The sequence below is a fragment of the Metopolophium dirhodum genome, chromosome 1, assembly GCF_019925205.1.
Source record: "Metopolophium dirhodum isolate CAU chromosome 1, ASM1992520v1, whole genome shotgun sequence".
NCBI classification, from domain to species: Eukaryota; Metazoa; Arthropoda; class Insecta; order Hemiptera; family Aphididae; genus Metopolophium; species Metopolophium dirhodum.
Window position 1 is genome coordinate 89,886,664 of NC_083560.1, and position 144,179 is coordinate 90,030,842.

Below are 144,179 nucleotides of genomic sequence, written 5' to 3' on the forward strand. Positions count from 1 at the left end.
TGGCCGTAACACGCCGAGCATTAGGCCATGAACAGTTCAAATATCCTTCTTTGGAATTTTTCAACCAACTGATAGGTATTACAGAATATTTTTTTTCTTCTTCAAACAACCCTATTATATACTAATAAATTCATCCAATAAATAATGATAACAATTTTAGGTAAATAATAGTAGGTAGGTACCGAATATAAATTATTACATATAAGTAAATAGGTAGTAAGTATGCATACTGATAGAAATATACCTAATTAATTCTTGATATCAAACACTATTTATTAATATAATAATAATATATTATAAAGTATAAGTACTACCTTTGTTTGATTGTTAATTTGATCCATTATTGTGGTCGTCAAATATATGGTCGAACAACGGGGCTGTGTACTCTTCACTCGTTCTTCAGTCTTCACCACAGTCCGAAACAATAATAAAATATTATGTAGGTAATGCACAGAACTGCAGTAGAACACGTGGGTGTATGTACTATGTATAGGTACAGCAGTGTAATAAAAAATTTTGTAACGGCAAAAAGACAAAAAAATATAAAATATATAGGTAATGCACAGAATTGCAGTAGAACACGTGGGTGTATGTACTATTGTACAATGTATAGGTTAGGTTAATACAAGAGTGTAATACAAAATTTTGCAACGGCAAAAAGACAAACTATAGGTACTGCCGGATAATTGTGTATATAGCCTGTACAACTGTGTACGTGTACTTAAACGGCAATTCGGAAAAAAAATATAAAATATTATATAGTTTGTAGCACGGCGTGATTAAAACAACTATTCGAACGACGCATTATAGTTTTCTATGGTACGACGAACTGTAAATGAGTCAATGACAATGACGTCAATTATTCCGATTTCGACTCTCGAGTCGACCATATATGTATAATTTCGTAGCCGTGGTTTTTCCCGTTAATATATATTAATATACATATACATATGTATATAAATAAATATTATATCATTAAATAATCACAATGCAATAGTAACTGCGCGATAATATATATATATAATATATTATAATATATCTATATGAACATCGCATTACACATCTATGCAATGTTAAATTTGTTTGTTATTGAAACCACTATAGGACATCTTAAAAATATGTTTGACAGATGTTATTAAATTAAATTATAACCGACAGTAAAAATATTAACTTCGATATGATATCTACGTACAACATCCCAAGTACAGTCATTAATAAACATCTAATAGCTGTTAATTTTAAGATCACTTTAAAATGTTTTTAGAGAACGTTAATTGTATATTATTCAGATGTTATTTTTTAAAAGTTAAATTCAATATTTCTTTAACAACCTTATCATATCAAATAGTTGTTTTATAAAGATGTCCTATTTAAGGACATCAATATGATGTTTTGGTTAATCTATGGTACAGTGGGTATGTATACCCGGCTACACTACACAGGACATATATGCTGTAGTATATAAAAATGTATAGTCAGCGTCTGATGAACTACAGTGTGAATATATTACTTATACACTACATTATATAGGGTGTTTTGTTTATAATTCCAACAGACACAATGGACACTCAAGATAATAGACATTCATGGGATTATTTAGTGACTTTAGTAGTCATCTGTTATATATTGTGAATCTTGACGCGGACCCGATGATTGAATCAAGGTTGATCGGGGTCCGGTCGAAGTGTCTGGTTCAGATTGAGGTGATGAAAAGGAACAAACACTATATGGATGTCACAAATTATGTAGGTATTATATTACGACCAAGTATGAATACATGTGCCGCTCGGGCGATGAGTTTAACGGCTCGGTGGAAGAGTTGACCCGGTCGCATAGTTGTTGTTGAAGATAAGATAGACAGGCCGCTATAGTGCTTGTACATTTTACTTGCTACTAATGCGGGCCATGTCAATCTTTTGGCTGCACAGTTGGCAGTGTTGTAACAGATAATGCTGCCAATATGAACAAAATGAGAACGAATCTAGCCACATGGTCTACAAAATAAAAATATTCTTACTTTAGGATGTTCACAACATATACTGAACTTGTTTGCTCATGATATAAGTCCCTGGTGTTAAAACCCATATTAATACCATATTTTAATATTTTAAACATAGTCATTTTTTTTGGAGCAAGGTATATATAAAGTAGAAGGAGGAAAAGCATACATTTTTCCTCAAGATGTCCGGTGGAATACACTTGCTGATACTATAGAATGCTATTTGGATAATTGGCATATATTATACAAAGTTTGTAATGACAACCGTTCAGCCATTGAAGTTTCTATTTTTACTAAAATTAAAGATCTATTTACAAAAACAATGGACCAAGAGTATTTGGTAATACTTAAAAAAGTGGGTAGCCATATCATTAGATTTAATTCAGGTAGATAGTTGCACCATTAGTGAGGAAACTTAGTTAGAAGTGGTTACACGACTATTTACAGCTGTAGCTTCATCAGCAGGCATAGAACGTATTTTTTTCAACATACGGCTTAGTGCTTCCAAAATAAGGAATAGATTAGGAGTTGAAAAATCTTCAAAATTAGTAGCAATTTTCAAATCTTTAAATAAACATTGTGTTACTATAATTGATACTTAATTTGTTTTTTATTATTACAAGGACTATAGTTGTAAGTTTTCATTTAGTACCTACTAATATTGTTTTAAAAAGTAAAAAGTTTAATTTTGTGATTTTTGGTGTAACTTTAAAACAAATGACTGTAGGTGAAATTTTGGCTGAATGTTTATATTGGTATTTTCTATACGCCATAACATTTTCCAAATATTTTGACTTATTTTGAGCTGTTTACAGACATTTTCAGTTTCAATGTTTTTTAGTTATTTTTTCTACAAATATCAATAAAATTTTATTTCTTGGGTAAAAAAGCTTGAAAATTTAACACAAGGCTCCTACTATATTGGTACAATGACATTTGAAAATATTAGAGATCCTTACTCAAAGTTTTTATTTATAAGCATTTAAAGTTCAAATATTGACAAAATACGAAATAATCACGAAAATTAGCAAATTATTTTGAGTTGAGAATTTATAAACGTGTTTCTTTTTAAATCTAAGATGAAAATGTAATACAAGATTATCCATAAGTTTGTCTACCTTTATCAAAAAAAAAAAATGTCTACAAGAAAGTCAAATTAAATTTTTAGGAGCGTTTGAAATTCATATTTTTACAACATTTGATATTCACTCGATATCTCATGTAACGATTTTCTCATTTTTTTTGTAATTAAAAAACGTATGACTTTAGATACTTGAAAATTTCACTGAATGTTTGTATTAGCATTTTCTATACACGATAAAATTTTGAAAATAATTTGACTCGTTTTGAGCTGTTTACGGACATTGTCAGTTCTCAATTTTTTTAGTTTTTTTTCTATAAATATCAATAAAATTTTATTTGTAGGGTAGAAAAGCGTGAAAATTGTATGCAAGGCTCCTGATATATTGTTACAATAGCAGTTAAAATATTGAAAATACATAGGCACAATTTTTTTTTATAAGCATTTAAAGTTCAAATTTTGACAAAATTTATCAAATTTAAAACGTAATTATTATTTTGTAGTAAAAAAGGTATAAAATGTTCAACTTTTGTAGCTAAGGATTGAAAATTTAAAACAAGGTTCCACGTAAAAAAGAAGACCTTACTATTGGAGATTTCTATGAAATTTGGCTTAAGTGTTGCAGAGATACTAAGAAAGTAGGTTCAGGCTTTTCTAAGATTTTATCTACTTCAATGGAAAAAAGAGAAAAATTACTGTTGGATAATCCTATTTTTTTAACTGGTAAGTTTCAAAATACTATTTTAAATTTTTTCAAATACAAACTGAAAATAAATTAATAAAACCATTATTGTGATTTTGAATATTTAAACTGTTTTAGGTATCTATTTAGACCCAAGATTTCAATGTCTCCTAGATTATGACTCCAAGTATAAAGCAATTAATATTTTAGTTGATGTGTGGAAGATGATTTTATGGTTAGATAAAAATTCAATGCCGATTTCAAAGGATGAAATTATTAAATCTGCAACTCATTGTGAGGTTGACAATCATAATTTTTCAAATGTTGAAGATGATGATTTGGAAGATTTTATTAAAACTAAAACATGTATTTCTATACAAGAACAAAATGAAAGTGTTGAAGCAATACCAATTCGTTTGTTGTTACAAAGCTATGATAATATTCAACGTTTACATCATTCCACGAGTATTAGACAGTATTGGCAGGATTTGAAGTTGGTTAAACCAGAGATATTTAGATTAGCACAAGTAATCCTAAGTGTTCCTGTTACTAAAGTAAGTACTGAACATTTTTGGATTATTAATAATTGTATTCTTTAGACTTTAGTTTTAACTTCTGTTATTAATGTAATTCAATTTTAATTTAGTTATATTAAATATAAATTATAATTTATGATTTAGAACAATAATATAAATTATAATTTTATTTACATGTTAAATTACTATTGAATTATAATATTATATTATATACTGAAGTTTATCAGTGAAAAAAAAATAGAAACAATTTAAAGTTTATATAGGAAATTCAAATTTCAAATAATGTTTACTTTTTAGTTTTTAGTGTTTTTTTAAAAAAAACAATAGATAAATAAATATTAATTTGTCAACATTATTTAATTTCAAATTAAAAAGGTAAAAATGTAAAATAATTAATAACTATGTACCTATGTAGCTTTTTAGTGTTTGAACGCCTAGAGGCTAGAACTATAGAAGGAAAATATATTATAATTAGGGCTCGGATTTTGTAGCAAAATAAATCCTTAAAAAAGCATTTTAAGTAGATAAAAAAAGCCAAAAAAAGCATTTATTTAATTTTTTTTTTTTTTGGGTAACCCGCGGCAACATAGGCCATTGGGTGTGGGGGAGGGCACTGTAGGTTTTTATATTGGGTAGGTTGGTACACGTGTGTGTTGTGTTTTGGCAGAATTTCTAATGGGGCACTCGTAGGTTTCTGCCGTGCCCCGGGTGGGGGGATGGCGGCACTTGTTCTCCGAACACCGTGACTTGCACGGAGAAAAATGCCGCCCAGTGGTAGAGGATCGAACTCGGACCGGCTGTGCCGAATCCGTCGCGTTAGACCGCTCGGCCACCTTTTAGCAAGCGGCAACACAGCGGCCAGCTTTTTTCATATACGGCGCGGCATCCGAAACAAATAATAAAATGTCCTCATTATTAACATTATTTACGTATTATAATACGTAGGTATAATTCAGATAATTTTTCCTTTACTTGAGTCGTAAATACAACTATAGATAATTGTAGATAAAACTATTTCGGCACAATAACGACAGTTATTTTATCAGTCATATATTTATTACTGGTTTTTTCACTGGTTTTATAATTTCTGGTAATACTAATATAGTCCAAGATGTATAATATACATAGAAATAAGCTAAGTTTTCAAGAAAAATATATAAAAATCAAGAAAAAATAACCAAATAGGGGAAAAGCAATAAAAAGCAGATTTTATGGAAAAAAGCAAAAAAAAGTTTACATTATTAAAATCAGAACGATTCAAAACGTATTTATATAAAAGAATTATCTTTCTTTCACACTTCCCTCAAAAGAAGCATTTGCTACAAATTCCGAGCCCTAATTATAATATAATTTTTCATTGGATGTAATTTTTAATTTTGTACCTACTGGTTGACAATTTATAATGTCAAGGAAATATTTAATATATTATATTCAATATTGAAAATACATATAGTGGACATCAAAGTAACAACTTTCAGTTTTTACATTTGCATTTGTGACTATCCACCCCATTTTATGATACTTAATTATTATTTATTAACTATTAGAATATACTAAAATAAAAATAACTATGTACTATATAGGTGTCTGTTGAACGCTGTTTCTCTGGGTTAAAGTTTATTTCATCAGATTTACGAATGTCACTTACAAATTATATGCTAGAAAAAATAATGATTTTACGGTGTAATAAGATATTTGATACAATTAAATAATAATCATATTTAAATTATTAATGTTTTGTTGTTTTTAAATTTCATAATTTAATTTATCATCAATTTATTATTATTTGCATTATTTTTATTATTGTTAAAACTTCTAACTTAAAAGTTCTAAGTATTTATTAATTTACCTATGTATTCTTAAATTGTAAAACTTAAAAGTGGCAAGTATTTAATATTTATTAAATATTTAAATAAAAATTTAAAAAGACCTAGATGCTTTATCATTATTTTATTTTATTTTACAATATTCAATAATAGTCAATATTAGTTAATTCAAAATTGTGTTGTCTTACCTTCTTAATCAAAAATAAATATAATAAAAATATGTAATAAGCGAGAACTTTATGCTGTAGAATAATAACTGAGTAAATAATAAGTACTAATTTAATATTTTAATATTTAATATGATTTTTTAAATTTTCTTCATTATGTTTACTTTAAAAGTAAAATCAGATTACTATACCAAATTTGCATTGAAAATCTCATGTTAATTGATATACAACATGGTTTTTTTTAACACCAGAATTAACCATAATTAACCCGAAAAAATTTACATTTAACCGTAACCAGAAGTGGATTAACCCGTAACACCCGAATTTAATAACCCGAAATTTCTTTCAACACCCGAAACCCGAAACCCAAAAAAATGTTTCCGGTGCAAATCCCTGGTTATAACTATTGTAAAATATAAAATATATATAATAAAACCATAATTTATTATTTTATAGGATTTATGACTATTATTACTAAACCATAATTTATTGTTAATCTCATTGTTTTGGAAGTAGTATTATAAAAAATATTGTCTACTCAGCTACAAAAAAAAAAAAGATGCTACATTATTACTATTACTTTAATTGGAGGAGTCATTAAAACCTTTGAGCCCTTACGCACAGAAGTTGAATTTCATAATATATGTGAAAAGATAATCAATTTTACCAAAATCAATAATATAATACCAGATTTCCCAGGTAATAAAATTATTTAAGTTTGTCCTAAACTTATTTGATAAATATAAATATCAACATGTATAGGACATAGGTGCATTTAATTAATGATTTTTAAAACAGTTGTTACAAATATTAGGTGTCTTGTTTTATCATTAAGCATTTGCTATTTTGTTTTTTGAGCAGTTTAGCCTTTATAAGTTAATTATTGTAACTGTATTATGTTATAAACTAGCTGATCCCGCTGGCACTTCGTTGCCCGTACATTACCAATTCTATAAGACTCAAACTTTGTTCAATTCGTTATTTAATATTCGGTGTATGGTGTATGGTGTTCACAATTTATCCTAACTTTTCTGTTGCCCGGAATAAAAATTCTGATTCGCAGCAGTATTTTATCAGGTAGGCAATCTACCTGCGGTAGATCGCGAACCCCGTGCTGTTTGTACGTAAGTGTATGATTTAACTCTAAAGTTTGTCATTTTTACTTAACTCCACCCACGGAGGATTAATATAATCAATCAATACAAAAGCCTAACGCAACCGTACCAAAATCCGACGAATAAAAAAAAAAACATCTGATGAAGATGATGTTGTTATACCGCTTTTGTGGCAATTTTTGTTAAATAGTGAAATAAATGAAAAAAAACGTAAACGTAAAATTTGGGTGCACGAAATAAATAAAAAACGTACAGAGAATAATACAATTTTTAATTTTTTGGCTGAATTGCGTAAAGATGAGTTAAAATTTAAAAATTTCACTCGCATGAGTTCAACTACTTTTGACTTTATATTAAATGAAATTGGAGAGGCAATAAGATCACAAGACACACATTTTCGTCAAAGTATAGCTCCAGCTGAAAAATTGTTAGTAACCTTGAGGTGAGTTCAAATAATAATACTATAATTATATACTAGAAATATTTATTAATCAAACTTAAGTAAGTAAGTGAAGTAGGTGAAAAACAAATTTATACAATACAATTTATTATTTTTTTTATTTATTTACTTAAAATGTATTATTTATTTTTAAATTTATACGATGAATATTAATAATTTAATAAGTATTTAAAATCAGTATGTTGAGCTATTTGATGATGAATATCCGGGTGGACTGAAAGTATAGTTGTAGTTTTGAAATTCCTGTACTGGTACATTTGATGTAGTATTATCATATGATACTTTATCATTACCTAATGATTCTTGAGCTTCTTGGCTGTCTATGTATGTATTTAAAGTTGTTAACACAAACTGTTTAAACTGGCGCTGGTTTTTTCCATTTAATTTTTTGAAATCGGGCAAAAGACTTTTAAAAAATAATAAATCAACATCTTCTACAGCTGACTTATTTGTTTTTGAACGTAAAAATTCGATCATAGGCCCTGCAACTTGTTCTACAGTCGAATTTTTAACTTGGGTTTTTTTTGGTTTTTTAAAAACAGGTTCAGAAGATACTCTTCTCAGCTCTTGTCTGTCAATTAAACATGTAGCATTTGTACCTTCACTTTCAATTTCACTTACGCTCTCATTGAGATTTGGATTTTCTGTACCTTTCTCATCAGTTGCCTCACTTTCATCATCTGATGCTTCCAGATTACTTGATGTTTGCTTGTGCTGCAACATGAAACTTGACAAAAACGACATTTCATTGAATAAATACCACTTTTTTTTTCTCGAAGCAGCAGAACCAGATATTTTTGATTTTTCTTCACGTAAAGCTCTTGCAAAACTATTACGAAGACACGCCCACTTAGTTTTACACTCTGCTACTAGAAAATGTATATTTAATTAATTATTGTTTTATGCATTTAAAGTTTTGATATACTGCATCAAAATCTCAAAAAACTTGTAATCTATAGATATTTTAGACTGAGCGGAGCGATGAATGTATTGGTTTAAAAAAAAATATATAAATTTAAATATCCAATTTTTATAAAAAATCTAACTTTTTTATTCTATTATGATTTTTTTTTCATTTAATATTTTTATTAAAATATAAATTGTTGTCCTCAACCTAACCAAATAAGATTTTTTATTCATCGTTTGATAAAATAATATAATTTAGTTATACTATGTATAGATGATGCGAATAAATATTTGGTGAACATTTTAGGTAAGAAAGTATTTAAAATTTAAAATCGAAGCATTATTTTCATTAGTAATCGTGGACATACATATAAAAAACAAACATCTCTGTAAAATCAAAACATTCATCACTCTGTTCAGAATTTAAAAATGACATAAAAAATAAAATAAGCATTTATGGCTAAAATTCCCAAAAATGTGAAATAAAATTAGTATAATAAATAGGTATAATAGAATAAATAATTATTTTTCAGCTATTTAGCTTCTGGAGGACACTTTAAACGCTTACATTATCATTTTCGTCTTGGCGCTTCAACTATTGGAAAAATAATAAGTGACGTATGTTGTGCCATATGTGATATTTTATGTCCTACTTATATGCCACCACCTACAACTGAACATTGGATAAAAGTAGCAAAAGCTTTTGAAGAACTGTGGAACTTTCCGAATTGTCTTGGCGCGATTGACGGAAAACATATATCAATACAATGCCCTCCTAATGCTGGTTCAGAATATTATAATTATAAGGGATTTCATTCTATTGTACTTCAAGCTGTCGTTGATGCTAATGCTAAATTCATAGCTGTAGATATCGGTGATTATGGACGAAATAGTGATAGTGGTATTTTTAAAGAATCCAATTTTGGAAAATTATTAAAAAACAATAAATTAAATATTCTGCAGCCAAAAAAAATTGATCCTCAAATTAACGACGAGTTTCCGTTTGTATTTGTTGGGGACGAAGCATATCCTTTGCAAACAAACTTAATGAGACCTTTTCCAAGAAGAAATTTAACTAATGAAAAAAGAATTTTTAATTATCGTTTATCGAGAGCCAGAAGAATAGTAGAATGTGCATTTGGGATTCTTGTGAAACGATTTAATGTTCTAGAAAATAAAATGTTAGTTTTTCCTGAAAAAGCTACTATTATCACAAAGGCGTGTTGTATTTTACATAACATAATAATGGATAAAGAAGGGGCTCCATCTGAAATCCAAGATGAACTTCAACTTCAAACAACCCAAACGGTTGCTCAAAGTCAAATTACATCAAGACCAATTAATAGGGCATCTACTGCAGCAATGGATATCCGAGAGAAGTTCATGAATTATTTCAATTCAGACATTGGTGCAGTTCCATGGCAAAATATGTACAATTTATAAGTTTTAATATAACATTTCTTTAAATTTTAAAATTAATCAACTAGAATATTATAATATTATAATACTATAATTTTAAATAGCTCAAAAATGTAAATGTATAAATAGTTTGACTATTGATTTAATTTTGATTTATATTACAGATACATAAATATAGAAATACACTACGTACTCATCATGTAAAAAGTAAAATTATTTTATTTTTATATTTATATTAACTAACCTGATGTTTCCATTTCTGTGCTGATTTCATTCCATAATCTGTCTTGGATGATTCTATTGCTATGCTCTTTATCGGTAAAATCGTAAATAGATCTTCTTAAAAAAACAAAATTTATCAATTTTTCTGGATCGCATCCCATTTTAAAATAATTATGAAGTATAATTATGAAATATTTATGAAGTATAGTATGAGAAGTATCAAGTAAAATCATAAAAATCTATGTGACACCAAAATAACGATAGTGTTCAGTTGTAAGCTATTCGTATAATAAACTATTTTATACGATTACTTAACATTTTCGTATTTTGCTTGGAGAAAAAATAGAACCAGACCGAACAAGACCGATCATGCTTCGTTTTGTCTTGTCGTGTGTTGATGTTGACTGATTAGTGTGCGCGCGTCACTTACTTTACATATGTTATAATTGCCTACAAACAGCTCCGAGCTACTCCAAGCAGCTCGAAACAGTTTTGCTCTATCAGTGTGCGCCCGGCCTAACTCTGTATCTGATGAGTTTGATAACATACCCAGCTCTCAGAAGCATACTAAAAAACGACGGAAGAGATTGTTACGTCCCAACCGACGTCGATATATACATCAACGCAGAGATAGAATACGTGATGTACTAGGTATGATGAATGTTTATTATCGTAATACAAAAATACAATGTTATAATATAAAGATAGAATATAAACTGTGAGTGGTGTTACGACCTGACTCTGAATGTCCCTAACCGTCTGAAGAGCTCTTGTCCTGTGCTTCTATATATATGATTATGTCCTTTGGAGTGGGTGGTTGTAGTAGTGGCTAAGCTCGGTCATGAGACAGAGTTCGGGTCTCGTATTTGGTATGCTGGTCGACTCGTATCCTGCGTATGGGCGTTGGCTTTCCAGGAAAGATGCGTATGTGACGGCACCTTCTATAGGTTAATTGTTTTCTCTACGATTTTGCAACGACCTCCGCATGTTATACTATACTAATTGCCTTATTAGTTATAGTGTCGAATATTATTAGAAACGTGCGGCGCGCTGTACATAGTTAATATATAACTACTTAATACGTGGGTACGTAACACCTCCCTTCAAAAAAAAAGACTTTATGTTTAAAAGCTTAAACATAAATCTTTAACATTTCCATAGTATGTAGTTATTACAATAGTTTTACAATAGTGATACATTGGTTACAATACATTGATACATAAAATAGTGATAAATTGGTTATAAAATAGTGATACATTTTGTTAGTTATATAATAGTTGTTAGATATTAGTACATTTTTTTTTTTTTTATATAAGTATATAGTTTCTTTTGTTTTACATTTTCTTCTTAGTCTAGTGTTAGTACATGGTGGTCATATATGTGTGGTTAGTTAATATACGTATTCTGTTACATATTTTTATTTTATATAATTTAATTATTATAACTATTACATGTTTATATATGTAAATACTTATGCTATTACCTAAAATTATAAAATTTGACATTACATTTATTACATATTTATATATCCGTCCTATATTCTATTGGTCTTATATGGTTTTTGTTTTAATGATTAATTCGTTAGTTAAAAGGTTATCTATTTCTTAATTAGAGTATGTCCATTCATGTATGTGGAATCTTATTTAGGTACTCCCTGATCCCTAGTTATAGGTATAGTCTACATTTTTGAACTGACACTCCTGATTAATACGATTGTTTTATTGCTAAACCTGTTTTGTATAAGTTATATAACTGTATTGGTCCCATATCTTTTATAATATAATTAAATAAACATTTGGTGATAGTTACATCCGTTACTGGGTCGTGACTATGAGTTATATTGTGGTCTACTTTGCATACCAAATGGTGGGTTTCCATTAGGTTTAACATTCTCCCATTTTTCGGGTGGTGTCCTATTTTAGTTGAGTATATTAGTTTATTTGTAGGTCCTGTTATGTCTAACAGCTTTAAGTTGAAATAATTATCGTTGTTATCACTATAAGAGGTGATATTTAACATTTTTTTTATATTTAATTTTAATCGGTTTATTATATCTTTGTCAGTGGTACCGTTCCAAAAAACTATGATTGGTGTTCTCCCGTCAGTATGCAAGTATTGGTTAAGGTATATGGTGGACAGAGTTGTCGCCCCCTCGAGCGTTAGACTCGATTCTAACTGCCCCAGTAATGGTATTAATAACTCTGGCTTGTTCCTAAATATCCTACCAACACTACGCATTACTTGTCTGACTTCTCGCTGCTGTATCATCTTCAGTTTATTGGTGGTAGTTAATACGATCGGTTTGCCTTCGATTTTAACTGGCCTATATTTATCGAGACTGTTTGATATCGACCCTGATACAAGTAATAAATCCTTCTTATTTATCATAGTGAACTCAAAGTCTACTATAACGAATTTGATATTGTCACTGAAAATTATAATGATTGTATGTGAGTCATTTTTTTTTTTTTTTTTATTTTAATAATGGGTTTATATTACGAAATATTAGTATTATTTTATATATTAAATATATATTTTCCTTATGTTATTTGTTATTGGTACGTGTTTTAGTGAAGAATGTACGTGATCCTACTTATAAACGTGTGACTTCGTCCATTTCTCTAGCAGTTCGTAGTGATACTAAGTGTCGCCTAACTCTATTTACTGATCGGTTATTATTCATTTTCTTTTTGCACTTTATTATAATTATACCCGCTATTATTATTATTATTAGATAAAACAAATAAGTATGGAAATTCGTAGTGTCTTTCGTGGTCTTTTTATCCTTTTCCTCTTGTATGAGTTGTTCTATTTCGTCAATGGACTTAGAATATTGACTTAGGTCAGTTAACTTTACCACGGAATTCGTATGTGTTATGACGTTGCTTATTCTCTTTTTTATGGAAGTGGGGATTGTCAAATTTGATGTTATTCCTATGGTTGATATAAAATCCTTATAATGTGTCGAGTTTAAATGCCTATTCGGTGTTAACACTAATTGTGGTGTGTACCCCCTACAGTCCTCGTTTAATCTCAGTATACCTATTCCGCTTAATTGTATATTCATCGCCTGGTCTCGATTCTCGCACGAGATAGCTACATTGTCAGTTGTTTTTATCGTATATATCCAAGCGTTCTGATATTTTAACTTATGATAAATACTGCGAGTGATGTCTAGATAATGTATTGGGCACGTGCTAGGTATGCCTGATGGTTTAATGAATAATTCTACCTCGCATGGAAGCTCACTGGCTCCTAGTCTTAATGGTTGTGTTTCCGGGCATAACGTTCCTACATTAATTTGTTTACACATTAACAACTGGCTAAACGATAATGTTAAATAATATTCGTGTGTTTTTGATATGGCTATGTACCCGTATTCAGGTATTATGTGCATATAATGATCATTTTTTACTACCGGTAATGGTATTACGTGAAATAATGTTAAATCGACTGAGTTTATTAGCGGTATTATTATTTCGAATATTAATGTTTCGTTTATGTAAATTATATTTAATTTCGACATTTTACTTAGTTCGTATAATGTTATTTGATTTAGATCGAACGGTAAGCTTTGTCCTTTTGGAACGTTTATTGAAATATCTTTTAACTGTGTACGTAATTCCATAGCGGATATTACGCTCGAATGTATTATACCACTTTGCGCGGCTATTATTACTTCGCAAATGGTATCGGTTTCGAAACTTAGTTGTTGAAATACTAAATTTAATATGTTTATTTGTTCATTGATATTACTTTTTGCTTCTACGATATCTAAATTGATTATGGTTTGGTTTACAGTTGTTGCCATTCGATTGTATAATACACTAAGTTTATTTATCTGACCTTCCATTTGGGTTGCCTCTTTAAATGTGTTTGCAGTTGCCTTTACTATACTAGTTTGTTTCTCTACTATTTTTAATAATCTATTTTGACTAGTTTGTAATTCCTCGATTTGTTTATCATATGATTCCGCGTCGGTATCATCTAATGTACCAAATAATGTTTTTTGTATTTGACCCACTAAATTTACTAATCCCCTTCTTGCCCGGGTAATTGTTTCTGTTTCATCTATAGATTGTAACATATATACTCGTTTTCTCGTAACTTCCTGTTCAAGGCTAATAGACGCGACCTTGAAATATTCGCAAAGTGTTTTAAACATACCTTCATATACTATTGTTAAATCGTCACATAATTTTATGGTTTTATCGTAATAATACATGGTATCCTTAGTACGTCGATTAAAGTTATCTAATTTAATATATATTATTAACTTCCAATCGGAATTTGTTAATCGAAGTGGTCCCTGATTTTCAAAGTACATCCTATTCTCTTGGGACAGTTTTGAAATTTGATACGGCTTTGTTTGTGCCAATGCGACTTGGAGCATGACGATCGTCATCATGATCCTAAAAAGTTTCCTTATATATTAAATTTATCTTATCACATTTTCATATATTTATTTTTCATTGCCTTATCCTATCAATTATGTTGTTAATGATTATATTTACATATATTTGTTTTCATTATATATTATATATATATATATATAAATATACTTTTCTTGTCTAAACCGGATTCTCGTGGAACCTTTTTACGTGGTTCTTATGCACCGTAACATGTCTTTTCCCGCGCATTATTACAATATTTTCCCTGTCTAATACGTCGGTTACTTCATAGGGGCCTGTCCATAATGGATTTAATTTATTATTTTGCACGCGTTCCTTTAATAAAATTTGATCTTTCACGTGTATCTCTATAGGATTTTTGTTGCTATCGTAATTTTCTTTAGATTTTATTTTGCATTTTATTAATCTTTCCCTTGCTATTTTATGAGCCTCCTGCATTTTCTGTTTTAGATCGAAATAGTAATTGTCGTAGTTATATCTAGGTTCAGGTTCATGAGATAATTTAATTGGTATCTCCAAATGTTTACCGTATAATAGAGAATATGGTTGATAACCCGTTGATGTGTGCTCCGTAGTATTGTATACGAAAAATGCATAGGGTAAGTACTCATCCCAATTGTTCAATTTCTTATCAACATAATGCCTAAGGTAATCTGATAATGTCCTATGGGCTCTCTCTAAAGCGCCATTAGCTTCCGGGCGGTAAGAGCTTGTGTTTATCTTATTTATTTGTAATAATCTACATACCTCGGTAAATATTTTACTTAAAAAGTCGGTACCCTGATCGGTTAATATTGTTTGTGGTATACCGTGTGTGCATACAAAATGTGTTACGAACGCCTCGGCAATAGTGTTAGCTTGGTGATTTGGGAGGGGAACTCCCATAGTATATTTAGTTAAATCGCATTGAAGTGTTAATATATATGTATTCCCTGCTAATGTAGTGACCAGTGGGCCAACGATGTCTAAACTTATTTTTTCGAATGGTTCTGAACTTGTTGTCGTGATTACCATGGGTTGTTTTACTCTTTTATTCGTGACCTTTTTCTTTTGGCACGATGCGCAATTTTTTATATATTCGATTACATCTTCTTTTAACCCTCACCAATTAAATTGTGTTTTTATTTTTTTTATTGTTCTATGTATTCCGACATGTCCGCCGGTTACGGAGTCGTGACATTGTTTGAATATGATTAATTTTTCTTCGTCACTGAATTCTAATTTGGAACAAATAATTATGTCTATTCCTGTGTTTCGGAAAATATATCGAATCATAGCACGTACTTGTGCCCATTCTAGTCGGTCTATAAAACCCAATTTATTCATGGCTAATTTATTCAATGATCGTTCTTCACATAATAATTTTAGATTTAATAGTGATAGATAAATATTTTCATACGTTGCTTTTTGTTTGTTTCTACTTTTGGTAGTTAAGAAAATGATGTACCTATTTTTATCTTGTAAATAATTTACCTCCCCAATTGCTTTGCTTGGTGTTAATTTTTGACCGTTGCCAAATTTTTGTTTTAATTCGTAATTTATTCCTGACATAAAATTATAACGTTTTTCAATTTCTGATACTATGTGGTACTCCTCGGGTGACTCTATTAGACTACCGTTTACTTCTTTTACGCGGTTATTAGTTATTAGTTGTGTTTCGAATTTGTTCAGAAATGCGGGATAGCTTTCCTTTTTTATCTCGTTTATGCTATACATCCTAGTGAGTGCATCGACATTTGAATTTAATATTCCCGGTTTGTATTGAATCTCGTAATCGTATTCCTCTAAAAGTATTCGCCAACGTGCGAGTTTTGATAGTGGGTCCTTTAAATTGAATAACCATGAAAGTGCGCGGTGATCGCTTAGTATAATGAATTTTCTTCCATACAAATAAGGTCTAAATGTTTTTACTGCAAATATGATGGCTAAACACTCTAGTTCGGTAGTACTATAATTGTTTTCACGTTTATTTAAAGTTCTAGATATATATGCAATAGGTAGATCTCGTGACACTTCCCCTTGGGATAATATGGCGCCTAGAGCTTTTCCGCTTGCGTCTGTGGTAACAATAAATGGTTTTGTGAAATCTGGATATTGTAATATAGGTTCCGTACAAAGGATATTTTTTAACTTATCAAATGCTTCTTGGCAAGGGGTATCCCAGTTAAAGGTAACGCCCTTCCTTAATAGGTTTGTCATTGGTTTTGCTATTAAGCTATATGATTTTATAAACTTCCTATAATACCCAGAAAGTCCCAGAAATGATTTAATTTCTTTTACGTTTGTCGGTGCTGGGAACTGTAATACTGACTTGACCTTTGCGGGATCCGGCTGTATGCCGTTTTCACTAATTATATGACCTAAATACATACACTGCTGTTTTAAGAACTCGCATTTTGCTGGTTGTATTTTTAAATTATGATTTCGTAATCGTTCAAATACGTCGCGCAGTTTTTCGTTATGATCAAGTAAACCTTTTCCGTATATTATTATGTCATCTAAATACACTAAACATTTTATCCCCACTATACCAGCCATTACATTGTTCATTAAGCGTTGGAAGGAACATGGAGACGTTTTAAGACCCATTGCCATTTTCTTAAAATGCCAGTGGCCTTGGTTAGTCGAAAATGCTGTAAGCTCTTTGCTTTTTTCATCTAACTTTACTTGGTAAAAACCCGACGCAAGATCAATAATGCTGAATAGATTACATTGCCCTAGTTGGTCTAATATTTCGGTTATGTTAGGTAGTGGGTGGTACTCGTTTATCGTTACTTTATTTAAAGCTCGAAAATCTACGACTATTCTAAATTTTGGTATTTGACTCGCGTCAAGTTTCTTTTTAACTAGTAATAAAGAAGCGTTCCATGGTGAAAAGGAAGGTTCAATAATGTCGTCCTTCTCCATTTGCTTAATTTGGGAATCTATCTCGGCCATTTGTGCGTGTGGTAAGCGATATGGTCGCTTATATATAGGCTCCTGATTCTCCGGTATATTGATTTTATGTGTTAACGTATCTGTATATGTTAACGTGTCCCCCGTTAAATGAAATATATCTTGGTAATGCTCACATATATCTAAGATAGATTGCCTTTGCTCGTCATTCATGTGATCACTTCTAATTAATTGTCTAATCTCATTAACGCGTCTACCTTTATCTTCGTCATTTATTATTAACTGCGTATTGTATTCGAATTCGTGATCGTATCGTATTTTATTTAAATTGTTTAACATAACGTTTTGAGGCTTCTCGGTTATATTTAAAATACTTATTACTACTTCACCGTTCTGTACGGTATTTATTATATTTCCACAAAATACCCCCTCCATTATTTCTTGCTTATGAATTAAAATATCCTTATTTTCTACATCCTTTGCAGCTATAGGTATCGATACAATTGTTTCTGATCTCGGTTTTAATAGTAACTCCCCGCGCCTATTCTTATTAGCGTTAATTGTTAGAGTTTTATTTGCTAAGTTGATTACAACGTTATTCTCTGATAAGAAACTATTTCCTAATATACCGTTTCTCCTTATTGGAAAATTTTCGTCAACTAAATTAAATTCTGTATCTATTTCTTGCCCTTCGATTATCAAAGGTATGGTAAGCTTGCCTATTGTTTGTATTATTTTGTCGTTAATTCCCCTTAAGTTAACCGATTGAGTTTTGTCTACTATTACATTGTTATCTAAAATATGGTTTTTTATTATATTTACTTCACTCCCTGTGTTGACTAGAAATTCTAATTCCCTATCTGTACAAGCGGGTGATTTACATTTTATATGATTATTGTTGTTTATTTCCGTTAATATAACGGGGTAACAACCTCGGATGGATCCACGGATATATGATTGATCGCACGCGCTCCGGGGGTCACGTGAGATGTCCGCTCGTTTCCCGAATTATTATTACGTCGCTCGTCGTTCTGTTTTTTATAACAGACGGCTATATTGTGTCCCGGTTTGTTGCAGTAAGTGCATGACTCGCTCCTTGCATTATAATTAGTCGGTGGACGTGTGAAATTATTCTGATTGGGTGGTCTACTATTATACGCGACATTGTTCATTCGGCACTGTGACGAAAAATGTCCTTCGCGATTGCACGTATAACAACGCCTAACATTAAAATTGTTGCTCCTCGGATTTGGGTTTCTATTAGTATTCCTACCGTAGTTATTGTTTCTGTTTATATTATTGTTATTGTCGTTGTTCCGGTAGTTGTACGATGTGTTTTGATTATTATTATTAAATTGTCTATTTTGATGCGTATTTCTATTGCTATACGTATTATTTGCGCGGAAAATGTCTTGTACATCATTATATGTACGAATATTTTTTTCGGTAATTAACGCGATCTGCATTGCTTGTTCGAGAGTAGTAGGATTTTTTGTTTTTACTTCGAATTTTATTTGGTCGCTTAAACCGTTTATATAACTGACTAACGCTTGTTCCCTAATATTGTCACGTAATATTTTTGCTTCGGTGGGTGTTTTGTCTATGGCTACCGTGTTACATAGTTTCTGATATATTTCTTCTACTCTATTATTGTACGCGCATATGGTTTCATTATGTTTTGTTTTTACTATGTTTAATTCGATTTGTAAGTTAGCTGCTCCGTAGGGAGTTTCGAATGCGTCTAACAATATTTTTTTCATATCGCCCCATTCTATAATTTCCTTATATCTGGTTACGTTAAAAGCTCTGTCTGATAGTTTAGTAGCTGCTATCATTTTCAACATGAAAGGGTGCTGTTCTGAGTCTACCGTACTTATAATTACTTCGCATGCATTTAAAAATGGATATATTTCGGATTGTCCTGAATAGTTAGGAATTAATTTTATTGCGTCTAACGCGCTTATCGGTTTCATATCGGTACCGCCTGTCATTTTCTTAGCTTTGACTATTCTTTTCGGTTGTATATATTCGGTGTGAATAGTATTTCTATTACTTCGTAAACCTTGGCGAATTGTGCCAGTAGTAGGACTATTTTCAAACTCCTCTAGGTTTATTAATCTTAAACTTTTATTTAATATATCACTACTTATTGGTTTGATCTCTATACGTTCGTTAATTATTTCTTCGTTAAATGTGTCTAACTCTTCGTCTAAATTATGTATTTCTATGTTGTCAATTATTTCGCTATCAGTATTGTTTACGTCAATTTCTAAATTATTCTCGTTTTCGATTATTTCAATTATTCTATCTAATGTTTCCCTAGCTATAGTTTCGAATTCGTCGCTAATATTTTCCTCTGAACTATTGTTCATTAATATTTGTTTAATTCTTCCTAACGTTTAATATAGATTTCAAACATAAAACTCTTTTATTCATATATTTTTATTCGATTTGGGCTTTGAAATTTGGGCATAGGGACTTCTACTCGGGCTAGTAGGCTTCAACTTGGGCTTTAAACATGGGCTAGGGGCTTAAACATGGGCTTCAAAAATCTACACGTGTTCTATACAATAGAGTAGCTAATTCCAAGGGAGTTGTACTTAAATAAGATGAACTCAATAATCAATAATAAATATAATCTCAATAATAATCTCAATAATGCCCTGTAATAATTCACAATAATAATTCTCAAAATAATATAATATGCCCTTTAATAATTCTCAATAATAACTTCAATAACAATTCTCAATAAATGCCCTTTAATAAATCACAATAATAACTTATTCAAAAATTGCCCTTTAATAACTTCAATAATAATTTAAATAAATTGCCCTTTAATAATAATTTCCCTAAATACGATGGACCAATAGACCAAAGGAAACGGTTATATAAATTATGCTTACAACATTGCTGTATTCATCTCGTTGCTTGATCTCTCTCGCCGTAGTTGAATTGTAACAAAAGTTCGGTCTTCCCAGAGTCGTTGAATTGAAGCGTGCACTCCTCAGTTCAACGGTGATCCACGAAGGTGAAATTGCCTCTGTTGATTGAAGTTTCCTTGTATCTTGGAAGACCCTGTCCACAGCGCCAAAATTCTGTTACGTCCCAACCGACGTCGATATATACATCAACGCAGAGATAGAATACGTGATGTACTAGGTATGATGAATGTTTATTATCGTAATACAAAAATACAATGTTATAATATAAAGATAGAATATAAACTGTGAGTGGTGTTACGACCTGACTCTGAATGTCCCTAACCGTCTGAAGAGCTCTTGTCCTGTGCTTCTATATATATGATTATGTCCTTTGGAGTGGGTGGTTGTAGTAGTGGCTAAGCTCGGTCATGAGACAGAGTTCGGGTCTCGTATTTGGTATGCTGGTCGACTCGTATCCTGCGTATGGGCGTTGGCTTTCCAGGAAAGATGCGTATGTGACGGCACCTTCTATAGGTTAATTGTTTTCTCTACGATTTTGCAACGACCTCCGCATGTTATACTATACTAATTGCCTTATTAGTTATAGTGTCGAATATTATTAGAAACGTGCGGCGCGCTGTACATAGTTAATATATAACTACTTAATACGTGGGTACGTAACAAGATTTACAAATAATATCAGAAAAAAACAGCTTATACAATCTGCTACTAAATATCAGCTCAAAAATAAAGAAGTTCATAAAGAAGCAGCAGCCAAGTATAAAAAAAAAATCCAGAAGTAAATAGAGTGCAAGTTCATAGATATGAACAAAATAATTCAGGAGGACGATCAGAAAGGCGAATCCTTCCATGGAAAATAAAAGCTTTTTCCGGCATGAAATATGAATCGGAAATAGCTTATGAGACGGATGAAACTGTATCTTTGGGTACTATGAGTCATAAACGCGTATACTGCGATGCTCTTAAATTCAAAGAAGAGGCGCCTGGAATGTGTTGTAGTGCCGGTAAAGTACACCTAACCTGTACGTATACAAAGACGCTTATTATTCAAAAATAATAAGTAAAACACCTTGTGTAACTATACGTAAACGTATAGGATATTTCACGACTTTACAGCGTGTGCCGAATACGGCAATGATATCAAAAATAATTTACAACAGAAAGATATCTAAGATCTCACGACTTCATGTTATTTTAATACATTTCAATTTTCAATATGTAGAAAAAACCGTTCATGAAGTATGTAGGTAAGTGTGCGTATACGAAGACGCGTTATTATTCAAAAATAATAAGTAAAACACCTTAAAATAAAAAAACGCTAAAGACGTATCACAACTTCACAGCATGTGCCGAATACTACAATAATAAGTAAAACAGTTCGCAAGCCGTGAGTGTCGTTATACAAATGAAATATAAACGCTACGCGTATGTTGGTCAGTGGTGCGAGCGTAGGACAGCATGCCATAGAGTACAGCATGCCTACCCCCACTTCTACTCCTGTTGGGAAAGCCTGTGTGCGTCGTCGATTATTGCGGCAAGCGTTATAATAGAATCATAAATGACACGTCATGCCACCATGTTAATTTAAAATCGAAATTAATAATATTATAATGTGTTATCGATAAACAGGGGCGGCGTGTATTAAGAACACCAGGAGCGCCTGCTCCTGACTTGAAAAAGGGTGGGTGTGTATCTACTAGGCAGTAAAATATGTGAAACCAATATGTAACTTAATCTAAATCTTATAATTATTTAGCATGCAAATATAGTTAAGCCGTAACAGCAAAACAAACCACAATGTAATAGATAAACATAGCAATATAACAAACATAAAACAACTAACATGTAGGGATGTAGCTGTAGCCACTGCCACTAGCAGGCTATAAGCATAGAAAAGTATAAATTATAATCAATAAAATATGGTGTGTAAACGCGTTAACGTATCTATATCATGGTATAGTTATCTGTTATCTGTTATCAGCTGATTAAGCGTAATCGAAGTGTAATCGTAAACGGTACTACTGGCCCTGAAGACGGGTTCTCACAACTATTTTTAGAATTATTGTTGTTAACAATTTCCGTGTACGCTGCTTGATTATATCAGTCCATACTTCATGTGAATAATACTAATAAGTGATAACCTTTAAAATTCAAAATTCTTGAAAATTTTTATATTGTACAATTTAAAGCATCTGAATGTTGAACACAAAAAATGAAATGTGCCCTTGTGGCATAAAAAAACAAAAGTTAAATGAGGTTAGCTGGCAACGACACATAAAGTCTTGCAGAATAAGAAAATCTCTTACTGGATGTAATCTGATTAATACTTATTACTCAAAAATTAGCAGTGAGTAGAGTAAACTATTATAATATTTTACATAGTTTTTGCATGTTTATTTAATTGTTAGTAGATTTTAATCTATTTACTAATTTTTAACTAGTACATAATTATTAATTAAATATTTACATATAACTAATCTTTTATTCTATTCTATACTGTATAGTTGCGACTAATAGTTTGAGAAGTTTGAGTAATGGATCTAATAATCAGTTAGAAGTTAGAAGTGACCAGTCCACCATGCGAGAGGTACTTACTACAATTATTTTTTAAAATTAAATACTTGTTTTTTTATCATATTAAATAATATTGCCCATGTATAACTACCTAAATAGTATCCTTGTATAATATGGCTTGAGTATATTATTTGACAAAATTATTTTTAATTATAAATGTTTAACACACATATTTGTGTTAGGAATGTGTGACAGATTTTGAATCTCCAACTAAAAAAAGTAAGCCATCAAGTGGACTGGAACAGTTATGCACAATTAATACTGTACCAGAAACTGAACACATTGAACTCAATGAAGAAGGTAAATGTTAAGAATAATTTAAAAATAATGACAAATCACAGTTGATTTAAAAAAATAGATTCAAGTAATCATTTTTTCCTCATTATATTTTATAGCTGTGACCAATAGTTTCAGTAATGGATCTAATAATCAGTTAGAAGTTATGAGTGACCAGTCCACCATGCAAGAGGTACTTACTATAGTGGACTGGAACAGTTATGTACAATTAATACTATACCAGAAACTGAACACATTGAACTCAATGAAGAAGGTAAATGTTAAGAATAATTTAAAAATAATGACAAATCAGTTGGTTTAAAATAAAAAATTTAACTGTACACTAGTCAAATTTTATAATTTTATTGCTCCTAAAGCACCTTATGTAATAATGCATTTTTAATTTTCCCATCTTATAATAATAAACATTTTTGTTTAGATAAAAATGGTCCACCTATAGAATATCTAGAAGGAAAATTATTAATCAATTACAATTGCAATGACCCAGCTAATTTGGTGAACCAACAAATTACTCCTGAAGTTCTTTGTTATGTAATAAAACTAGGTCCTTGCCAAATTATAAATTACAATTTTCCAAAATCAACAAAAACTAACCGATCATTTCTACCAGAATGGTTTAACAAAAATGATGAGATAATGGGAATTTTAAATCGGAGATGGTTGTCATATTCTGTATCGAAAGATAGGATGTACTGCATTTGGTGTATCTTGCATGGAATCCATTGTGATCAGGATAAGCGATGGACAGTACATGGGGTTAATGATTGGGTACACGGACAACGTCGAATATCATCACATGAAGATTCAACAGCGCATAGACAAGCGGCAATTAACAGAGTAACATATATTTCCAAGTATTCAGTTTTTGAACAAATTAAACAAGGTAATAATGAACAAATAATGCACAATAGAGAAGTAGTTAAAATTCTAATGAGAGATGTTACATTATACTTGGCCAGGCATTGTATTGCACTTCGTGGACATGATGAAAATAAATTAAGTCAAAATCGAGGTAATTTTGTTGATCTTGCTCATGTTATTGCAAAACATAATGTAATTTTAGCGACTTATTTAGAACAATTTAAAAATTCCATAAAAAAAAGTAGATTATATTTTCTAAGTAAAACTAATCAAAATATTATGCTGCAATGCCTTGCTGAAGAAGTACGAGTCTCTATACTTGACAATCTTCGCTAATCTGGATATATGTCAATAATTATGGACACATCAACAGATATAGCTAAGACTGATCAATTGGTTATGATTGCGCGTTATTGTGACAATGAAGGTAATATTCACGAAAACCTTATAGCTGTTTCTCTAGCTGAAGATGCAACCGCAAAAGGTCTCTACGATTTGTTTACCGAAATGTGTGATTCGTACAACATTGATTGGCATACATTGCTTATTGGTCAATCATATGATGGTGCAAATGTTATGAAAGGACAAATAAATGGTTTACATACATTAATACAGAAATAAGTACCAAGAGCAATATATATTTGGTGCAATGCACATCAACTAAACCTAGTTATTGTTGATACATGTAGTTCTTGCAAGGATGCAATAAATTTTTTTGGTGTTTTAGAATGTTTGTACTCATACTTTGGTGCTAGAAAAAGAAATGCTTTATTCAAAATCAAACAAGTAGAACTGATACCAGAACAAAGGCCCCTCAGATTCAAAATGTTGTCAACTACTCGTTGGTCATCGCACAGTTCAGCTATACAAATGATTTTATTAACGTTTCCTGCAATTTTAGCAGCATTAGAAGAATTACAAAAAGATAATGATTCAAACACAAAAAATATGGCCAAAAGTTTAGTAAAAAAAACTAAAAAATTTAAATTCATTTTAATGCTTGTGGTTTTTAAAAATATTTTTGATATTACTTCACCAGTATCCAAGTATTTACAGTCAGCTAATATTGATTTTTTTTCAAGCTGTTATATTTATTGATCGGGCTTTAGAGCAAATTATAACATTGAGATCCAGAGACAATAAAAATTCTGTATTTAGTCAGATTGAACAACAAGCAAAAAGCCTTGCTTATAAATGGAATATTGAACCATGTTTGGAAGTTAAAAGAAAGATAACAGCAAAACGAATAGTCGGAGAAACCTGTAGTAACGATAGTTTATTAGAACCACTTGATAAATTCAGATCTGAAACATTCTTTGTTATTGTAGATGCTTTATGGTCAAAGTTCAAATCTGATTTCAAAGAAAGTAAAGCAATTGTTAAAGAAATGTCAATCTTTAAAATTGATAAGATGTCTTCTGTTAAAAGTAAAACAATTGCACTACCATCTGATTCATTCAAAGCAATTTGTAATTGGTTACCAGAAATTGATATGACTCAACTCAAAGAAGAGTATCTACAACTATGTCAAAATCTTGAATCCATAATATCTGGTTCAAAATTTCCAACCACCTTTCATTCAAATGATAATAATTATGAAGACAATATTTCAAGTTCTGATACCCACAGTGAAACTGAAAATGAAAGTGTGCAGACTCCACAATCAATTTGTGAACTTTTTAAACTGTTGAGTGCTTTAGACTTACGCTATACCTTTCCAAATGTATTTTTAGCGCTGAAAGCCTTATGTACATTGCCTATTGGTTCCGCTTCAGCTGAGCGCAAATTTTCAAAAATGAAGTTAATTAAAACCAGATTAAGATCTACTACAAATGATTCAAGATTAGAACACATGATGTTATTGACTTGTGAAGGACTAATTTAAATCGATTTTGAAAAAGCCATAGATCGCATGGGTACAATTTCATCAGTGTATAAAAAACAACTTATGCCATCTTAAAGTAATTTTATGTTATTAAGAGTTAAGACATATTTTTTAATATAGAATAAACCACGTTATAAAATTTTATATTTTTGAAATTATTGTTTCATATAATATAAGTATTGCATTGATCCTATTAAACTTAGTTGGTGAGTGTATTGGCATAACTATAAGTAAGTTCATTTTTTTATTGGGGGGGGGGGGGGGGGGGTGGTGATTTGCTGTAAATCGGGTATATTAGATATATTATGTCCTAAGTAAAATATGGGTGGGTGGGTGGTTCGCTCGTGGAGCTTGCTCCGGGAGTTTTGTAGACTCAAGCCGCCCCTGTCGATAAAGTTTTGAATATCCGAGACATATCTATATATCTGCTCGTCGGTCTATTGCTCTATCGTCTGCTCGTCGGCGGCGCGGCGGTTGGCGGTGTCGGCGGCGGTGACATAGAAGGGGAAATTTGGGCGGCCACGTCTAGCCACCGCGCTAATATTCTAATGCAGGGGTCTCCAAACTTTTTTATTGAAGGGCCACAAAAAATATCAAATGCTCTTAGCGGGCCAAAAGTTTATTAACACATATAATTTTTAATTTTATGAAAATATAGGTATACAAATGTAAGTTATCTTTAAATCTTTTTATAAAATATTGTCTACAATATACTTAAATATAATTGGTATAAATTTAATATGTCGATACCTGTCGTAGTTCCATGCATGCTATGTACAGAAAGTAGTTCAATTTGAAATTTCTAAATCTTTATTAACACCTCGAATAAATAAAAGTAACTGTGACGTATCAGATACATCTGTTGATTCGTCAAGTGCTATACTAAACGAAATGAATTCTTGAGTCTTATTACTAACCTGAGAATTTAAATTATTACTAATATCGTCAATTCTACGGGTAACTGTGTTAGCAGAAAGGCTAATATTTTTGAAAGTATCAATTCTTTCTGGACAAATTTCTTCAACTGCTTGAATTATACATTCTTTTATTAAACTAATTAGAATCTAATGTTTAATCTATATTATTTATTAAAGGTCCCAATAGTAAAACAAGTAAACGTCAACGCCAATCAACAAGTAATTTAGAAGATTTTCATGTTTTTGCAACTACAAGTTCTGAGCAACAAAATAAAAATTAGTTTAATCAATATACAAAAAGTTATTGGAGGACTCATTATTATCAAATTATAGACACTTTAATAATATATTTTAAAAAGATGTTTTCATGTAATAGATTGGAATTGGCAACATCTATTGATTACTTTCATAAAATGAATTATTATGAGAGTCAATGTTTTATTGAACAGTACAAAGTATAGTTTTTATAATGTATTAATGTTTTTAAATATCAATATGTTGATCAATTTTTAGGATTTCTTAAATTTGGATGTAAATACCCTTCAATCAGAAATGCTTGTGGTGAAAAACTGTGTGTCGCGTAGAAACCCCAGTTTCAATTTGGAAGATATCAAATTAAACATAGATGCAGAGCTTTATCTTAAATTATTTATTTATTTTTTATTTTTATTTATATAGCTTCAAGTACACAACTATTATAGCTCAACAATTATGTAGTATGTGGATATATATATGCGGACAATATTACGAGATAATTATAAATATCTAACATGATAACAATAGTATAAACATTACAAGCTGGACTGTTTTGCACAATATAAAGGTGTATAAATATAAAATATACATAATATGAAAAGCTATTATATATTGTAATGGATTATAAGTGGTGTCCTAATTTATATAAACTGCTATCATTATCTTTAACAATTCCAATTAGCTCTGCAACATGTGAAAGATCATTCTCAGCAATGAGAAAGATCAAAAATTGGCTTCGAACACATATGAATCAAGATAGGTTTACAAATTTGTCATTAATTTATATAGAACGAGATTTATCAAATAAATTGTCCAACGAAAAAATATTAGATAAATTTCCAATTTCTAACCGAAATGTTCCAATTATAATAATATACCTAAATTTTGTTATTTTTTTTTATACAAATATTTTTAGTTTTATTAATAGATGCATTATAATGTATTAAATGTAGGAAAGTAGGTGAGAAAAATATGATATCACCATATCGGTATTTGAATGGGGGACTGTGGGGGGCAGGGCCCCCTACGGGTCTGTTTCGTTTAAATATGTTAAGCCCTTCCAAGTTGAAAACTAAAATTGCGCCTATGACAACAATACACGTTAGTGTGAGCACAGAAGTGTGAGTGTTGTGTTTACAAAGATGTAGCACCTCTGAGACGCTGACTACGAAATTTGTAAGTGCGAAGCAGTGCTGCGAGTCCTCACTAGAATTCCAGTAAAGCACCTCCGTGACTACTTCAATGTAGCGTCTCTACCGCTTTGTTCCGAGAGTGCGCTCCGCCGGTTGTGTCCTCACTGGAATGTTTTAATAGCACCTCCTAGAGAGCCTAGATAATAAATAACTCAAAACTTTATATAGCGCCTTCTGTTACGGAATAATTGACGTCGCGAAAAAAAAAGGTTCGAAACGGTCTGTGACACTATAGTGTCTCGTCCGATGATTTTGATGACGAGGATTAACAATAAACTAATCACTTGTATGTTACGCGCTTGGGCGTATTTGGATGAAGTAATATATAATATAATATATCAAATATTTTGTTTATTGTAAATATTACCTCTTTTGATGTGTTTTTTTTTGTTAATTCTTTACTTTGAATAAAATTTGTTTCTATTCATAATTACCCCACTACTTTAACGGACTTAGGGTTCCTTACCCACAACTGCTAGCTTCGAATTCTTTATAGATCTTAGGCCGATGTTGTCGCCTTATCTCCTCTACATCGTGAACTGAATATAAATGTAATTAATATGGTAATTTTGATTCAGTCCGTTGGTACTGCTTTTCCGAATTTCAGACCTTATCATTTCTCTGGTCCTTATCATTTTTTGGACAATTTCTTATCACTCGTACGTTAGTAATTAATAATAATAACAGCTCGGCGATAGTAATAATAGTAATAATAATAATAATAATAATAATAATATCGTTTATCGAGCACTTTGTCACTGCACTCTCTTGTCGCTACTACAAAGTTTAAACTGTCTACAGTTGCTATCCAGCAGCAGTCCGTCGGTCTTTCGTCGTTTTGCATTTTTCCCTCTACCTGGACCTGGAGAATAACATCTAGTCGTGGTCTGCATCCCACATCCCGTCACCCAGCAACTTGCGTGCCGTTAGATCTTCTTAACGGTCGATCATAGCGCAATTACAATGTTGATGATCGCTCATACGAACGCAGTAAGTGCGCCATGTAATCGTTTGGTACCATGAATGCATTCCAAACAATTACAACGATCGGCTTATATACGTCCGTAGGTAACATACATCCGCAACTGTCATCTAGGTGTCCCGGCTTGGTGACTGTTTGGTTTTTCGATGGCCCTTCTCGTATGTCATAGTTTATACTAGGATGACAATGCTATTCGGTTAATCTATACAAATTCTCTACAATTCATATCGAGTACATCGATTCTTATATTATCTGTAACATTGGCCAGTATGAGAAATGTGATGAGTTTCATTCAACTGATTGTGTTGTTTCTGCCGTTTGCGTTATCTGCAAGTCCAAATTGGATGTAAGTCATTTTATTAGCTAGTCTCCATTGGCAAGTGATTGTAGTCATTATTGTGTTTGCTAAATATTGTGTTATGTAGTTTGAGTGTCGTTATTTTCGTTTTTACTATTGTGACATTTAGCATTTTTTGAATAATTTATTTAGTACGACTTAAAATGCTTTCAATATTTTTGAACAAATTGAATATTTTAATTGAATTGTATTTTTTGTTCGAATATTGTAGTACATTTTTTATAACATGTTGTGTATTTGATTTATATACCAACAGTCATGTATGCCTCCAAAAGGTACTGTGAACTAGGTTTCCTTTCAAAAGTAACTCGTAATAGCTTATTTTATTATTTTTACATTTTTGTTTGTAGTGTATTCTTTGTAAGTTTAAGTATTTTCATATAATGGCTTGTAGTTATACATAACGTGTATGTATAAAAAACCTCAGAATCAGTATTTACTTTCATATAAATACATACACAAATTAACCCATAGAGTTGATAATTAGTCCCTTTTTGTTGTAATTAGTTATTTTTAGTACTTTTATATAGTTTCTTAACTTTAAACTAATTTTAAATTATAGGTATTTAGGTATAATAGGAATACCACCGCCTCTTCAACAACAACAAGCATCACCAGGCTCAGAGATCGAGGATCCCGAAATAGTTCAAGCCCGAGCTGTTTGTAGTGCTTTACCTGGGTTAGCATCAAAACAGGTGGATGTGTGCATGAAACATCCAAATGCTATATACTCAGTTTCCGATGGAGCTAAAAAAGCCATCGAACAGTGTCAACTTCAATTTCGTCATGAACGATGGAATTGTTCAGTTATGGAAAATGAACAAAGTGTATTCGGTCCTACACTGGACAAAGGTTTGGAATTAATAATTTTAAACATTTGATAGCATTGATTATATTTGAATTATAATGAGCATCAAGCTCATAAGTTAAAACTTATTTTTGCATCGATTTGTTTTTTTTTACAGGTAAATGAATTATTAATATATTAGTGAAATAGCTTTTCCTTATCTTTTAATTTGATATTAAATACCTTAAAATACAACTTTTTTCAACAATAATTAATAACTACTGATTATTCATTATAACTGCCATATTTTTATAAAATAATGCTACTTTATCAATATTTGTAACATTGTAGGCCATTAAATATCATAAACAGTAAATAACTTTAATTAAGTTATGCAATTAAAATTCTATATTATGGGTGATATTACCTTTTAGATTTTGAGTGGAATGATGAAAGTATTAATTTTACAGTTATGTACTTTTTATTTTTGTGTCTGAAGACACTTTTCTATAGAATAACTGCTTCAATCATCAACTTTGAGGGAAGTTTCTGGTAGCAAATTGAATCTAGTTCATACTTTGGTGTGTAAAAAGATGTTTGGAAAACAATAATATATGAACAATTGTTACAATTTTGATATTAATTAAATAATTGTTTGGTTGCCTTGGTCCTAGCTTGCACAGAAGCTTCCGAGTGAAAACAAAACCAACATATTTTAAATAGAGAAAATGTATGTAACAATGTTTAAGTTGATGGCATAGACATGCACATACAGACTTACAGACTTACATACATACAGACTCAAATTTCTGGTTGAACCTGGAAAAGTTATTAGTGCTTTAATACTTTTACAGTGCCCCTAATTTTTAATAACACATCAATATACATTCTAATTGTAAATTAATAACTGTGTTATCGATATTGATAAAAATTAAATTAATAATAATAATGTCTCATATTAATATTTCATGGCACAGTGCACATCAAATATCTACATATTACTAAACATAGCATTACAGTAAACAGGTAATACTAAATATACTGTTACCGATTAGATTATTGAGGGGGCAGGTTTTATTTGACAGCAACTTATTATAAATATATGGGTTTTTCTGCATCCAAGAGCTGGTGTGGGTTCACTAATCCTAATATTAAATAAACACGACATGTGTCATAGATATATTAACCTACTAATGTATTTAGTTATTATACACAATATTTTTGTTAGATGAATAAAATTGGTGTAGTGGTACACACAATTTATGTTTTTAGTTTTATTACACTATCATGGCAAAATAAAATTCCATGAACTCCACAAACATACTATTATGATATATGCATTATAAAATATATTATAATAAAATATTAAAATGTATGCTCAAATTGTACTACACCTTGTCCATATGCCTCTATGCCTTAGAGATTTTTACAATAACTCATCCATATGTTTAATATCAATGTATAAAACACATTGTCACATTGAAATAAAAATAAATGTATGATTGTAAAATAATGAATATACATTAAAATAAGACGAGAAAAGTTAGAAAAAAAGTTCATAACTAATAATTATTGTTATGTACTTGTGTAGGTAGTAAAGAGACAGCTTTCATATATGCTATCACCAGTGCAGGAGTAGTGTATTCAATTACAAATGCATGCAGTTCCGGTAGATTAACTGAATGCAGTTGCGACTCTATGCAACATGGTCAAACGACACCTGAAGGATGGAAATGGGGAGGTTGCAGGTAAATATTATTAGTTTAAAATAATAACTTAGTGCTTAATTAAATATAGTAATATATGTATATACAGTGTTCATTTTTTCCGGTAACATTAAATTATATTTTATACATTTATGGAAATATTTTAACTATCCTGGAATGTGTATGCCTCCATAACTTGAATTTTTTTATAAATAGTATAGCAAAATCTATTTTTGAAAATTCATTAAATGAGAGCCATTTAAAATTTGTTATTGCATTTTGAAAAAGTCCCATTTCCAACATAACACGGCCAGGAAATTTATTATTACCTGAAAATCTAATCACAATATATATAATTTTAAATTTTAGTGATAATTTGCGTTTTGGATTGCAATTCTCTCGAAAATTTGTTGATGGTTCTGAACCCAATCGCCCAGATAATTTCAAAACCACAAAACAGAAGAGAATCTGGTCCAATCGCCTCAAAATGAACTTGCACAACAATGAAGTAGGCAGACAGGTAATACAGGCGATTATTATTTTGTTTTTATCATGTTTCCTGTACGTAATATTATCCTAGGTAGCAATAAACAGAACTTATCTATATTTTATATCAATCACAAAGATTAATGAAAATGTAACTATTTTTTTTTATTTTATTAATATTATGATAAGTAATGGTATAAGGTTTTGAGAACTAGATTAAAAACTTGGCACTGGTTAGTGAGATTCCTTTACAAAATGTTCATATTGGTTTACACCTAATGTATTTGTCAGAAAAATTATACAATGGTATTTATTTATTTTATTGCTTATACATTAATGAACATTAATCTGCAGTTAAAAGTTAATTTATCAAAGTTGTACTGTTTTCAGATTGTAATGTCATTAATGAAAATGCATTGTCGTTGTCATGGTGTGTCAGGATCATGTGAACTAAAAACCTGTTGGAAATTTATGCCATCGTTCAATGAGATTGGCAATGAACTTAAACAAAAATATGGAAAAGCTATTCTTGTATGTTGTAGATGAATTTTTTTTGTCATATTTGTTAATAACTTGCATTATTCATGATAATAGATAAATCATGCTGTGAACGATTCACAAAAGAAAAATAGTACAATACACAAGAAAAGAGAGCCCAGAGCTTTAAAGAGACTAAAGAAACGAATGTTAATTGAATCAAAAGAATTGGTGCATATACAAAAGTCTCCGAACTATTGTAAGCAAGACTTTGAAAACGGAGTACTTGGTACAGAAGGGCGTAAGTGCAATATTACATCAACTGGACCAGATTCTTGTAATAAGCTATGTTGTGGTCGTGGTTATATCACTGAGGTAATACCTAAATGTGTAAGAATTTTATAATGTGGATAAAATTTTTTTTTTGTGTTTCTCAGGTTGTGAAGGAAGAAGAACACTGCAATTGCAAATTTGTTTGGTGCTGTTACGTTAAATGCGATATATGCTACAAAAACATTGAACAAAAATCTTGTAAATAAATACATGGGATTGAACGGTGTACTTGGAATTAAATTTTTTATGATTGCTTCAAAAGAAATCTCTAGTCTGTTCTTATGTATAAATGCCAGTTTGCATTCAATTAATAGACATAATATATACAGTAAAACCTCCTTATAACAAATGGACTCCCTCTACAAAAAAAATCTCCTTATTACTGAAAACAGCAACAGTCCTGTATAACCTATATCCTGTATATTTTAGTCTCCTTTTAATGGAAAAACCAGTGGTTCAGAGTGATTCTGTTATAAGGGTGTTTTACTGTAACTAATTTTCAAATACATATCAATAATAATTAAAATCAAGCACATACTATAACGTTCAGAATATTTTTATCCTATTTTTACGTTTCCGATTTCCCTAATGAAACTATTCACACACGTCTTCCACAACTGATTAACTGTCGCTTGCACTCGCATACTCTGTAGTATTCGAAAGCACATCATGTAGCATTTAGGGTATTATATATTTATATTTAGTATTAAAATGTAATGATATTTAAGAGTGTAATATTATTCCTTCATATATTAAATTATTATTCAACTATAAGTTTGATTTGTGTTTTATTTTATGACTCATTAATTTTTATACAGGAAAAATGTTGTTAAAATATGTAGTTATTTGACTTATAATTTATAATTTTATAACTGCATAAATATGATTTTAGGTATGACAAAATTAAGAAAACATGGATGTTCAGTTATATATTAAATATTTTACGAGTAATTAAGTATACAAACAACTGATTTTTATTTCTCCCCGTAAATATCAGCATTAAAATTTTACATTGAGAAATTAATGTAAAGCTGAAAACCACATTAAGAAATAAATAAAACACACTTATTATTTTTTTAGAAGATACATTATTATGAAATGTTATAAACATTGATACATTTTATAACATCAACAATTAAAGGAAAAAAAAAGATATAATAAAATTACATAAAAATAAGTTCTAGAATAACAATCTTAACATAATTATTCATCAGTGTTTACCATATACCAGTTTAAACTAAAATTGGAAACCCTACAGTTTACACGTGTATAAATCAAAAATTACACGAAACGTACATCTATAACATTCCAATCATTGAGCTAATATTACATAATTATAAATATCAAGTACTTAATTATATGAACACAGTTATATAAGTCCAATTTAAACGATTTTGGTGTCCACGTTTGTTGCGATTTTTATGTATATTAATGCTATTGCATATCACAAATATGTAAATTTAAAAACTAATGAGTCACAATAATTTAAATGTGCAGTTCAAGACCATACAAAGATCTAATAAATTAACTTTAAGTACATAATATTCGTACATTTCCAAATCTCCCCCCCCCCCCCCCCAAAAAAAAAAAATCAAATAAAAAATGTTCTTAAATATTACATATTACAATATATTTATTTTTATACAAACATATTTTTTATTGGATAATATTATGATAGTAAAAGTTACAGTAGTAAACAGTCGTGTAAATTTCGGAACTTAACAATATATTAATTATAAAAATTTTAAAACAGCCTATTATGATTATTTTTCTTATAACTATAACTTAAACTTATACCTGTTAAAGTCAAAGTCAAATTCACATTTAGGCAGGAAAGGTGACAGCCTATTTGATTCATCAATATTGCTGTAATAACCAAGATGAACAAAAATAAAAATAAACTCATCATATATTGGTGGTGAAAACTATGTACAATGTATGATTAAATGACATTATTTCTTTACATAATATTTATGATTATTCCAAAATTTACACAAAATAAAAAACATATCCAATAGAAAAACTTTTGACCAAATTACATTATTTTACCTGACCAAAGGCATGTTAGTTCATATTAAGGCCGTAATTTAACTATTCTCTAATCACAATTTGCTAGGAAACAATAGTTTTAACAAATTCTAACCTTATAAAACGCATCCATTAATCATTTTGAACAATATAAAATACATTTTTATACTTTTACAATTACAAATAGCCAAACAGGTAAAATATTTTTTAAGTAGGCTACAAAATAAATTATTTATTATTATCTTACATTTCATTTAAAAATTGATTATAAATTTGGAATTGTTTTAATAAATAAAATATGTACACCTATTTGCAATATCAAATCTGAATTAACATCGACAGTAACCTAAATTTAATTATACTTAATAGCAGAGATGATTAAATGAATATTTGATGTTTTATTACAATAGGTTAAGGTAAATTTTATATTAAGAATTAATTATTGATAATGAAGTAGAACCTTGATAGTTCGAACAAATACAAGAATGTTGTGTTGCTTGGATTTGAGATTCATGTGAATTACTGAAGGTTTTTCAATGATACTCAATGACCAACAATTTTGATTACAACATAATAATTTATCAGTTGTGTTAAAAAATTACAAAAAAAAATTTTTTAATGAATTACAATACTAGATAAAATAAGGGAATCAAAAAGGGTCAAGTTAATTTAGTTTAATCTGTGAAAAGATCAGTATTTTTTTAGTACACTCAACAAACATTTAAAAAAAAATTAGATAAGGTATTATTAGTATTGATCGTTTAATGTGCCGTCCAGTCTATCTTGTTTACCGGACTACAAGTCCTTATTGCATATATACAAATTAAAAAAAGTCCTTAACTATACTGATTTGTTTAGTAATTAATGTTGCTTTAAAGGATATCCATTTTATTTTTAAAGGAAATTTAAATGGACTATTTAGTTTCCTTTTAAGAGAAATGAAAAATTATTTACTTGTATTTATCAAGTATATTACAAATGTTTGCATGTCTATACGACAATGTTTGTTGTTGCGTATTTAAAAAATTATGTCTAAGAAATAATTTGCATGAACCAACAGATTTCAATAAATATGTGTTAGAAAAATTGTTATATAATAAATTTAAGAAACATTATCAATATCAAACAATATACTCAATGATAAGTAAATATTCTTTGTATAAGTCATTCTTTGTAAAATATGTACAGAGTAAAATTGGTTCACACATTTGAGTTTATAACATGAAATATAGAAGTATATCCTGTTAAGACAAAAAGATTATATATTAATAAATTAATAAAATAAGATTTTTAAATATTTTAATTTAACCTAATGTTATTACAGCGTTTTTAATAAATACAATTGATTATTAGTATATAATATAAAATATATATCAAAGTGTAATAGGTTTTAACATACAAAACAATTATATTAATCAATATTCTATAGCCGCAAATCATAACTAACAAAGTTATTTCAATGTTCTTTTATCATAAGTAATTTATTTATTTGTGACTAATTTCATTAATTGCAAGTAATATTCTTAACACTAGCTCTGAAAATTATATTAATTTAAAACGTAAAGGAATGTGGTAACTTTATTAGTAGGTGTATCTCTTTCCAAAATAATACACACATAGATTCATATTTTCTGTCAATGGACTTTTATGGTGTAAACAATTAAACAAAATATAGAATTTTACTACCCAAGAGTCAAACCATTAAACCATGAGTGTCACAGATCATAGTAAAAATCTCAAGATTATCATTTATATTATACTATTATACCTTAACACTTGAGTAAAAATAAAGTAATATTATAATTGATTATTAACTGTGTAAATATTTAAAATTCAAGGAAGTTGTAACTTGTAGTTGATCAAAAAGTAATACACGAAGATCTAAACACATCACAAAATGATGACACTTTATATAAACTTATTTTAATTCTGTAAAAAGATAAAAATCAAATCTCATATAGTAAACGATTGAAGTGATTTTCAATTTTTTTATTTCAACCATTAGTATGATGTATTTAAACTTGATAGTTATTAAACATATTTAATTAAAATCTTTCGATTTTGTTATACTTAATATGATTTTGAGACAAAGTAAAGATGGATGTAGCAAAAATTTGCTTTTCTGGAATGATAACACAAATTGGTTGACCCACAAAAACAACATTTAAAAAATAATAATAGTTCAGTTCATATTTCCTACTATTTAGTAGGAACTAAGAAATAAAGTTCTTCAGTACGCTAACCTTGTGCCCATGATTAAATAAACAGCTAAAATTTCATTTTCACCATTATTGTGTCATGTTTTCAATACATGTAAAGAACAATATAAATTGGACAATGTATATTATTATTATTTTAAATAATTTAGTGTTTATTCCAAGTCTGAAGAGTATTTCGTGCGCATGATAGACTAGTCTCATTGAGGTATAAATTGTCCCGTAGTATATGATCTTGACATGTGTCTGTGCCTACAAATACACTACGTGAACACATCCTCTCCGCTAGATTCATTTACTTTTCATAGATAGGCATGTATGACATAATATTAATACCTATTCTATACTCATAAGAACATTTCCGACTAGAACCACCTTGAGATCTAAGGATGTCCTTCGTAAGACCTACAGTTACCGTATAACATACAGCACAGAAGATTAAGCAAAACCAATTTAGTGTTATTTTTAATATTATATTGAATTTTCATTATATTAAACTAAAAGGTAAGAACATTATCTGTATATGTAAGTTTAGTTTTTATGATATTTAAATTTTTAAGCGAGTTATAATAATTTTTAAATTGTAATATTGTTCACAACTTGCTTAAAAATGTTAATACTGTAGAAACCAACATACAAACATAGAATAAATTCATATCTTTAACTTTTATAATAAATAAATTCAATCTAACAGGCAAATGGTATTTTGTACAGTTATTAGTCGGAGACAATACACGTGGGGATAGTATCCTCTCAAGGTATCATTAATTAATTAAGTGTCAACACTTATTATCTTATATGCAGGGGCGTGTACATATATTTTGTATGGAGGGAGGGGGGGATCAGAAAAAAATTTAAACCCGGTGCCTGTATATTAAAAGAATAAATAACAAAATATAAGTAATATTTATAATTAGGTACAATAGCGTGTTTATAGATATTCAACTTTGAGTTTAATAATTTAAGTACAAACTTAGTATTATTAGGTATAAGTACTATATTCATAAATATATTAGATCATTACATGAAAAATATAAAGATTCTAATTTTTGAGCGTAGAGGGAAAAAATTGTTTTTATAATTATTATATTATTATATTATATTGGTCTGCTTAACTTTTTATTGGCCTACCTACCTATAGTTAACATACCTTTCAAAAAGTTAAAATTACACCTCTGAATTAAACAATTATAGTATACAATTTATTAAATTTCCGCGGTTCAATCTTAACCTGAACTGAGTATATAAATCTTTAAGCATTTTATCAATATAATTATAATATATTCTTTATATTCTGTATAACTTGATTAACACTAGGTATATAAATATAATTTTAATGAATAATATTTATTTTTTTATAATATTTAATAGGAAAAGCACTATTTTAAATAACATGTAGTATTTATTCAACTGGCATTTATCATTCAAACATAATTTTTAACTATACATATTATATTACTATATTTTCTTATTCTTATATTCGTCTGTACCCCAAGATAATTGATACTACAATTAATGCTAATTTGTCTATATTTATATTTTTTTAAGCATAATGGAAAATTGGTTTTACTTAATACATTACTAGCATTATCAAAAATTGCCTTTAGTAAAAAACAAAAGTTGCTCACTTCAAAAAGGATACATCTTAATATCAAGAAGACTTATAAAAACATATGTATGGAGTGTTGCAACATATGGATGTGAAACTTGGGTAATAAATGATACCGAAAAGAAAAAATTAGAAGCGTTCGAAATGTGGTGCTGGAGGCGTATGGAAAGGATAAGCTGGATAGAGCGGAAAACGAATGAAGAAGTACTTAGAAGAGTGGGAGAAAAACGTACACTCATAGATGCGATTAGAGAAAGACGCTGGAAAATGATTGAGCATGCCCTGAGACACCCGGAAGAACTGCATAATATAATATTGGAAGGTATGATAGAAGGAAAGAAAACTGCAGGACGCCCGCGGAACTCGTATATAGGACAAATTAAAATCGATGCAAAAGTCAAAACCTTCAAAGAGCTCAAAGAAAAGGCGAGAAATCGGTTAGAATGGAGAATTGGAGTTGTAAACCAACCTTCGGGTTGAAAAAAAAAAAAATATATATATATTATTAATCAGATAGATTATAAAAATAAGCATTTGAATAGTATTAAGTATTAGCAATTTTAGTTCAACTTTGAATGCAAGTATAAAAAAACATTTGATATTAGGGTTCACAGCTGTTTAAAATATGCTTATGTTTAAATATGATTTTACCATTTGAGCTATAAACAAATTATAATTATTATGATGTATTTAAAACAAAAGTTGAGCGATATATTTACTCCCTGTGCACTTGATAATTAAATGTAGGTAAAATGTAAGTTGAAAGCACCATAATCCCAGATTAGGGTTTACTCGCCTGACTCATAACATTAGAAAATATGAAACGTGATTCTGATATTGCGAGTGTTAACGAGAGTTCTAATTTTACTACCACATACCCTTAGTTTAAGTAAATTCAATTTTAATATACTATTTTATTTTATTTGTAAGTTATTGCAATATAAATAACATTTTGTGATAATACACAAAATATGGATACATAAAATTACATGTACCTAAAATAAATTAAGATTAATTTTATATTAGAAAAAAGGATGACACATTTTCCCTGTATTAAAAATTTTTTATATAAAACAAAAATGAAATGTTCTACCTTACATGTAATATAATATTATTGGTTGTGGTAATCAGCTACGAGATAATATAACTATCAAGAGCAAATATAATAATATAAATTATTTAAACTATACAAATATATGCATATACAATTTATAATGCGAACTTATTGGGAATGTTGATACACAAATAATAGAAAGGGCTGATCTATCCATATGAATTATTTATAAAGTTTAAGTAATGCATATTATGCTGTATGTGAATTAAGATTGAATAGTTGGTTGTTTTTTTTTTCAGTGTACTTAATATTGCCAGATTGTAATATAATACAAATTAATTTAGAGTAAAAGCATTAAATGGGTTTGCTTAAATAAACAAAAAAAAAGTATTATTCATGTCAGATATTAATCATGTTATATAAAAAGCTAGCTAATTGACCATATTCACAATATATCTTCCTAATAGTACCGTTGAAAATAAAATGTTATTTATATATACATATGGTCTAATTCAAAACAATAATTTGCTGAGAATACCTTCTGGACCGTCCGTTTTGTAGCCATATGTACTGTAACATTTATGGAACAATTCTCTAACAGCAGATAATCTGTTTTCTCGTCTACAACATTTAAATCAAATAAATAAGCAAATTCAAATATTTTATAGTTTTATACAATACTTAAACTTACGATGAAATAGGTCGAAATCTATTCTCAGACAAATCATTACCATTCAGGCTACCGGTTTGAGTTACCATTGACCACCTATCAACATGACAAAGATAAGTAACTTATTAGTTTCTAATTTATTTATTTTGTATACTTACTCATCAGTCTCACTTGAATTTGAATAGGTTCTTATATGTTTATGTGAAGTAGGCATATCAACTGGCATAGTTCTATCCAAATTGGATGGGATTTCACAATCGTCGTAATCAAAATCTAATTCTGGAGACCTAACTGAACGATGTCGCCTGCGAGGAGATGAGCATTTGTACCGTTTTGTTTCAACTTCATCAGACATAATAAAATCATCATCATCAATGTCCTCAATGTCTTCCATTTCATATATTGTTTCTTTTATAAAAAATTTCTCTGCTGGTTTTTTTATTGATTTTAGTTTAGGTGTTGCTGTTTGTTCAAAATCAAATTGCGAATGATTATCTTCCAACATATCATAGGACTTACCATTTGTTAAATCTTCATTACTATAATATAAATATTAAGTTATTATGATGATAAAATTATATTTGAAAGATTAATTACATACCTGCCATTACTGTTATTTCGTGAACGAATATCCAATTGATCCAAATCAGTTAAATCAAATTCACTCATGTATGAGGAATATTTAGGACTACTTGGTGCCGTAACTGCGGAACTAATATTATACAGAATCAAAAACATTAGTTTTTCATTAATACTAATTAATCACCATGGATTGTCCAACTTACGCTTTAGTAGGTGTCTTGAAATCATCACTAAAAATGTATTTGAGGAAATGAAAACAAAAATGCATTATATCTTCTCCTTTTTCAAGACGATTTTCAAGGTTATGTCCGAATAAATACCAGTCGTACCCAAGTGTTAAATAAAGAATCTGGCTAGGAGATAATGATTTATGGATAACACCATCAGCCCATAAGGACATTCTCAATAGTGATATAAACATAGGGGTACGATCCCAACCACTGATGCAATGGATTAATATTCCTTTTGATGAACACCAAACATATTTTAACATCAAACTCAAGTAGTTTTCTGTCAATTGCCGCAAGTCCCACTCCTAATAACACCAAATTCAAAAATTATTAATTTAATGCCCTATGGTAAAATTGTAATATATTATGCATACAATTTAATAAATTCAATGTCATCATAAATGTAGAAAAACATCAAATAGATTCATTTGTTATTGATATCCTACACAGAATTAAGTATTTTTACAATTTATTTTATGTGTTTTGAACTTCACATATTCACACTTTAAAAAAAGTTCACTTATAAGGTAATCAAACAGTGTCTATAATTAAAAATAATGAATAATATTCTCATTAATATATTAGAATTGTACATGATTTATTTTATCATGATCCTAACTATTCGTAGTACAACTGCTTCAGGTGAAAGGTCATTTTCAGCAATGAAACAGATCAAATCATTTCAAAGATCGACACAAAATCAAGATAGACTAAGTTCCATGTTGATAATATCTATTGAAAAAGAATTATTAATAAAAACAAAAAATATTTAGATTTTTATGATAAAGTTACGAATGAATTTGTAAAAAAAGATAGACAAATGGATTTTATTTATAAATAAGTAAATAAATACCGAACAATATAAAAAAAACCTTAATTTACCTTAAATAAGAAAGTTTATTTTTGGCACTTACTCAGCTTTCAATACTATTGCATGCCGCTGATACCTATATATACCAACTAACCTAACGTAAATGTACCAAACTTATCTCCAATATCACATAAAGTATACACACAGATTTCTGTGATCCAATTATAGGCTGTAACTAAATGCTCGGTTTTATTCAGTTGGAATTAAAATTTTTTTAGTAAAAATATATTTTAATTTGTTAACATTGACTTGTTGTTATCAAATTATTAATTAATGCTCAATGAATAAAAATAGATTTTTTATGAAAGTAAATAGTTTTTTAAGAATGTATCACCAGTGATAATTCCCAACTTATGATAAACCAATACAATCTATAATGAAATTAGTGTATATTATATGACATACCATTTCCCTGCATTAAATTTACAGGAGAGTGGCAAGTTTTTGAAAGAAACAAATTTGATACTTTAGGTATGATTGGGAAGTTTAGGTACAGTTAGATGAGCAATATGGGTAAGTATTGTCTGAAATATAATACTCATGGCCACTAACTTAAATAATAAAAATAATTATAAGAAATAAAATAATTATTATTAATCTAAAATATATAAATATTTAATAAAATGTAACCTTGTATTTACTCCATTGGATATCCAACTGATCAACAGCAGGATTGGGTTTCACATTAAGTGTTGAATTAATATACGGATCGGACCAATTAAACATTAAACCTTCAGAGTTGTAATTGTTTTTCTTAAAATCAAGGAAAAATTCACATCCTGGGTATGGTGTAGGTATAATACGGAACACAGCATATTTTTGAGTATCATCTACTTTTTCTGAAGATGTTACGCTTAACATATGAATTAAAAATGACAATTAATAAATATTTTATATTAGTGATATATAATAATAATAACAATATAATATACTTAAAGAGGGATTTGATACCGACCATTTTTAAGGATTGAATATGATTTATCATTGAATTCAAATATAACACATTCATTATAACGGCATGCTTGACAACTACTGTACAGCAGAGCAGTACCCGCTTGTACACCTTTTTTAATTTAATATTATTAATATTTTTAAATTGTTAATATTCAACAAAAAAAGTGAGTAAGTGGATATCGTTCTGCTGTACATTAGGTTACAAGCGGGTCAAAGTATAATGGATTAAATTAAACTTGAATTCAATGATATCATTATATAAGAAAAACGATTCTGAGCGGAGACGATTTGTCAGTCTAGATTTTTTATATTGTTATTATTTATTATAGCCTGCTAGTTAAATTAAAACTATAAATTTTTTTTTTCGTTGCTATGGTGATATACAAAGTATTAAAAATTAAAATCCCATTTTTAACGGTTTTTTGTAATTTGTCGGTAGTTTTTCCCGTGGCATTAAATAATTATTGAGAAAGTCGAAAAATGACCTCTCTAAAGTACCATCTTGATCCAATTTGCTAAAAGATAAGGTACTATATGTTGAAATCAAAGCACTACTTCTGGTAGAACTTTTGTATACAGGATAAGAAAGAAAAAAAAATAAATAAACACCATTGTAAAATCACTAGCTTCTTCGCTCCGCTCAGAATCTAAAATCTAAGTGTTTAATTTTAAAAAAATAGAAAAGTTGTTTTTAAGTAAATCTTATGACAAATTTTTAATAATTTTGGATGATTTAATCGATTAATATAGTATGATGATATATTTTGTTAGAAAACAAAGCCGAGATCACATCCCCTTTTATATTACACACCAAAAATATTCTTGAATGAACACTTACGATAATAAAAATTTCCTCTTTTCATTTTCAACCATTAAATCAATAATAGTTCCTACTTTCCAAGCATTAAGTAATTCCACATCACATTTTCTTTTTTTATCCAATTGTCGGAATTCTTCAAAAGACAGACCTTTAGCTGTCGCAGTTCCCAGACCTATTTCTGAGACAGACAACAAAAGAGACGAATGAGAAAAGGAAAGAGGAGGCAAAGTAAGAGATTCACGTGCTCACTGAGATATAGTGATATAGCTTACAAAAAAAAAAAACTATTTTACCTGCAAATATATCGTCCTTGATACAATATAACCGGTACAACAAAGCGGTTGCGACATCGTGCAAATTTGGCTTCATTAATCAAAGTATCAATTAATACTACATCAGTACCAACTATATCACTAGACTTTTTTGGGCTACTAAGCCTTGGTGATTGAGATCGCACAAAGGGTTCAGGAGATGAATGATTACTAGGTGAAGGAGCACCTAAACTGTTTCTTTTTCTATTACAATTTCCTTTCGGTGAAATGTCATCAACAGAACTAGATGAAGTTCTTGGACCTCTTGGAAACTTTTCATGTTGTAAAATTGGTATTTTATGCGGATATTGCTCATTAATACGCCCTTTGCTGTTATCAATAATCTGAAAAGTAGTTGCGTCGAATAAAAAATTTAAATACATTATTAAAACAAGTGTCATACCTAATTATTTTGTTTTGGGTTTTAATGATTTATTTATTTACATTTAAAAATAAATATAATGTTAATACATTTATCAAATTGTATTGTAATTAAAATCACAAATTGATTTATAATTACTAAAACTGGGCAAGTTAATGATTTTTAGTAATATGCACTAATAAGAAAAAGTTGAAAGTTAAAAATTAATTTACAATTTTTTTTGAACTTTTTATTTTTTATAAGACTAGTCTACTTTATATTTTCCAACTCAAAACTATACAGATAGTGTTCATACAGTATTTCTAGTTTTTTTTTTTATAGCATTTCATTGAAGTTTTGGTCACATAAATAAATAACAACTGTTAACATAATATTTATGCCTACATAATACTATGTTATGTATTATACAATTTTGACCATCTATAAAATTCAATAAGTAGTCTTAAATATTTTGATTTTTTGAAAATGAACACATACTAGTATGCGAACAAAAATAATTTCATCATCAGCAATCAGGTAGTATGCATAGTAATTTAATATTTATAAATTATTGTTATAATATTAAATAAACAGTAAAACCTGTTTTAATGGACAGTCAATAATCTTAAACGTATAATATGATAATGTTCCAGCAAAAGATATGTATTCCATTGTGCCTGTCTATAACTGACACTTTTGATGGTCCCGTTTATTGTATTCAGGTTTCACTGTATTATAATTTCTAACAAGGTATACACAATCAAACACAGTTCCCAGGATTAGCCTTTAGGTACAGTAGGTATGCAGTTTTCTACTAATGTCAATCTTCAAAAACTAGTATATTTTTAACACTGGTTTAATGATTGCCGATAGTTACTAATTATTAATTTTATTTATGATTAGTTACTACTTAATTTTAACCAAACAATTTACACTAAACAATACCACCAGAAATATTTTATGACAATAATTCAAAATTGATTGAAATGTAATAAAGTAAAATGAGATAAAACAAACTACCCTAACTTCTTAAAATGAAAATTTAGTTAGTTGATTTCACATTAATTAAAAAAACAATTAAGTCAAGTTAGTAGTTAAATTAATGGAAATCCGAAAGGAGCTAGTTAAGTTAAAAAGTGAAAATTAACTTAACTTTTAACTTATTAACTCATTAATCCCCAGCCTTGGACTAATTACTATAAAAAAAATGAATAACCACTTTTAAACTCATTATAGTATATGATTTTATTATTAATAATTTACTATATTATATTAATATAGTATAATAATACACTAGCCACAAGCAAATTTATTTTATTTGGTAAAAAGTCCTGAACTCTAGTCATTACTAGTCAATATGAAAATATACATAAAGTGCAATATTTAGTACTACAGCCAGGGATTACTAATGATGGGGGGAGGAGCTTCAAACTAATCATGGACGCCTCTATTATTTTTATTAATTATTATTATACCATAAGGCACAATAAAATCAATGAAGGAGGGGCAATACGGCACACAAAACCCTATGCCACTGGTAATATGTCTATATAGATTATAATCAGAGTTTGGGACTTATGGCATTTGCATATCCATCATAGATATAGTAAAACATAGCAAAGTTTACAATATAGTACAGAAATACGTTTCAAAGAACAGAGAATTTAAATAACAAAATGTTATTTTGCGTATATTAGCATATTTTAAAATGTTTTCCTACATTGACGCTTATTTAACGATTATCATCAAATACCACCATTATTCATAAATCGTGATCATGGATTCATAGTTAATAATTTATTATATTGTGTAGGTCAGCGGTTAGGTTAGGTTAGGTTTGGTTGATTCATGGTTCATGATTCATGCTCTAAACAACAACGTTTGTTCATCAGAATTAAGTTCAAATACACAACATTCAATTATATCCTCAAAAAATGCAAACGAGTTATTAGAAAAAGACATCTATGATTTTATATGTGTCAATACTAAAAAACTATTTAAACGATTTGCTATTAATTTTATAATGAAGAGGGTCTTTGTTGGGAAAACAATGAAGATTATAATAAAGTTATGTTCATTTAAAAAAATATTCCACGTATAAATTATATTGCAGAAAGAGGAGTTAAACTTATAGAGGAGTATAACAATAAAATAACCAAAAATGAATCTCAAAAACAGTACCTACTACCTACAAGTTGTTAGTGATTATTAAAAAAATATCCTGATCACAAAAAAAAAAATGTATAAGTTGTATCATTTTAATTTATATTTGAAATATATTAAAGATATAAGTAATAAGTATTAAGTCATTATTTATTGTAAATTTAGTTTTCTATCATTTGTTTTAACAAATTTTTGTAAAATTTTTTTTACAAGAGTTATGTCTAAAAATATCAAAAACATTTGTATTATTGAAAATTTTCTATTTTTGTAACTTTAGAGCTATTATAATTAAAGAATTTACATGAAACTTTTTTCGTATGATTTTTTTTTTTTCGAACCATTTTAGGGAGGGGGGGAAATCTGAAAAAAATTATTAATGAAAAATAAGGACAACCCCCTAAGCTATATAATATACCCGACACATAGCTATACTTGCATATTATATTCTTAGCTGCAGTAAAACTCAACCATTCATGCAACTGACCATGTATAAAAGCACAATTATATGAAAGTATAATATAATGTGGTACTATCTTATGAGCATGTACTAAGTAATGCAGTAACATCAAATCAGCGCACACACATCTTTTCTGCCACAAATATAATTATACAAACAATTTAACTTATCTTATCTTATCTTGCATTTGAAATACCATTCAACTAATAAAATCGATACAGACCAAGTGACTAACAGACAATAAAATATATCAAGCTGGGTACCTTATACTTTTATGATCACTATTCACAAATGAACAAAATTCAGCATCATTAAATCACCAAATTATAATTAAAATAATATATTTCTATATACAATGTTCGTAAAATTTTGTATAGCTAATAATTTTGGGTACGTTTCTGTTATCCTACCTACCACGAGTCTCAATTCTGTTATCTCGACTATCATCACATTGCCGCAAATACCACAAGTCTCAATTCCGTTATCTCCCCCATAGAGGAACCAGACACCATAATTTGAAATCCTATCTAACAGAGTTTATCTGGAGAAAAACATTGAAAGAGATCCAATCGATAACATATTGAAAAATATTTCCAAAAATTGGTTGTCAAAAATAGAATTGTAGACGTTTTATTATTAACCGTGATTATTTGTTTTATGTTTTATACTATATCTTTCAAATGCTGTGATAATTGTGGATAGTGTATTGATAGATGAAACTATCAAGTCTGGCTGTTAGTCGCGGCATCGTACAATAGTCGGGATAATGGAAAAGTACTGTTTTTAGTGCATTATTTTAGAATTTTAGAGCATCAATCCCGTAGGTATCATATTTACAAAAACCTACATAAATATTATGTAACAAAATTAAATATATTTTTAATATGGTATACTTTACCATAAATTTGTAGTCCAGACGCAATAGATTTAAACATTTTTCCATAACATCCAATCCCTAAAAACAATAAAATAAATGTAGAAATTAATTATTAGGATATTAATATGTGAAATATCAAGATTCATGATTTTTTATCACAGTTGATATTGTTAAAATAATATTAGTGGCTGATTTATGGGGGGGGGGGGGGGGGGATGAGGGTCCTGGATACTGATATAAATGTTTATTTTATAATATTATATAGGTTCACTAAAAAATACAATACTATACTCTATTCCAAATAAGATCAGGCTTCTGCAGCTGAGTTGTTCGCTTGGGCGTGCCTTTGTTCAGTGGCAGCGCCATAACGCGCCGCTGTAATGGAGATAACGTCTGACTGTCATGAAATGAAAACTGGTCGCCACCAAAGCCGGATCTTATTTGAAATATAGTTTATAGGGTTATTTATATACCTACTTCAAATATACTGAAATAATAATTATTTTTTAATTTTTCAACAATTATATAGGTACAGGGTGATTCATTAAGTGAAAAACTCTCATTATCTCAAAAAGTATTAATGTTTTTGAAAAAAATGTTTACATAGTTTCAAGTTGTTGAAAAACAAAGTTTTTATTAAAAAATTATATTTTTTATCCTAATAATATTTTAAGTTTTTTACTTTTTTGAATGACAGCATAGTTTTAATTTCATATTCCAAAGCAGAATAATTTTTCTTAGTATTTTAAATCATAAAAATCAAATTTAGGGCGAGTAGTTTATGAGTTGTAAGCATTTAAAGTTTAGATGGGCGGAGTGGAGTGGTATGGGGTTATCCCGCTTTGAGTTTGTCCACTACTCCACTTGTCTGAACTTTAAATACATATAACTCATAAACTACTCGTTGTCATTCAAAAAAATAAAAACTTAAAAAAAATATAAGGATAAAAATAAGATTTTTTAATAAAAGTGTTGTTTTTTAAACAACTTGAAACTATGTAAAAAAATATTTTCAAAAACATCAATACTGTTTGATATAATGAGTGTTATACCTACCAGAAGGGCCAAACAAATTGCAGAAAATAGAAACAAAATTGAACCAATAATCAAAGCTATTATTATATTTAAATTTAAAGTTCTAGAATTTAAATTTAAATATAATAATAGCTTTGATTATTGGTTCAATTTTGTTTTATTTTCTGCAATTTGTTTGGCCCTTCTGGTAGGTATGAAAATACTAAACCTAAAATAGATAAAAAATCATCTTGAAAATGTTGGCTATAAGCATACGGCAGGTACACAATAAGATGATAAATTTAAATATTTTTATATTTTTAATCAAAGACTAATAAGGTACCTATTTATAATAATATATTAAAAAACTAATAATCGTGTTATTTTATAATTACCTTAATAAAGTTAGGTACCTACATTTTTTTCTTATCTCGCATAACAAATCATAATTCATTATGAATTAAGTTACAGATAAAACATGATATTTATGGTAATTAAATATTATTTATCAAATATATGCAATCAAGTTATTAAAAAATAAAACTACCTACACAAGCAATGATAAAAATGTGTATCAGTATTGGCTAATGTTTAATATCAGGTCATATTAAAGGTCATACAAAGACCAGCTATATTGGTTAGAAAAAAATTATCTAGTGTTTCAAGATAAAACATTGTGGTCAAATTGTATATTAACATAAATCAAACGAAACATCTTTTACTTAGGGTAGCAATTTCTTAGACATACTAATGCCAACAAAAACAAATCAATAGGTATTATGAAATGGTAAAGACAATGATCAAAATGGGCAATTGTTGCATTTTGTTTTTAAGTGATCTGGCAGGCTTCCAATAATCAATAAATTAATGCTAAAAAGATTCTATCAAGCCGTTGTTCTTTTGTCTTTAGATTGTCAAATGACAATTATCAATTACAAAATCAACAACAACTACAGGCTGAGTGTAACAATATTATTAGACTTAACGAGTAGCATAAGTAATGTTTGTCTGCTTACGAACGAATCGCTGTTTGTGCATTTGAACGTCTCCTTAGCGAAATGTCCGATCAACGAGCTGATGTCGTCCTCAACCACAACGTTTTTGTCCATTGTCAGCGCACTTCAAGTGACAGGGACACGCGAAAAAGTCATTGCTTCGAAATTGCTTCTAGTCACGTTAAAATCGGTAACAATATAACATTGTTACCTCTAGACGATTAAGCGCAAGCAGCACGGGCTGGTATGTTCCGCAAATATACTCCGGCTATTGTTTTACTGCGGCGTCGATTCCACAAGACCAACTGCTGATGATGCTGCTACTACTACTACACGGCGGATACAATAGTAATAATAATAATAATAATAATAAATAATAATAATAATAATAATGACGACGACACGATGGTGGTAAATAATATTATTATTGACGACACGAGCGCGTCTCAGACGGCGGCGGAAACTTCGGGCAAAATGATAATCTAAGAGTATTATAGCGTATATGTGCGACTGACAGATGACTGTAGAGTGAAGACCGACGAGTCAACGTGAGGGACCAAGAGAGGAAACAAAATATTGAGAAATGCGAAGTCGGAAAAAAAAACCGAAAAAGAAACAAATCAACGTGCTTGTCATGAGGTCATGCTGCCGACGTTTGTGAAAATGTGAATAAAATATATAGTATATTATATACATATAATCTGTTCCCCGACGAACAACTACTACTTACTACGTACACGTTAGTTGATAAGAATTAATGCGCTTTATCATGCGCACAACGACAATGACGCGCAATACAGGTAATATGGTTATGGTAACCGTGGTGCAATCAACGATGGCGTTGGAGGTACAAATGGGAAACAATAATACTTTTACGTAATACGATAAAATATATTTAGGGTATACCTATTAGGCTATATTATAATATAGATACCTATTTTAAGTAACTGTATACTCAATGATATTATACATTTCAGTTCTGTCTCGTTTTCCCCGGTGGATTCTTTAGACACTAATTTGTCTCGTATTCGAAAAGACGTAGGCTAAAAGCCCAAAAATAACGAAAAACATTTTTACCAGCTAAGTATATTAATATACCTATTCTACTAGCGGAAAATTATTTTTTTTCCTGATTTTCGCAATAATGATAGATAATTAGAGAATAATATTAAAGATTAAAATTAGTATTCAACAGTCGAGTTTAAATCATATTAATATATTATACAATATAATATTACTATATACCAATAATTGTAGCGTACACCCGCTTACAGGTGACGATGAAAGGACAGGATGACGTGTGGTTGAATATATTTAATGAAATATATCTAAGCAGGCTACATACTATTATAAACGCCGCATTTGCGCGATATTAGCATTCAGCATTTCAGAGCCAACACATTCGATGACTATAATTCTCTCTCTACGTGGCTCTATTTCCGTTTTGATCAAAAACATATGGTTACAGTTACCAAGAGCGTCGCACGGACATTAATTATTGTCTCCGTCCTAAATAAGGGGCCCATTCACAATCGATACCTACCAATTGGCTATTATTGATATCAATAAAAACCCGTCAATAAAATTTAAATCTAAAATAAATATATAAACATTTATTTTGTACAGACATTTTAATTCAAGTTTGGTGTATATTAAGACAAATAACTTCAAAAAAACCATTCATGGGTAGGTAGGTAGGTACTTGAGACTTTAATGTAAATTATTATATTGTATACACTGTACAGTATAATATACACACAACAACACTTTCAAATGTAATATTTATTCAAAAATTAATTTAATTTACTGTAATGCCCATTATAATAGTAAAATAGATTACTTTAATCACAATAATATCATAAAATGTACTTAGTAATAATACTAATAACAAATAACTATAATATTATGAATATTATGTAGACTGATAAACCGTCTTCGCTCAAAATCATTTTTCGTGTACAATGATTATTGAATTCAAATTTAATAAATCCATCACAGTGACTCTATAGACACCTAATGTTCTTAGATACGGGTTATAGCTAAGTGTTACTCACATACCCGTTTTTTTAAAAATTATAATTAACACACCAGTCAAAATACAAATAATGTTTTTAGATTAAGTACCTAAGTGTAATACAAAATTTGGGTATAAAGTGATTCTTTTAATATTAGCAATAGAATTTCTGAATGTGTCAATCGATTTGGTATTAACAACAATAATTTTAATGATTTTAATAATCACAAAAAAAATATTAGTATAAAAATGAAATATTTATTGTTGTATTTTCTTACAAAGTTATAACTTCCTAGATGGTTATTAATAGAAATTTTGTTTTTGGATTGTATAATATATGTACCTAAATACATATATTAACATTTATACTAAATTATTATTTAACGCATAAACTAACAATTTATTGCATGGAATTTGTAAATGTTTTATTTTTTCTTGTAATTCAAAGACGACGAAGAACCGTGGATACTAGATATTTTTACCGAATGTTTAAATTAGCATTTTCGATACATAGTACTTATATAGTTTTAAAAATATTTTGAGCTATTCGTAAATACTTTCTATAATAATTTATAGTTTTTTTTTTATAAATATTGATGAAAATATCTCCTCGCTGGGTCAAAAAGCTTGAAAATATAATACAAGGTTCCTCATAAGTTGTTGTAATAGCAGTTTCACTATATTAAAGATACACGAGCATGATTTTTTTAGAGGCATTTTAACTTAAATGTTACACAGTTTTTTTTAATAGATATTATTTTAGTTCAAATTTAGACAAAATTAGATATTTATACAGAGAATAATAATTTTATAGTTACCGATTTTTTTTTTTAATTTAAAAATATTGTTTGTGAATACTTGAAACTTTTAAAGTAGGTATATCTAATGAAATGTTTTAGGAAAAAATTAATTCAACCTATACTGTTTTACTAATTGTAAAATAAATGGGCACACATTGGTTGCTTTTCGAAGTCAAAAAGGTCAATAATTTGCCTCCCGACTATATACGAGTTGCCTCGCAACGTACCCTAAATTTTATCGTAAACGAAAAGGATCTAGTACTAGTTGCCTCCTACTAGTCCGTTAATAAATATATAAGTTGTTTCAAACATTTTCAAACATCATGACGACATGACGTATCAAAATAAATTTGTAATTTCAAATTCGTAATTTATGACTTGTTATATTTAATATATGATACGAATACATCTATACGACTAAACGTTAAGATTATATACTCTTTTGTGTAATGATAATATATAAATATATAATAATATACATGACCGAGTAACGTTTAGTTGATTTCCAACACGCTATTTGTACGATATTATTTTTACAAATATTATCTATTACCTAAGCGATTCTAAATTGTTGCGCTAGTTTTTAGAATGGATCAATGTCAAGTGCGAAACACAATTAGTGAAAAAGGCAAATAGGTATGTTAAAATAATTTAATTAATTTAATTATATATACTGAGCAAAGCGGTGAATGTACTGATTTTACAATGGTGTATGTTTTTTTTATTTTTATTTTTTTGTGTTTGTCATCACGGTTTGGGGCAATAAAACTGCTTCGATTTTCTTCAATAGTATCTTGTTCGATGGGAAATTGAATCTAGTTGGTGCATTCAGGAGGTCAAAATTAAAATAGTTTTAAAAAGCGCAGGGATAAACAAAAAAAGAATTATGGAAAACCGAGAATTTTTACGCAAAATCGGTTTTTGACAAATTTGATTTTGGTTTTTGATGTAACTCTACAACGAATGACCGTAGAAACATGACATTTTCACTGGTTGTTTATATTAGTATTTTCTATACACGATAAAATTTTAAAAATATTTTGATTTAAATTGAACTGTATACGGACGTCGGACATGTTCAGTTTCCAATTTTTTTAGTCATTTTTTCTATGAATGTCCTTTAAAACTTTATTTGTTGGGTAAAAAACCGTGAAAAATTAATTCAAGGCTCCTGATATATTGTTACAATAGTAGTTGAAAAATATTAAAAATACATAGGCACAATTTTTTTTTTATAAGCATTTAAAGTTCGAATTTTGACAACATTTATAAAATTTAAAATTTAATAATTATTTTGTAGTTAAAAATTTATAAAAAAAATCGTGAAGGCTTCAATAGAATGCCATTAATAGAAACTTGTCGTAATAACCTGTAATAATAATTATATATTTTTATTTATTTATTTATTTCAGCGTAATTCAATTTTAGTACAATTATAACCATAATAATAATATTAAGAGCTGATGCGTATACCAACTGAGCTAAACTCGTATCTGGTGTACGGAAAATAATAATTTATTATGCATTATATTGTATTGTAAATTATCAATAAAAAAAAAATTAAAAATAATAATAATGTCATATCTTAAAAATAAAGCAAATATAAAAACAACTCCTGTCGATATAGTTATATTAAAATCGGATGTTAAAGTTAAGAATCTGTATAATTCTCTACACTTCAAAGTGCTTTAAAGATGCAAATATTAAACTCACACTATTACCTTCATCCAGGTATTCGGAGGGCTCTCGAGATCGTGCGTATTCGAAAATTCGATCAAATGAAAAATACTCGTATAGTGTAATATAGGTATGCAATCAAAATAGTATACCTATTATATTAAATGCCTTACCTGACTATCAGCCGTCTAATGTCTTTGGGCTATGATGTAATAGTTTAAGGTAACACAAATTTATACTTCAAAATACACGAATCGAAATAATGAACACACTGATTATTGCTCATCATAAGGAGTTCAGTTATCACTTGTAGGATTCGGTATTGCCGTATTGTTGTTACTAAGATGGCTGGTGCTCATGCACTGATTAAAGGGACGATTTGGATATGCTGACCAGAGAGTGGTTGGCGGCTTTATCAAAAGGTTATCGTGAGCCTGAGTACTAGATTATTCTTCAGCGGCAAAAACTTTTTTCCTTTCCTTTTCTCTGGCGGTATAAGTATAAGAAAATCACACACCAATCCACCATTTTCCGTTATAAATGCGTGCATAGGCGCAACTAGACATATATTTTTGGGGGTGCATAAATTGTAAAGAATTCCCAGATGGCCAGATCCCCAGACCCTTAACACTGTATATACAAGGTGTAATAGAAAAATCTGACAAAAAAAAAAATAACACTACTTAAACATATGACAAAAATTGTGAAAAAAATATTTTGAATAAAGTGGTGTACTCACTACACCATTGTACTACCTAGGTACATAATTTATTTTTAATTGATAAATTTTGTTAAAATTTTAACTTTTTTAACTTAAAATATCTTGATTTTAAATAATGCAACAATATTCATACTTGGTTTTCCTAGATTATTCACGTTTTTTATTAAATAGAAATTATCTCAAATACTTTTAGGTGTTCATATACTGAGCTTAAAGTGTTCAATAACTACCACGCTGTCTTCAATCACTGAGATTTCACTTTTTTTTTAAATTAGGTAACTAATATGTTTATTAGTAATTTGATTTAATGTTTTTCTTAATGTTAGTTTAAAAATAAACTGTTGTATCAATCTTCAAATCTAAAATGTGTAAATATGATACTGAAAACTAATTTATAAACACATTTTGATAGCAAACAAATTCTTGACTGTTCAATCTGGTCTGTCTGACTGTCCACGTATTTAATTTTAAATTACGTGAACGAAAACCACATAATATACCTATATTGTGATGTATATACTATATAAAATAACATAATTAGTATAGATAGGTAAATATAAAGTCGTTAATTATACCTTCTTCGTTTTCAAGATAAAGTCAAATGTCAATTACTTTAATTTTATTGGTAATATTCCACGCTGCAGTGTGTTCAAAAAGTTATTAGCCTCCACGACGGAGGTGTTATATGTTTATGATAAATGATAATAATTGTTTGTAAATTGTAATCATGATAAAATATTATCACTTCACATATTTCGACCATGGCTAAGACTTTGTTACTACTTAGCTACTACAAATGAAGTTTCATCTATTTATGGTTGACTTAGACAATTCACAGACTTTTAAAACCTTAAAGTTTGTATTGTGATTAGAATCTTACAGCGTTAAATTTAGTGAACCCTGATTTGGAATGTCTATCAACAAGGTGAAAGCCGTAGGTTATCCGTTGGCTGCAGTGTTTGATGCAAATGGTAAACTATAATATATTAATACTTAATAATTGTGTTAATTATTTTTACTCTGATAATACATTAGTTATTTATTTTATTAGATTTTTTTTTTTATTGGTCTTTTAAAGCCTGGCGATTATGGCCATTAGCTGATTGTGAGGTTTTATGATTGTAGGTAGTAGGGTTTGAAACGGTAGGGTTTTTACACGTGTGTTGTGTTTGGCAGAATTTTTGATTGGGCACCCGTAGGCATCTGCCATGCCCGAGTGGGGGATGGCGACACTTGTTCTCCGGACACTATGACTTGCCCAAAGAAAAATGCCACCCGCGGCCAAGGAATCGAACTCGGGTTGGCTGCGTCACAGCCAACACCTTAGTCCGCTCGGCCACTCCGTCCCCCTTTATTAGATTTGTTAGAGGCTATAGGTGTGATATAAACGTTTTGTGATAAATGATATGAATTTATTGTTACTCGTTACTCGTTAGATACATAGTATAGTAATTTCTTTTATACCTCATAAAACACAATACCAATTTAATGTTCTTAAACTTGAAACAAAAAATAAAGATGTTAAAAATATGTTCAAGTTAAAATTGTGTCTTATTTAAATTCAAAAGTAAGTGACAATGCATAAAATAAATAATAATTTATTCTGGTTGATGAATTAATGTTAAAATACTTATTTTAACTGTAATTCTCTATGTGAATATTACCTGCATTTTTATAAGTGCATATTTCTATATACGATACGATACAATATTAACAGTTGCTTAGTGATGGGTAGGTTAAGCTGAATAAGGGTCATGCCCCCCCTCCCCACATTATCCCATAAATCATCTTATTGTGTCTGGTACTAGAACCAGGATTCATTTTACCAATTTTACCAGGCACCCAGGTTGGTATTTTATAGTATTTGCATATTTTTTTTGTTAAATGCTTGAGAAATAGCAGAGTAAGCTTAAATTTGTAAATTACTAATTTATAACTCAGAGAACTAAAATTAAACATTTTATTTTGCATATTTTGAAAAATTTTAGATTTTAGTGTTATTTCTAGAATGGTTAAATATTATTGTATATTGACCCGTTTTTTTAAAATAATATTTTGATGACATTTGGCCTCATGGAGGTCTAGTCGGTTGAGAAACTTTATTCTACATGCATAGAACCTGCATGTTCTTTCGTGAAACTGAGTTTATGTAGAATGCTGGTAAAATATACACTATTTGTTCAATATTCATTCTTACAAAATCTAGACAAATATTGCTTTAGATTCTAAAGTTTAGAATATGAATTTAAAATAAAATAATAATAATTAGACTATTGTATGATTAAGTGACTTAAATTATGACATTATATGCTTGAAAAAAACTAAAATAAATAATTTAAATGAAGCAGATAATTGTAGGCTAATGAAAAATTTTGAATCTGTAAAATATTAAAAGTAACTTATTCTGACTGTATTTATTACTTGTTCAATTTAGATCAAAAAAGTTTTCGGATGTTGATTTTGTGGCTCGAGGAAAACGTATTACATACTCATGTACCAGAGAAACGAACAGAGTTACAGAATGTTGATTCTCCTTCTTGGGACACAGCATTCAAAAACTATTGTGTGTCATGTTCTAGTCCAATTAAATCTACCGAAGCTATGGATCAGCTGGAATGGTTATTAGGCGTGGCAATTCGACTAACATACAATAAACAAAGTGAATACAAACTTAATATTTATAATTGTTTATAATTGTCTTTTATTCTAATAAAAAATTAATTATTTTGGTTTGTAACTGTTTTAGAACATAAATTTGATAATGAAACAAAAAAAACACTGGAAGTTTCTACTGATGTTCCAATGATTATACCATCCGATAACCCAATTGATAATCTTGATGGTAACCATTTTATTAAGTACTATTTTATATTTTTCAAATATATCATATCAAAATATTTTTTAGTAAACAGTAGTGATTTCAAGGAAGGTATTGAGAAACTAGCGGACTTACTAAATATTTCCAAGCATCCAGATCACAAAATTACATTAGAAGCTATTCATAAATTTGTCATTAAAAGGCTCAATGAAGAAGCAATTAATAATCCATCATCGATATTACCTAAGGTACCTAAAATATATTAACTTATTATGTAGTTTTATATTATATATACTATACTTTATATATTTATTTATTATACAGGGAGAAGCTTTTCCTTTAGAAAAAGTAAAAGGTCATAAAATTGAATCCAAAGATTCAGCTGTTCTACACGCAATGAAGGTCTTGAGGTTGGCACAGTTGCATAGGTTACGCGATCTTCAGACATGTATTAACGAATGTATAGTAGCTATGCAAGAAGTTACTTCTGATCCAAAAACAGATACAAAATTAGGGAAAGTGGGATATTGAATATCAAATTCTTTTAAATAATTTATTTATTTATTATCGTATTTAATCAAACTGTAAAATATATGTCAATGGTAAAAATGTCGTCTGTACAAATAATGGGCATTTTAAATTATTTGTACTTTTATTTCTGTGTCTATAAATTTCGTCACAGTGAATTACACTCAGGCATCGTTTAGAAATAATGTTTTAAAATAGAATCTTTTTTTTAATGCTAGGTAGACTTATATTGGAATTTTTATATTTTAGTTAATAACATAAACAACAATTCTAAAAAAATAATGATTTATCCAAATTTAAAGTTTTTCTAATTCATCACTATATTAATAGTTATTAACAGATTGACTCATTAAAGAGTTCAGATTCCTTAAAAACAATATTATTATTAGTAATTATCAATTTAAAAATGAATTATTACAATTTATTTCAACACAATTAATCATGCAGTTAAATAGAAACCAATAAACTTATTAACTTGGTTAATATGATATGTATTATACATAAGTTAACTATTAAGCAAACATTATGCATTATTTGATAAACAATTGTTGGTTTGTTTTCTTTTACCATACTTTTTTTATTGATTATAAACCGTTTAAAAACTTTTTATATTACAATCTTAACTTAGAAATGTAAACTGTTATTGTTTACTAAAAATGTGGCAGTCAAAATTGAAACAATCTTCATTTTTTAAAAATAGCCTTTTACAACTATATTTATATGATTATTCAATTGTGTGCACATTGCTGTTGACTACATTGACTCCTTGGAGAGTATTGTTATACAGTAAGCCATACATTTACTAATGTGACTTATTATCTTTCGTAATTCATCTTAATTTTTTAAAACATTGAATGGGTTAAAATTTATGAGAAACTAGTATTGATTTTAAGAAAGTTCTTGGTGTAATGTGACTTTTTTTTATAAAAAATTTACAATCTATTCTTAATTTAAATAATAAGCAAGTAATGTGACTTACTAGTCAAACTGGTGCATACATTTTAGTTTTTTTACAATTATCCTTGAAAACAAAATTGGTAGTCAATAAATTGTCAATTAATAGGATCCTAACATATTCATTATATCAAATGAATATATATTTTTACAGATTAAAAAAAAAAATAGTGTCTTAAGTGATTATATAGTTTTAAGTTTTTTGCTAATATATTACATTATACACATTTTATATACTACTATTAACTATTAATTAGTGCCTATTACTTCTAAGTGTCAGGAATCTTACCTTAAAAAAAATGTTATTTTTATCTTTATAAGTTTGAACAAAATACAACCAAGGGAACCCAACCATTGAGAATCCATAACCAGTAACCACTATAAATACTGATATTACATTTTTAGTCATTAAAAAATATCTATCATAATAGCTTTAATTATCTTACAAATAATGTTTGGAAATTTCAAAATACATTTTTTAGCATCAGTTAATTCAAATTAGTCCAGTTAATTCATGTGTCAAGTATCTTTAATTTTCATGATTCCTTGTGGATCCAAAACGACATTTGTACAGTACAATCCATGCATACTTGCAGTTTCATGCTCAGTTTTTTTGAAATGGGAGGAGGGATATTCGTGGTGGCCATTAATATACTTTTATTGCTTTATCATATAAATATTTTATGTATTATATGACAAAGGGAGGCTTGAAATAATATGATATACCCTCATCCTGCGCTACCCATGAGCACACCCACTGCTAGGAAGGAATGCATTCAAAGGAACTAGTTCTAATGATTTCATTCAATTTTCAGGAACCTAATTTGAACCCAAGTAATAAAGTTAGTCCAATCCTTTGGCTGGGCCCTCAATGATTGACACTCTCTAACCCTCCCAGAAGTTGCACCACTATTTTCATGTCTCAAAAATCAAGACAAATGTATACAGTTACTTAATTTAGTTACGATTATTACAATTACTAAAAATAATATTTATTGAGATTTAATGTGCATTCAATTGTTATTGAAGTGGAGGAATTAACTCCACATTCCTTTCAATTTCCCTCCCCCCTTTAATAAAAACCTGAGGACCCCACTGAGTGCAACACAAGTAAAAAATAGTAAAATATTTTAACAGTAACTATTGAATATTGATTCCTAACTTATGGTATTTTATATCTGTAGACTAACGGCCCAACAATATTTTATAATTTGTTCTTTCGTGAAATGTACCCATTTATTTTTTATAAGTATAGAAGTTACATACTAGTATTATAGACTATAGTAGTATAGTACATTAAGATTATTATTTCTTAAATGTCCTTTTAGTATCAAAAATAAGTGTTAAAGTATGTATTATTTACTGGTTATTATTTATCATGTATTCACCCACTATGTATTGTATTTAAATCTTTACCTCTGATTACCTCTGATTTTTTAAATAAAGATGCCTTGGTGTACATAGTTTTAACAAAAAAAATTGAAAATAAAGGTTGGTACGTTTGATAAATTATGGGAACAATAAATACAATTAAAACCATTTTAAATTGCCTTTTATGCCTTTTTATATTATATTTATTATTCACAAATTAATTTTACTTGGATTCTAAGTACCTTCCTACCTACTGCCTAGGTATTATTATGTAATATGTACCTATATCAATTAGGTATCATATTCAATATTGATATTATGGATCATTTATTAGTAAATATTGGTTTTGTTTTTTTTAGTTTCTTGTCAACTACCTTTCCAATAATATTCATTCCTTAACTTTTTTATTAGAGAATATGCTTAATTTATTTGGATATTTATTTATTTTTAAATTCTGAGCTGAACGATGAATGAATTGGTTTTTTTTTTTTAATTTTGTGTGTGTACACGATAAGTAGTCGAAATAATGCTTCGATTTTCAACTTCAGTATCTTTTTCGATGGGAAAGTGAATATTGTTGGTGCATTGAGGAGATCAAAGTTTAAAATTCCCAGTCATTTTCAAAAGCGCCGGGAAAAACAAAAAACAATTAAGGAAAACTGGGAATTTTTACGCAAAATCGGTTTTTGTCAATATCGATTTTGGTTTTTGGTGTAACTCTACAACAAATGACCGTAGATATATGAAATTTTCACAGGTTGTTTATATTAGCATTTTCTATACACGATAAATGTTCAAACAATTTTGACTTGGTTTGAGCTGTTTACGGTGAAGCGTATGTGTCTAAACTGATGAACGAGAAGATACTACCACATGCGACCCTGGAATCGCTGACTCCGTTTCGTGAAGCGTGAGTGCTTATCGAACAACACGAGTTCATAATGTAGGTAAAAGCGCCACATGATCAATATTATTATAATATTATTTATTGACATCAATAAAAAGTTTAAACCCGTCAATAAATATCAAAACGGTTTTGATATTTTCAATATAACTTATACAGTCAATATATATATTGTCAATATCGAATATTGATCGTCTTTGTAAACAGTATTACAGTGTGCTAAAACATATAGCCCAAAACATGTTTTTTCTCTCTCATATGTTATGTTTTCTCTCAGTTATGTCGTCTGGATTAAGCGCACTCCGTTAGTGTGTGAGGCGCGTGGGCGAGCAAAGTCAACAGAGCACGAAGAGACGCATGCTCGCTCACTCTCTCTCTTTCTCTCTCTCTGTATTGGGATTCACTATTCAGTATGCTATTGACATGTCTATAATTACCTTTATTAATTATATTCAATATTAAGTTCAAATCGCGACAATAGTATTCATTTTAATTGAATATAAATTAAATTATAATGTACCAAATTGAGTACAACATAATATATGTAATTATTGATGGAAAACATGGTATACACACACCAAATGGCAGATGCGTAAGCATATACGATTTAAGGTTTTGTTACTAACGATTTATACCTACGAATTACGAATTAAAGAATATTTAATGTAGTATTCGTCGCTGGATAGAAACGGTTTAACTGCTCAAATTTTGGGGGAGGCTGGAGACGAACATCAGCTCAGTAGTTATAGGCTATAATTTTATAAATATATAATTGGTTGGGTTATTCGTTAATATGAATATACTCGAGAATTATATACCTACTAGTGACACGACCGCCGACCGGATGATACACCAATAACATAAGATAGGGTACAGATTCAAAAATATTTAGATATTATGTAAATATTTACCTATGTACCTATTGTTTTGTATATGTAAATAATGAGTAATGATATGCCACATGCAATTAATAACGAATCTAGTAATGAAATGATTGAATAATAGGGTAAAAGAGGTTTAAAAAAATTAAATTAAATTTTTTTTTTTGTAAAATATGTAAATAATAGTTTTGTAATTTCTATTGAATACAAATATTGATTATATTTTGTTCTAGTCAAACTATAATAAACACATTTCATTTTACTAATATACTGTATAAATTTATAGTTTTGTAATTATCGATATCATAAAATATATTATACATAATATATAAACATTGAGATGGGATAACACCCTATGAAATGTTTAACAATAGCAATACGCAAACGGTCTATTAAAAAAGTCATTCGTAACAGTAGTGATGTGTAAACGTTTTACACCCAACATTTTAATCCATTGACATTTTGGCTATCGGTGTTCAATCACTCCCTTCAAAACCTACTTATAAGTTTTATAGTTTTTTATATTTTTATAGTGCCCCACGGTTAATTCCTCAATATACAGTCCTCCTGGTCCCAAAATTATACCTGATCAATTTGAAACCTTTTTTCTCTCCTTATGAGAGCAATTGGTTATTGAAGGTAACCTTAACCTGCTGGAGTAACCGTTCTGGAAATACCCGAGTCCGTGGTCCGTTAAAGCTGTCTTAGAATTAGTAACTTTTCAGTAATCTCACCACCTGTCCTTATTTATTAGCAATCAAAGAGCAACAGTCTTCTCAATATTCTTGACATATTTGTTGCGAAAATACCTAATCATCTTAACACGAGTACCTAAATAAAATGTAAAAGATCCTTCTTCTAATCACATCCTAAATAATCTTGCGCTTGGTGCCAAAGTTAGGTAGGTACTCGAATCCCAAGACCGTCTCTCACTAGTCACTTCTAGTAGAGTAAAATAAGCCTAAATTAATGTAGATAAATATCGCTGATAATAAAACCCATTAAAAATAATTGACGGACGACAATGCACAGTTTTCAGAAAATCTTATCGAATTGTACCGTTATTACGATTACGTATGTCGTGTATAAAACTATTAAATCAATTAAAAATTAAACACAATAGTCATTTATAAGTGAAAAAGGCAAAAGTGCATTTATAAGTTAAAAAGGAAAAAAGGCAAAAAATACGTTCATCGTCTTACATATTAAATGACACACATTTTTGTATACAAATTATTTATCTATTATTATTGTTATTAAAAAAAGGCTTTTGCCTTCAAATCCGAACCATAATCATTAGTGACCACAATAGAAGCGTTGTATTATAGTTCTTTCATCACTGTACCCTATACTAAAGTTCGACAGACGACGGTTTCTTAGAATTGGAATTTACTTTATTGGAAATAATCATGGACAAAAATTATAAATTAACAGAGAAGGAATTTTTATATTTTATTTTATATTTGAAAAATCCAAATTTTTTAAATTCTCAGGTGGTGCAATTCCATGTCCGGGCGTGCCTGATTAAAGTAATAACAATGTTTTCAGAAAAAGATGTTATACTAAACCAGAATAAAAAAATACACAATGTTACATGAATAGTAATTGTCACAAGTCTAGTTTGAAATTATTATAACAATTATTACTAGTAAGCGAAAATAATTGAACAACGTTTATTTATAAAATAAATGTATAGCAAACAGGAATTATAATATCTTAATTACTGAAAAATGTCGTCAAAGTTATTTTTATTATCTTATCTGTGTGCAAACAGGTAGGATATTGGATATCAATAAGTAACAATAAGTTGAATTTAGCTTAAATTTCGTCAAACCCAAATTACTCGTAAATATTAAATTTCATATGTCAATTTTGTAATTAGAAAAAAACTTTTTATACAAAAATTGTTTAGAAAAAAATACTCTATCCGAATATGTAAAAAAAGTTCATGTTACTATTTAAAAAAAGTAACATATCAAAAGCGTTAAAAATTTGAAATTTATCTGAAAATGTGTATTTAAGTACTATCTGTCATTCAGCAAAAACCCCATTTCAATACGTCATTGAACTGAAATATTTAGTGGTACCCACTAATTCTCCAGGGTCGGCGGTGTGTCGGTATATTCTTATTTTTTCATTATTTATGGCAGCACTTCCTATTTAATAATACAATCTATAGATAAGCAATGCTGCAATAAATAATGAAAATAAGAATGTCATGTCAATAATATGTCCAAATAGTCAGGGAATAATAAATAAAAAAAAGAAATTAAAATACCCAAAACTATCAATACCTGTTGGCTAAGCAATCATCGATCAATTCAGACGGTCATAGTTCAAGCTTCATATACCTATAACAAAACTAGACTCTTCACTCTTCATATAGGTTTCTTTTATAATAATAAAATTATACAGTCAGTAACATTTTTACTTACATGATAGTATGAAACACGTTATTAAATGTAACAACTTTAATTGTCTTTAACAATATCAAAAAGCTTTGAACATTTGAGAAGTAAGAAACATTGTTACATTCTACAGACCATATTGGAATAAGTAGGAATGGATTATCATAATCTAGGTATTTCAATGATTGAATGATTTATGTTTCTAGTTAAATACAGGAATACATCAGTGTGATGGATTAAGTAAATACACAATAATATGTAGAATTTTGAATATTTTATTATATATATTTTTTTTTGTTTAATTACAATGGGGTACAACTATATTTCATAAAATTGGTGTACTTAAAACTGTACTAGATTAAGTGATGATCACAAATTCTAGACAACTAAAGCGTTTTTTAAGAAATATAAAGTAATACTAGTCAGCCTCGTTTGCTTAAAAAATAATTTTTTTAATAATAATACTATAATTTTAAGGATAAAGAATATCACAAAGTAAATAAACTTATCTAATTAATTTAAATATATAGATTGTACGGTTAACAATTAATAAGCCAAATGTAATGATAAAAATAACACAACTGTAAAATATTTAATTTAGTTAATCAATTTGAAAATAAAATGGTTTGCAAATATTTTTCAAAGACAAAATTAAAAGTCAAACCTAATTAAAGGATCATTGTATTTAATAATATTAGTATTATTGGTAATATGGTCTTTATAGGTTGTATTTTGGTAAACATTTGTGTTGCCATTTAGTATTATATACACACTGTAGAAAAACTACTCTCCATGCTCACGAATATTATTGCCTCGAGTATAACTATTATAAAAGCCTTTAGAAATTAGTTAGCTGCATCGATGGAAAAATGTATAAAGTTTAAACAAAAAAGATTTCAAAAAGATTTTGAGCAGTTATATTATTAATTGTTGGAAGTTAAACGTAAAACAATATATACAAATAACAACATAAATATTTCTAATTACTATTATCTTGTTTAAACATTAAAACTTTTGAAACACTAGTAGTCGGTATTGATATCAACATTAAATTTAGTTGAATAGCATCTATAGTATAAAATAATTCTAATATAAGGGATAATACATTTGAAAAGAGTATAAGCTAAGTTAGTATTAATAATTGGACCACCATTTTTCCTCTTTAATCTTAGGCACTTTTGGTTAAAATCAAAAAGGTCAGGACTGTATGTATTGATTTAATAATAATAAAATATTATATTATATATCATATATTTAACTATGGGATTTTGGTTAAATTGTTATGGTAATTGTGTTCTACATTTGATACAAATACCTAATACTATTACTCTCTAAACTAAATCATGAAAAATGTCTAGTATGCTAGTACATTGTTTTAAAATTCCTAGACCATAATACTCTAATATAACCATTAAGTTAAAATATGAAAAGCAAAATTATGTTTTATTGTGTATTCAATAAATAATGGCAACACATTTTTGAATTTTATGAAATCATTAAATTTATAATATTCAAAAAATTAATTATAATAGTCTCTTGGTTACTCGATAATGTATTAGTCAATTATCTTAAAAAATAAACTAATTATATTTCACATAATTTATAATTGAGTGTTTTGTCTATGGTCGTAATCTTTGAATTCAATAATCTAATAAATACGTAATGAGAAATAATTCTATGTTTACATAAATTAGTCAGGCTTTTATAAATAATTTCGGGTTTTTTTTTTGGGTACTGTATATTACTTATCTAATCATAATTAAAAAAATAATTTAGCCAATAAATAAACTGCAATATTTTAACACTAATCGCTATTCTAAATTCATTATTTTTCAGTTGGATTAGAATTGGACGAACATTGAAAACTACTTAGTATATAATATTTAATACAGGTAATGGAAGAAAACATTGCTTATGATATTAATCTCTATTTCATTACTTATATAATTCATTCATTATATATTCGGCTACCATAATGTAAACTGCTATGAATGCTCCAACAATACTTGCAATAGTTGTATTCATTCTGAAAATAATTATTGTTGCTATTCCTAGACCCCCATATGTCAGATAACGAGATTGATCAGAGCTCTTCCATTTGGTGTCCACTAAAACAAAATAATAATATTTTAGGATTTTGTTGTAATAAGAAAATAATTATAACAAGATCAACAAAATTTATAAAAAGTTTTAATTATAATTTTAAAGTAAAATTCTAATATAGGTAAACTTAAAATAACTTAATAAAAGTGAATGCTATAAATAAAAAATTTACAGAAGTGGTTATTAATTATTACAGAATGCATAGTGGACAATTATTAATAAAATATTAGTTGGTTAGTTCTTTCTATAAAAAAAATTTCAGAAAAATTATTATAAACTTTAAAATATATTTTATTAATTTCAATAGAAATATCTTATAACAAATTGGTGTATAAAATAGCTGCTATTAAAACTTCTTTAAGACAATGCAAAACATGATCCTAAATCATGTAAGTTAAGAGTTGATGTCAAACATAATTTTAATCAAGAATGGATAATTATTCAACATAAATTTATGTTTCTATAAATAATTAAATAAGAAATAATTCAATCGTGTATGATTTTGATTTTTGGAGGAAGTAATCTAGAAAAGATATGACAAAGATGGGGGATGATGTAGTGTATGAGGCGAATATGTTCACATAATTAACACGTTGAGTGCCACAGTCGACACGTTGTCAATAACTGTGGCAGGGTCGACAATTTGTAGAGCTATATTTATGGCCATACATTAATATATTACACAATATTATTCATTGCTACAGATATAAGATATTTGTACAATTATTATTGGATATTAATCATTCAAATACTAAAGAATAATAAGTAGGTATGTAACGAAAAACAACCACATTGCACTGTAGGACGACGTCATCACTCAAAGGCCGGCGTAATTGCGGGACCGGTTTCTCGGGCAACGCACGCCAAATCTATGTGGCACTCAACGTGTTAAGATTAGTGGTTTTAAGGATGATGTCAGAAATAAGATTATGTGGAGAGAAGTGTCAAGTATTTTATGAAACAAGAGGGTGATGTTGAGATTGGTAGATTTTATAAAGTAGTTGTGACTTGTGAGGCTAGTTATATTATATAGATTTTAGGCAGTGAGATATAAGATATAAAAGTGAATTGGAAGGATAGAATGAGAAATCAATTCAATAGGACTAGAGTAGAAGTAGCAAAATTGTTGACAAAATGAGGGAAAAATTAATAAACTCATTATAGTATTTTGCGACAAGTGTTGTAGTATAATTACTTGATGTTAAATTAAAATATTTTTTAAGATATTATACAATTAGGTTGTTCACAGTTCTTATTATCATCAATTAAATTAAGTGTAGTTTATGCATAAGTGAATTCACCAAAAAGATATATATTATGATACATCATATTTTATAAAAAAAATTATATTTAAGTAGACACGAATAAAAAAAAGTTTTTATATAAGTTATTTCCACAACAAATTTAGGTAAATGGGGGTTGGTATTATTTACAAACTTTTAAATTTTCTGGTCACTAATAGAAAAAACTAAACTATTAACCATTGATCTAAAAGAACAAAAACACAACTTACTCAGTTTTCTCTTCGACTTCATAGCCTTCACTAGCATCTACAATTTAAAAATCGTGCAAACAATCATTACTAAAGCATTAGAGTATTACACATGCTCTAATAATTGAGTAATAAATGATTCTTAAACGTGCATAAGCTCGTAATAATTAATCAATTTAAAATACTCCCCAGAAAATACAAAATTTAAATAAGAATAAAAAACTACCTATGCATTTTTTGTCTTTCATGATGTATCCTGCGGCGCAATTAAAGCACATATCATTTCCATCACCATAACAATCTGTACATGATGGATCACAACCTGTAGATAAATAAATTCAAATAAAATATAATAAATTAATAAGTTTACATTATTATACTTACTCAAACAAGAATACGAGCCATCATTATTAATACAAAATTGTTGTGAAGTACAAACATCTTGTTCCAAACACTCATCTACATCCACACAACCTTCACCTTCACCCATGTACACCCATCCATCTTTACATTCATCACAACCTGTATATATAAATATATATAGGTACATATTATTTAAAATTAACATAAATTAAATAAGATATTCAAATTTTGAACAAAAAAATTAAATTAACAACCTATAGTTTTACTATTTTTTAATGATACTATATTAAAGTAATAATTAATTTGAATTTTGTAACTTGATTGAGTATTTAATCTAAATTCAATTTTTTTTATCCAAAAATGGATAGTTTTTTTATTCAATTCATTGATATAAGATGAAACTACTAGATAGTCTAAGACTTGAAAAATTGCATAGACTATATTATAGTGTACATTAATTTCCCCAATTTCAACAACGATATAATATATTGATGATTAGTATAGATATTACAGTAAATTAAAATAATATTATTTTCAATCAAGTATGTAATCAAGATTCAAGACTTCAGTAGCATGCAAAAATGAGCAATGTCTGTACAAAATAAAAGGCATATGTAAATAGTGTGGTCTGATAATATCTAAAATGTATTCAAATTAGATAATATTACTTATTTAAGTGCCACAAATCTAAACACAAGAATTTTTAAGTTTTTTTTGTCAATAATTATATAATTTGTTAGTTAATTTATTAATTTAAATAAAAAAGGATAACGTTTATTGATAGTATAATTAATTTAATATACCTTTTGGCCCCGAATCTGTACAGCTATCTTTGCATGATTTATGGCATTCTTCACAGGTAAAAGTATTATTTTTCAGTATGACAAAATAATTATTTGCACAATGATCACAGTTGATACCTTCGTAACCATTTTTACATTTGCATGACCCATTGCCTTTTCGAGTTCCATCACCCTGAAATAGAATAGATTTAATTAAAAATATTAATATTTATTAAATAATAAAGGCTAGTAAGTATTTTATTATTACCTTGCAAGTTCCATGAGAATTACAAACATTTGGATAACCTTTACATGGTAAACAATCAGGACCATAATGTTTTGGTGGGCAACACGCTTTTAATTTGTCAACACAAAACCATTGGAATAGATCTTCTTGACGGCCCTCTGTCCACCATTCTTTTAAATGATGTTCGTATTCACTCGACAAATAAAAACACTATAAAACAAAAAAAGTTTTTAACTTGGAAATAGATCAAAAGTTTGGGTAATTATTTAATTTTACCATATCTTGGTCATGAGATATTTCAGTACACAATGAATCATGGATTTCCACAAATCTCACTTCACTTTTTGCATAAGTCAATAAGTTTTTCTCTTCCCATGCTGTATTTCCCCCACCAAAGTGACCATTTTTAGTTTTTTCAAGACCCTAAAAAATTTACATTATTTTTAAACATTTACTACACACATGAGCACAATTTTGATTTATACATTTATTACCTTCTCAAACGATTGAACTAATATTTTACAACTTTTGCAAGGTGATATATCAGCAGAAACTTTTGGAACAAAATTAGATACATCCAAACCATGTAATAATTGAAAGAATGGAAGCAATAACAGTACGTGCATTATCAATAGTATCTGAAATAATATATAAAAAATAATTAATGTTTTTAATTGTTAAATGATAGCTAGAATTAAGTATAATATTTAAGTAAGAAGTAAATTATTTTCATGAACTTTCAGATTGTTTTCATAACATTATCATTCCATCATTCCATAAAAAACACTGCAATTACTATTAACATATAATTTAAAAATGCGTAAATTAGTTTACACAAATATAAACAATTACACAAACTTTATTTTTTTATAAATATTTATGATACAGTTTAATTAGAAGAAAAATATGATTCTTCATTTCAAAGAGGTCTAATTTTGGAGCTTAAGAGGATGTCAACGTAATATTTTCCTTTTCTCTCGATCAACACATAACGTAGATAAAATGCTTTCGCCCTAGAATCATTTGAGATTCTGAGCGGAGCAATGAATGTATTGATTTTACAATGATGTGTTTTTTTTTCTGTCTGTCATCACTGTTGGGCCAGTAAAAATGATTCGATTTTCTTCAACAGTATCTTGTTTGATGGGAAAGTGAATAAAGTCGATGCATTCGGAAGATCAAAATTAAAATAGATTTCAAAAGAGCTGGGAAAAATGACATCAAATTTAAGAAAAACAGGAATTTTTACGCAATATCGGTTTTTCACAAAATCGATTTTGGTTTTTGGTGTAACTCTACAACAAATGACCGTAGATATATGAAATTTTCACAGGTTGTTTATATTAGCATTTTCTATACACGATAAATGTTCAAACAATTTTGACTTGGTTTGAGCTGTTTACGGTGAAGCGTATGTGTCTAAACATCAGAACGAGAAGATACTACCACATGCAACCCTGGAATCGCTGACTCCGTTTCGTGAAGCGTGAGTGCTTATCGAACAACACGAGTTCATAATGTAGGTAAAAGCGTCACATGATCTATATTATTATAATATTATTTATTGATATCAATAAAAAGTTTAAACCCGTCAATAAATATCAAAACGGTTTTGATATTTTCAATATAACTTATACAGTCAATATATATATTGTCAATATCGAATATTGATCGTCTTTGTAAACAGTATTACAGTGTGCTAAAACATAGCCCAAAACATGTTTTTTCTCTCTCATATGTTATGTTTTCTCTCAGTTATGTCGTCTGGATTAAGCGCACTCCATTAGTGTGTGAAGAACTGTGTGAGGCGCGTGGGCGAGCAAAGTCAACAGAGCACGAAGAGACGCATGCTCACTCACTCTGTATTGGGATTCACTATTCAGTTTGTTATTATTATTACATCATATTTTTCAAATTTGAGCTAATAAATATATATTATAATTATGAAAGTATAAACATGGCGTATACAATATAGGTATTATGCGATCTACATCTTACAAGGTAGACCGCATACGTGAGCAGAAATATGTTGGTAGTTCGCATATGAGAGTATCACCGATTTATCAAGTAGCGATTTTCTTATTTTGTTGTAATTCAAAAGTGAATAACCTTATATACATGCAAATTTCACTGAATGTTTATATTATTATTTTATATACACCATAGAATTTTGAAAATATTTTGACTTGTTTTAAGCTGTTTACGGACAATTTCAAATTTCAATTATTTATCTATAAATATCAATAAAATTTTATTTGTTGGGTCAAAAAGTGTGAAAATGTAATACAGGGCTTTTGATATATTGTAACAATAGCAGATGAAATATATTGAAAATACAAAAGGAATATTTTTTTTTTTATAATCATTAAAAGTTCAAATTTTGACAAAATGTATCAAACTGAAAATTTACAAATTATTTAGAAGTTAAAAATGTATAAAATGTTCAACTTTTATAGGTAAGAATTAAAAATGTGAAACAAAGTTCCACGTAAATAAGTTAAATAAAAACTACTTTATTCACAATAATAATATCATCAAATATACTTAATAATATCATAGGCTGACTAAACGTTTTCGTTCAGAATCGTTTTTCTTATACAATGATATTATATCAATTATCATTGAATTCAAATTTAACACAATCCATTACAGTGACCCACTTGTAGCCTACTGTACAGCAGAGTGACACCTTCTTGCCCACCTTTTTATGATTTTTAAGTTTTTTTTAGAAAAAATAACATTACAAAAATTATAGAGAATAATATTTTTGAGGGTGTCAAATCGCTTTTATATTTTATTATTATTTGACTTTGTATTCGACTTTCAAAATAAAAAAAAAAATTATAAATTTTAATGCTTACCTTTTTTTGAGAGAATATTTAGACAAATAGATACCCTCTAAATTATTATTCAGTATCATTTTTGTAATGAGATAATTAAAAAACAAAAAAAAAATGATTCTGCGGACATGCGTTTTGTCTATGTTACGTGTGGGCTAGAGATGGGAAAACAAACAGTACACTGACAGCCTCTATTAATGTCATAGGATTCTAAAACTTGGACAGTAACATTAGAGAATAATGGCAGATTGTTTGAAATGTATTGAAGATATGTTAATTATAAGATAAAGGATAGAGAGAGAGTATCTATTATCTAATGATAAGGTACTTCAGAGAGCATAAAAAGAATAAAAATGAAAAGGTACACGGAGACAAAACTAATAGGCAGGTGACAAAAAAGATAAAAGTGACTAAAAAACTGATTGAGTGTCAAAGGTTGAAGAGGAAGATTACAAATAGAACACATTAAGTAATTTATATAATTTGTATCAACAATTGAAAATGAAAGCAGACAACAGAAATAAATTAAGATTGATAACAAAGATGAATAGAAGGAAGATAAAATTGTTGCATTTTATAGAACTGAAAAAGCTTGTTTAATTGTTTAGTCTATAGCTTACTAATGTATAGTATATTTTATTATACATTATACAATAAATACAATGGTGTTGCTTATTTGGATTTATTATAAAATATTAATAGCATCCACTTTATACTAAGAAATTAATGTTCTTCTATCTAAATCTAAATATTATTAAGTCAATGTAAAAATATTGTTTTATTAGATCGCATAGACGCTTTGTTTATTTATTAATTTATTGTATATGTACTAATATTTGAATTAGTAACACATTCAATTAAAAACATTAAAACACTTATGGTAAAGTACCTTAACTATAAGATTAATCATAATAATTTTTTATAATCATTTACCAGTGTGTTAAAGAGTTTATGCTCATGAATTTTTTAAAACAGTCATCATTTCTACAGTTAATATAGATTGATAATAGAAAAAATTAAATTTTAACTCTAAAAATAATAAAGATATTTATATATACCTGTTAAAGTAGATGAAAAATAATGTTATTTTGAATGATCATTAAATTAGAACCATGCTTCTAGAGAATAAAATATTTACATGCTTATTTTAAGGCTGTGAATTTGGAACTTATAGAAATTAAATAAAGTGAAAAACGACACATTTACATTTTACTAATATCTAATAACACATAAATAATTAACTCATTCTAAACGCTTCAATAAATTATGTTACATAATAAATCATAACAAATTAAAACATATTGCATTTTCGGTATAAAAACATGTTTGTGCTAAAAAATGGTGACTGTTAAAATAAAGATGCAATTATTAATTTATTGTTTTTTAACTATATTTCATACACGTAAATAAGTAGGATATAGAATATGCTGCAACACACAAACATGCAAAAAAATTTTCTTTATTTTATTCTTATATGTATAAAAAATGAAAATGCAATAACTGGACGTAATTGATATAGAAAATATTGACATGCATTATATAGGTGGAACTTACTATATGTGCAATTCAATTTGTTATGCATGGCTACATATTTCCATATATTTAAATTAGTTACTACTTAATACTTAATGATAGTTTTAAACTTTTAATTAATAAATATTAAAAAAATTAGTGATCATAATATATTAATACAACCAGTATAATATTCATACACATTTATTACAACAAAATTAGAAAAAATGGAACATAATGGCTATAATGTATATTAAGTAATAATAACAAAGCAAATATTATATTTATGTTATATTATAGAATTTGTTAAGTTATAGTTAAGTTACATACTGTATTTACCTTTAAACTATCTCAATAAGAAAAATATAGTCCAACCATAATTGTTGAACATATTGATACATAAGCAATGTTACAAGCTAATAATAATTCTACTAATATCAATATGGATATAAATATATAATTCTCAGTGGTATATTTATACATATGTCACATAGACCCTATAGGCTCAACAATTTAGTATATTGGTTTTTCTTGAATTATTATTTGGAGAAAAAAATTGTAGTTTTTTTTATTATAACGTATTGAATATATAAAATAAATTTATAATATTTATAATATTTTTAAATAAAAATTAAAACATTAGTTTAGTGACAGTAGACCCCTAAAAAAGATACTTTTCTTGGCGGAGTTCTTTATCAGTTATTTTTTCCAACGTAGATTTTCCATTTCACTGTCTTTGTAACCAGTAGGATAAAAATAGAAATTAACAAACTTACTCAAATAGAATACAATGAAAAACCATTTAATATTTTTAGATAGTTCGGTATTCCTACAAATGTTGAGGGTTATGTAGAAAAGAAATATAATAATATACATAGTCAATATTTTAGTTTTTTTTTTTAAACAAATAACTACTTAATAAGTTATAACAATATAAAATAAAATAAGTGGGAATCAATAAAAAAAATAAGGCATCAATAACAAGTAAAAGATCAAGATGTCATCAATAAAACATGCAAAATGGATCTATTTATTGCAATATATGATATACTTTTTTTTTAATATCTGATTATTTAAATCGATCTTACAGAAAAGGGCGCTTGCTTTGTAGCACCTGGAAAATTCATATATTCGGCTCTGATTAGGTTAAATTAGGTTATTAGTATAAGTAAACCATCTGTAAGATGTCAGTTCTTTTTTCAATGAAAATATTCATGTTTAGAGTTCTATTTTCAAATAAAATTCAAATTCACATAAGAATAATATCATTATGTAAGTTTTGTATATATAGTAACAATATAGTACAATATTATAGTAACACTAGGATCGCTTGTAAATTTAGCGCAACATATTTTGTATCGCAGTGAGCGATCTATAGAATTCATAATGAATAGTTAGCCTATCAATGATATAAAAAAAAAAAAAAAAACATAAAATGCAAAGGTTTTTTAAAAGCTTGTGAATGTAGTAAATTGTTTACAATTTAAATATTGGAACTGACAAACGATAAGTTATTAAATTTCAAAACTTGCTAAAATCAAATTGTATAATTGATTTTATTTTTACTAGCTAATAGCTAGTAGTCTGAAACTAAGGGTAAATTAAAAATAAAAACTTAAAACTAATATAATTTATTTATTTTTAATAATAATGGTTCATACAGTTTATTAGTTGTGCATTTTATGATTTGTTGATATCATTAGAGATTGAATAGGGTACTAATAGTAGGTACTCGATGATTAATTGGTAGACAATCAAATATACAAAATGTTGATTATTAGAACTACTTAGTTAATACCAAAATTAGATTACATTATGAATAATTAATCTTGTTCTCTGAAAACGTTTGCAATCTCTTGGACATTGTTAGGTGCCTGACTAAAAAATTTAACTAAATAGTATCGTAAACATTGTTGAAGTGAGTACATTTCACAGTTGATAGAGCAAAATACTGTGAAATTGTTAATGACACCTAACTGTATTTACAAGTAGATAAAAAATAAGATAATTGGGTGATGAAATTCAAACAGTGTATATTGTAACATTATAAACCTGCTTTTTTTAATGATTAGACCAAAAACTAAAAAAAATAAAATAAAAATACTCGTTTCGTTATTTTTTTTATGAAAATAACAAATGTCTTATACATAGATTTTTTTTATATGTATACCTAAATTTTATTAAGTGGTGGAAGACACAAATCAACAGGAAAAATAAGGCAATCGTAGGGCAGTTATTTGAACAAATAAAGGGTTATAAAAGACATCAATCAAGGATAACATTTTTACATTATAAATATGGTAATATTAAAAAAAATTCATATGTTAACTTATCTTTCAAAATGAGTCGACATAATAATACAAGTAGAAGTTATGTAGTAATCAAGTAATTAAGACTTAGCATTAGGGTGTTAGTTGAATATATTTCTCAAAATATTCAGTACAAATTAGAGCAATCAGGGATATAAAGTGAGATGATAACAAGAGTACTACAAATAGATTGTCAATATGATTATTAGAAGGGTTGAGGACTTCTAGTTTTTTCATATTTGTCTAGGAAGGTTGCAGAATAATGTGAGAGATGTATAAATATGTTTCATAATACTAGTAAGCTATACTGAACATTTTATTTTTGCATATTAAGTTGTTATTGCATATAAGAAAAATAATAACATATTTTGCCAGTTAAAAGCCATCTAATAGTCAGTTTGGACCAATAAGAAAAAAATTTTATCCTTTGACCAATTATGATAGGTACATTTGGAAAATTGAATATTTAAAAATATATTAGTACAGAGCTAATTGCAGCATAACGGTCAATTATCTGGCCGATAATACTACAATGCGTGTAGCAGGGAGTGTTAATTGCTAATATTATTAGTAATAAGTAATTTTTCAAGTATTTATAAAGTAAATAATCAAACTACCTCTTTTTATATTTTTGTTTACATATTAATTGTATAATTTAAGTACCAAAAAGTCATATTATAAACTTTTTTAGAATATATTAAGTGCATATTTGTTGTTTTTTTAGTGCATAAGTGCATACATATTCTCAGGTTTATAAGTACTAGAAGTCCTCAAATTATTAGTGATTAAAATGGATCTGGATACAAAAGCATTTCGGGCAACGATAAAAACGGCTGCCTTTAGATGGACAATTGGTATAGATACATACCAAACAATACATTAACTAGTACTCTACAAATTAAAACTTACATCACTACCTTTCACAAACTGTAAAATCCTTTCTTAATTTTGTTCAAAATGATCATAATGAACTATTGTTTCTATACCTATGGTTAAAAAAAAAAATTAGGGGGAAGGAGGTTGTAACCTCTGAACCTTTCTTGTGGTCGCACGACTGGCTATAGGACATAACACTAATATCATCGAGTAGAGATAGTATCTATACTCAATTTTAACTCTTAAACAAGTAATTTTATTTTTACAAAGGATTTGTTATGTTGCCTGTGTCATATAAGTACCAATGTGAACAATATATCTGAATAAAAATAACAACAATAATACCAAACTAATGTAGTACTTACCCACTATGGTTTGTAGAAATTCTGAAAATTTCCGGGACGAGATGATGGAAAAAACGGTTGGGCGTGTAATGGCAAGTGTGGTGCCTTTTGAATAATAATAATAATAATAATATTTAAAACGCTCGATGAGAACGTGGAAAGCGCATAGTAATTTACGTTTCAAGCACAAAACCCCATCTATTATTCCGACTTGCACCGCGAGAATATTTACGTGGTCCAACCAGACCGGTACTGATAACGAATGACGGTGCGAGTGGAAAGCGTAGACGAATGGGGAGGGACAGACAAAAAACCGTACAGAAACTCAGACCTGTGTTGAGTACTACCGATCTGTTTACCTACTTTAACTTTAAAATATCGATTAGTCGAATATATTCGATAGTAGTTTTACCTATTCAGTTATTACATAATATTACCAAGTTACTAATAATTTTTATATTAATTATTATTTATCAGGACGTATTTAGGTACTATAGTCACTAGTCAGATAGTCTGGTAGTTAGCACTTTGAACAGTTAGTACCATTCCTAATAAAATTAAACTCATTCACTATTCGATAGTGCTAACTGTTCAATAAATTTGTTTTTCGTAGAACCTTAAACCACTACTCGATAACGTTGGTTAAGGTGTATAGTGATAAGTCGTCATCATGATTTTTATCACTCAGCCACGTCTCGTTCAGTGGTGACCAAACGCATATTCGGGAACTTAATGGTTTCTGTATTCGTCGACACATTTTACACGTCATTAATACTTTATCGACGTATCGTATCAATGTATCATTCATATCTATTCTGGCCTTACCTTAAAAGAGTTGCAGTCCCGTGCGTGTCTACTTTAATCTTTATTATTTTATTACACCTCGAATCTCGACTGCCAATTGCGAATAAGGATCCCTTCAGTCCGTCGCAACGTCCATGTGTGTGTGTATTTTATGCGGGTATGAATCAAATGTATAATCACTATTAATCAGTAACATCTTTCGTTTTGCAGTTGGGGGGGTTGTCAGTGGTTGAATAGAGTAATATAGTAATATTATCATTATGGTAATTTCCACACAATACACATAACACGTTACTACTTCCTATTTTGCAAAATATTTTTTCCCTGTGATTCGGTTAATTTTGGCATACTGTTTGGATATCCAGGGGGGGATACTCATCGATGGTTTAATAATAATATTATTGTTTTATTATCGTGTTGTCACGTATAGTCGAACGAAAACAAAAAAACACAAACAATAGAGCAATTATTATCTTGAATATCTTCCGCCCAATCAATTAACGCAACACACAATTCTAAACAATTTGAATAATTATTCGTCAATTGGCTATGCTCATTCAGTTTTAATTTTCATTATTATAATAACGTTTTGTATAAAATAAATATCCCAATTTCACCTATTTCAATGACAGCAGTCTGCTGGTGATTTGTGTTTTACTAGTAAAAATAGTAAAACTAGTTAAATTTGAGGTTAAACTATACCTAGTCAAAATCGTGAAAATGTCTTTGAACGGCAAAGAAACTTCATTCACATCATCAGACGCCAGTAATGAGGTAAGAATTAACTTTATTTTTACCCATTCTATAGTTTTAGGTACAGCATTTAAAATTTATTTTATTTCTAGAAAATCACTGCTGCAAAAATGCCCTATAAGAGCTACAGACCTAGGTCTGTGTCTACATGTTCAACAGATTCATGTAGTTCTGGTAAATATTTTTTTCCATCTATTGATGTATTAATTTTATGACAATTTTTTTCTTACTGTGCTTTTATAAACTACTAAAATCGTAACTTTTATTAGTTTGCAATTCTTTAAAATATTTAATACAATTAATATTAATATAAAACATATTATTTTATGTATAATTTACATCCATTGGAAATTTGCGTTAGTAGTTAAGTAGGTAGTTATAAACATAAAATATGACCTAGATAAGTACTTAATGATAAATTATAAAAAAAAAAATATTGAGTGTGTTGTAAATATGTAAAATATATGTGATTATACCTATTAGGAGGTACCTACCTATTTTAAAATTATCCATAAAAAATTTGTTGTCTTCATAAAAATTGTGTAAAAGTACTTAATATAAGAATTATTTTTATTTTACTTACAATAATTTAAGCAATAAAACAATTTAAGTTTGAGAAGATATCAGCACATTTTATTTTTGACCCAAGCACAACATAGCAAATTTAAATGCAGCAGAACTTATCTTAAGGTAACTTGAATATTTGAATGAATTGATAAATTATCAAACTCAAGTTAGAAACATTATATGAGTTTGTACGATGACTTTTTTAGAATATTTAAATTTTTTCGCAAAATATGAATATGTAGAATATTACAATTTAAATATATTAAAATTACAATGTACAAACACTGATTATGTTCTTAAGTTCAATAATTAGTCAATTCAATTTAATATTAAAGCTAACAACACAAGATTAGTTTTTCTAAACCCAAATTGCTTATGGTATGTTATGTTTATGCATCAAGTAAAGAAAATAAATGATGCACTGACATTCTCTTAAAACGAAATAACATAATTCCTACATTTTTAATTTCTTATATTTTCTGTCCTGTTTGAATAATGTCTATATTGTCAGTGCTATTTCTAACATATGTGCACAGCCATACAATAACTTATTTTTTATTTACAATACAATTACCTACTATTTTGTGTTTAAAATAACTAATTATTGATATTTTACTGTTTCAGTACTTATTTATTTTAATGAAGCATACCTATTAAATTATTTTATATTACTTTATTATTATTAAAATATACTTTTTACAATATTCTTAACCTAATTATTTATTATTTATTATTTGCATATGACACCTAATTATTTAATTAAATACTTTATATATTTTTACAGCAAGTTTATCTGAAGATGATACTCCAGTTAGGTCTAAAATACAACAAAATAGTTCTGGATTTAGTGATTTTTGCATTAAAGATATCAGGCTCAAAGACTTTGGAAGGCGTGAAATTGAATTTGCTGAACAAGGTAATGAACAATATAGTTGTGCATATTATATAAGCTAGATAATAATTAAAAATATTTTTAACTGTCATTTATTTATACATGAAAATCTTTGGTATTCATCACATATGTGGCATAATAGTGGACAATTTAGTTTAATATCTGCCCTACATTATTAAATGATACTTTTGTATATTGTGTGGGAAAGAACCGTGAATGGTACAGTAAGAAACAACTTTTTCACCACATAAAAAGGAGAACGGTTGGCTGTACAATTTTGTTTTTATTTTTTCTATGTTGGACCATCAAAAAAAGATTTTTAAGTTTGAAAAACACAAATAATAATGGATTTTGAAACAATAAGAACTTTTTTCTTATAAGTGATATCAAAAAAATAAAAACGATATTGCTCAGCCAAATTTCTCCTCTTTATGTGGTGAAAATTTAGTTTTTAGTTATGACTTATGAATTATGACTGTAGCTTTCTTGGATGTATATTTGTAAGACAGAGACAACACATGGATTTGGATGCGATATCCTCTTAATCCCCTTGATATCATATATAATGCGACCATCCAAATAATTTTTGTTTAATGTTATTGCTTATCATAATGTATTTTTGAGTGGTTGGCCACCCACTCAAAATATGTATACCATGACGCCTAGGCATCATAAAACTTTGTTTATCATAGCACTATTTCAATCATTAAAACCAAATAACTTAAAAATCCAAGAAAAAATAAATGTTAGGTGACACACATTACAATGGTACGCAACTCACCGGTTTACAACCATGGGTGTATTGACATATTGTGTTGTCACCTTTGTAACATAATGTTAGCTCATGAGTTTTATTTTATTACACAATTTGAGATATTTTAAAAATTATAAATAAGCACAAATTATACTATTTATTTAGTAATAAATTATGTGTCTTCAATGTTGTGGTGATACAAAAATGTTTATAAAACAAAAAAAGATTAAAGCCCGGTTGCACAAGAATAAACTGGTTCAATAAGTTGAGTTATTGAATCGATAAAAATTAAAGTATGATGCACAAAGCCATAATGCCTTCTTGAATCAATAAGTTATTGACCGTTAATAACTAATGATTTATTAACTTATAGGCCCAATTTCGGGTAAATTTGAGAAATTTTATTTGTTCGATAAAATTAAATTAATGAATATCAAATATATCTTCTGTTATCAATATAATAATATAAATAATGGTTTGTGCAAAGATTTTTAATATTTATCTATCAATAATATAACCGATAAAACAAATGGAGCCAATAAATTATCGGATAAATAAAATAAATATTGGACGATTTTAGTGTAACCAGGTCTATCAATAATATTTCATAGTAAGTTTATTATTACTACTTACGTGGAGTATTACTAGGTAAATCAAGTTAGGTACCAATAAATTGTGTTGTACACTGGATGAATACAAAATCAAATCATCTCATAAAAAAACTTTATACTTTGTGTCAGTTAAAATTATTAGAAGAACCACCAACTAAAAAAACATTTTTAAAAAGCCAAGTTTTAAATATGTTTTATATTTTTTCATTATTTAATACTTCCTGTGTTTTCATTAACATAATTGATAAATAAAATATAATAATACATTTTATCATATAATATTTGATTAATCAATTATGGTCTTGAAAATATAAAATACAGGTTGGTTAATCATTAAAAAATAGTTAAAATAAAATAAATATTTAAAACAATTTACCATCATTGTAACATATTTTGTAATCTTTATCTATAGAAATCCCTCTGCATAATTTGAAGCCTAGATGTATAAATTAGTGAAACATATCAAATTAATGAAACATAACAAATTAATTTATTATATCATTTACTAAAGAGATCTTAATCTAGACTGGAGATTTTTCAGAATTTAAATTGTTTAATTAGTTATAGTTTATAATATAGGATTTAAAAATACATTGTTAATACTAATAGTTTTGTTTATAAATAAAATATTTTAAAAGACCTCGGTGATACACTAATTTTTCAAATTCAAAGTAATTTTTATATGTTATGTTAACCTAATTAGTACAGTTTGATTTCAAAATGAGAAATACAAAGAGCAGTTTTGGTGTAATGTTTTTTGTGAAAGGTAAACAATAAATGGCAAGGGAACATCCAATTAATATTAACTATTTAAATCAATTATTTTACATTCTAAATACTTTTTGTTGAAGAAAATATCTTTTTATTTAATTTGAGAGGTGATACTCCATGTTTCTCAAAAGACACTTTAATATACTCTAAATATTTAAAAAAGTTAACTACTGATTAACATTAATTAGTTTCTAAAAAATCATTAGTATTAACAATGAGAGTAGTATATAAAGCAGTCTTATACGTTATGCATACTATATTTAAGACAACAAAAACGTTATTATTTAAACTAGCAGAGCTAAACGTGATCCGCTAAGGTTAAAATTTGTTATGTTGTATGTGTATAAGACAGAGACAACATATGCAGGTCCCATGTCCTCTTAATTACTATTTTCCTTATTAACTATTCAATTATATAAGGAACAACAGGTTTTTTTTTTAAATTTAATTGTAATTTACATTTTATAGAAGCTCAGGATAATGTCCATCCGCATCTGCTAAATTTGGTCTGTTTTGTATAGTAAAACAGTATTTTTATTACATTTGATATTACTTATGTACAATTTCAATGCTAGCAAATACCATAGTTATTTATTAGAAAATATTGATAATGATGTATTGATACAATATTTAATCAAAGATATAATATAATGAATGGTAAAAATGACATTCACTTAATTTTCTAGTAACTATGTGGTGGTCCTAATTATTTTTAATTATTTTATTTTTTCTATAACTCGACATTAGTTATTGTGTTTTCACTAAATGTAGTGTACAATTTTTATTTTTTAATAACATAATCAACATTGAACTTTTAATAGTCATTCCATTTACCCCAATAAAGATTTTAATATTTCATGTGTTGTTTCCGTCTTATGAGTGCGTAACATAGCAAATTGTACGCTTAGCAGTACATGTGTAGCTTAGTGGGTTTAAAAATTAGTGTGAATGTACCTCTTATAAAATTTTATGGTAAGATTATTATCTTGGCAACCTCATGGGCTTTTTATTATATTTTAATTTTAATAAAAAGCCAATGAGATTGCTTAGATGATTATCTTATCTTTAAACCTTATAAGAGGTTAATTCTCTCTAATTTTTAAACTAACAGAGCTACATGTGATCCGCTGAGAGTAAAATTTGCTATGTTACGCACTTGTAAGTTGGAGACAACACATGCGGGTATCACGTCCTCTTAAGGAATATCTCTTAAACAACAAAACAAATTAATATTTAAAAATAAAATATATTAATGGATTGAAAATACTCTTACTCATGTAATATCTAATAAAATATTATTGAGTAAACACCTTTATTTTATATGATTTTTAATGTTTTCAGGATTTTAATGTAGGAAATTTTCTTGATATTTTCACGTGTTTTGTATGAATATGTGCATAATACCATGCAATCAAAGCTAGTAATGAAATAATAAATATGTTTTAGTTTGTTATGAAATACCATCCTACTTTTTCTATTTTGTATAAGGTAAAATTTGAAAAAATGAAATAGTCAATCTCTATTTACCAAATTTAATATGTTTTCCGATTTCTTATCTCATTACTAGTTTAATTAATGCCAATGTATCATGAACATTCGAGCCTAATGCTCATGATTAGTTAGGTGAACAAGTATATTGGTCTTGAATCCCTTGAAGTAACATTAAACATATAATCATAGTTCTAAATCCCAATGATAATATAATATTATATTCACTAATAGCCTTTGCAGTAGAGTTGTTATTAAGACCAATACAAAACAAAAATAATATATATACGGTAAAACCTCCTTATAACGGAATCACTTGGTACCAACTGCTTTTTCCGTTATAGGGGTCTAAAATTTACGAGATATAGGTTTTATAGGACTGTTGTTATTTTCGGTTGTAAGGAGATTTCCATCTTATAGGGTTCCATTCCGTTATAAGGAGGTTAGGTTTTACTGTATATTGTATTTTTAATATTTAACCTGTCTTAGTATATCATACAAATTTAATAGTTTTTATTAAAAATCTTATTTTGCATAGTAATAACATTTTTTTTTTACTTTACTTAATTTTTTATCATACATTATTTTTAAAACCTTTTTTGACAATTAAAATATACTGTACCTATAGTAGTATTACATAGGTTGGCCAGACATCCCATTTTATACGGGAAAGTTTCGTATTTTAAAAGTCTGTCCTGGTGTCTGGACAAATGCTTTCACGACGCTTAAATGTTTTATTTTTTAAAAAATTTGAAAATTGTACATACTTATATAAAATATGCAAAAATTTACAACAGCAGTATTATCGACAAAGATACATCTTTTTCTACCAGCGGTTAATTATAGATATCTAGTACCTATATTTATATCATTATGGAAATACTTCCATAGTCCTTCCAGTCTTATTCCAAAAGTCTTTTTTTTTTATCAATAAACAATGATATTTTGATATTTTATTTTAGTAAACATAAAAATAATACTTAATCCCATGATTTAAGTATTTTATATCTGGCCACCCTATTATATCTAGTTTGTCTATATAACTTACTATATTAGTCACATACTGATCTTATATTTAACTTATTAAAATCTTCGTTTAGAAATGCCTGGTTTAATGTCACTAAGGAAACAGGTGATGGAAGATAAGCCATTACGGGGAGCCAAAATTATTGGATGTACACCTATCACTGCACCAACTGCTGTTAGTCAATACAATTTTTATTTGTCCAATAATTCTTAATTATTGTATATTATTTATATTATTTTATAGGTATTAATTGAAACATTGGGTTCTCTAGGCGCTGAATTGAGATGGAGTGCTTGCAATATTTATTCAACTCAGGTACTTATAAAAATGTTGTTTTAATTATTAGGGTTTATTCATTACATAAATATTATAAGTGATTAAAATTTATGATTATTTTAAAGAGTTATTTATTTTTTAGAATGAAGTTGGTGCTGCTTTAGCGGAAGCAGGTAATAATGGGCATCACAAGTTATATTACTGATATGAGAAAAATAAGGCACATGAAATACTATGCTGAAGTGTGAACCCTATACAATCTTGTGTCTGTTTGGTAAATGTATGGGTTTTTGGATGAAGTGGTCTAACATATTTTTCAAAAATCAATATATTACCTAAGGATTTGATACTTGTGTGATTCAAAACCATTTATAAGACTTTTCCAATCACCAATGTAATTTTCTCAAGATAACTTCTTTCCTAAAACTGTCTCCTAAATTGATCCGAATTCATGAATCTCCCACAGTCCATGTTCTACAATATTCTTACTCTTTATGACCTATTTACTAGACAAACTTTTGGAATCAGTTTTGTCAAGGGTGAATATTAAAATAATTTGGATTTGTATTCACTTGGACTGTCATTTGACGTATGTAAAATGGAAACTTCCTTTGCTGAACGAAGTATTAACTACAAATTATATATTGAAAAATTTATCATTCAATCAATTTAATATGTTTGTACTATGTGTTAATACTCTTTACCAAATGGGAAGGAATCGTGCCAACTACTAAAAACACTAGTCAATATTCAACGGCCAACACCATTACTCATTTGAATTAATGGTTTGGTAGAGAGGAGGGTATAATAAGATACATTTTTATCACCCAATAAAATTTGATAAAAAATTATAATTTTGTTAAGACATCAGTTTAGTCAAATTATTTAATACATCTAATACTTTTCTTCAGCATTACTTCCCCTATTAATATATATTTTTTTTATTATAAATACAAGGCCTCGACTGTATTGGTCATTGGCTGTAATATTAATATTAATATTAACTATATTCAAGTTAATGCTGATTTTCTATTTTCTATTATGAAAATTATCTATTGTTATTACAACCAACATTTAAATTAATATGGCTATGCTTGAACTGACTATTAAAGATACTTCATTCTACATACTGTGCAGTGTAACTCATTATCTACTCTAAGAAAGTCAATGGATTATAAGAAAGTTATTCTGAATATAGGAAGAAAATAATCAAAAATACTTACAATTTCAGATGCATCAGAATTACTCTTACATGTATAAACCAAAGCCAAAAATGCTTAAGATATTGTAATCTTATTTGTGTATATAATGTGCCTCTAAAGTCTAAATGGATAGAACCCTAGTAAGAACAACCTATAAATATTAAAACTTAACTAACTGTTATTGTTTTTCAATTTTACGGTTTTTGATTTGAATGATGTGGTAACTAGTAATAATTGTAATCTATAATCTATATGCAGTTTTTTAATAATTATAATTTTTTTATTATTTGAATCAAGTTATATTTATATATTTTTAAAGAGTATGTTACTACGCCACTGACTATGGGTATTGGTGGTTCCCTCTCATTTAGAACTGAGTATATACACATATATTTGTTGTAAATTGCAATACTTTGTACAAAGGTTTACCGCCATTATTTTGTAACGTTATTTATTTGTTAGAAATTAAAAAGAGATTGTTTTTATTATTAATTATATTTTGTTGATTACATTCTTATGGATTTATTTTTTAATTGCTACATAGATATTACTTCTATATAAACTTAAAAAAATTATTTTTCGTAATAATTTTAAATAATTAATTAACTTGATGTTATTTTCTTTTTTATTTATTTATTTAATTGGTATGGCCCTTTTTACTTATACATAATGTGTATTAAAAGTAAATTTTAAAGGCAATTAAGTACATGCATAATCGAATTCATTATTAATATGTATTTTTCAATTATCCTTAACTCTATATGTTAACTCTTTATGTTATTGAAGTGTTTTATTTTTTACAATTTTTACTATCACTAATTATTTTTTTTTTAAATTTAAAATAGCTTTTTTGTGTACTTGATATCCTATGTACAAAGCTGCAGGAAAACATTTCATAATCCTTGTATCGTAAATTAATAGTTATTTTTTTCTGATATTGTTTTGGTGGTAGAGTTGTTAACCTCACCCAGTATTTTTCACTGATACATATATATTTATGTTACTGGGTATAGATGATATCATCTATGTTCAGTCAATGTTTAAAATGACAATGACTCTTCAATTGTTTGATAGTCTGAGACTGATGTGTATGACTATGAATGGTATCAATGTAAATTTTTTAACAGGAAGATGCAATTATGATTATTTTACATAACTAAAATAATTATTTTATAACAGCTTTATTGTTCCTTGAAATTGCATTGTCTAGTTAATGCATAATATGCACAAACAATTGGTTTTACAGTGGCATCTGGTAAAACTTCGCAATCCAGAAATGATATTAAAGACAGCTGCTTTCCTGAAATTTCTTTTCAATTCGATTGCAACAGTTTCAAGATGATAAATGTTATCTGCGTATTTTTTTAATTAATTAAAAAATTGCATTTGTATTGATGTTGTAAAATGCACGTTTACTTTGATACTTGTTACTTTTACATTGTACAGATAGTTCTGTACAAACTATAATATACTGCATTTGGAACTAAATATAGGATAATGACAAACTGGGTTAATAATATCTGTTTGGTAACAACAATAATCATTATAAAATATATAAGGTACAATTATACGATAAATGTAGACCTATATCATTGTCTAATATATTACAGATATAATCATAACACTACAAAACATCCGACATTGTCTAACGTTACCATGCATTCTTGATAGTAGAATTATGAAAGAACGACAATTTAACAAACAAAACAATATAATTCTAAAAATCTAGACAAAATTACTATTTTTTTTGTATGGATAGTATAGTTAATATCAATAAAAATATCTCGAAACTGGTTTTTTTTTTTATTAATGCAGTTACTAAATTTTAGGATTTCCAATATTTGCATGGCGAGGTGAATCTGTTGATGATTTTTGGTGGTGTATTGAAAAATGTTTTGAAGGCAAGAATTGGAAGCCTAACATGATTTTAGATGATGGAGGAGATGCAACTAATTTTTGTCAAGCAAAATATCCTAGTATTTTTAAAAATTTAATTGGTAAATATCTACATGCAGATCATAGTTTATAATTATTTATTTAGACAATTTTAGAAGTTGTGAGTTTGTTTGTTTGTTCTAGTTGTCAGATTATTATTTGTTATCACATTTAGTTAATTTAGTTACCATTAATCACCAAACTATCTCAGTATCACAACAGGCTATATAGAAGCAAAAAAAACCTTACTCCTTACTCCTATTTGTAGCAGATTTTGGACCAAAATTAGTGTAGGTCGCATATAATCAAATAGAAAAAGTACACTTGTCTAAGATAAAAGCCATTACTTTTGTTATTTTAATTTCTAAGTAAAATAGTATTGTAATTTATTGATTATATTAATTATCATACCTAACATTAAAATTAAAATACTAAAAAATACATTCAAACAGTCATTGACTGTTCCTAATTTAAATTGAAAAAAAAAAATATTTACTCTAGTAGTTTTAGTTTAAAATTCAGTGGAAATTTATAAAATGATTACATATTGCCTGTTAGTAAAAATAATTAATGTGTCTGTAACCGTTATCTTAAATAGATTAGTTGATAAGTTTGATATTATTTATATTGAAAAAAGGTACAAGATAACTAGGAGTGCCCATTTGTTTTGTTAGCCGAGCAAATTACAAGCAAGTACATTTGGGAGCCACAATTTACTGTTGCATATGGAAAGAAATATTAAGTAGTGCTTAACTTACAATAGTGATGATAGATTGTTATTAAAAATAAATACACTGAAAAAAATAATGATAAATTACTAAAATATTATCTTCTGGCTTTTAAATTAAGTTACTAACAGTGGCGTCATTTCAGTTAAAGGGGGGGGGGGGGGGGGGAGATTTTTGACCAGCCCAAATGGGAACTTAAAAAACCCCAACGTTTTGCTTGCAACCACATATTAATATTATATTCCTTTTTCATCATACACATATACATACCAACTTTCTTGCACGTCTCCGCATGCGTCTAAATATAAATATTATTTTACAACTATTAATTAGTAGTCAACAATTTATCATTATGACAATAATTTCTTAGTACGTAATATATAATATTTTCAAAAAATATTATGAAAATAGGCATGTTTTTGCGCTAATAAAATATAAAATAATGGTTAAACAGGTACCGGCCCATCGTCTGCTTTTAATATCAGACTGGTTATGCCACTGGTTACGAAATCAAATATTTTTAGCTAATTTCGAGTTAAAATGTATCTAAAATAATATACTTTTCAAAAGCAATGAACTAGGAAATGTATTTATAATGTTATTATCCACGAAAACGGTGTATTTTTTGGATAACTTAAGACAGTTATTCATAACAATCCTTTCTTTTGATTATTATAATTGAGTTGCATTAAAACTAGGTAGCAAAACTCTTTCCTATATCTTAAGGTGTACCATTATATTTAAATAACTAAAATTTTAAATTCACGCTTTTACAAAACTAACTTGTAAAAATAGTAGTAAAATATATATTATTAAAGAGCAATACAATAAACCATTTTAAATTATATTAAATGTTTATTAGGAATAGTTGAAGAGAGCACAACTGGCATTCATCGATTATACAAATTGTTGAAAGCGGAAAAACTTTTAATGCCAGCTATTAATATCAATAACTGTGTGACAAAAACTAAATTTGATAACCGTTATAGTTGTAGGGAATCTGTGATTGTAAGGTATGAACGTAAATGGTTTTTGTTAATTATTAATTAATTAATTAATGTATCTTAAAATATTATTATAAGTTAATATTTTATATTACATTAGCTTAAAAAAATGTACTGATTTGATGTTTGGTGCAAAACAAATTGTATTATGTGGTTATGGAGAAGTGGGAAAAGGATGTTGTCAATCTTTAAAGGGACTTGGTTGTATAGTTTATGTCACAGAAATTGATCCAATATGTGCTTTGCAAGCATGGTATGTATTCGTATTTATTTTTGTATAATGATTATTACTGTATAAATGCATACTAATAACTGAGTAATCGGTATAAAATAAAAACAAAATTTAAATGCCATTGAATGACTAGTCAAATTCATTCAATGTAGTTTTAATTTATAAAGATTTAATATGGCACTATTTACTATTAAAGAGTAATCATTCATCATATTAATATTTTTTTTATAATTTTGTTTATATTTTATTTTTATCTTTTAAAAATCCATAATTATTAGTGGATTTAAACATATAAAACAATAAATTAAATGTTCAAAATTTGGTTTTATAACAACTCGTATATTTTACACAAAGTTGAAGTATTATGCATCAGCTAATGTTCAGCAATGCATAGGTATATCAATATTTTTGTAAAGAATAAAGTAAATAATATTTATGTTATTTTGTTGTGTTAAACAACTTCTTTCAAATGTCTCAAATTAACAAATTAATTTAATTATTTTAATGATTTCCTAATTTTTGTTTTATAAAAACAATTTCTATTATTATTAAATTTGATTAAATATAAGATAAATATTTTATGTTTTATAAACATATTAAGAGAGAAATAACCAAATAGTTATTCTTTTAGCTATAGAGAAGAATGAATTATGTATAGAGATTTTACAGAATTTACAGTATACATATATTTATAATCTATTATTTTAATGAGTTTTCGGTTTTCTGTTTTGTATTGTTTCAGTATGGATGGATTTAAAGTTGTTAAGCTTAGCGAAGTAATTCGGCAAGTGGATATTGTAATCACAGCTACTGGTAATAAAAATGTAGTTATTCGAGAACACATGGATAAAATGAAGTCTGGTTGTATTGTGTGTTGTATGAGTTATTGCCATAATGAAATTGATGTGGTAAGTAATACTTTGATACCAAAAATTATCTCTATAACAGTGTGTGTTGAATGCACGGACTAAGATATACAGGACTGGTAATGATCCTTTATCATATGATCAAGATCTGTTACGGAAAGTTAACGAGCGATCGTGGCGACAAAATTGAGTAACTAAAATTTAGTCACTGTATATAGTAATAGAGCAGGTGAAAAAGATAGATACTAGGAGATGGCGCTACAATCGCTCGTTGACTTTCCGTAACAGATGTGGATCTTTTCATTATACAGTGCACTATTGTTCATTTCTAGTCCTGTTAATCATAGTTCATGGTTGAATGTAAATTGTCCCTTATTCTTAGCATTACAAATTATTGTACATTGTTATATCACAAATATATATTTCAGCATTAGTCTGTACTAATAAAATATAGTAACAATAGAGGGTTTGTCAAACTCTTAACTGTAAAGTATTCCTTATAGATATTTTTTTATACCTTTATAATAATTCTATTTAAAAATCCTTGTTTTTAGTCCTTCAAACTGTTTTATAAACTATGTGACTTACAAATTAACCTACAAAAATCAGAGTTAAAATTACATTATTAACTTAAATAAATAACTCATAAATTCCCATTTCAGTGAAAAATTCAGTGAAAAATTAATTTTTTCTCATTATTTATGGCAGCACTACTTATTAATTATATAGTCCATGAGGGTTAGAATTATTCTAGTCTTCATGATATAGTCTATAAATAAGCAGTGCTGCCATAAATAATGAAAAATAAGCATATCCCGACATAAGGCTACTCTGGAGAATTAATTTCAAAGTTCCATAATGTCGGACAATTTTGAGACTATGTTTTCGATTCCCTTCTGTTTATTCTGTGGTAAAGATATCACCCACGGTTAATAGCGTGAAGACCAACATTAAGGAGACCAAAGACTAAACTCTTACGCTAGTGTTGCTACTTTAACCCGTGTACTGCGTAGTATAGGAATTTTTCATGTTTATGCGCTCTTTGGAAAATATATGTATTATTTTGAACCACGACCTTTTTAGATTTTATAGCTTGTACGATTACGCATTTATTCATGTGTATATTTTTATATTTCATAGATATTTTTTTTCATTATTGTGTAAATAATTAAATTATACAATCCGTTAACACTATACCTAGTTAATTTATACCTATATAATATCTGTGTTCACAGTCTGAGCCCGATACTATTCGATACACCATACACATTGATGTCTGTTACTGTTGATCTTTGTTTATTAAATATCGTTTTTTTAATATATTTTATTGTAGGAGTACCTCCAGTGGAAGGTTTCAAATCAAGTGAATAATTGTTTCCTGTTAATTAAATATTTGTAGTCACAAATTGTTATTGTAAACATTTAAAGATTTCATTTTAAAAAAAAAAATTATATTTTATAGAAACAAATATAAAACGGTGTATTGGCTTGATCATGGACATCAGAGAAAGAACACTGCTGTACTGTGAAAATAAAACAATTTAAGTAGTCAGAAGTTAACGAATCCACCTAATGCACTTCAGACAGATGTCATGTCGTTTTTATATCTACTGTGCAGGAAAAGTATTGGTTTTTTTTGTTTTTTTTTATCTCAATGGCAAAACATATGAATAATGACTATAGAAAATAATTTTAAGACCAGATTTTCTTCTATTAAATTAATGTATTTTCGATAATATATGACTTAACATAGGAAGAAATAAATATATTTTTTAAATTCTTTCCATTTGTTATATTTAATAACAAAATATCAACGAATGTAGCATTTAGTGGTATTTAGTTCACAAGTATAATAATATTGGTAGTAAATACTATTAAAGATAATAATATACTGGTTAGAGGTTATCGACTACTGATTAAGTAAAATATCAAACAACTAAAAATATATAATTTTTAGCTTGCATAGTTACAAATACTATATTCAACAAAACAGGAAACTTAATGGTAATGGCTAGTGACACAGCGATTAAGTCGTTGCCTTTACAAAATACTACTTAAATATAGCATTTTGTATACGGCGATGAATAGGTAACCACTAGTAAAATTAAGCGCCACAGACAACCGTGTCTCCGAAAAATTATATAAGGTTCCTGTATTGTCGTATATAATATTTGATAGACATTAAACTTACCCTATAGGTACTACTAGATGGGGCATCCGGACAGGGCTTTGTTGGGTGGTGTAGTCTCGTGATAGAGAGTTTGAAGTTATATTATAATACAGATAATTGTAATTAAAATTATTTTAATATCGAAAAATGTTGTACGCATGTGCTGTGTCACATCAAGAGCAGTGCTCTGTCTAGTAATACATATTAATATATGGTAACGCTCCAAACCTATGATTATTGATATATATGTATAAATTCAGAGTGATTGACAATCGACCAACAATAATGATATAAAGTAATAATTTAATGTAATTTTTAATTTATAATTTCATTTCAAAAATCTAACTATAGTGAATATTGACAATATTAATAATATTGATACAACTAAATTGAAAAGACTTTATTAGGATTTGGTGTGAAATCCGTTAGGTTAGGTTAGGTTAGGCTGTCCAGAAATGTACGTTCATGGTTTAAATATACAAGGTTATTCCATATATTGTTATCAAACAAAATTAAATGGAAGCGTAAGGATCCATGGCTTAAGTATAGGTCATCCCCTTACGCTACCATTTTAATTCCTTAACGTGATAAAATGATATAGTGGGGTATTATTGCAATAACATGGTATATTTGGTTTATTTATTTGAACGCGCGACACACAGAGCTATGTGCCTAGATGTTTCATAAACGTACCTACTTAAAAATGTAATGTTTTTGAAAATATAAAAAGAAATTATGCTTGCCAACAACAGTTAACACGTTTAGAGTATCTTCGAAATATTGCTCACAATTTAGCATATATTATATTATGTAACTATATAATCTAGAAGCTAAAACCATATTTTTTTTTTACGAATATATTTTATAATTATTATAAATATTGTTTTAACAATATTATTAACGTTGTCAATATTCTCTTTGGGTAGATATTTAAAATAAGAATATAAATTATTTTAAATTAGTACTTTATATATTAATGTCAGATAATTATTCTGTTAACATTTTGACCACAAATTAAAATATATTGGATGACCAACGATACATGATTAAGACTTTAAGAGATCCTAAACTGATTTCCTAGTGTAAAGGTGTACTAGAGCTCCAGGGGAAATAAATATATACTAAATGTCTAAATACTATTAGATTGACTATTTTAAAATATATATAATATTTTAATATCATGTAATGATTTTTTTAAAGCATTTAAGCATTTAGAAATTTATTTAACTTGTGGTATTTACAGATTTGGCGGTAAATTATTTTGTAAAAGTTGCCACTAATATGATAACAAGCGTTAGATGTTCTTTGCAACAGCTGATCTGGCAAGTAAAATTGGGTTCCATAAAAATAGTTATTTATGTAGGTGGTTGGGTATGCAGTATATTTCAATTCGTAATTTTGGCTATTGGTCGATTGAGATCCAGAATAAAAAAATCAAAGTGGATTGATAAGAGGTGTAAACACTTTCACCCACTCGCCTGTGGTAAAAAGTGATCAAAAATATTACTGCAGTTAAATACTCCGCTAGGTTTGCTGCCTATCCAATAGAAGATATTAAGAAATGTTAGTATTTGTGTGGATCTAAATGGTAATTTTATTTAAATTATTCAAGTTTTCAACATTCTTTTGTAAAAATAACTTTTAAGATGATATTCGTATCAGGAGTATAGGACTATAAATTATGATATATATTTATAAATAATACATATAAAATTTAATAACATAAAAAGTAATATTAATTAAAATATTATAATTATTTTTGATATTCATTATTTATAAATAATTTAAGATTTTATTACATTGTTCAAAAGAACATAAAACTCGCATCATTTTTATTTAAACCCCTATTTGCTCTTGAAATTGTTTTATTCCAAACATCAATATTATTCTACAATTTTAGCCATGTTTAAGTATTTAATATTAAACTAAAAACATACCTCAGTTGGATAAAAAATAGATGTATGATGGATACTTTTTACCTTCATTCAATAAAGATTATCAGTCATTTATCTAACCTGTACCACACCTAACAACAAAGTATATATTTTAGGCATTTTATAATATTTTTATATAACATGTATTTTTTTAAAACAATAAAAATAATAAAAATTTAATTTTAGTCCAGTGTCACAATATTTCATTAATAACTTTCTCGTTCATACAAATTAATTAATGCACATATTGTAGCTATTTGTGTATTTCATTGTTTGCTTTACTTTACCAGTCTTATATGGTATTTCAATATTTTTTAAGTTAGTACCTATTTGAAAAGTATTTTTAATACTGTCATGGTTGCATTTATATTTGAAAATTAAATACTTTTATATATACTTTTCAAAATTCAAAATAATTATACTACAAAGTACAAAGTTCCAATGATACTTAAGTATGGCATTTCAATTTTAAATTCATGATTACTCATTTCACGATTAATTTTCATACCAATCGTTATAACACTCAAGCAACATACATTGAGTTTATATTATTAGGTATATTATATAAATTAGGAAACTATTTAATATATATCTCTATATATATATATATATATATATATATATATATAGATATCTTATTCTATAAGTAGTATATTTTTGGAAATAGATTAGATTCGTTAGATGAAAGTCTGGTCTTAAATAATTATCCATATAAGTTTAACCATTTAGATTAAAATAATAAAAAACAACAAATGTCTTATTCTGTACATAATAAATAATTCTGCAAATGTGTTTAATTTGGACCATATTTTTTCGCTCCGGCTTGCTGTGTTCTTCGTCTGATGTTCATGGGTGTGATAGAATAAATTTCATTGGATATTTGATAAGTTTTATATCATATAAATAGTTTCTATAATGATAAAATATAAGCAGTCATTACAATATGTTAAGGTATAAATGTATAATTTGAAGTAAAAAATATAATACGGTAGTAAATTTATTGTGAATACAAAGATAAGACAAAATATTTCAATCTGCATCTTGAATATAATTTGAGTTTTTTCACTAGACTTAATCCTATATCTATTTTAAAAAAATTATCCGTGTTTCCCCCCTTTTAGATTCTGGACGGAGCTATTAATGTATTTGTTTTACAATGATGTGTTTCTTCTAATTTTTTTTTTTATTTGTGTGTTTTCGTCTTTTAGGACAATAAACATGCTTAGATTTTCTTCAACAGTGTCTTTTCTGATAGGAAAGTGAATCTAATTGATACTTTGGGGGGTCCAAAGTAAAAAATTCCCAATAGTTTTCAAAAGCGCCATGAATAAAAAGACAAAAATTTAAAAAGAATAGGCAACTTTTACGCAAAATCTATTTTCGAAAAAATTGATTTTGGTTTTTGAAGTAACTAAAACAAATGACCATAAATACATTACAAACGACCGTAGCATTTTCTTATACATAACACAAATTTCAAAATATTTTTACTTGTTTTGAGTTGTTTACGGACATATTCAGTTTTCAATTTTATTAGTTTTTTTTTCTATATATATCAATACAGTTGTATTCGTTTGGTCAAAAAGCTTGAAAATTTAATACAAGGTTCCAAATTTATTGTTACAATGACAGTTGAAAAATATTAAAAATACAGTCAACATTTTTTCTTATAAGCATTTAAAGTTAGAATGGCGTAAAAATCATGATGATGTGCAAATGTTCATTAACTATGAAATAAAATATTTACAATGAATATTTTTATTTCTTATGTATTAATATTATATTTATGATCAGATATATTTGTATTTTTAATATTATAATATTCTTAACAAATGGTGTTGTGAAATTATTTAATTATATGTACTATATAATAAAATGTTTACAAATATAATAATATTATCTACTTATTGTTTTAGTTTCTGAATTCTGAGTTTAAATTATTACTTTTAACTAATTAATATCTTTTTATTTCCAACAAAGGCTGCATTACGTACACCAGAGCTAAAATGGGAAAAGGTACGTTCACAAGTAGATCACATCCGCTGGCCTGATGGAAAAACCATGATTTTACTTGCTGGTGGTCATCATGTAAATTATACGTGTTCTAGCATTCCTTCATTTGTCACTTCTATAACCGGTACAACCCAGGTAAATTTTGAATTTTAATTGTTTTTATTTCATGTACAGTATTTTATTTTTAATGGTTTTTTTTTTAAGATACTTGCGTTAATGGAACTATTTAATGCTCCAATTGGTCGTTACAAGAGTGATGTATATTTATTACCAAAAAAAATGGGTGTGTTATCTATTAAGTATTATTTCATTTATGAAATTATAAAATTATAATTTTGTTTTAGATGAGTATGTTGCAAGTCTTCACCTGGCTACATTTGACGCTCATCTTACAGAACTTACTGAGGAACAAGCCAAGTATATGGGATTACCAAAAAATGGTCCGTTTAAACCAAATCACTATAGATATTGATCTATACTTTAACAATGCTGGTTTAGAATAAATACTATTTACTATTCTCCTTTATGGAGAATAAATTATTATTATTTTTATTAACAAGGTGTCTTGATACTATTGTGGAAGTGTTAAGAGCTCTACAATTACATTTTCCGAATAGCCGGAAAGAAATATTACATTATACACAAGTTGTGTTTATATTTTATACATTAAGTATAAATATATCAGTAATAGTATCTATATTTTTATTACACCATAACAAATAGAGATAATAGAAAGTAAAAAAAAATTAAACATGATTATTTCATTAGATTCATCTAGACATAGGTGTTTGTCGTATGTGAATCACATTTTAAAGTGTCAATAGGAAAAATTTCTTTCATTATTGATCTAATTTATGGAACAATCATTCATGTGATTACACTTTAGTAGGAACATATCCTGTACAACTATGTGTGCATTCTGTAATAGATTTAATACGTTTGATGTCATATGCAGTTAAATTTTTACTTCTATGCATTAATTTGATCCATTTGATCCTTGTGATAAAAGAACCAATTTTTCAACTATTATTTCCTTTCCAATTATGTTTGATAACTTACAATATGAAAAATTCAAACTTACAAACTTAATAGCAATTGTATCAAATATTTAAAAAAAATTTTAAAATTAGGTATTTTGATGTCTTAGGTGGAAATCTGGCTAGCTTAAGAATGTTTAAACTAATTAAAAATAAGTACCAGAATATTTTGAATTTAGTATCATAATGTAACTTGAATCAATGTAGACGTGCCTGTTAAATATTAATAATTTTAATATAAAATTTAATATAAGTTCAGTAAGTTTATTTTAAAGCTTGAGCCACTGTAGATTAAATATTTCTGATAAATGTAGGTATTAAACTTAAGGAATCCCCACAAAAAATTAAGGACTAATTAATAATAAATAGTAACAGAATAATAAATTGAAACGAAAGTCTGAAAAAAAAAGTTCAAAAAAAAAAAAACAAAAAGATGAAATAATATATTCACTCATAATATCAATTTACTCTTTAAAAAAAAAAATTTAATTGTATTTATTAACAGTATTATTTTAAAGTGTGTGGGTAATCTGCATTTACATAATAATTTACTTATATTGTTGAAAAGGATGTTATACAATTAACACTTTCAATATATAAATTATAAATTGAAAAATAAATTCTTTTTTTTATATGAGACTATATAAATTAATCATCCCTGGTGTGATATTTAACATATATGTTTTAAACTTTATAATTATTGATCTAAATTACCCATTTTAATTATATGTATTTTGTATTTATTTTATTATAGGGTTTTTTAATCGTTTAAAAAGCTATAAGTTCATTAAATTTAATCAGATTTTTTTGGCAAAAATAACTGTTAAATTATTATTTTGTTTTGAGTATCTACATTCAATTCAAGTCGAGAAACATACTTGGTGGCAACCTGATTTCATGTCACCCCACCGAGTCAACCATCTATACGCCCCCCGTATTGTTGTGAATATACTTCCTACGCACAAGTTGGTTGCATAGGATGTTTCTTAACTTCAATTGAGTATAGACACGTTTTAGTGAGATTTATGTTTGTTTTGGTATTAAATATATTTTTTTAAGTCATATTTGAAAACATTTTAAGTTAAGTACATATTTTATCAAAATATATGTGGTTGAATAGGTTTTGTTTCTACACTAATAATTGATTAAAATTTTACTTAACATGTTTTAAAATAATTGTTTTCATTGTAAAATTAAATACATTTTTTTTGAATAAAAAAAATATTTGAAAATTAACATTTATTTTTTATTTCAAACTCTTTTCCTGTAATGGTCAACTTTTTAAGACTTACAATATGCATTTGTATGTTTGATTTGTTTAGATTAAATTTGTTATAACTATTACTGATTAATTGCATTAATTAATCAAGTACTTAAATTAAACATGAACAGATTACTAAATTATATTGCCTTTACTAAAACCATATTAGGTTCGTGGTTATAATGATTCCTAAATAATACAATATTGTTAAGCAATCGGGGAAAGTTGTCTTAATTGTAAATGTATCTACCTAAAAGTAATCTAGTATTTTATAATATATTACCTAATTTCTCTTCTGCCTACATATGACCCTTGAGAAACACCTCTCTCAGCTCGGGTTTATATGCACTAAAAAATCATGAAATTTGCGTTTATACTTGATGCACTTATTAAGTAGGTATATGTATGCAGTATACATTTATATGTGGTAAAATATGTTTCTAAAAAACTATATTTTATAATAAAGTATGAATTTGATTTTAAATTAGTATAAAATTCATGCCGAAGTGCCTTCACTGGTTGGTTCTTCTCTCAAGCCATCACATTTACATACGATAAATATCACTCATACTTATTATGTTATTATATTGTATAGCGTGTAGGGATGCGCAGAATCGGCGTGTTACCTCGCTTAACAGAGTATACTATTATTGTGAATATATTGTATACCTACTCAATGATACTAACTATTAGTTACCTAATACATATCTATAACTATACTTTTCTTTCTTAAAAATGTGTTTCTTATTTCTAACTATTTCCTTGTAAATAAGATATTTAAATCTTCAGGTAACTACATTTGCACTTTCTTTACACTTTGTCATCCCCAGTCTAATTTTTTTTCAAATTCGAGCACTGCCACTTAATTCTTTTAATTGATAAATTATTTATAGGCAACTTTTGTACTTTACTTATGTGTGCATTATGTTAATGTGCCTTCACATTATCTTTTCGTCCAAAAATATTTGGACGCTATTCAAAATCGTCTAGATTTATCATGTGACTCTGGAAGATTTTTAGGTATTATTATTTAGTTACTATGGAATATGGTTAGTGGTATTTTAATTTTATTTGGATCTCTTTCTTATTAACAATAAATAGGTACACATATAAAATAATCATTGTTGGAAAATTGTACAACTTATGAAAATTAAAAATAGTAAGTAATAAGAATAGCCATATAGCTACCTAATAGCAAAAACAAATTTATGGAAATAATATTATAATTATATTTAACAGTGACATATTGACATATTACAAATTATAAAATTAATTAATCATACAACATTAAGAGGCTTATTTTGGCATAGGCATGATAATTTTATATGGAAAGGGGTTGGGGGCTATAGCTTATTATGTTCTGGTAGATGACATTATATTCTAAGCTAAAAAAATGTACAGGATGGGGATTAGACAGGAGAACTTCTAGGTGGGCTATAACCCGCTGTGACCCCTTTCCCATTCTACGCCATTTTAGACGGTTCTAGACAGGAAAAAAGTCAACAAACAGATAGGTAGGTATAAATGCATACAACAGTAAAGTCAATAAGTCATTAAACTATCCAAAATACAACGTAATGTCGTAATATGTACATGAAAATAACTAGAGTTTGTAAAACGTAGGTAGTAAGGAACAATAGGTAATAAAAGAAATTTTCGAAACGTGATAAATGATAATCCGGTTCAGATAACCAAAAACTGGATAGCCATCGCAGTATCACGATTCACGGTAATTATTGATAAAAAAAATATTGTAACTTGTTAGGTTACTAATAATTACCATAATACTATGTTAACGATCTATATCCGACGTAAAATTGCCGATTAATAACAAAATATCAGAAATGCATATTTTATTGCTATCGAATATCAACGTCCGCAATTAACAACAATTATTCCGTACCGTTCCCGAACATTGTGCTGTCAACGATCAAGACCGCGTCCGTTTCGTTATAAACTCACTATCTATTATATTTTTGTTAAAAGACGAGTTGAAACTCGTTGACGGCCATTCGAACGCTCGTCTGCAGTCTGCACACACGGGTAAGCTTAGAGATTAAATACGACTATCAACTATAGACGACAAGGTTAAATTGCATTTGAATATTAAATATTATGATGGTCGAAATAGATGGCTCACAACGTTCAAACCTCACTAATTTTATTTGTTTCTGCTCGACGCTTTTTGTCGAATGTAGCTCGAATTCCATCTGCTAGTGCCCACTTTTGATCCAATAGTTTATTTTAACCATTACCTGCTTTAAATCGGAGGAATAAATTAATGTTTATTTTGAATGTTTTGATTTAGTTATTTATGTGGTGTTTGACACTCAAGTTTTATTTTTTTTGCATACAATTTATTATTCTACCCAATAACAGGCCCATTACTTGACTACCTATTTACTAAATAGCTTTTATATTTTAGTGACAGATTGGGAAACTGTAAAAGGGCACATGGTTTATTTAAGTTCAAAATTTTTTTATTATTTACATGTCATGAAATTTAATCAATAGCCACTTCGCGAGCCCCTGTCTTACATTTTGTTAGTTAATTTATTTAATTTTTTCTAATATTTATATAAATCCACAACATTATTTGTTCAAATGTTCTTTTACTGATTGTACAATCAATAGATTAAAAAATTAAATAATTATAAAAATAAAAACCTTTAATAATATCATTTTTTACGGTGAATAGATTTATTTTAAAGTAGAATTGTTTACTATTAAAAGCCTAAGTTTATGATGTATGGTTTTTAAAAAGGTATTTTTCACTATCTGGATACAGTTAATATAGGTTTGTGCAGCTCCGAGCCGGCTCCCCATATCATTACACCAGATTTTATTATAGGTTGTGATAAAGCAGAATAATAAAATATTTATTATATTATTATGCCCATATTAAAAAAAAGTGTATAATTCACATAATTTCAAATTTAATCCCTAATTATGTATCTAATAGGTTTTATTTACTGTTTTAAAATACCTATACGGCTATACCTGAGCTTTAATTGTCAGCAAGCCTTGTTGTATTATTCTAGTTGTTTTATCGCTATAAATTGAAAATATTAAGATACTTATATAAAAGAGTCATGTTTTTAATATTATTTATCTATTGTAGATGAAGAGAGTTGATAAAGATATTTAATATACAACTATCGCACAAAAACAATCAATATCTACATAATATGTTGATGTGATGGAAAATGAAACAATAGTTATGAGTAGTAGAAGACGAATGGTGCTGAAACCACTTTCTGCTCCAGGAGCAACTTTACAATGTAGTAAAGAACAGAATTCCTCCAATGATACAAATGAACATGACGTTATGGTAAGTTTATTGTATAATTATTTAATTTAAACTTAATTTATTAAGACTAGTTATTGAAAGGTTGCTATGACCTATAATATCAAAATTAATTAAAAAGAAAAGTTAACATTTTTGATTAGGTAATTTTATATTATTTTTTCTTTGTTATTAACTTAACTATACTAATATTAATCTTAGTTTTTTTATTATTTTATTATTATAAGTTATTACAAATAAGTGCATTTTTATGATTTTTTAATGTTTTTGGCTTTGCTTTTATTTATTTTTTTTTGGAAACCCCTTTTTTACCGGCATGTTGTCCTGGCCAGACATTCATTTGGTCCCTGCCATTAGAGCCTGCGAGAAATACATATTATATTATTAATTAAACGTTCCTTCTCTTATAGAATTATTTTACTATGAAAAGACGGAAAGTGGAAATCTCTTACAGCATACACTGATTAAAAATATTAAACTTTTTACAGCAAAATTAAGTTTAACACAATAATTTTAAAAACAACTCATTCAACCAAAATTAGGTCCCAAGTCAGTAATTTATCAATTAAAATTTAAGTTTGTTAAAGTTAGGTTAGGTTAGGTTAGTATAGTTTAATAAACTAGGAAGCAAAAAAATAAATATTATTTATTATTGCCTGGTGATTTTATAAACCATAATTAAATAATTTTTTTAATTTTCTTACCAGTTACCAACATAGGTAAATAAATTGATGAACATCGTAAAGAGTCAATTGTATCTAGTTCTTAAAGCAATTATTTCATTATCTAAGTTAAAATATGATTAATTTTAAAAAGAATCATAATACAAATATTCAGTAGAATAAAATACTAGATAAAGTAATCGTTCTAATAGAAATTTATAATACGTTTCGGTTATAATTTATAAATAAAATATACTGATTAGAATCATACTATTGAATAATATTATTTTATGTTGTTTATTTTAAATTAAATTAAGTTATTATTTGTATGCCAAAAGTTAACATTTATTATTACATCATACTAATTTCAACATATTATTTAAATATAAGCAACCAATTGTTTCCTTTAAAATGTATTCTATTTTAATCAGTTAATTATATTATATAATATAAATTTATTAATTACATTTTGACCCACATTTTTAAGAAGATACAGCACATTTTATCAAGAATTTATACTTTTTTAAATAACTATTTAGGAACAGAAAAAAAATCTACTGTTAAGTTATTTAAAACTGTTTCAAGAAATCTCCCTTGTACCTATAATTTGTCCCAGATTGTCCACAAATGTTTATTGCATTTTAATTAATATTGTTTTAAAATTTGAGTATACTTAATTATGATGTTTTAAGTTGTTTAACATAATATCACTTATTTGTTATTTATAGATTCAACCACCTGCTGCACTCGTTTCTCCAAAAAATGACAGAAAAAAAATTTTGTTTCAAGACACTATTGTTCCTGAAATAGTACCTACAGTACAGCGTAATAAGGTCTTATTATCATGCACAATTAACAGAGATTTATCAGATTCTGATGATTCTGATTCTGACAATTCTACAATAAACGATGAGCCTTCCAATAAATCACCAAAGAGCAATACAAAACTATATTATACTATCGTTATGTTTTTATGTTGGGCTGCTATTCAGTACTGGATGATTGCTGTAGTTGGTTTTGGAGCAGTATTTTTTGCTATCTCTGCTCTTATTGCTATGTATTATAACACTTCAAACTCAGAAAAAAAACACAATGTTTTAAGTGCATACTCTGTGTTTAACCCTCAATGTACCCCTATTCAGGGATCTGTAGATCCAAAACAATTGGAACGTGAGCTGCTATTTGGTTAATTATGTTGTAAATCAATAAATATAAAATTATACTTCTTTCAATTATTTATGGTGTGTAACTTGTTACTATAAAACATATGTTTATTCAAATATTTATTTTAACATAGTTGTTTGTTTATACAATAAAATAAATAATAAACATTTTTAAAAGTTATCCTAGTATAGTATTTTATAGTATTTTACTATTTTTCAATATCACCTTAAATTCAAAACTATTTTACATTTGTATTTCAAGTATATGTTGGTGATGATTTGTGTATGAATATTTGTAAGATGAATAACTTATTATTACGATAAAAAAAATTACAAATGATAACTATTATTAATTCATATATATTTGTATATGTGTTAGTATGGTATGTTAAATGTATATGAAATTAATCATAAAATAACATTGATATAAGCCAGATTGTGACATTGTGTTATCAATTCCTATTTACTTTGGCTAATTTTGAACTTTGTTTGTAACCGTTAAGTAAGTGTGAATCCAGCCTGATCTAACAAGATATGTGGTAGGACTAATACAAATTATGTATAGTTGTATAGAGGGATTCACCAACACTGATTAGTCCTTTAACAATGCATTTTTATTTTAAATTCTGATGTTTGAGATTTTTTAAAAAATATTTAAAAATAAAACACTGCTGTCTTCTACAGTCCACCCCTTTGGATCAGTGCATGCTATACAATTTTTAATAGTTATTTGATGCTCAAATTTGGACGAAATTACATATTAAATAACCAATAATAATGATTTTAGTTATTTTGATGTAATTTTATCATATTAATTCAACTTACCAGCCACTGTATTAATAATAAGTACTAACCAGGGCCTTACACCCGAATTAACTGGTACCCCTAACACCCCTAAAAACCCTTAAAAATCAAATACTCAAAACCTTTATAACCCAAATGATTTTGATTTTTACAATCTGTATGTGATATATCATGTTTATTTTTTTTTGTGGTAAGTTCGATTCTGTAGTTGGTTATTTAATAATAATAATACTAATAAATTAACAGGAATAATTTTACAATCAATCAGGTAAATTCAATAGTTATCTTATTTTCTTGAAAATAAGATTCAATAAAATCATTGATTGATTCTAATTAAACCAAATCACCTAAAACTAAATTATTTCTTATACCTAATATATATATATAATTTATTACTTTATTAGTTTATTGTATATAAAATAAATCAAAATATAGCTATTAGCAATATAAAATATGGACATCGTAATTCATCAAAATCAATATCAATAAATTAAATAAACCAAAATTCAGATATTTACCAGTTTTCTGGAAATCGCAAAATCATAATTTATATTTTATTTTATTTTTCGACAGCTCGATGCGTCTATGGCCTACCTATTTTAGACATTACAGTTAATTTATACCTATCCGTCAACTTGACAAGTGGTAAATAAATAGGTACCTAATTAATTTCCCCTTATCTTAGTTCTTGTAGTTTCTTAGAAAAATGTAACTACTGTACATTAATAAACCGAGTTTGGTATAAAACGAATGTTGCGCATTCGTGTTAGGAATTTATATTTTATTATAAATAACATAAATCATTTTTTTTTTTAAATTTTTTTTTGTAGTGGCTCAGCCTTCAAAAGAATCATTTTTTGTTCACAATGATTTTTTTTATTTAATTCAAATATAACATCAGTTACAGTTACAAGCACGACAACTAGGTCCTGTTCAGCAGAGCGGTATCCATTTGTCCACCTTTTTTTGTTTTTTTTTATTTATCATTTAAAATACTAAAATAAAAATATTTAATATGTAATATTACTTTTTTTTTAGTTTTCTCTTTTTTTTTATTATTTTTTAAAAATTAGATCCTGTAATAATTACAGTGTTAATGCATTGGATAACATACTTGTAATATTTTTAAAAATTATTTTATTATTAGGTAAATAACAGATCTGGTATTTATTAAAATTGAAATTGTTTTACCATAAGTTTACAATAAAAACTATTATAAAAATATGATACATTGAGATTTTTTGGTAAATTATGTTTTTGAAAATATCTCTAGCTTTAGCTTTGAGATGATGTCATAGGAATAGATACTGAAGAGTCATTACTATACAACTCTTGTAAACTTTTTTAATAACAGTGATAAATATTGAATAATGTAAAGAATTAAGATATTCCACAAAATCTCAAATACCTAGTCATTTTTATTAGAAAATCAGATTTTAAATTTTAAAATAAAAAATTTGGCAAGTAATATTAGAAATTGTATTTACACTTAAATATAAAGTCATAAATAACTTAAATATTAATTCTTCTGAGATTGTAATCATTGTTAGTTATATGTATTAATAATGTATGGTACAAATTTATCTTTAAACTTAGTAATGAGTACTAGTGAGTAATGATTAATATGGTGTATATAATAATTAAAATGCCTATAGAATATTAAAATTATCTTAAATTAGCTAACCGAATATCAACATTATCAAAAACCTTGGTTGCCTATTGTTATTGGCACTCATAAAGAAACATAAATACTGTAACAGCCGTCGAATGATGTATACCGCAATCTAATTTGCTTAGCTGCACTGGTGGTGGCCATCCAGATATGTCACGGAGTTGGTCGTTTGTGCATCATTATTCCTCCTGATGGAAAAATTGGTTAGTCGTTCTTGCAATATAACAGTACCTAAATGCAAGGCTGGGCAAGTTTGTGATTTTTTTTAACTCAGTTAAGTAAAGTTAATATGCACCAATAATAAAAAGTTAAAAGTTAATTTAACTATAGATTAACTCAGTTGAGTTAAAAGTTAATACACAATTTTTGTTAACTTTTTATTAAGTTAAAAATAAGTTTATTTGTTTATACAACACTAGCGTACTTAATTTTTTCCAACCCAAAACTAAATATTATAGATTATAGTGTTTATACTTTGTACAGTATTTCCATAAAGTTAGATTCGAATGATATACATTTTTAACTTTAAACAATATACGATACATATTTTTTGACATGATAAAGAAATTTACTGAAATAGTGAAATATAGTTAAATTAAAAACAAAATAAATTAACTTAACTGAAAATGAAAAATTAACTCGTTAATTTTACGTTAGTTAAATATAAATTTAGCATATTAACAGTTAAGTTAATGAAAAGTCAAAAGTAACTAGTTAAGTTAAAAAGTTAAAATTAAATTAACTTTTAACTCAACTTTAACTTTTTAACTCGTTAATGCCCAGCCTTGTCCATATGTCCTATAGTGAATATAGTGAGTATTAGTTTTGGTACGGTGGCACGAACAAATGATACACCAATAATATAATACAATAGTATATCACAGGTACAAAAAGATTTATACTTGAAAATAATTATATTATAAACAATTTGAAATTCTAATTTTTTTTTTGCTTTTTGTGAATGACCAACTTACGATTTTTTTTTATTATTATTTGTAAACTAGTAAGCACCCTTTAAAACATTAGAACAATAGTTCAGTAAGTAATAATAATTACATGACAAATACAATTTGAACAGTAACAAAATAAATGACAACTAAGATACATTATAAAAATAATAATTAAGAATAACAGATACGACACTTTGATTATGATAAAATTACCAATAATATTAACAGCAGAAGTTAATGCTACACAAACATTGTGTTTAAATCATGGCGCGACATAAAAAATAAATCAATCTGATTAATAATACTGTTAGCTAAAATAACTCTGGGAAAAATGTATGTGGAACTATATTTAATACAAGGCTGTTTAAAATTTATCAAATTTAAAATTTAATAATTGTAGTTAAAATTGTATAAAATGTTCAACTTTTATAGTTAAAATTGAAAATGTATTATAAGGTTCTACGTAAATAGGTTATATATGAATTACTTTATTCACAATGATATCATCAAATATATTTAGTAATATCAATATATCATAAGCTGCTGAGCTCAGAATTGTTTTTCTCATACAATGATATTATATCATTGAATTCAAATTTAACTTCATCCATTACAGTGACCCACTTGTAACCTACTGTATAGCAGAGCAACACCCACTTGCCCACCTTTTTAAATTTAAATTTAATACATTTTTGTTGAGCATTTCTTCAAGATAATACAATTTGTATGATATAAAAATTATTCAAACAGAATTATACTTAAATAATAAATAATAGGTATACATTTATAAATTATAAACTATTCCTTGGTATTATTAAAATGTTTTCCAACATTTGTTAACATTGGACAATGACAATCTTAGGTTTGACAAAATGGACTTAAGTCCAGAGAAATTGCGTTCCACCCTCACCTAAAATGATTTATTAAGTAACATTATTATCACTAATTATTTGAAAAAAATAATAACAATGCTTAATGCTTATTATATGACCATTACACTCACACTATGTACAAACATTTAAAAGCACAAGAAATATTTAGCTGAGTAATTGGTACAGCCATAACAATCTTTGCAAGCTAAAATATCTGAGGCATTTTATTTTTCTTTGTCAACCAATACAGAACCACATTTTCTTTATTATTAACTCTATCAATATTTGTAAAATCTTTAATTTTTTTTTATTTCATTAGAAGAATTGAGGTTGATACTATTAGTTGTAGGTATTGATTGTGAAGTTGTTCTCAGATACTCTTCAAAATTATCAATGATGACAGTTGTTTCTTTTTCTAATGAAATCTTGGGCTGCTTGGCGCTTGCTCAACTAATTCTTAATTTGAATTCTGAAATCAAATATTTCCAAGTTAAAATAGCATTCTAAAATAATATTATATTTATTGTTACAATTTATTAATTTAACTTGTTGAAGCTAAATTTGAACAAGTAATTATGCAAACTTTAATTAAAATTAATATAATATATAATTATCTAATGTATGTTCAAAATTTATTGTATCTAAATTCAGTTAATTTATTGTATTTTAACTTTGTTCAGTTTCAATTAAAAGATAAATAATATTATCATACATTTTTAGTTCTTACTAACCACTATTACTATTGCCGTTAACGAGAAGGACTCTTCTCTTTTAGTGACCATGTATTAAGCAGATGACTAACAGCTTTTATTTTAAGAAGCAGCATTTAGAAGGCCCATATGGCCATATAACGAGGGCCTAAATAAATGACTGTGTCAACGCAAAAAGGGGTTCTATAAAAACTTGTTTAAGTACCTACCAATAAACGTAGACTTTTGACTTTTTTTTAAAAAGTTCTTTAAATTCATTTGGGTGGAATGCCTTGACATGATTTTCTAAATTCCCTGCATGACGTTCACTGCGTTAAGAATGTGGACAATCCAAAATTGTACAAGTGCTTATATTACTTGACAAATCGTACACAAAATACATGTGTTAGACGGGATTTGAAGTTGTCCTGCCCATATTTTATGCTCGATACTTATTTTCGTAATACGCAACCTAAGAAAGGTAGATAATAATAATAATTTTATTTTAAAAGTAATGAAAAGTAAAACTAAATAATAAAGTGTGTTAATAATCTATTGGCCAATTCTAAATGAAATATTGTTGAAATAAAGTATACACGAAAGGTAGGTAATCGCAACTGACGAAAAATCTACAAATAACTTGCAACTTGAAATTATATTATATTAAAGGTACTCCAAAAAACACGCCCTCGGTTTTGCATCAATTAAATTGAACATTAACGGATAACTAGTCGAATTATAGAAATTTATACTAATAAAGTAATAAATTCAATATATTTATAAATAAACCAGCGACAAAATATTTCAGAAACTATAAATTATTGTCAACTCAGGTTAGCCAACTTTGAATTGTTCATAACTTTAAGATTTAAAAAAAAAAATAATAATGTTGGGTTTAATGTAAAAAAAGAAGGTGTACAAGTGGGTACCGCTCTGCTGTACAGTAGTTGTAATGGATTTGAATACGATGATAAACCATTGTAAACGAAAAACGATTCTCAGCGGTCTAGCGTAGTCCTTCTAATATTATTACTTTGTATTCGTTGCTATAGTGATAAACAAAGCGTTAGGAATTAAAATCCCATTTTTAGCGGTTTTTCGTAATTTGACGGTGGTTTTTTTCGACGCTTTCTAACACTACTTGGAATATTCAATTTTAGCCTCCCAAAAGTAGCAACTAGGTTCACTTTTCTATCAGAAAAGATGCTGATCTCAAAAATCGAAGCATGCTTACTATTCAAAATGTTGCTGACAGACAGAAAAAAAAACCACACATAATTGTAAAACCAATATATTCTTTTGCTCCGCTCAGAATCTAAAAAGCACATAGGTACGTTTTTTTCAAATAAAGTTATTTGCAATTTTGTTATGTTATATTATATACGTGTGATGGCTTAGCGCGGCGCGTTGGCTGCTACCTAATGCGACTGAAAGTAGGTAAATAACGCCCGCTGCTGCTATAGTTCCTGGATGGGTGACCACCCGGGTTCGTAGTAGTAAAAACCTTGTCACACATACGCGTGTTTGTTCACCTACTGTAACAACCGTAACAACACTTTACCGTACCAACCTTACCTATCACAGTTTTTAACCCCTACAACAGCTAATGGACTTAGTCACCGGTCTTCAGATCAATAAAAAAAATAATATACGTTTATTGTTCATTTTTAATCATTAATTATGAAGGATGATGTATTATGTTTAATACTATTCGATATTTTTCGTTTTTTGTTTATTGATTTCGTTTATTTTTATTTAATTTTTTACTGTTATAACCACGGACGTAAATACGTAAGTATGTACGTCCGTGGTTTTGCCCAATTTTTTAAAATTGAGGTACTTTCTAAATTTTACCAGTATACAATTTGCTAACAGAAACCATTCTCAAAGTTTGAAGCTATTTACTGTCCAAAATATAAAATTCTTAAATATATATATTTATTAAAATATTCTTACCTAGACGATTAATTGTTTTTTTTACGTGTATGTACACCATGAGTGGTCAAAATTATGCTTCGATTTTCAATTTCATTCTCATTTCTGGTGGGATAGTGAATCCAGTTGGTGCATTGGGGATGTACGATTCCCAGCAATTTTCAAAAGCGCCTGGAAAAACAAAAAACAATTAATTAAAAACGGGAATTTTGGTTTCTGGTGTAACTATAAAAAAAATTATTGTAGAAACATGAAATTATCATTGAATTATAATAGCAATTTCTGTATGTATCATAAAAGTTTCGAAACATTGACATTTTTTTTTGAGCTCTATACGGAAATAGGAACATTTTAAGTTTTATTAGTTTTATTATTTTTTTAAGCATTATCAATAAAATATTTTATGCTCGACAAAAATATTAAAAATTAATACAATGTTCCTCATAAGTTGTTGTTAGTAAAATAGAAAAAAATAAAAAAAAACTGAGCGTAAATCCACAATAATTGTTTAAGAGCGTATGAAGTTAAAATGTTCACAAAATTCGTAAAAATAACGAAAATTGGCAAACTATTTCGATTTAGAAATTCATAAAAATGTTTGTATTTATATATAAGTTTTTAAAATGTAATACAAGATTCCCTTTAAGTTTTGCAACATTTAACAAAAACAAAAAAGTTTACCGGAAAGTCGAATTATTTTTTTACGAGTGTCTGAGTTAGACATTGAATATTCATACAATATTAATACAATCTCACACAACGATTTTCTTATTTTTAAGTTTTTCAAAAACTACCATAGTCACTTAAAATTTTCATCAAATGTTTATTTTATAATTTTTTATACATGATAACATTTTCTAAATATTTTGATTAGTTTTGAGATATTTATAGACATTTTAATTTATCATAGCAGTTGAAAAATATTAAAGATCCATAGGCATGATTTTTTTATAAGTATTTACAGTTCTAATTTTGACAACATTTATCAAAATCTTCAAAATTATCAATTATTGTAATTAAAAAATTATACAATGTTCAATTTTTATGGCTAAGATTTAAAACAAAGATTCTCATAAATAGTTCATACTGTAAACAAAAAAATAAAAAAATATATTATAAACATAATTATTTTTTAGACATTTTAAATTCAAATTTACACGAAATTACATATTAAAACCAGGAATAACAATTTTAGTTATTTTATTGTAATTTAAAAAAAAATATTTTTGGATATATGAAACTTTTATAGTAGGTATATTTTATACACACAATGACATTTTCAAATGTAATTTTTTTGGCAAGAATGAATTAAACGCAGTAACGTAAAGTAACGCTATTATAGTCATTATTACTCATTAATGCCTAATACTAAAACTAATTACCTACTTTAATCACAATAATATTATAAAATATAACCTACTTACTAATATTATAGGTCTTCGCTCAGAATCGTTTTTCGTATACAACGAATTTATACCATTGATTTCAAATTTAACACTATCCATTACAGCGGTACTGTTACATTTATAACCTATTGTACAGCAGATCGACATCAACTTATCCGCTGTTTATATATTTAAATTTCAATTAAAAATTTTGTTAAACATTAATATATTTGTTAGCTACGGCTGATGGTCTAGGTATGATAACGTAATTATTTTTGAATTCCTAAATCCCCACGTCGGTTTAGGTATACTTAACTGTTAGGTTACTTATATGTATGGAAAGGGGATAAAAGGAAGACACATATAAATATAAAATGAAATAGATAGGTACTCGTATACAACAACAATTAAACAACACTCATCCATTTATCACTTGTTAATTTCACAAACGTTACTTTATCGTCACATAAATATTTATCAGTAGAAAATATAATTTACCTATACTCGATAGATAACGACAACTTTGGTGCAACCGAGCAATATAGTTTCTCAAATCGATGAACCAAAAGGTGAAATCGCATAATTTTAAATATTGTTGACATTATTGTTAAATTCTATGCTACATTGCTACGTACCTACTAAGCCTAACCATTTTATAAATTAACTAAATTTTCAATATTACCCAACTAAAAAAAATTATGGACAATTCTTTTAAGCTGCACTTAATAAATTTGTATAATTCTACCTATACAGAGATTTAATAAAAAACCAAATTTTTGAAGATGTTCTACTTGGTTGTACCTACCACCGATAGAGGCGTTGGCAACAATATATAGGTATACGATATACCCAAGTATGTGGCTACGTTGGTATACTTAACGTTGTATCTGCACCAATGACTTCCCAAGGACGCTTCTATACTATATAGCTACTTGAAAATAATAAAACATCCTACAGACACATGCGCTACGTTTAATCAACCGAATCCGTAGTGCCGGTTGTGCGTAGTTATAAGGATTTACTGAAATACTTACCATGTCAGGTATAATAATATACATTATGTATATAATTATGTTTTATGTGTGGGAATGTGTTTAATTTTTTTTCACTTTTCTGGCGTCAGCCGTGGCCAATTTCTTAACATCCGTCGTTGAAAATCAAAACTATTAAAAATACATAGTACTTGATATTAATTTTTCTTTCCCGGAATTGTTAAAAATCTTATTTAAAATCATAACCTCTCCCTATAAATTTAATATTACATAACCATTATAACCTAAACATTCCAATCGTACAGCCGACAACCTCACCGGATGTCAAAACACGCTCCTTGACAGGGATGTTATGTTTAAAATATAAATTTAAAACATTTGTTTTAAACGTTTTGTTAATTGTTTAAAACGAATAAGACATATGTTTAAAACAGTGTAAAATCCAAGTGAATATTGTGTTTTTTTTATTTAAAACTGTATTTTTTGTATTCAATAAGAGTTGAACATTTAAAACAATGTTCCACACATAGACGCAAATAGGGGGGGGGGCTTAGCCCCTATTTACGCCTATGGTTCCATGTAAGTAGGCCAAAAAATCTAAAAAGTATATAAACATAGTTTTTTATAGACATTTTAAGTTATAATTTGGACAAAATTAGATATTGAAACAAAAATTAACGATTTTAATATGTTTGCTATGAAAAAGAAAAATCATTATGAATTTCTAACGACAAAATAATTTTCGATTTTTCATGATTTTTTCGAAATGTCAAAATTCTAGCTTATTATAGACGTTTATAAAAAAATATTGTGGGTTCACGCTCAATATTTTTTTAATTACACTAATAACAACTAATGAAGAACTTTGTATTCAATTTCCAATGTTTTTGACCGACCAAAAAATTAATTTATCAACAACAATTAAAAAAAACTTTAAAAATCGAAAATTTTTCATGGCTATAAAAAGCTCAAATAGAAACAAAATATTTTAAAAATTGCATCATGTATGGAAAATTGTAATATAAACATTTTGTCAAAATTTTAAATATCTTCGGTTATTAGTTTTTTGTTACACCAGAAACTGGTTTTGCGTAAAAAATTATGGTTTTCCTAAAATGTATTTCGTATTTCCCGATAAATCGAGAATTTCATATGCCTATAAATAACTCAACATTAGAAAAAATATTCTGAACATTTTATAGTGTATAGAAAATTGTAATATAAACTTTCAGTGAAAATGTCATGTATATCTAGCATGTGTAATGTGTACAGTTACACCAAAAACCTTTTTTTTTTCCTCGGCGCATTAGAAATCCGGAGATTTTAAATATTTACCACATCCCAAATGCACCAACTAGATTCACTAGATCCCACCAGAAAAGATACTGAAGTTGAAAATCTAAGCATTATTTCGACCACTTATTGTGTGTATAGGTACAGGCACAAAAAAACACACACATATTAATTATTATTATTACTTTCATCAATCCACTGAGAATTTAATAACCTTAGTTACTTGAAATTTTGGCCAAATGTTAATGTTATCATTTTCAATTATTGCTCTTTGAACTAATTTAGACATTTATTCGATGGTGATTTTTATAATAAATAAATAATAATAAAGGTGGGCAAGTGAGTGTTGTTCTGCTGTACAGTAGGTTACAAGTGGTTCACTGTAATGGATTAAATTTATTAAATTTGATGTCATAGATAATATAATATCATTGTAACAAAAAACAATTCTGAGCGAAGACGGTTTGTCACTGTGAATATAGCATAGGTATTTGATGATATTATTGTGAATAAAGTAATTTACGTGGTCACGTGGAACCTTGTTTTAAATTTTTAATCCTTAGCTATAAAAGTTGAATATTATATACATATTTAACTACAAAATCATTTTTTAATTTTAAATGTGATAATTTTTGACAAAATTCGAACTTGTATTAAATTTTCACGCTTTTTGACCCAACAAATACAATTTTATTGATAAAAAATTTTATTTTGACTACTTGTCGTGTATACAGGCACACACACAAAAAAATATGCATCATTGTAAAATTAATACATTCATCGCTTCGTTCAGAATCTAAAAATTGTTTGCTATGTCTAAAAGGCAAAAGCTTGAAAGCTTATATTATGGTTCCTCATAAGTGTCATAATATAACAATTTAATAATATTAAAGATAGGCACGATTTTTTAAGTGTCATATTACAAAGTTATAAATTGTTGATAAAAATCATAAGTTACGAAAATTTGCATATTATTTTGTAGTTAAAAACTTAAAAATGTTTAAAATGTTGAATTTTTATAGTTAAACTTGAAAATTTAAAACAATATTTCTGATAAGTTATAAGTATTAATACAATACAGTAGTATCTCGTAGTGTAACAAAAAAATTTGAAAAATACATAAACACTGTAGTTTTTTTAATAGATATTTTATGTTGAAATTTGGACGAAATTAGGTATTTAAGCAAGGAATAACAGTTTTAGTTATTTTATTGTCATTTAAAATTATTATTCGTGTGTTCTTGAAATATAAATATTGCCCATCCCTCCTAAAATTTGGACTGTACCTTCTGATGTTTTGGTCTTATTAATTATTATTGACCTGAATCTGTTTAAAATATAATAATAAAATCATTGACGCTCTAGTTTCAATGTTAGGTACTATAGGTAATATAATATACACGTATAATAGGTTTAGTATGCATTGGAAAGGAAACCCACCACCGTATCCCAGTGCCGTGGTCATTGTTATAGGCATTATGTCGCCGCTAGACGGACCACGGCCAGGCAGGCGTGAATGACTATAAATTCCTGGACGCGCGTATACATACATAGGTAGGTACTAGGTACCTACGCCAATCTCATTTGATACGATAGCCTATAATAACGAAATATAATTCACGAAAAAAAATTTAAAAAAAAAACAGTGAGAGAGAGACGACGATAATATAATAACGTAAGCATATTATATAAAAAAAAAAAGAATAAAAGAATAAAAAAAAGAATCTCATTAGAAACCCGTGGGTATCCACGAAAACTGAAACTTTTTGTCCTGAGCAGACGGTAGCTACTACAGTAGCGGACAGGTAGGTATATTACCCATAAATATATATTATATTATTTTATATTATTATTGTTGTTGTTGTTGTTGTATGGTAGTAACCGTTCGACAATAGAATAAAAAAAACTCGTCGTAGATCGTTGAACCTATGCATTATAAGTGTGTAAAAGTATATATAGGAAAGGTGTGTGCGTGTATAATATTATATATACCTATATTATGCACGTTTATACTATATATATATATATATATTATAAGAGTCGACCGTGGCCGCGTTGATTTCGGCAATTCGATACGCACCGAACACAGTCGATTGTCTCACGCCCGCAGTGTACAGGTATTTATATATATTCACACCTGACGTATAGGTATATAGTATATTAAACTCTATGTATCTACAAGTCACAACTATATATATATATATATCAGTATATACGATATACCAGTAGTTCACAAACTGTGGACTCGTGTACCACTGCAGATGACTGAGGGTACCTACTGTGTAGATATTTGAAGTAGACATTAGAATAATGGATTAACATTTTCAAAATGGTAACAATTTTTTTGTTGAGAGGGGTGTAAATATTTAAATTTGTCTCAGGCGCCAGAAGAGTTCAACTACGGCTCTATATTACTATATTACTATATTACGCTCTATATCTAATCCCAACGAAATTTTCGTAGGTTATAGGTTGGTGCCTAGTTTGAAACACGCACAAATGGAGTGGTACCTAAAAGTGTGAAGTGAAATAAAAGTTGTATGAACAGCTGTACTACACAGTACACACTTATAATACCCTTTAATACTAAATACAAGTTAAAACAACATTATTTAACGTGAATTTTATTTAATATTATTATAGATACCCACATAATATTATTATGTATTTTAGTATTTATGTGTAACTACTATAATATTATATAATATAATATTTCGTACCTAGATATGATGATTATGTCTATTGATATCCAAATTTAAAACACAGCTATACTGCGTTACAACCTTGTCCGTTATGGTATTATATTATTATTCTATTTTATTATTTAGGTATTGTACAATGCGCCTATAATACAATGTAATATAGCTATACCAGCTATACACCTTGTAGGTATTACGTATAATATAAGTGTGTTAGGTGTTGATATATGTATATATATAAATCATATCACCGAGGCATGTTCCTCCAGAGTTGTGTATTAATGACATAATAATAATAAAAATAAAAACACAATGGAGGGACACGAAGTGAAAAATCGTACTGGAAAATAAAAGAAATGGTTGACACGCAGCGTGAAATTATTGTTATATCATATCTGTGCGTAGGTATATATGTTCGGCTGCTTTATACAGTAGCATAACTATATGGATAAGTATCGGATATATAGGTACACCTGTCATATTATTATATAGACACACTATAATGTATTATATATATGAACACACAATATATAGGTACTTACGTCGTATAAATCATAAATGTATAATAGTATTGCACAAAAGGCATTTCTTATTCTTAAATCCCAAAACACCATAATATTATAGCCATATAGGTACACCAAATAATATGATAGGTATAAAAGTATATATGTAACTAAAACATGTTTACACTAATAAGTCAATTAATGGAAAAATTCTACGAGTACAATAAGGTCTGTATACCTATTATATCTAATATCTTTATCCTATGTCTAAAGTCTAGACTGTAAGCTATCTAACATAAAAATGATGCCTATAGCATTTTTCAAGAACAGTTATGGACAGAAATGCAGCATTAAGGCATTTTGGAATATAACAAAAAAATTGTGTAGCTAATCGAAATGTGTAACCAACAGACTCGTATTATAGTACGTTTATGGGAAGGATATCCGAATTCCGAATGAATGTAGGGCAGGTCTGAGACAAGGATACCGTTGTCGATAATGTTCAAATCACCAGTCCACAAAGAAGGGCTGTTCTTGAAATGTCCGCTTAAAGTTAACCGACACTTAACCGGCCGATTTCTGTCGGTAATAAAATCTGTTATCAGTCGGTTAGCGTTAACCGACACTTTACGGACATTGTAAGAACGGCCCAAAGATAACCGATCCCGAAGTATGGAACTATAGTTTATGTGACGAAGTAAATACCCTTTCGTATTATATAGGTACCTACACGTTGATGGCATCATTACTCTTAGTAATACACTTCATAATTCATAATTATTACTTATTTATTCACATTATTGTATAATATGCACATAAATGAGAGTAGCCAGTAGGTATAGAGTATAGACAATGTATTTAATAAAACAATAAATGTACAAAAGTGAAACAATTTATATAATGTAAATAATACCTACTAATAATAGGTACCAACCGTTAAGAGGCATTTTAATATTTGTATAGGACTACCGGTAACCCACAATCCATTATAAAGCATAACTATCATTGGTTCAAAAAATTAACTCACAGTGAAAACTTTTTACAGCTTTTAGTAGTGTTTCATTGATTTTGGAATTATTGAGATTTGACAGTTGTTATACATGATATGTTTTATAACTTCAAGAATAATGATATAGACTATATTATAGTCTAGAGAGAACTACGAATCAGTCAATCGCGGTACGATGGTATAAGCAGTACTATATTATAATAATATATTATATAAAATATATTCAAATTCAGCGGTTCTTGACTTTTTCATATTCGAGTCCCACGTTCACATTCTGAACATTTTCTCGTACCGCACTTAGTCTAATAACCTTTTTTTGCTTATTAAAATTGTATAAGTTTTTTTTTTGCGCTATTTATTAGGAACTACATAGATAATTATGAAAATATAAGAGTAAAATTAAATAGTACCTATAGGTAATAGCCAATTGGTATAACAATTATTATTTGTAGTGTTATTATGGTTTAAATAACTTCAATGGACGATTGGTGTTGTTTTAAATTAATGAGGATGTCCATATCGGGCTCCATGTTGCTATCCTGGTATAACCAATGATTATAAATAACAGTATTAAAGCTTGTTTGAACCACACCGACAGTGGCGTCATTGGGGGAGGGGGGGGGGGCAACTGGGGCATTTGCCCAAGTCTAGTATTTACATCAACCTTAAGTCAGCACATTTACCACCCTCCCCACCATTAACCACTATGGCACTATATGGTATGAGAATCTAGTTGAAAATAATTTTGAGTCGGAAAAGAAGTGAAAAGTTGCCCTAGTCTAATAAAAACTGAAATGACACCGCTGCACACCGATATTTAATGTTAAAATGATTCCAATTTTTTGTAAGTAGTGATTTCCTCCGCGTAAATAGAAAAATCATCGACAATAATATCAAAATTACTATTATATTAGGTAGATTTTGGATGTTGTAGTCCTTTAATTTTTTTCTTACTTCTATGATCTAATCATCAAATTTGATTCATCACCGCTTCTACATAAAATAAAATAAAATATATTATGTAAAAGTTGCTTTTTTTTTGATTTAATCATTTTTTTTTACATTTTTACATAACCTATTCTAAATCAATGTGTATTTTAATTACTCGGAATAATTAATATTTTATTTTACTAATTTATTTTGTAGTAGGAATTTGATTTAATTTCGTCACTTTGTCACCACTAAATATATGGTTATATATCTTTTTTACTTTTTAGATTCTGATGAGAGCATATGTGTATTATAGTTTTACAATTTTTTTTTTTTGTGTCTGTCATCGAGTTTTGGCGCAAACAAATTTACTTTAATCTACAACATTGAGTGTGGTTTTTATAGCAATCTAGTTGTAGGTTTAGAAGGAGAAAGTAGATGTCAAAATTATACAAACACTATTCAAAGTAGACTAATTCTCAATACTTTTCTTTTGGAAATTGGAAAAAAACATCGGAAAAACAGGAGTATTTACAAAACACCAGTTTTCTTCATAATCTGTTTACTGTTTTACATTTTTATAGTATTTTTAAACGTGATTTAACTGTTTTAACGTTTTTAATTTTTAGCATGATATATTTATATACTTATATTATATTAATAAAATCTTAAAATTATTTTGGCTAAAATTCCCCTCACGATTTGTGATTTTTTAAAACTTATTGTTTTTATGCTTAAAACTATGGTGTAATAATTGTTATTAAACTATGTTGTAAACTATTCTTTTAGTAATTATAGCCGTTTCAAATTGTCGGTTATATATGGTAAATACTAAAATATAGTATACGTTGTATATGCGCGTTCATCATATAACACTACAGCTCACGTAATAGTACTATAATTATAAATCACGTAATTATAAAGGTGGAATATAGTTGAACAATTAGTGTATTATATATATAGTTGTAATCAAAATGCAATTGTTACCCTGTGACCTACTTCAGGTGGTGTTGCATACTTGGCACTTGCATAGCAAATCGAGCGATATTTTCGGTTATAATTGTCCGAATATTACTTCATGGATAAATGTTGTGTTCGGTTGCTTACTTGTTTAATTATATAAAAATATATAAAAATATGTCATAATGTTTGATAAAAACTTTTTTATAATTTAATCGGTAACTAGCATTAAAAGTAATTAGCGATATTATAATATAATATATTATTATATTATGATATAATTATATAATATTGAAAATCATGAGGGAGTTGGTATAGTGCATTAATTGTTCCTTTTTTTAGTATTTTAGCCGGTTTTTGGTTTATTTTACAAGTTTTTATAGATTTATTTAGATTTTGAGTAGAGCGGTGATTGCATGTATTTATTTTACAATGATGCGTCTTTCTTTTTTTTGTACCTTTTGGGATCAATAAAAATGCTTCGATTTTCAACTTCAGTATCTTTTCCGATAGGCGATAAGAAAGTAAATCTAGTTGGTACTTTGGGGGGGGGGATCAAAAGTAAATAATGTCCAGTATTTTTCTTAATGATTGGTATTAGGAGGACGATATATGACGTTGTCTCCGTCCTACAAATGTATAACAGATCAAATTTACGCTTAACTTGATGGTAAGAACATTGTCTGTGTTTATATGTGGATTTTTACGATAATTCAGTTTTTAAGTAAGTTTTGAGTATCTTAAGTTTTGCTATATTATATACGCATAACTGAGTGTTAATCCTCAATAATTTTTATTAAAGACTGAAGTTAAAATGTTGGCAAAATTCATAAATATCACGAAAATTGACAATTTATTTCTAGTTGGAAATTCATTTTTTTGTTCTATTTATATCCAAGCATTAAACAATTAATATAAGATTCCCCTTAAATTTTCTACATTAAAAAAAAAAAAATTACCAGAATGTCTAATTAATTTTTTACGAACTTTTGATTGAAGCATAGACATTGGATATTCACCCGTAAAATACCAAAAATTAATGACCATAGGTAGGTACTTGAAATTTTCATCAAATGTTAAATTTATTATTTTATATATGATACAATTTTTTTTAAATATTTCTACTCATTTTGAGTTATTTATAGGCATTTGAAATTTTTTATTTTTTTATTCTATTTAAATGTCAATAAACTTTTATTCGTTTTGTCAAAAATTCAAAACAAAAAAAATTAATACAAGATTACTTATAAGTTGTTAAATATTAAAGATCCATAGGCACGTTTTTTTTTATAAGTATTTAAAGTTCAAATTTTGACAAAACTGATCAAAACTGATCAAAATCGCGAAAATGATCAATTATTGTATTAAAAAATAATAAAATTATAAAATGTACAATTTTTGTAGTTAAAGATTGAAAATGTAAAACAAAGGATCTCATAAATAGTTCATACTACAACAAAAAAATCCAAAAAATATATATAAATAATTATTTATTACAGTTATTTTAAATTCAAATTTGGACGAAACTATTTGGAAAAAATATTAATCGGGTGTATGAAACTTTTAGAGGATATTATTATATTTTATACACACAATACATTTTCAAATGTAATTGTTTTTCAAAAATTAATTTAACCTAATGTTGTACTAATGCCTAATTAGCCTAATAGTAAAATAAATTACTTTAATTGCAATAATATCATCAAGCATACTTAGTATAATTATAGGCTGACATTCTACAATTATAGGCTGATTTTATTCGCTCAGAATCATTTTTTGTATACCTACAATGATTTTAATTCATTGATTCAAATTTAACACCATCCATTACAGTGACACACTTGTAAACTACTCTACAGCAGAGCGACTTCCACTTATCCAACTTTTTTTATCATAATTATAATAATTCTTATAATAAATTATTGTTATAAACAATACATTTAGTCATTGTCATCTACTTTTTTTTTTAAGTTTGAATATTTGGTGAAAATGGAAAATAGAATAATTACATTATTTTATTAACTTTAGAATTTGGTTTATTTATTGAAATATTTCTTGCTTTTTGATGTGAAAGAATTAACATAAAATAATAAAATGTTTTTTTAGAATAATTAATAATGATGATAATATACGACTATGACAACTATAACAACCCAAAAAACCCTTCATTATATAATAAGGAAATATTATGATTATTTTTGGTTTTAAAAATACTTGGTAATGAATTTGTTTTAGTTTAATTTGCTTTTTTTTAGTATTTTACCTCTTTTTTGATCGGTGTTATCGAAAAATTATGGTACAGGCTCCGAAACTGCAGTGATGAAAAGAATATAATTTTGTTGATTTTTATAATAAGTGTTTTATCATCTATATAAGAAATTATTATTCAATAATCTATTAGCATTTATTTTTTTTGTTATGTATTATCTTATCGATATGTGCGTATTACGCATGTTATAAATGGCACGTGTTACTACAGCAGCGTAGACGCAAGACCGTTTATATTATATAATAAACGTCCGTGGTGTATAGCTCGGAACTCAATGTAATCGCCGAAATCGATTTCTTTTTATCGATTAAACATAAAAATATACGATTACATACATCGTTCTAAATTAAAATGGCCGTTCAATAGTATAAATTAAATTTAAAAAATGAAATATTTTGTACGAGTCGTGATTCATTTTTTACCCTTGTAGCAGCTAGAACACATCCGCTTCAAATTTGCACTATATATATATATCATAACTGTACCAGAAACCGTAGCATTAATAAATAGCCGGGAAGCGTAGTAGTATATTTCATTGTTGCGGAAATAGTGTTCCGGGTGACAAGAGCATTGACACAGAAGTATTATATAGTGTGGGGTAAACTGTAAATTTAATACTTTCCCATAAAAAATAAACCAAACTACAAAAAAAATCTCAATTCACCGGCAAAACCGGAACGCGGAAACGGCTAGGCGAATCTGTCGAATCTCAATTGTGCCACAATGGGATGCGGAGCCCGGTGGCGACAATAGGGTTAAAAGGGGTTCCGAAAAAACAACCCCTGCGCATACATACACACACACACACACACACACACACACTCATTCGCGTACGACGGTTTGTATAAAGCCTCCGAAATAACGGTCAGCAGCAGGTGAGACGTTAACGAACAAAAAAGAATAATAATAATAATAAAAAGGGGGCAGGAGATTATATTAAAAAAAAATATATATTATATATGAATAAAAAAAATTAGAACCTTGGCGAAAGAGAAAGCCGAAGGGAAACAATTCGGTAATAATGTATATAATAGGTATATATGTATTACGCTTTTTTGTTGTTTACAAAAAAATAAACCAAGAGAGGGAAAAGGCGTTAGGTTGTAGCCCATTATATGAACGATCGGAATCATTATTAGAGTGTAAATTGTAAAAAGAAGGGAGTTCGTGTGTAGGTATATAATATAATAGTATACTGGAGCACCTGGATGCCGATCGACGATTTCATTTACTGTTGCAGGACGCGGAAGTGTCGCCAAATCCACAAACTACCTATGTTATTTTTTTCCCTGTTTTTTTTTTTATTATTATTATTACTGTTTCCTTATTCCAACGATTTCATAACACTTATCGCTTGTCAAGCGCTGTTCCTCTGGATTGGCTGTAGTGTAAACATATTATAGGTATATTATATATAATAGGTATATGAAAAGATACCGGAGAATTTCTCTTCACATGACATATTGACATGCAGTTAAATGCAATTTGCCATTCTGCGATGCAATATTATAATTTAAAGACTATATTTATATGCACTTATAATTATTAAATATGCATACAATGATGCAAACATATAATAAAAAGTTAAAAATATGCAGAATAAATTTTCCTTTTTGTTTCATTTTTTATTGTATTTTGTAATTTTGAAATGTCTAGCATACGCTGAATATGAAACAATCATTTTTTGTTGCTGCGTATGAGCAATAATACAAGCATTAATTACAATTTGTAAACTAAAAAGTACTTACAATAAACTAAGAATAGGTACATTTAATTTAACGTTAACATCATGGGTATCACGAGTGAAACCAAATATTATTTGAAACGTAATAATTTTTTTTTGCTCATTATCTTTTTGGTTCGTAAGGCATATTTATGACTTATATATTATTTTTACTCACCTGTGTGACCAAATATGCAAATCTTACAGAACATGCACTGTCTGACATCGGAATATGCAAAAATATACAGTATATAAACTTTTGTTATTTAAGTAATGATTGTATAGATGTAGAAAATAGAAACATACATTATATGCAAAATCCTGTCTTCAATTATAATATAATAAATAGTTAATAGGTATATTATAGTAGAGATCGCATAGGTTAGAACTCTTTTATATGCGCATATTCGAGTTTATAATTATTATTCAACCCTCATTTTAATTAATTTTTCTGTACTGAACATTGATGTATTTATGTTTAATTGTCTCCGATTTCAAAGTTATAATATAATAATGATTGTTATTCGCTTATTGAAATGTAGTATATAATAATTGTTTATTTTAATTTGTTAAGTTTGTTTTTCAAACATTATTATAAAGCTGCATATAATAATAACATGTACAAAATGCTTGAAAATTCGAAACTCTGTATATCACACAGTGTCACAGTGTACCTATTGGCTATTAATAACTTAATTCTAAGTAGTGGCGCAACTAGGGGGGTGCTAGGGGGGTTAGTCGCCTGACTAAGATTTAGCCCCCCCCCCCCAAAAAAAAAATATCCCTTACCTATTGATTTAGACATAAGCCCTCTATGGGTTATTTTAAATAAATAGTGTTGTTAAGTGGGCTGAAGCCCCCTCAGAATGTTAACCCTAGTTGTGCCCATGGTTCTAAGTAGATTACGGGCAGATAATGGGTTTCAACATGAGCCTTTAGATAGGTATTCATCTAAAGTCAATCTATCATCTAAATAATGTACAAAATTGTTCATTTGTACTGATTATTATAACATTATACGTGTGACTTGTAAATAATAATAGTTAAAATAGAAATATAGGTATTAATATATTCAGTGTTGGGAAGGAACGCGTTCCTTGAGGAACGCGTTCCTGGAACGCGTTCCTTTTATAGGAACGAAGCTCGGAACGCGTTCCATTTAAAATATAGGAACGAGGAACGGGAACGAGTTCCTATTTTGAAGGAACTTGAACGAAAATTTCCGTTCCTCAAATAATGAAAAAATTTTAACACGTTGAGTGCCACAGTATATTTTATGAAGCGCATATAGTGTGTTTCCGCGCCAAAACTGAGCCGCGACGCCGTCGGTCGACTACGTGTCGTGTTCCGGGTCGTTTCCGGTTCCTCGCGCCAAATTAGTTCTTCTCAAACAAAACAAAATGTCAGTATAAAAATATTTTTTCAAATAAATTGAATTAAAAAAAAAAACAGATTGTTGTATCATACTATGTCCTATACTCCTATGGGCTATAAGCCTATAACCTATAGCATATCTCTATGTGTGGTGTATCGTGTATAGTACACACTATACACTGTATACTATACTACTATAGTAATATACATGTATAATATTATGCAATTATGCAATATGAATGTATATATATAAAGTTTCAAGTCTACGCTATACAACTTTTGAATTATAACAAAAAAAATCTAAGACAAATCATTTTTGTTAAAAATCGGTGCTCCTAGAAAGGAGTGAGTTAACCGATTTCAGTGGTGGTCAATGGTGTTTTTTGCGAAAAATTTTTAAGTCAGAAATAATCGGTTAACTCTCTCGGTTCGATTATTTCTGACTTAAAAATTGTTCGCAAAATACACCATTGACCACCACTCAAATTGCAAAAAAAGGAACATGAAGGAACGGGAACGCGTTCCTTTTTAAAAAGGAACGGGAACGCGTTCTTTTTTCGGGTCAGGAAAGAGGAACGGGAACGAGTTCCTTTCTTACAGTAGGAACGAGGAACGGGAACGAGTTCCTTTTTAAAAGGAACTTTCCCAACACTGAATATATTAGACAATTATTATCTGTGGAAGGATTTTCAGCGATTATGAAATTCAAGGAGATGCAGAATAATATATGCATTATTAAATCAAAAGTTCTGTATAATATATTAATTAATATTATTATTATTATCATTATGAGTTACATAATAACGTTTTGATGGATAAGTGAGGTTTATTATTAAACATTTCAAATAATAACGATGATGTAATATTCATGAAATTGAAAACAATTATTTATATTTTACATTGTAATACACTAAAACGATATATATTCTATCTATACGTGTAACCTGTAACGTAGGTTACGTCTTCAATATAGTTCAATGTAAATGTGCTTGTCATGAATATACCAATAATAGTTGATAGCACGTAGGTATTAAATTATAATGGCTGCTGCAGATAGGTACATTTTAACTTTAAATCACCTATTGTCAAATCACAGCCGTAAATTGAGGGGAGGGCTTAGCCCCCATATAAAAACCTGAAACCTCCCCAAAGTATTTCCAAACTTAACTTCGTAAATATAATACATAATATTATAGTACATTATGTTGTCACTATAAAACTTAAATAATAACACGCAAACGTGCAAATAAACAGTTTAAAAGTATATAATATAATATTATACTATATGATAAAGATAGCAGTAGTAAAACAGAGTTAAATATTTCGATCGTTTTTCTATTGTATATTATGCAAAGTAGGTATATATTATTAAAATTATTGTTCGAGAAATAATTTGTCAATGTTTTCTGATATTTTATTTGAGGTTACTCACATTTATACTTATAGGTTCTTCCGTAGTTCCGTGTGACTTTAAAAGGTATAAATATATTATTTTAAATTGCATTATATATTTACTAAATTATTTAAAGTAACTATGTACCAATACGGCAATACCAATGCAGTATTAAGTAGGTATGTATAGGTACTTAATAATATAATATAGTAGCTATATTCATTTGACAATAAATGCTACTGACTTTTATATCAGTTAAATACTTAAATACTAAAAAGGTAAAATGTATATTATTAATAATATAATAATAGCCAAGGCTGGGCATTAACGAGTTAAAAATTAAAATTAAGTTAAAACGTTAAGTTAATATTAACTAAATTAAGTAACTCGTTACTTTTTTTTGGAAACTTAATTTTAACTTAATAAGTTAATTTTTTATCATATTTAACGTGTTAACTTCAAGTTAATTTTATACAGATTTCTTAAAATTAAGTTACATTTTAAATTTGACCCATTGATTTATAATTTTGTTGGCTTGAGAATTATTAGATATCATAGAAAATAAATGGGAAAATGACGTACCTATGGTTAATAAATAATAATTATTACCGATTGAGTTTGATATATACACAATAGACATAATATAGGTATTTTCAATTTTGTAAATAGCCTATTAGCCTGTATCCAGTGTAATACTAGTAATGCCCACCCGCATGTAATAATAATTAATAATTAATATTTATAAATTTGTGATTATTGTCTATTGATGTATATACAAATATACAATATACATACAGTATATACTATAACTATATACTTTATACATTATACATATTACGAATAGTGAATACGAGCCATATTGGATATAAATATTTGATCATATATTATGTTTATCATTGTCATAATATTATATAATGAAAAAGAACATTGAGCTATTATTATATATTTAAATTATATATTAAATATTAATATAAATTTATATTTATATGTACTCATATAATTGTATACGGGTCTCGACGTTCATGTACTTAATTAGTTTTCTTGTAAACCATAACTCATTACCTAGTATAGTGACATTTTAGCGCATACACCACACATCCTGTCTGATTCCGAGAAATACATTATTACTTGAAATTATTAAAATAACTCATGCCTCATGGGGAAAAATTATTTTTGAATATCTGATTCAATATTGAAAATATTTATACTCCACGATTTATAGTTTTAATTACGGTATTGTTATTTTGCTGCTTATTGCTTCATTGACCATTGACGTGCGCAGAGCGGTACTGCAGTTCGATTGACATTTCGTCGATTTCGAGTCATTTATTTGTTTTAATTCCACTGTGGTGTTTTTTGTTATTATTTGTATATAATATTAATTAATGATGACCGAGTCAAGAGACCTAGAGTCAAAATGGCCGCATTTAAATAATTATTTTAAACAGCTACCTGCGGATATTTCGGATGTCAGAGGAAATTTTGTGTTCAAATGTGTCCTTTGCCTACAAAAAACGAAATTATTGTCAACTTCTAAAACATCAAATTCGAATCTTAAAACTTGATATAAATTCCAAATTTGTTATTCATTTTGTAGGTAACCTATTTTTCTTATAGATTTGAAAATAATTAAATTTTTAATTAAGTTAATTTTAACTTAGTTAATTTTTTTTATCCATGAATTTTTAACTTAACGAAGTTATGAAAAAAACATTAGTTAACTTTTAACTTAACTTAACTTACTTTTTCTTGTATTAACTTAACTTAACGAGTTAAAAAAAATCGTTAACTTGCCCAGCCTTGATAATAGCCCTATGATGATCCGAGGCATAATTTAGTTAATATATTATTGTGTGTATGCAATATTTTTACTTGGCTTTATAATATGATTACTATTCTACTGCAATGCACACTGTCACACTATAGTTACACTCATACCTATTCTTACATAGTTAAATCCCCTCGACGATTTCATTGAAATTAACTAATAACATTTTGTTACTCGTATAATAATATGCTATCTACAAATTAAAACTGTCTTACCTTTATAATTCGGTATTTCTACTTTCATAATAGTGTTTAGGTTAAGTAGGTAGGTACCTACATATATATATAGGTATATATGTATTTCTTATAGATTTATTTGAAATAGGTACCCAATACCCAGACATGATTTACGATATTGCACAAAATTTATTGCACTTCTTATTTGTATATCCCTGAGCGTGAAAAAAATATTTATCACCCTTTTACCTAGTTACATCACAAATAAATAGTTTTCAAAATGTTTCCTTTTGAATCGCGTTTTATATACTACTTTTAAGAATTTCTTTAAATTCACTATTTCAAATTAGTCAGTTTTTAATGTTTTCAACACACATTTCTTCATTACATTCATTTTGAATGATATGTCGATACAAATAGGTAATAAATAATTGTAATAACTCATTGTCGAAACATTCATATTAATAATTAGAAATAATAGTAATATAATAATACTAATAACCACAGTTAAGGTTGTATTGTTCACACGAGTACCTGAACGACTCAAAAACACAGAATAATTTTATTTTTGTTGTAAAAAACGTATTCTAAATTGGAAAATTATTAAGTATTATTATTATTAAGGTATTATTTTTAAGTTATAATTTTGTATATACAATGAATAGATATTGCCATATTGGTACCTAGTACACCTATATTTTTGTACTACGCCATGCCAAACGCATGTTATTTTATTTGCTTGAGTATTACAACTTACAATGTACAACTTATTGGACTCTGGAATAATAATTAAAATGAATGTAATGTAATAACACTGTAATATACCTAATGCATTCGCATGTTTATTCTGTGTTATGTGTTGGTAGGTACAATGTATAAAGTACATTGTACATTATACACAGTACATCTAAAATGTAATATATTACATTGCTATTGTAGTAATTTTTTTTACTATTATTAATAATACGAGAGTAGATTGAATTTTTTTTTGGCGTATAGTATATATTTTTATCATATATTATTGTTCTTAACTTTTGAGTCATTACTCATTACCAACTATAACCGTAGGTATAAGAACGGTGTACCTAAATCCGCAATAGCTTTTTTTTATAATTAATGTAAGCAAAACTTATATGGAATCTTGAACTTTAGCCTTTAGGTATGAATAATACAATTTATTGAAAAACTTGTCTGTAGATAAATAATACATTTAAATATTTAATTAATTCATGGTAAAATGTAGTAAAAATTTTAAATTGATATTTTCAATAGAAACCCTATCTACTTGACAAAATAATGTAATTTTAAAAGTATTTTTACAATTCTACCTATATGTATACAGAAACAAATCTTGGTATTATATAGTTATCTAATACCTATCCCTGCGGCCCGCAGTCTGAGCGGTCGTATCAAATATGTCATAATTTTTGTATAAATTATGGTGCATATATGAAAAAAGTTTGAACTATGTTAGTCATCTTAGTCAATCTACTGATCCCACGACAATCACGTCCATTGTAAATAGTATATTAAGTTAAAGATATAAAATATTATATTATGATAGTTATAATTTTAGATATATCTGTAGGCGGGTCAGAGCGGGGGAGGAGGGTTAATATAATAGGGTCACTGCAGCGTATACTTCGAGTAGACATATATTATATTATTATATACAATCGACTGACTGTCCCCCTAAACAGTGAGAGGGAAAAAAGAGGGCAGAACAACGTCGTGTATGAGTATACCGGTTACACGGCGATAGGCTGGTCAGACCGCCATTTCACCGGCCGGTTTCAAATCAGCTTGCCCATTGTCCATATTATTATTTATATATTTTTTTATTATATAAATATATAATGTGCACTTTCCGGAAAACAGGACGACAAAATATATAGTTTCGCTACTATCATATTATTAGTCTCGTTCTTCTTTTTTCTTTCTAAAATTTTGTGACACTCAGAAAGCGCAAACACATTTAAATATTATCATAACATAAGTACCTACAATCGGATCTCTTTCGAATTTTGATTCTAGTACATCAACATTTTTAGAAAAATTATCCACTAAGTAATTTACAGTAAAAAAGGGTGGTTTTAATTTGAAAAACTATAGTTTGTATCTCCATAAAGTTTACACAAGTTGGAACTTTAAGTATTGACAAAATTTGTCAAATTCAGGAAAATTGGCAAATTATTTAATGGTTAAAATTCATGAAATTTTTAATTTTAAAATTCAAACAATAGATTCATCATCAGTTCTTCTAACTGGAATCCATAAATAATTAGATTAGGCATTAACATAAAGCCACATTTGTTTTTTCTAGCGTTTGAAATTTAGATTTTAACGAAATTGGATATTTAAACGAAAAATTACCATTAATCCTCTAACAGATTAAAGTTATTGTTTATAATCAAAACATTGAGTACTTTTTATTTACATTATTTTCTTTTTTTACAAACATTAATTGTAAAAACAATTAGATCAGTTTGTACCTACTACGATCCTTTTCACACCGTTCTAAGCTTACCTACGTCAGTATTAATAATTTATATATTAATAGCTATCCTGCTCGACGTTATCCAGGTCAAAGATTTGTATTTTAAATAAATATATTGTACAAAATGTATGTGAAACTATAACAATAAAATATTATGAGATATGCGATATTTTTGTCATAAATTAGTTCGACATGCAGTATTTATAATAAAAAAATTAACTGCTAATGTAATATGATTTATAAATACATTTTTAAATATCCTTAAAAATAGTCAATATATTTTAAGAGAGGCTGGTTCTCTTTAAGAGGTAAGAGATTCTCTGTTCAGAATTGTTTTTCACGTCCAATGAGATTTATATAGTTGAGTTCAAATTTGACATATGTATTAGAAGTTACAGTTTACAGTTTAAAATCTCGACGACGAGATACATTAAAAAATTACTGATAAATGATAATGTATTTTAGATTTTCTACTTCATCTAATGGTGTATAAGACATAGGTAATAATAGAAGGTACAGAAAAATTTTTGTTAGGTAGGTCAAAACTCAAGGAGACCAGAAAATTTTTCGAAATACTGAGTTTTATCGTAATGGCAATTATTTCAAGGGGATTTCGATTGAGTTCGAGATTACGAAAAATTTGAGAGAATTTCTAGGCAATATTTTAGATTCTGAGCGAAGCGATGAATGTATTGATTTTACAATGATCTGTGTTTTTTTTTAATTTTTTTTTTTAAATTTTTTTATTTTTGTGTCTGTCATCACCTCTTAGGACAGTAAAAGTGCTTGGATTTTCTTTAACAGTAACTTTTCTGATAAGAAAGTGAATCTAGTTGGTACTTTGAGGGGTCAAAAGTAAAAATTTCACAGTAGTTTTGAAAAGCGACGTGAAAAACAAAAGAAAAATTAAGGAAAAACCGCGGGAATTTTTACGCAAAATCTGTTTTCGAGATTATCGATTTGGGTTTTTGGTGTAACTCTAAAACAAAAGACCGTAGGGACATGAAATTTTGACTGAATGTTTATACTAGGATTTTCTATACACCATTTTTGAAAATATTTTGACTCTTTTTGAGCTGCTTACGGACATTGTCAGTATTCAATTTTTTTAGTTTTTTTTTCTATAAATATCAATAAAATTTTATCTGTTGAGTAAAAAAGCTTGAAAATTTAATGGAAGGCTCCTAGGCTATTGTTTCAAAGGCAGATGAAAAAAATTAAAAATCCTTTTCACAGTTTTTATTTATAAGCATTTAAAGTTCAAATTTTGACAAAATACAGAAAAATCACGAAAATTAGCAAATTATTTTGAGTTGAGAATTCATCAAAATGTAATATAAGATTACTCATAAGTTTGTCTACCTTTATCAAAAAAAAAAATGTCTACAAGAAACTTAAATTAAATTTTTATGAGTGTATGAAATTTATATTTTTACAACATTTGATATTCACTTGATTTCTCATTTAACAATTGTCTTATTTTATTGTAATTAAAAAACAAATGACTGTAGATACTTGGAAATTTCGCTGAATGTTTATATTAGCATTTTCCATACAACATAAAATGTTGAAATTATTTTGACTTATTTTGAGCTGTTTACGGACATTGTTGTTTTCAATTTTTTTAGTTTTTTTTTCCATAAATATCAATAAAATTTTATTTGTTGGGTAAAAAAGCTTGAAAATTTAATATAAGGCTCCTGATATATCATTCTAATAGCAGTTGAAAAATATTAAAAATACATAGGCACAATTTTTTTTTATAAGCATTTAAAGTTCAAATTTTGACAACATTTATCAAATTTATAATATTTTGTAGTTAAAAATGTATAAAATGTTTAACTTTTATGGCTAAGGATTGAAAATTTAAAACAAAGCTCCACGTAAATAGGTTATTTATAAATTACATTATTCACAATAATATCATCAAATATACTTGGTAATATCATAGGCTGACTGACCGTTTTCGCTCAGAATCGTTGTTCTTATACAATGATATTATATCATTGAATTCAAATTTAACACCATCCATTACAGTGACCCACTTGTAACCTACTGTACAGCAGAGCGACATCCACTTATCCACCTTTTTTTTTCATAATTATAATAATTCTTATAATAAATTATTGTAATAAACAATACATTTAGTCATTGTCTAACAAGAGCTTTAGGCCTCTAGCATATTTCTAAAAGCTTTTATTTCTAAGAAATGTAGTTATTTCCTGAATTGTCAACATTGCCGTCAACATATATACATATATGATGTTCATGAGGACTTGAATATTTTCACCATTACGTTTATTATTATTTACTATACTTGATGACATTTTCAAAAATATTTATATTTGTATACTCTGTTGTAGTATACCTATTACCTACATATACCTTGAACCGATTCACACTGTTCTACGGTACATTGCAGGTTGTTAGTTAACCTACTTATTTAGATATTAACAACAGCTAGTAGTACTATATGAAATATTTGAATATATTTGTGATTTGGTATTGACAAAAATTAGTTCTGCCTAAGTGCCGAATTAAGAAAACACTAAAAGTACACTATACTTTAAAATACATTTTAATCCACCTCCTTATTAGCTCAGAATCGTTCTTCGTAAACAATTTATCAATTTTATCATTGAATTGAAATATAACACATCCATTTCATTACAGTAACTTTATGTATATTTTATATTATAAAATCGTATTAAGTAGATATAAGAAACATTTTCAAAAATGTGATTAGGTATATTGAAAATAAAGTGGTTTTCAATCAAATTTCGGTGGTTTTTTACATTTTAGCTTCCAATAACTTAAAAAGTTATTTGACGATTAAAATTCTTGATTTGTTTTTTGCCAATAACCTAATGAGCCAAATAATTATATATTACTGCACACTTAATACTGTGGGTCACCCAAACATATTTTTTAGACATTAAAAAAAAAGTAGGTATGTCAAAATCAAAATAATATAGATGTTTTGATAAGAATCTTAAAAATAAAAACTTAATTATTTCCGATATTTTCCGGATTGTTTCCGACAAATAAATTGTCTGAAGTGAACCGAGTTTAAAAAAAAAAATGCATCGTCTTCTACATTGTCGCGACGGACATTATCGAAAGTGGAAACCGAATGAACAAATGAAGCAATAGCGCGTGTATATAAGAATCTCTCACATGCGATTTAATCAGGAATTCATTTTTAATATGATTATTACTATACTATATATAAATTTGAAAATATTGTATAGTTTCCTGCACAACGCATTTGTTAGTATATAAAAGACACAATTAAAACGACGACGATTAAACTTTGTTTTGTTTGTTTAGTAACCGTACCTAGCTATTATATCAATAATGACAGTCTCAAGAATATAATATACATTATATACCTAACAGAATCATGGAGTACTATACATTATGTTGCGTTCGAACAAACATCATCTGCAGCCTTTTGAGTTCGACAGTCCAACCGGAAACCACTGCAGTTTACGTTATCAGCGTAAACCGTAGTTAAACGAATCAAAATTAAAAAATATGTGTATAAAGCACAAATAATAAAAATATTGTGTCGTATACAAAGAAAAAAATCAATTTGGGGAGAAAATCTTGGCGAGTATTAGATATATATGATACATTATCTCATAAGTCATAATACACGATACATTAATAGCTACAGTAAAAATGAGAAGCAGAATATACTTTTTAAAATTGTTAATGAAAAACTATTTATTCAATATTCTATATTTTCAATCAACAAATGTTTTAGAAAATACATGTATACTGCTACTGATTCTAAAATTAAAAACACCTAGGTAAAGATAGGTTGTCGTAAAAAATTGGGCAATTGGGTACCGATTTGCTGTACAGTAGGTGTCCAGATTTAACGGATGGGATAAGTTTGTATTCAATGATATAAAACGATGATTCTGAGCGAAGATGATATGTTAGCCTATAATTTAATAAAAATAATTTATTTTACTATTAAATATTCCTCATACTGTAGTATGAATTGATTTCTGTTGAAATTGTGTGTATAAAATACAATAATATAATATACTTTAAAAGTTTCAAGTACCTACCTAGGAATAATATTTTAAAAACATAACAAAATAACTAAAATAATTATTCTTTGTTTAAATATCTAATTTCATCCAAATTTGAATATAAAATATCTATAAAATAAAATTGTATTTATAAATAGATTTTTTGTTTATAGTATGAACTATTTATGAGAAGTCTTGTTTCAAAATTTTAAATGTTCAATCTTTAGGTATAAAAATTGAACATTTCATAAATTTTTTAACTACAAAAAATTTGTACATTTTGGAGATTTTCATAAAATATATCAAATTTATGAATTTTATGAACTCAAAATAATTTGTAAATGTTAGTTACTGCGGACGTTCATATACAAATATTATGTATTTACTTTCAACTTTTTTTTTAATTTCCACCACCAACATTTATTGATAAACCTTGTATTAAATTTTCAAGTTTTTTGACATAGAAAATAATGATTTAACGATGGTAATTTAAAAAAAATAATAATGGAAAATGTACTATGGCTATAAATAGCTCATAAAGAGTCAAAATATTGTGAAATATTTTTTGGTGTATAGAAAATCTTATTATAAACATTCAGTGTAAATGACATGTCTCATGTACTGACAATTTTTTTTTAAGTTACACAAAAAAAAAAAATAAGAATTTAGTCAAAAACTGGTTTTGCGTAAAAATCTCGTAAGATATTTATAAACATCAGTTTAACTACAATTTTAAAATAATCCATATCGATATCATCATTATCATTACTTTTTTGAAATTCAACGTTTGGATAGGACATTATATTATTTATGTAGGTATGCAGCAAAATATAACATAATATTATATAATATTATAACATCAGAAAATATAGTTGCAAGCAGTGGCGGATCTAACACCACGGGTAACCTGGACATGTCCGACCCGACCCCGGCCGTGTGGGCCCCCTGGGTGAAAATAATAGGGTTAACACTATATTTAATAAATAAATAAATAGGTATTAAAATAGTTGTGCTACAATAAACCATATTATTAAAAGTTATTATAATAAAATACAGAATATTATGATATTATAGCAGTGAGCTAAAAATACCAAAACTGGTAATTCTCATCGTCATCGGACCCATGTATATTTATCTTATCTTTACACAAAGTCAAATTGCTTTTATAGGTATTTGCCATTTATATATCTTTTATCGAGCGTTTACAGAACATCATAGAAGTCTGAAGAACACGTCTTGTTGAAAACTATAAAATGTATGTATTATTAATTAAATTAGTATTTTTATAATAATCATTATTATATTAGATATTTATATTAGTTGTATAAATATAATTTATATCGTATTAAAAACTACTTGAAACTTGCAAGTTTATTTTTGTAAATCAAATAGAGGAAATTAATATTATTTAACATGTTTTAATTAATATAGGTATGGTATATATTTTGTATCATAAATTCATAACTCATAAACCATAATTGTGATTCTGTCCCTCTATAATATTTCATATTATATTATTAATTATTCAGTCAATCTAAATTTATTTTGTAAGAATATTTTGAATTTATTTATACTAGCTACTATTAGATTTTGAGCGGAGCGATGAATGTATTGATTTTACAATGATCTGTGTTTTTTTTTAATTATTTTTATTTTTGTGTCTGTCATCACCTTTTAGGACAGTAAAAGTGCTTGAATTTTCTTCAATATTAACTTTTCTGATAGGAAAGTGAATCTAGTTGGTACTTTGGGGGGTCAAAAATAAAAATTTCCCAGTAGTTTTCACAAGCCACGTGAAAAACAAAAGAAAAATTAAGGAAAAACGGGAATTTTTACGCAAAATCTGTTTTCGAGAAAATTGATTTTGGTTTTTGGTGTAACTCTAAAACAAATGACCGCAGGGACATGAAATTTTGACTGAATGTTTATATAAGCATTTTCTATACACCATAAAATTTTGAAAATCTTTTTGAACTGTTTACGGACATTGTCAGTTTTCAATTTTTTTAGTTTTTTTTTCTATAAATATCAATATAATTTTATCTGTTGAGTAAAAAAGCTTGAAAATTTAATAGAAGGCTCCTAGGCTATTTTTTCAAAGGCAGATGAAAAAAATTAAAAATCCTTAGTCACAGTTTTTATTTATAAGCATTTAAAGTTCAAATTTTGACAAAATACGGAAAAATCACGAAAATTAGCAAATTATTTTGAGTTGAGAATTCATAAACATTTTTCTTTTTAAATCTAAGATTTGAAAATGTAATATAAGATTACTCATAAGTTTGTCTACCTTTATCAAAAAAAAAAATATCTGCAAGAAACTTAAATTAAATTTTTATGAGCGTCAGAATTTTATATTTTTACAACATTTGATATTCACTCGATTTCTCATGTAACAATTGTCTTATTTTATTGTAATTAAAAAACGAATGACTGTAGATACCTGAAAATTTCGCTGAATGTTTATATTAGCATTTTCTATACACCATACAATTTTGAAAATATTTTGACTCTTTTTGAGCCTTTTACGGACATTGTCAGTTTTCAATTTTTTTAGTTTTTTTTTCTATAAATATCAAAAAAATTTTATTTGTTGGGCAAAAAAGCGTGAAAATTTAATATTAGGCTCCTGATATATCGTTCTAATAGCAGTTGAAAAATATTAAAAATACATAGACACAATTTTTTTTTGCAAGCATTTAAAGTTCAAATTTTGACAACATTTATCAAATTTATAATATTTTGTAGTTAAAAATTTATAAAATGTTTAACTTTTATAGCTAAAGATTGAAAATTTAAAACAAGATTCCACGTAAATAGTTTATATATAAATTACTTTATTCACAATAATATCATAAAATATACTTGGTAATATTATAGGCTGACTGACCGCTCAGAATCATTTTTCTTATACAATGACATTATATAATTGAATTTAAGTTTAACATCATCCATTACAGTGACCCACTGTACAACAGAGCAACAACCACTTACCCGCTTTTTTTTTCTATTAATTATACAGTAGGCTTATATATAATTTTTGTCAATACCAAATTTGTTTTCAGAATTTTTACAACAACAAAATAACTAAATTCTTTATTTTCTGTATACCTACCTAAATATCCAATTTTGTGGAAATTTGAAATTTGAACTTTAAATGCCTATAAAAAAAATGATACATTTATATGTATCTATATATTTTATTTTTGATATATTTAGGTTACTGCAAGAAAGGTTTATGTGGAACCTTTTATTACATTTTCAAGACTGTCACTATTATATACAATTATTTTAATTGTATTGTATTGTGTATAGGCTATACTTATTGACAAATTATCATTCAATCAGTTATTTTATATTATATGTTTCATATTAAAAATTAAGAAAAATCTAATTATAATAGATAAACCAAATCACATTATGTCATTATCGTATTAACCAAGGTCCAAAATGAATAATGTAGATACTTAATATTTTGAAAAATTGTGCAAATATACACGCTTGAACTTTTATAAATGTTTATACCTAGATAAGTTGAATGTTTTATAACGTGTGTAAAAAATTAGCAGTTTTCTAATATATTAAAGTTTAAATAAATATGTAACTATATTTTTAATTGTTATGAAAATGCCCTGTATGCGTGGGATAGGACTTGTAGGGTGAAATGTGATTATGTGAATGTGCTTACGACTCTCTAGTCTCTAATAGCTTTCTCAGAATTCTACAGACTATACATGATAATAGTATTGGTAGGTATAATATGCCTACTCACACATGAACATGTTATTTTTATATAAACTAATAAATAATAATTGAACACTAAACGTGATACCAGTCGATTGAACAACATCCATGCAGCAACAACGGAAATTAGATGTATAGGTACCCAATTTAAATTAGTTATGGTGTCATGACGGTGTGTCATGGTTAATGTACCTATATTGTATATCATAGTATATAAAGGTACCTAACTACTTGGTCTGCCCGTGTGTATTCCAGAACAACGTGAACGCGCACGCCGATATTTCGTTCGACATTCCTCATCAGCTACCGCTATAGAGTTTCTCTTTTTTTTCCTTATTCTTTTTAAATTTATTCTATTCTCAACGACGTATCAATGGAAGAATTATAATAGTTTTCATTTATATGTAGTACCCGAATAACAAGGCTACAACGAACAGCCATCCGACCTTAAATAACCCATCTTACCTATTATATTATATTATATTCGTGTGTTAAATATATTATATTATACAGGGTGATTCTTTAATCAGTTTAATCACGAAATAGTCATATTTTTATAAAGTTCTATTTTTGTTAACATTTATTTTATAATATGTATGGTCATTAGCACACATTTTAGATACTAACAAGAGGTTAAAGATGATAACTTTTTTTTATCTGAAGACCCAGCAGAAAAATTGTAACAATTTTCAATTTTCAAAAGAAAACAAACACAGTATACACAGAACTTTTCAAAAAATAATCTGGAAAAACAAAAAATAAATAAAGATAGAAAATACTTACGCGACGGTTTTGTTTTTTATTGTAATATAAATAATAATAATAAATAATATATATTTTTTATTGATAAATATAACCATAATTACTTAAAATGTTTACCAAAAATCTTGAAAATGTTAATAAAGGTTCCTCATAAGTTGTTCATGCAGCAATTTAAAAATATCAAAAATACATAATATAGGTATGCAAAATGTATTTTTTAAAGACAATTCAAATTCAAATTTTGACGAAATTGGATATTATTTTTCATGATTTGGTTTTTACTATAAAGATACCACAAGTAAATTATCATAAAATTAAACTAAAATATGTTTTTAAAATTGGATAAAATTAAATTGTTATTCAGTTATAGTATTTACGTTGTGTTTAAACTTTAAATGAAATCAAAGACAAAAACAAACTTCTATAAGTATCCACACATAATATTATGTACCTACCTATGTTATAATTAATTGGAAAGTTAGGAGCTCCAGCTATTTCAAAATATAATTCAGATATTCCAGTAAAGTTTTCAAATAAGTAATATTTTACTAATAGTCTCCCTGCTTTTACCATGGTCTAAAAATAATTCAAAAAACCCTCAAAATATTTTTTGATTTTTAAAAAAAAAAACTTTTTATTAAATTCAAAAATAGCCACTATGTAGAGTTACTGATATATAATATAAAGAAAATAAAAAATGTTAATCTGATAGGTAATAAAGAACAAAATTGTTTAAATTATAGGTAAAACTTTTTATTTATATAACAGCGTTCAATTTTTCCACCATGAAATGCTATGCACGAGCCAGTTTTATAGGCCAATGATTTTTGTAAAAAATTAGAGCAATAATTAAAAAATGTGCAAAATATTCCAAGTGACAAATTAATTGTATTACAAAAACCATGGGCCTATACAATTGACTTGTGCAGTTGTGCATAACAGTTTATGTTGGATATATTGAACGATATAATATAACAAATTAAAAATATTACATACAATAATATTAACGAGGAGGTAGTGTGTTCTTTATTGGATTAGCATAAGTTATTCACTTGTGAGTTGTGAATAACCGAAAACAGTGAAAACCATACAATTTAATTTACTAATATTATGCTGTATTTTTGAAATTATAAGTGGTTTTTATTCATACAAATTTCAACCGATTTCAGACTTGTTTTTATCTCCATACTATGGATAAATGAATCTACAAAATGGAGATTTTAGAATATGAAAAAAAACCTAAGCCATGGTAAAAAGAAGGCTATTAGTCACATATTACTATATTAGA

At 27.6% G+C, this 144,179-nt stretch overlaps 10 protein-coding genes across 16 annotated transcripts in view; 6 read left to right on the top strand and 4 right to left on the bottom strand.

Annotated features, from left to right (window-relative positions):
- The window catches only part of LOC132944681 (uncharacterized), a 2,899-nt gene extending 2,558 nt beyond the window's left edge, over positions 1 to 341 (bottom strand). Inside the window, exons 1-2 of the mRNA XM_061014154.1 lie at positions 315 to 341; positions 1 to 121 (exon numbers count right to left, since the gene is read on the bottom strand). The exon at positions 1 to 121 is cut by the window's left edge and continues 72 nt beyond it. Coding sequence (XP_060870137.1) covers positions 1 to 121; positions 315 to 341 — 148 coding nt within the window. The remainder of the gene's footprint in view (positions 122 to 314) is intronic.
- A 1,219-nt stretch (positions 342 to 1,560) lies between these two features.
- On the top strand, positions 1,561 to 4,361 carry LOC132944688 (uncharacterized). The gene is made up of 4 exons (XM_061014162.1): positions 1,561 to 1,599; positions 2,118 to 2,339; positions 3,641 to 3,803; positions 3,901 to 4,361. Exons 1-4 carry the CDS (start codon positions 1,561 to 1,563, stop codon positions 4,359 to 4,361), a joined length of 885 nt encoding a protein of 294 aa, XP_060870145.1.
- Positions 4,362 to 8,040: 3,679 nt separating this feature from the next.
- LOC132944693 (uncharacterized) lies at positions 8,041 to 8,806 on the bottom strand. The gene has a single exon (XM_061014174.1). The coding sequence runs from the start codon at positions 8,608 to 8,610 to the stop codon at positions 8,041 to 8,043; it is 570 nt and encodes a 189-aa protein (XP_060870157.1). The 5' UTR covers positions 8,611 to 8,806.
- A 623-nt stretch (positions 8,807 to 9,429) lies between these two features.
- Positions 9,430 to 10,215, top strand: LOC132944701 (putative nuclease HARBI1). The gene has a single exon (XM_061014181.1). It carries the CDS (start codon positions 9,430 to 9,432, stop codon positions 10,213 to 10,215), a length of 786 nt encoding a protein of 261 aa, XP_060870164.1.
- Positions 10,216 to 29,360: 19,145 nt separating this feature from the next.
- Positions 29,361 to 34,547, top strand: LOC132949481 (protein Wnt-16-like). Of its 4 annotated transcripts, none has more exons than XM_061021566.1 (8): positions 29,361 to 29,634; positions 29,713 to 29,972; positions 30,547 to 30,836; positions 32,363 to 32,519; positions 32,847 to 32,997; positions 33,354 to 33,494; positions 33,558 to 33,815; positions 33,878 to 34,547. In XM_061021566.1, exons 2-8 carry the CDS (start codon positions 29,896 to 29,898, stop codon positions 33,977 to 33,979), a joined length of 1,176 nt encoding a protein of 391 aa, XP_060877549.1. In that variant the 5' UTR covers positions 29,361 to 29,634; positions 29,713 to 29,895; the 3' UTR covers positions 33,980 to 34,547. The 4 variants fall into 4 exon arrangements, with proteins under 4 accessions (XP_060877549.1, XP_060878274.1, XP_060876771.1 ...); XM_061022291.1 differs by having other exon boundaries at positions 29,741 to 29,972; XM_061020788.1 differs by having other exon boundaries at positions 29,361 to 29,972.
- Positions 34,548 to 35,664: 1,117 nt separating this feature from the next.
- On the bottom strand, positions 35,665 to 51,703 carry LOC132951778 (myotubularin-related protein 14). The gene is given in 11 exon segments (XM_061024126.1): positions 35,665 to 37,730; positions 41,219 to 41,301; positions 41,372 to 41,446; positions 41,509 to 41,889; positions 41,952 to 42,062; positions 42,136 to 42,467; positions 43,664 to 43,886; positions 44,826 to 45,010; positions 45,100 to 45,462; positions 48,998 to 49,054; positions 51,007 to 51,703. Coding segments are annotated over 11 exon segments (2,022 nt in total). The 5' UTR covers positions 51,100 to 51,703; the 3' UTR covers positions 35,665 to 37,611.
- Positions 51,704 to 56,952: 5,249 nt separating this feature from the next.
- Positions 56,953 to 62,160, top strand: LOC132936354 (RNA transcription, translation and transport factor protein). The gene is made up of 5 exons (XM_061003070.1): positions 56,953 to 57,168; positions 58,632 to 58,856; positions 58,944 to 59,039; positions 59,103 to 59,263; positions 59,340 to 62,160. Exons 1-5 carry the CDS (start codon positions 57,108 to 57,110, stop codon positions 59,544 to 59,546), a joined length of 750 nt encoding a protein of 249 aa, XP_060859053.1. The 5' UTR covers positions 56,953 to 57,107; the 3' UTR covers positions 59,547 to 62,160.
- A 4,332-nt stretch (positions 62,161 to 66,492) lies between these two features.
- LOC132936429 (cysteine-rich with EGF-like domain protein 2) lies at positions 66,493 to 79,286 on the bottom strand. 2 transcript variants are annotated; one of them, XM_061003157.1, is made up of 9 exons: positions 78,951 to 79,256; positions 71,543 to 71,686; positions 71,325 to 71,471; positions 71,070 to 71,258; positions 70,823 to 70,994; positions 70,041 to 70,178; positions 69,883 to 69,978; positions 69,678 to 69,714; positions 67,995 to 68,169 (listed from the first exon to the last, which is right to left on the bottom strand). In XM_061003157.1, the coding sequence occupies exons 2-9, from the start codon at positions 71,672 to 71,674 to the stop codon at positions 68,145 to 68,147; spliced, it is 936 nt and encodes a 311-aa protein (XP_060859140.1). In that variant the 5' UTR covers positions 71,675 to 71,686; positions 78,951 to 79,256; the 3' UTR covers positions 67,995 to 68,144. The 2 variants fall into 2 exon arrangements, with proteins under 2 accessions (XP_060859139.1, XP_060859140.1); XM_061003156.1 differs by lacking the exon at positions 69,678 to 69,714 and having other exon boundaries at positions 66,493 to 68,169; positions 78,951 to 79,286.
- A 252-nt stretch (positions 79,287 to 79,538) lies between these two features.
- Positions 79,539 to 101,229, top strand: LOC132936428 (adenosylhomocysteinase-like 1). 3 transcript variants are annotated; one of them, XM_061003153.1, is made up of 13 exons: positions 79,539 to 80,507; positions 80,579 to 80,660; positions 81,838 to 81,969; positions 86,670 to 86,770; positions 86,840 to 86,911; positions 87,015 to 87,045; positions 89,904 to 90,071; positions 91,600 to 91,750; positions 91,842 to 91,994; positions 92,716 to 92,881; positions 98,924 to 99,091; positions 99,161 to 99,239; positions 99,301 to 101,229. In XM_061003153.1, exons 1-13 carry the CDS (start codon positions 80,454 to 80,456, stop codon positions 99,426 to 99,428), a joined length of 1,485 nt encoding a protein of 494 aa, XP_060859136.1. In that variant the 5' UTR covers positions 79,539 to 80,453; the 3' UTR covers positions 99,429 to 101,229. The 3 variants fall into 3 exon arrangements, with proteins under 3 accessions (XP_060859136.1, XP_060859137.1, XP_060859138.1); XM_061003154.1 differs by lacking the exon at positions 86,670 to 86,770; XM_061003155.1 differs by lacking the exons at positions 98,924 to 99,091; positions 99,161 to 99,239; positions 99,301 to 101,229 and adding an exon at positions 94,302 to 97,181.
- A 1,756-nt stretch (positions 101,230 to 102,985) lies between these two features.
- Positions 102,986 to 106,567, top strand: LOC132934640 (uncharacterized). Its single transcript, XM_061000967.1, has 3 exons — positions 102,986 to 103,297; positions 104,376 to 104,585; positions 105,952 to 106,567. Exons 2-3 carry the CDS (start codon positions 104,454 to 104,456, stop codon positions 106,411 to 106,413), a joined length of 594 nt encoding a protein of 197 aa, XP_060856950.1. The 5' UTR covers positions 102,986 to 103,297; positions 104,376 to 104,453; the 3' UTR covers positions 106,414 to 106,567.
- Positions 106,568 to 144,179: the final 37,612 nt, after the last annotated feature.

Bases quoted from the DNA above. Each gene is read 5' to 3' on its own strand.
- LOC132944688 (XM_061014162.1), top strand. From the start codon at position 1,561: ATGGACACTCAAGATAATAGACATTCATGGGATTATTTA. The intron at 2,340-3,640 runs GTAATACTTAAA...ATTTAAAACAAG, and splicing joins CAATGGACCAAGAGTATTTG to GTTCCACGTAAAAAAGAAGA. The intron at 3,804-3,900 runs GTAAGTTTCAAA...AAACTGTTTTAG, and splicing joins TAATCCTATTTTTTTAACTG to GTATCTATTTAGACCCAAGA.
- LOC132944693 (XM_061014174.1), bottom strand. From the start codon at position 8,610: ATGTCGTTTTTGTCAAGTTTCATGTTGCAGCACAAGCAAACATCAAGT.
- LOC132944701 (XM_061014181.1), top strand. From the start codon at position 9,430: ATGCCACCACCTACAACTGAACATTGGATAAAAGTAGCAAAAGCTTTT.
- LOC132949481 (XM_061020788.1), top strand. From the start codon at position 29,896: ATGAGAAATGTGATGAGTTTCATTCAACTGATTGTGTTGTTTCTGCCG. The intron at 29,973-30,546 runs GTAAGTCATTTT...TTTAAATTATAG, and splicing joins TCTGCAAGTCCAAATTGGAT to GTATTTAGGTATAATAGGAA. The intron at 32,998-33,353 runs GTAATACAGGCG...TACTGTTTTCAG, and splicing joins ACAATGAAGTAGGCAGACAG to ATTGTAATGTCATTAATGAA.
- LOC132936354 (XM_061003070.1), top strand. From the start codon at position 57,108: ATGTCTATCAACAAGGTGAAAGCCGTAGGTTATCCGTTGGCTGCAGTG. The intron at 57,169-58,631 runs GTAAACTATAAT...TGTTCAATTTAG, and splicing joins TGCAGTGTTTGATGCAAATG to ATCAAAAAAGTTTTCGGATG. The intron at 58,857-58,943 runs GTGAATACAAAC...TAACTGTTTTAG, and splicing joins ACTAACATACAATAAACAAA to AACATAAATTTGATAATGAA.
- LOC132936429 (XM_061003156.1), bottom strand. From the start codon at position 71,674: ATGCACGTACTGTTATTGCTTCCATTCTTTCAATTATTACATGGTTTG. The intron at 70,179-70,822 runs GTATATTAAATT...TTATATATACAG, and splicing joins TACAGATTCGGGGCCAAAAG to GTTGTGATGAATGTAAAGAT. The intron at 69,979-70,040 runs GTAAGTATAATA...ATTTATCTACAG, and splicing joins TGGCTCGTATTCTTGTTTGA to GTTGTGATCCATCATGTACA.
- LOC132936428 (XM_061003153.1), top strand. From the start codon at position 80,454: ATGTCTTTGAACGGCAAAGAAACTTCATTCACATCATCAGACGCCAGT. The intron at 90,072-91,599 runs GTAAATATCTAC...AATGTTTATTAG, and splicing joins TATTTTTAAAAATTTAATTG to GAATAGTTGAAGAGAGCACA. The intron at 91,995-92,715 runs GTATGTATTCGT...GTATTGTTTCAG, and splicing joins ATATGTGCTTTGCAAGCATG to TATGGATGGATTTAAAGTTG.
- LOC132934640 (XM_061000967.1), top strand. From the start codon at position 104,454: ATGGAAAATGAAACAATAGTTATGAGTAGTAGAAGACGAATGGTGCTG. The intron at 104,586-105,951 runs GTAAGTTTATTG...TGTTATTTATAG, and splicing joins CAAATGAACATGACGTTATG to ATTCAACCACCTGCTGCACT.